General features: G+C 54.5%; 8 protein-coding genes across 20 annotated transcripts; 6 read left to right on the top strand and 2 right to left on the bottom strand.

Annotated features, from left to right (window-relative positions):
- The first annotated feature begins 4,223 nt into the window (after positions 1-4,223).
- LOC106846888 (olfactory receptor 1f45-like) lies at positions 4,224-5,165 on the top strand. Its single transcript, XM_014865941.3, has one exon. The coding sequence runs from the start codon at positions 4,224-4,226 to the stop codon at positions 5,163-5,165; it is 942 nt and encodes a 313-aa protein (XP_014721427.3).
- Positions 5,166-9,101: 3,936 nt separating this feature from the next.
- On the bottom strand, positions 9,102-12,588 carry LOC106846889 (small nuclear ribonucleoprotein E). The gene is given in 6 exon segments (XM_014865942.2): positions 9,102-9,166; positions 9,169-9,267; positions 9,270-9,308; positions 9,311-9,355; positions 9,358-9,434; positions 12,413-12,588. Coding segments are annotated over 6 exon segments (501 nt in total).
- A 3,915-nt stretch (positions 12,589-16,503) lies between these two features.
- On the top strand, positions 16,504-37,850 carry TPM4 (tropomyosin 4). Of its 4 annotated transcripts, none has more exons than XM_014865878.3 (9): positions 16,504-16,836; positions 21,882-22,007; positions 26,189-26,322; positions 28,704-28,821; positions 29,368-29,438; positions 30,347-30,422; positions 32,205-32,267; positions 32,353-32,422; positions 36,450-37,850. In XM_014865878.3, the coding sequence occupies exons 1-9, from the start codon at positions 16,723-16,725 to the stop codon at positions 36,530-36,532; spliced, it is 855 nt and encodes a 284-aa protein (XP_014721364.1). In that variant the 5' UTR covers positions 16,504-16,722; the 3' UTR covers positions 36,533-37,850. The 4 variants fall into 4 exon arrangements, with proteins under 4 accessions (XP_014721364.1, XP_070375418.1, XP_044630508.1 ...); XM_070519317.1 differs by lacking the exon at positions 36,450-37,850 and adding an exon at positions 33,441-33,740 and having other exon boundaries at positions 16,563-16,836; XM_044774573.2 differs by lacking the exons at positions 16,504-16,836; positions 21,882-22,007 and adding an exon at positions 22,221-22,496.
- Positions 37,851-39,338: 1,488 nt separating this feature from the next.
- Positions 39,339-56,561, top strand: RAB8A (RAB8A, member RAS oncogene family). Of its 4 annotated transcripts, none has more exons than XM_044774563.2 (9): positions 39,339-39,506; positions 43,914-43,974; positions 45,808-45,868; positions 47,993-48,070; positions 49,573-49,662; positions 50,199-50,264; positions 51,689-51,739; positions 52,658-52,679; positions 53,983-54,423. In XM_044774563.2, the coding sequence occupies exons 1-9, from the start codon at positions 39,383-39,385 to the stop codon at positions 54,300-54,302; spliced, it is 873 nt and encodes a 290-aa protein (XP_044630498.2). In that variant the 5' UTR covers positions 39,339-39,382; the 3' UTR covers positions 54,303-54,423. The 4 variants fall into 4 exon arrangements, with proteins under 4 accessions (XP_044630498.2, XP_070375421.1, XP_070375423.1 ...); XM_070519320.1 differs by having other exon boundaries at positions 53,998-54,423; XM_070519322.1 differs by lacking the exons at positions 52,658-52,679; positions 53,983-54,423 and adding an exon at positions 55,164-56,561 and having other exon boundaries at positions 39,348-39,506.
- A 3,436-nt stretch (positions 56,562-59,997) lies between these two features.
- Positions 59,998-72,124, top strand: HSH2D (hematopoietic SH2 domain containing). Of its 2 annotated transcripts, none has more exons than XM_070519319.1 (6): positions 59,998-60,860; positions 64,137-64,280; positions 65,718-65,807; positions 66,806-66,971; positions 67,513-67,647; positions 69,831-72,124. In XM_070519319.1, the coding sequence occupies exons 1-6, from the start codon at positions 60,808-60,810 to the stop codon at positions 70,374-70,376; spliced, it is 1,134 nt and encodes a 377-aa protein (XP_070375420.1). In that variant the 5' UTR covers positions 59,998-60,807; the 3' UTR covers positions 70,377-72,124. The 2 variants fall into 2 exon arrangements, with proteins under 2 accessions (XP_070375420.1, XP_014721367.1); XM_014865881.3 differs by lacking the exon at positions 59,998-60,860 and adding an exon at positions 61,456-61,930.
- Positions 72,125-78,397: 6,273 nt separating this feature from the next.
- On the bottom strand, positions 78,398-83,711 carry CIB3 (calcium and integrin binding family member 3). Its single transcript, XM_014865953.3, has 6 exons — positions 83,661-83,711; positions 83,431-83,465; positions 81,679-81,790; positions 80,729-80,876; positions 79,671-79,866; positions 78,398-78,722 (listed from the first exon to the last, which is right to left on the bottom strand). The coding sequence occupies exons 1-6, from the start codon at positions 83,709-83,711 to the stop codon at positions 78,701-78,703; spliced, it is 564 nt and encodes a 187-aa protein (XP_014721439.3). The 3' UTR covers positions 78,398-78,700.
- Positions 83,712-97,219: 13,508 nt separating this feature from the next.
- Positions 97,220-102,718, top strand: FAM32A (family with sequence similarity 32 member A). Its single transcript, XM_014865882.3, has 4 exons — positions 97,220-97,437; positions 97,544-97,685; positions 101,208-101,261; positions 101,561-102,718. Exons 1-4 carry the CDS (start codon positions 97,364-97,366, stop codon positions 101,627-101,629), a joined length of 339 nt encoding a protein of 112 aa, XP_014721368.1. The 5' UTR covers positions 97,220-97,363; the 3' UTR covers positions 101,630-102,718.
- Positions 102,719-104,972: 2,254 nt separating this feature from the next.
- On the top strand, positions 104,973-134,389 carry AP1M1 (adaptor related protein complex 1 subunit mu 1). 6 transcript variants are annotated; one of them, XM_014865884.2, is made up of 12 exons: positions 104,973-105,258; positions 112,671-112,827; positions 115,264-115,331; positions 116,868-116,998; positions 117,531-117,678; positions 125,270-125,396; positions 126,419-126,561; positions 127,060-127,131; positions 127,803-127,961; positions 132,574-132,699; positions 133,304-133,379; positions 133,488-134,389. In XM_014865884.2, the coding sequence occupies exons 1-12, from the start codon at positions 105,217-105,219 to the stop codon at positions 133,508-133,510; spliced, it is 1,272 nt and encodes a 423-aa protein (XP_014721370.1). In that variant the 5' UTR covers positions 104,973-105,216; the 3' UTR covers positions 133,511-134,389. The 6 variants fall into 6 exon arrangements, with proteins under 6 accessions (XP_014721370.1, XP_044630439.1, XP_044630431.1 ...); XM_044774504.2 differs by having other exon boundaries at positions 105,056-105,258; positions 112,622-112,827; XM_044774496.2 differs by having other exon boundaries at positions 105,064-105,258; positions 116,889-116,998.
- The last annotated feature ends 2,855 nt before the right edge of the window (positions 134,390-137,244 follow it).

Genomic DNA, 137,244 nt, shown 5'->3' on the forward strand with positions numbered 1-137,244 from the left:
TTTGTCTTTCTCTGTCTGGCTTATCTCGCTTAGCATAATGCCCTCAAGATCCATCCACATTGTTGCAAATAACAAGATTTCCTTCTTCCTCAGCGCTGAATAATATGCATTTATATATCTCGCATCTTCTTTATCCGTCCGTCTGTCGCTGGGCACTGAGGCTGTCTCCATATCTTGGCTATAGTGCTTAATGGACATAGCGATGCAGATATTTCTTTGATATCCTGTTTTCATTTCCTTTGGATATGTCCCCAGAAGTGGGATTGCTGGATCATGTGATAGCTCTATTTTTAATATTTTGAGGAAGCTTCATACTGTTTTCCATAGCAGCTGCACTGGGATTTGGAACTTCACTCTGAATGTTATGTGGAGGAAGCTGCTATGTGAAGGATAAAAATCCAATTTACTTCTGGAAAAGCTCCTCCTGCCTGCCTAATGGAGCCCTTAATATAGGGGCCAGAAGTGGCAAACAGAGCCATGTGGATGTCTGGGGAAGAGAGTGCTCTAAGCAGAGGGAACAGCTAGTGCAAAGGCCCTGAGGCAACAGAGTGCCTGGCTTGTTCAATGACCATCAGTGACACCAGAATGAGTGCAGGGGAGAGGAGAAGATGAGAACAGGAATGAGAGGGAAAGATGGAGAGAGAAACAATTCAAGGTGATCAACACAAGGTCTCTTGAAGCTTCAAAAAGTCAGTTATTTTCTTTTAACATCAGTAGCGTTATTCAAGGTGCTGAGTCCTCTCTCAGCTTCTACTGAACTAGCAGAATTAAAATCAAAAGCAAAGTCCTAGCCTTCATAATCCTGTCTGAGATTTTTATAGACGCATTAACACTCCTAGAGATTAAGTCTGAGCAATGGTGTAATTGTCCTATTTGTTTGATGAGCTTAATTTTATTAATATTTGTTCCACAGAGCTTCATGAATATACTTTGATCAACTTCTAGGATTCAATCAATTTATTTTTTAACTCTTGTCATCAAGCAAGAAATTTATTTTTATGACATTGAGTAGCAGACCTCCTTACTGTCCCCCCGCCCTGGGACCTCACGAATGACTTGTATTTTGTTGGTTTTCAAATGGCGCGTGACATTTCTTCACTTCTACAATACCTCACTCTTCTATTTCATCGTTTTCTTTGCTTTAAAGTGTTCGATACTTTTTATGTACCAAATTACTGTCAGCTTTAAAAACTGAAACATTGCTTTCTTGTAAAACCAAAGAAAGTATTGACAACCCTGTTAGAATTGCATTTATTAAAGCCAAATATAAATAGAAAAAAAAAACCCAAACACAACACTCTTATTTTCTAAATGCTTATCTACTTTCTCACCATTTCTACTGAGGAGAATTTACAGGAGGTGACGTGATTTCCTGGCACTCCTGCGGCTCCAGGCTGTCAGACCGTCCGTCTGGCCCCAAACACTCCACCGGGTTCCACTCTTCCCATCCCCAGCTCTCCCGACACGCTGGTTTATTCTCTCCGCGTTTGTCGGATGCATGGCGGCATACACAGAGTGCTGAGAAAAATGTTTAGTGTCTCATCCAGAGATGACTGAACAAAGAGACTGAATGACACAGAATCAAAACACCCAGAAAGTTTTGCCAATTTTGCCTGAAACTCCAGACTTACACTGGAGCTGAACAAAGTCCAAGAAAGTTTTCACGCATTTCGTATTTTTATTGAAATGACATCTTCTAAAATGCCACCAAAGCTTCACAAACATCATTTGACCACGTTTTAGATTCAACAAATTTAATTCCATTATTTGACTTTTTACAGATTTTATTGACCATGTTGTTCTGAAATAAATCACACATCCTTGTGCGGTCAAGAACAAACCTTAAACTATCTTCCAAGTCTTGAATTTCGCTTTTTAAATAAATTACGGAAACAATTTTAGTGACATCGTTGAACCCTCACTAATGATGGTTAACGGTTTACTGACTTGATGTGGTTTTCCACAAAGCTGTTTTCTCTTTTCAGTAGATGGGTGTTGCCACGAGCAGGTTCACGAGTCTAAATGGCAACGTCATGCCCATATCAATCTTACATTTTTTGAAGTTCTACTAATTATTTCTCATCTGAAGGGTGTCAATTACTTTTAACTGTATATTAGAGTGTTTAAAAATTCTTACACTGCTTTCTACATGGTTTCTGTCTGCTTTACCAACATACTTTGACAGAAAACAGTTTTTTCCTGGAAGTTTTTGCTATTCAAATGCTTTTTAGTGTGACACTGAATAATGATGTTCTTTTAATTTTCCCTCATCAACTATCACAAATTTTCTTGATGTGAGCCGAAAACTAACAAAACGTGATTGCCATTCAGATGAAGTATTTAAGTATCAGCATTTCCAACTTTAATGATAGTTAAATGGAGCTTTTGAGCAGCATTTGCATCCAATATTTAATCACCTGTTACCATAAACTACCATATTTTTATTTTTAAAAATGAATTTTTATTCCAAAAATGTAAATTAACTCTTACATTTAACAGTGAGTCGTACACAATAGCGGAACTCTTCCAGGATGCTCTGACCTCTGCAAGTGCCCGGCGTGCCGGCTGGAGTCCACCATGGACACCAGTTCTTCTCTGTTCTCCCTCACATCCAGCAGAGCATGGTTCGTGATATTTAATAGGAACGTTGAAAAGCTGTCCAAGCCTTGTTGCCTTTTCATTATGAATGCTTTCTTCTAATGTTTTATTATAAACTTTTGCTTTTATAATTATCAAAACATTGCACACTTACAACTTACACAAAAATTACAACCACAAACACCAAAGTAAATCTTAACTATTTAAAACCAGAACCAACCTCAAAATTTAAGGGTAATGATAAACTGTTACCTCTCCTATAGCACAGAGCACTTCATAAGCACACAACCACAAGCACACACTGCTCCCAGTGACCGTAGCCAAACTGGCAAAGAGTTACACGAATGTTTCTCAACTGTCACCCCTGTATCAAAGCTCATTGCAACATTCAACAACGATTAACTTGAAATTATGTTTAAATTATAATTTGTATTGTTACTACTCTTTTTTTTTAAAAAGATTTTATTTTTTTCCTTTTTCTCCCCAAAGCCCCCTGGTACATAGTTGTATATTCTTCGTGTGGGTCCTTCTAGTTGTGGCATGTGGGACGCTGCCTCAGCATGGTTTGATGAGCAGTGCGATGTCTGCGCCCAGGATTCGAACCAACGAAACACTGGGCTGCCTGCAGCGGAGCTCGCGAACTTAACCACTCGGCCACGGGGCCAGCCCCTATTGTTACTATTCTTTGGAACTACTATAAGGGTATTTTCCAGCGTGTGCCAAACACTTCCGGATTTCAGCAATGAGACAATCGTACTGGTGCGTACCGGTGGTACCCTAGCCTTGGATTAGCAGCAATAGGTCATGATTGCTCTTGACATGAAAGGACAGACAATGCTTTTGAGGAGTGTTGAGGTCCAATGGAGCCAGAGAAAGGACACAGGAGCTGGAGGGGTACTTGGGACAAAGAAGGGATTCCTTCAAAGACAGAAGGAATTTTGGAATCCTTGCATCTTAGTCTGGATTCTCCTCAAAGCAGGTTCTGTGTCAAGGACTTGAGTGCAAATAGTTCACTTGAGAGATAATCCCGGGAGACCCAATGGGCATTTGGGGAAGGGAGGTGTGGATAAGAAGCTCCCTGCTCCAGGCAACTGAGGGGTGATCCTTATAGGGACCCCTTGGAGCGCACACCCCAGAACTGCCCCACTCAGGAGTGCTAAGGTCAGGGGATTCACCCAACGAGCCCTGTTCCTCATTGGCCCAAGTTCACTCCCGGGGGTGTCAACTCCCAGCGCTTCCTCTTTACCCTGTGTGCAGGCTGAGCTTCCTCCTGTAGCCAGACAAAGCCTGGGGCATAGAGATGTGGGTGGTGGAGGTGAGAAATGGTCAGCGTACTTGGGAGCTGTGTACCAAGCTGCAGGTGACACCCTGCAGGGGGCCTGTGGGGAATGAATGGTGTGTCCACTGATGGCAATGATGCAGCAAATGAGTGGAGGGATCCTGTTGCAGGAGAGAGTGGGAAGAATTGATGAATGTCCGAACTAACCAGAGGAGCTGAGATCCAGGGCGCCATGGGGGCGGGGGAGGGGGGGAGCGGGGGAGGGGGGGAGCGGGGGAGGGGCGGGGTGCTTGGCCAGGACCATGGACAGCTCCTCTGTTTCCTTTCTGATTGACGCAGGATGGCCATGGAAGGGGCAAACCTCACCTGGGTCTCTGAGTTCCTGCTCCTGGGCCTCTCAGAGGACCCCAAACAACAGCAGCTTCTGTTTATACTCTTCCTGAGCGTGTACCTGGTCACAGGGCTGGGGAACCTGCTCATCGTCCTGGTCATCACCAGCGACATCCAACTCCACACTCCCATGTACTTCTTCCTGGCCAACCTGGCCTTCGTGGACATTTGCTTCACCTCCACCACCATCCCCAAGATGCTGGCCAACCACGTGTCAGGACACAAAGGGATCCCTTCTGCAGGCTGCCTGACCCAGATCTTCTTCTTCATCTGGTTTGCTGGCATCGACAGCTTCCTGCTGACTGCCATGGCCTACGATCGCTATGCAGCCATATGTCACCCTCTGCACTATGCCACATCTGTAACACCGCAGCTCTGTGGCCACCTGGTGGCGGCATCCTGGACTGCAGCCTTCGGGAATGCCTTGACTCACACAGTATTACTGACCCGCCTCTCATTCTGCTCCCACAACCGGGTCCCCCATTTCTTCTGTGACCTCAGCCCTCTGCTGAAGCTGGCCTGCTCCGACATCTTTCTCAACAATGCAATGGTGTACACTGTGGGTGCCCTTTCTGTCATCGCCCCCTTCGTGGGCATCTTGGTCTCCTACACACACATCTTTGCCGCTGTGCTGAGGATCCCATCCACGAGAGGCAAGCGGAAGGCTTTCTCCACCTGTGGCTCTCATCTCTGTGTGGTGTCTCTGTTCTACGGGACGCTCATTGGGGTTTATTTCAACCCCACGTCCTCCCACACGGCCCAGAAGGACACAGCTGCTGCGGTCATGTACAGTGTGGTCACTCCCATGCTGAACCCCTTCATCTACAGCCTACGCAACAACGACATGAAGAGCGCCTTGGGGGCCCTCATCAGCAAGAGGCCAGTTTTTATGCAGTGACCACAGCACTGGAACTTCTGAGCATCCAAATGCAGTGCCCATCTGTCCTGAATTTCCCTGCGTAGTCTCAATCTTAGATATCTCTTTCGCATCACTTTCGGCTCATTTGTTTATTACTCCACCCTTCCAACAGCTATTTGTTGAGTAGTATTCCATTCTAGGCATGCTTTTAAGGGCTGAGGTCCAGCAGGGAACAAACAAAATCCCTGACCTTGTGGTGCTTATGCTGCAGCCTGAAGAACAATCATGGTTAGAAGGAAGTGCTCCAGAAACCAGAGAGACCAGGATTCAAGTCCCACTGTGGGTTAAGGTTCAGATTAAGCAGTTATAACCAAGAGACACAAATGCAAATGCTCAAAAGTCATAAGATTTTCCAGACTGAATTCTTGGTTTCTTTAGCAGCATAGTACCTTCAAAGAACTTAGCTGGCATCTGGTCTAGTTGCTTCTAGTTAGTTCTGTTCATAGGAACCACATCCAATGTTCTTTCCAAGCCAGAGCTCTTGTGTCTATTTAATTTGCAGTATTCACTTCCTTGAAGCCTTCATCTTTGTCACTCTCAGTTAATGGTCATCTGAAACAATAGCCTTGGGCGGAGGCGAGGGCCCTGCCTATACTGTTTTGGGGGACAGGAAGCTCTTCCAATCTTGTGATGTTTCTGATTCTGAAAAGTGGCCAATTCCTGTCTAAGATCAGCTCTTCCTTGTAATTCCTTGCCACCTCATAGTGACGTTCTAGCTCTCCCATTCACTTCTAGAAACACAGGGTGAGTAGACACGATCTGTCTTCCAGGTTATCACAGTGACAGTATTACCAAATGTCCTTATTTGGCATAGTGAGAGTCACCAGCTTTCCCGCTTGCAATATTTGTGCCCTTACCACCAGGTCACTAAGCTAATGAAACTGATTTTCCATTTTTGTGTTGGCAGCACCCCACTTCTTGTATCAACTTCTGTATTACTCAGGATGAAGAGCTTACTTGCTGTAATAGGTTCCTAGGGCTCCTGTAACATACAACAAACCAGGTGGCTTGAATAATGGAAAAGTATTGTCTCAGTTCTGGAGACCAGAAGTATGAAATCAAGGTGTCAGTAGGTTGGTCCCCTCTGAGGCTGGGAGAGAATCTGTTCCATGCCTCTCCCTTAACTTGTGGTGGTTTGCTGGCCATCTCTGGTGTCCCTTGACTTGTAGATGTCTGCCTTCATCTTTCAAGGCATCCTCCCTGTGTGCATGTCTATCTCCAAATGTCCCCTTTCTATAAGGACACCAGCTATCTTGGATTAGGAGCCCACCCTACTCCAGTATGGCCTCGTCTTAACTATTATATCCAAAACAGTCCTATTTCCAAATAAGGTCACATTCTGAAATACTGGGGGGTAGGACTTCAACATATAAATTTGGGGAGAGGATATAATTCAACCTATAATATTTGCTTTAAAAAAAAACTAAAAGAGTTATGGCTCAAGAAAGATAGAAGTTCATTTCTCTCTCATATAACAGAGTCTAGGTCAGTGGGCGACTCTGCTCCTTTCTGTCGTTCAGAGACTCAGACCCCTTATGTCTTATTTCTTGCCCATTTCCCAGGACATTATTCTTGTCTACAAGATTGAAGCTGCGAACTCTAGATTACAAAAATAAATAGTAAGAGAGCACAGGGGAGGCAAGCCCACGATCTTGAAGCCCCACATACTTCTCACATTCCACACTGGGTTTTGCCCAGCGGCAAGAGAGGCTGGGAACTGTGGTGTAGGTGGTCAGCCATGTGGCCAGGCTGCGATTCTATCATTACAGAAGAAGGAAAGAGTAGATTTTTGTGGAAAGCCAGAAGTCCACCTTCCATCCCTCAAACCACCAAATACATGGAAGCATGCTTCTTCCCACCCATAGAATCCACTGACAGCCCGCCCTGAAGAAGGCAACCTGAAGTCCTGTCCAGCGGATGCATTTAGAGTCCAAAATCTCTGGGTGATGCAGTCTTCTTCATCAGGATGGAATGTTTCCCCCATGATCCAATAATTTGTGAACTAAAAGTCCATTTACCTGGCCCTCCCCTCACCCAATGTACAATATAAGACCAGCTGCTAGTCCATAATAAGGATCAAATCTCGTGGGGCAGGATTTCTTTAAAAGTTCCCTGCTATGAAGTGGAATAAATTCATTGGCTCTCTGGGCGAGACTCCATTGCCTGCTCCTCCCTCTGGAGCAGCTCTTCCTTGTCCATTTCCCCTCCGTGGCCACATTTGAACTGAACAGTGGGGGAGATGCCCTTCTTGGGACTTCTGCTGCGCAAATCGGGCCATCAGACACTGATTCCTCTGGTGCAAATTAGGAAGGTGGGTATGGCTTTGAGGCTCAAACAGGCAGGGGCTGGGGTCTTGGTTTCAGAATGATTCTCCAGAAAACTTAGTAGGCTATTTGCTTTGAGTCAGTAACCACACCCAAAGTTCCTTCGTGGACTGGCTTTACTTTTCTTGATTTACTCAGGTCTCCCTATCATGTTAATGGTGGCTACCTGAGGTCATTTGAAACAAAGGTCTTGGGTGGGAAGGTGTGTTGGTCCCAGCCTATTGATAGTGATATTTCTCCTGGGAACACCTGAGTCACTCACCTTGTGAGTAGTACGAACTCACAAATAGTTGGTACCACTTGTGGCAGCCCCCACAGACACTTCCCCCACCAGAGCCAATGTTGTGGGTGGTTGGCCCTCGTTCTTCTTCTTATTCTTATGATGATGGCAGGATGCATTTCAGCAGCACCATCAGGGAGCTTTGAGGAACAAGGTTTATTGCTCCAAGTCCTGGAGGGTCACGGCAAGCCTGAGGGCCACACAGCGATGCGGATGTCAAAGAGAGGGAAGGAGCGTGGACCTGGATCTCTGACTTTATTGAGGCCCAAGGGTGAGGTGCCTGGGTTTCAAGGGTTCTCTCTTCAGTGGCCAGTGTAAAGCCTAAGAGGGAGAATTAGGAAGCAGAGATCCCCAGGCGGTCAGTGACCCAGGTCACCCAGGGCTTCCTGACGGAGGGAACGTCTCGCGCGGGGGCAGCCAGGCTCCTTACCTGATTGTTTTGTCAGCAGCTGTGTTATACAGCTGGCAATATGTTTATTCAAGACGATATCTTTTGAAATGGATGCCTCGGCACCAAGAGCTTAGGATCAGCCTCTTACGCTATGGAGGGCAATGGCCCTACTAACCACTATCTGAGAGATGAGCATCGGCCGGCTTCTGCGACTCTGAGAACTCTCCTCTGTGGACTTCTCTCTCTAGGCCAACACTTGAAAGAACGCCTGCTCGCTCTCTTGTAACACTTTGCAAAAAGCAGCCAGGAGCAACAACTCGTGAAGATGTTCTTGCTCCTTCTGATTGCTTTGTCTAGAGATGCAGACTCGAAAGCTACTTGAACTGTCTCCCAGGTTCTCAAAGATTAAGCCAATTGTAAGGGAGACGGAGAAGCTGACAGGGCTGCCAGGTCCTAATTCTGTCTGCTACACAAGATGGGGGAGAAGAAACTGGTGCAGTGCTAGCATCCTCCAAAGCAGGCTTCGCTGTTTTCTTCCGTGTGGCCTTGTGCAAGTCATTTCCCCCCTCTCATATGTAAAACAAAGGCTAGAGGACCTGGAGCACAGGGCTGTTAGGAGGATTAAATGAGATAATGAGGTGCATGCTTGACTGGCAAGCAAGAGGATTTTAGTTATTAAATGGATACACGTATTTTTTTAAATGTGTATCAGGAGAAAACACAACTAGTACCTCAAGCACACTAGGATGAGGCCAAAGAAGTTATTTGAGATTTGTTTTTAATAAAAACAATCCCACAGCATTTATCATCATCTGGTAATAACATAAGGGTAATCAAAACAACAGGAACAAACATTTTAGAATTACATTCCCAACAGGACACCCAGAAAGAACCACCCATGTTGCTTTCTCAACAATGCCTCACTTCATCGAGCATTTCCCACTGGAGACGCTTTGGAGCAAAGTAAGAGCATCTCCTTTTAGCAGATTCGACCGAGTGGTTTTCCTGACTTGGTTTTAGAATGACTGTCTTCTGCATCATCTAACACAAGGTTCGTATACTCCTCAGAACCAACGTCCAGCGCCACATCTGCACATTCACTTGCTCATGAAGCCACACCTGAATCAAGATCTCTCCCGCAAGTGTCTGAAGACGAGGATGATGGGCTGTGCGTCACCTGCTGCGCGTCTTGGCCCTGACCACAGTGGGAGCTCACGAAGACCACCCTAACCTGCCTGAGATGTTTTTCAATGCTGGATTTAAAGAAAAAACATCAAGTAAATGACGGTACCTTTGGTACACAGACATGGCCTTGGCAGATGCTGCTGATAGCCCCTCCCCATGTTTCTTCAACCTGCCCACAGTCCACCCACAGACAGGTCACATTACACACCAACAACTTCCAACGCGGGGTGTTCTTGGCCCAGTGTGGAGCAGACCAGAAGTGCCCGGATGTTAATGCCCAGAAGATAACCATCAACCGATGAGGGTTAAGCATTGGTGGGCATCTGCCCCCAGCCTCCTGACCCTCAGCCGGATGACTCTAGGTGTCTTCAGAGCAGAAGTCAGAAGTCACTCAGAAGATCCCAAGGGGAACAGAGACTCGGGTGCCCATAGCTGTAGCCCACTCATGGATGTGCCTCCCTTCCCTGGCTCCTTTCCCCACTCTCTCTCCTGGATTCCTGGGACTGCCTCCCACAAATTCTTGTTTGGGGGTCTACTTTTGGGGAAACCCAAAGTAAGACATGGACAAAAGGTAGAGGTGATATGAGAATGACTGCATTTTGCAAACCCTGAGGTAGTGCGTGTAAAATAGTTACTCAGCGCTGGCGTACGCGAACTCATGAATGACTGTGCTGTCTAACGTCTGCATATGTTACTCTCCGTCCTAGGAACCATCCTCGAGTTTGTCTATGAGTCACACATGTCATTATGCTCTGCATTTAGCCATTCTCAATTGAATTCTAGAATATTTTACAGTAGACGTAAGAAAGTAATAGAACCAACTTACTTGAAGTATTTTGAACCAATGTTGTTATTCCATATATCAATCAATTTTTAGCATTTCTGCTACCTTTGGGATGATGATAGCTTAACTTTAAGAAAGTGACTATTTTCTCTGACGTCTGCCTTCATTATGATTGCACAATTTTTAACAAAACAAAAATGGTACACAACAAATGCCGTTAGTTATTGTTGCTGTTGTTACTTTTTTTTATTGTGGTAAAATACACAAAGCATGAAATTAACCATCCTACCCATTTGTAAGTGTGCAGTTCAATGGCCTTGAGTGCATTCACAGCGTTGTACAACCATCTCCATCGTCCGTCTCCAGATCTTTTTATCCTGCAAAACAGGAACTCTGTCCCCATTGAGCACAAACTCCCCATCCCCCTTCCCCAGCCCCTGGCACCCACCATTCTACTGTCTGTCTCTCTGAATGTAACTATTCTAGGGACCACAGATAAGCGGGATCAGGCAATAGTTGTCCTTTTGTGACACGTGTCAGAGTTTCATTCCTTTCTAAAGTTGAATGCTAGTCCTTTACGGATGGACCACATTGTGTTTATCCATCATCCATCGATAGGCTCTTGGGTTGTTCCACCTTTGGCCTCTTTTGAATAGTGCTACTATGAACACGCGCATGCAATGTTATTGTTACTTTGTATTATTATTATTATTATTATTCATTCAAAGTCACAGAAATTCCAATATGCCAATGTTCAAACTCAGGGTGTTTTAGGAACCATTTCCATATAATTTGGGAGTATAGAGGGATTGCTCATAAAAATCAACTCCCTAAGCCAAAGGCATCTTCTGCTCGATACCCAAGACGTTGGTCCTTCTCAAAAGGAGTAGTTCTCAACAAGAAGGTTGACTTAGCCCACTCCCCCAGGGGACATTTGACAATGTATGGAGACATTTTTGGTTGTCATGACTGGAGGTGGGGTGCCAATGGCATCTAGTGGGTAGAGGCCAGGGATGCTGCTAAGATCCTACAGTGAACGGGACAGCTTCATACTATAAAGAACGATCCGGCCCCTAAATGTCAACGGTGCCAAGATTGAGAAATCAGCCTCAAAGGATGGCATGCTTGAAGTCTTCACCACTTAACTCTGCACCAGGTCAGAAAGGCAGGAGCTGAGGTGGGACCTAAATAAGCTAAATCTAGGGTCCCAGGTAAGACACCTTGGTGACAGGCGGCTTCACAGAGAGAACAAAGAGGTATCAAGAACTGTGAAAGGTCTGGGATTTTAGCCTCCCTGCAAGCTTCCAATTTAAACCTGCCACAGTTTCACGGATGCTGGCAGAAGACACGAGACTCCAGGATCAGAGACAAAGGACTTTATCGCTCACAGTGCAGCAGGCAGCACGAACTTCGTGTTTTTGCTGGTTCCTCCCAAGTCCTATGGGGATGATGCAGGTGAACTCAGATGGGTGCTGGATGCACACTCGGTTTGCATCACAGCTGAGGAACTCCAAGCTTAGAAATCCTAGTTTTTTCCTATCTCAGAAGGAGGCGTTATCTTTACTATGTGGACAGCAAACAAACCTGCCCTCTGCTCCCCAAGAAGAAACTCTCTCTACCTTCCAAGCCTGTTTGCTGTACAAACATCCTTGAAAAGATATCCAGAACAAAAGTTGTGCATGTCCCTGCTTGTGAGCTGTACAAAAATGCCAGAGACTCAGGGAGGCTTGTCTCCCTACAGCGGTAGCACTGACGCCAGTGGGTGGTGGCTGTCATCTGTGAAGGTACTTCAGGCTGCAGGTCAAGCACAGAAAGCTGTTCAGGGTATAGTGTAGTGGTTCAGTGTGTAGACTCAGGCACCCTGGGTTCAAATCCTGCTTCTGTCTCTATTTAACTGTCCCCTTGACCTCTCTGTGCTCCAGTTTCTCCTGCTGTAAAATGAGCAAAATAACCCTATCTCATTATTATTGTAAAGTTTAATGTATGAGTTTCTATATGCAGGGGCAGCGCAGGAAGAATGAGGCCATGCCAGTGTTAACTGTCGTTATTGTTAATTATCATGATGCAGCGAAGCTTGGGGTCGTGCCTGCTTTTCTGCATTTGTGGGCAAGCCCTGTAACCCACACAGTTCTCTCAGAGTCTGTCTCAGACATTTCTGGCAGAACACGGGGCCTTTGCTCCCTCCTTCCCACACTGAGTTAAAAAACGGGTCAGCAAGGGCTGGAGTGCTGGTGGTTTCAGAATCCGGGGCGTCAGACAGACTCGGGTTTAGATCCTGGCTTTGCCACGTGCCGGCTGTAGGGCCGTGGCGAGCAGCCTCCCTGGCGGCCTCCGAGGCCGCGCTGCACAAGGCTCTGAGTGAAGGGCCAGTGGGCCTCCCCCACCGCCCCAAGGGACCCGCTCAGCACACGCTCTGCCTCATCCTCAGCCAGCGCCATTTTGATTGTCATCCTTGTCGTATTATTATTCAGCGAACACTTCTGCCTAAGGCGCCAGCCCAGAACATCTTTGCTCGTCTCCTCCAGCGCTCGGGAGCTCCCTCTGCCCCTCAGCCTCTGCACGCCTCACACTCGGGGGCCCTCTCCCCTGCTGTCTGATCCCGCGGCCTCATAGCCCGCCACACTCCCCCTGCCCCGTCTCTGCACTCAAGTCCCTCCCCGCCGTGGTCTTCACATACGCAGCACCCATCTCCACCAACCCCACCCCACTCTTCAGTCCTCCCTCAGACCTCGCCTCAATTGTCCCCTCCCCAGGGCAGCCTTCCCTGACTTCCACCCAAGACTAATCAAGTCCCTGTGTTACTATTCCATTGGTTTGGGGGTGGGCTTTTTTTTTTTTTTTTTTTGGTGAAGAAGATTGTCCCTGAGCTAACCTCTGTGCCCATCTTCCTCTATTTTGTATATGGGATGCCTGCCACAGCGTGGCTTGATGAGCCGTGTGTAGGTCCGCGCCCAGGATCGGAACTGCAACCCCAGGCCCCCAAAGCAGAGCATGTGAACTTAACCCCTGTGCCACCAGGCCGGCCCCCTTTAACATTTTCACTTGACACTCTGGGGGCCTGCCGGGTCCCCTCAGCTCCCACTGCTCCCCGCCCCCACCCAGGGCTTCCTTCTTCCAGCAACTGCATCTCTGGGGGGAAGGGGTCTCTCTCCACCGCTGAAGCTGCCGTCGCCCATGCAAAGGCTGACCAGGAATGCTGGGGATCAACACCCCCAGAGCAGCCTTCATCCAAGAGGACTGGAATTGGCGGATAAACACCCCAGCTCCCCCACCCCGCTCGGGAAACTCTGCCGAGAGCGCTCTCGACTGCCCCCAGAGGCTGCGGGCGGGACTGCGCCTAGTTGTCCGAGCGTAACTGCTTTATCACCGAGCCCCGCGTCGCGCCTCCGGCGCTTCTCCATCTCGCTCCCCAGCCCCTTCCCGCGTCTCCTTGGGTTACCTCCCAAATAAATTCCCTGCTCTCGAATTTCTGTCTCAGGGTCTGCTTCTGGGGGAGCCCAACCTAAGGCAGCAGTCTCGCTGTCGTGATGAGTTCCGTGAGTGTTTGCAGGCATCGGTCCCTCTCCGCCGGGCTGCGTCGTGTCCGCCACCGTGCCTCCAAAGCCCGCACAGAGTCTGGCACGTGGTGGATGCTCGATAGACGACCCTGAGTCTCATGGCTGAGGTGGCCAGGCTGGCAACGGGGAGCCCTGCCCCTACCCCCATCCTCAGAAGCCCCCGGCTGGAGAGCTGCAGGGCAGGGGCGAGCTCTCTTCTTCTGAGCTGTAAAGGCCAGCCTCCACCTGCCTCGTGCCCCAGGCCACACAGCCTGGACAGCTGGGTCAGAGCCCCCAGGAGCCAGGACCCCGCATGACCCTTCCAGCCTTGGGAGGACTCCTTGGGTGTCCCTGGGGCAGATACACAGAGAGGGCGTAACTCCAGTCCTAAGGCTGCAGGGCCGGGGGCACAGCTGGGATCGAATGCCATGCCCAGCCCCCTCCTGCCCTCCCTGGCATCAGATCTTCCGGGAGCTCCCTGAGCAAGAGGCTGTTCCAGGGACAAGGGTCTACCCTACAAGGCCGCAGAGCAAGCTGGTCTCCTGGGGGAGGATCTCTTCCCAGAGCCAGTGGTGACAGGAATTAGCCACAGCACCTGCGGTGAGGCTGACCCCAGGGTCTCCTGGGGGAAGAGTGTGGGACTGGAAGGAGCTGCCCTCCGATGACTCAGCCTGAGCCAGCCAGGGGACGGCAGTGCCAGGCAGGAGGACATGGCGGGGGTCCCAGGACGTCTCTCCAGCTCAGTCCTAGGGTCAGCTGGAGCAGGTTCCAGCTCTGCCGATCACAAGCTGGGTGGATCTGGGTGGGCCACTCTGGACCCCAGCCTCCTCCTCTATAAAATGAACGTAAACAGTCCCCTGCCTGTTAGGTGCAGGGGGGCTGAAGTGGGAGGTGGCAGGTCGAGCATGGCACGGTGCATGGCGCGTGGCGAGCGCTCCGAGAACACGGTTCCACTGTCTATCTTGTGTCCTTTCACTGCCGTCGACATTCCTAGAGATGCAAGCATGATGATCCTCTTTCCTCATAAGAGGAAACAGAGCCTGCACAGCCAGGACTCGAGGAAGGGATGGGGCAGGGGAGGGGGTAGAGAACCGAGTTGGGGAGGGATCTGGGTGAGGCTCCCTCGCCTACTGAACTTGGGGAGAAACCAACATACTTAGAGCATGAGAGAGGTTCCAGAATGTTCTGTTTGCTACTGTTTTGGCCCTCATGCCGATGAGAGGGGACTTCTCACCATGACAAAGACAAGGAAGCTAGCTTATGGGTGAGGGAAGGGCTCGGGACAGTGCAGACAGGAGCTGAGAACTCTATGTCTTGGCCCGACCCCCACACTCCCCAGCAGCACTGGCCACTGCCCAGTCTCTCTCTTTATATCACTCCCTCTACTGCCCAGGGCAGGAAAAAAGAAGCCTCACTACCTCTACTCCATCCCACATAGAAGTCTTGATGCTGGGCTGGGGGTCAGGGCTCTGTCTAGGAGTCCAGGAGGGCTTCCTGGAAGAGGAGCCATCTGATCTGGGCTTTGAAGGATGAAGAGAAACTTCCTAGTTAGAGAAATCGTGTGTGTGAGAGAGAGAGTATGAGTGTATAGGAGGAGGTGTTCATTTTAATTAACAAGGATTTTCTGATCTTCTGGGGACCAGGCAGTCAGGAGGCCACAGACAAGACTGAGGCACAGGCCTGCCCCAAAGCAGCCCACAGCCCAAAACGGACGATCAAATAATAGCAATAACAGTAGCAGCTCCCACATTCTGAGCACATGCTCCTGGGGTTCAGCACGTGAGAGGCACTCTGTGTTTGTCGACTGAATGAACGAGTAAATTAATCTTTCCGAAGGCAGCAAATCCTGCCCAGATTCCTGGAGATGAGAGGGAAGGCACACAGGCCGAGGGGGCTGCATGTGCAAAGGCCTGGAGGTGGGGAAGTGATGGCCCTGCCTGGCAAGCAGCAGGAGGAGCTCTGAGCTCCCATATAGGGAGAGTCGAGGAAGGGTGTGGGCAAGAGTCTTGAGTGAACGCTGAGGAGCCAAGGCTGTCTCTTGTTCCTGCAGGTGCTGGGGAGCCACAGCCAGATTCTGAGCGGAAGGGAGGGCAAGATCTGAGGAGAGCATCAGGGACTGGTCTGGGCCTGCCTTGGCCTCTGAGAGTTTCCAAGAGAAAGACAGCCCAGGTCAGTCCCACCCTGGAAAGCCAGATCCATGGGGGGCAAGGGAGACAATGGACAGAGACAGAGAGAGATAGGGCATAGAGGAGGAGAGAGAGAGAGAGAGAGAGGGAGAGGGGACCCTGAAGAGACAGAGAGAGAGAAAGACAGAGAAACAGAGAGAGTCCAAGACAAAAAGACCAAAAGAGACAGGGAGACAGAGACAGATGGAGAGAGACACAGAGACAAAGAGGGATGGAGAGACATGCAGAGACAAAGAGAGATGGAGAGAGATGCGGAGACAGTCACTGAAAGAGAGACAGAGGGAGAAGATGATGAGACAGAGACCCTCCAGAAAGAGGTGGGAGCAATCCAGGGAGGTCCCTGGGGGGCAGCAGGAGATGGGATGGGGTCCTGACCACAATATCTGGAGGCAGGACACAGAAGGGAGAGGGGAGAACAGGAGTGTCCCCACCCCTTGCACCCCTACTCTGCACCCACCCACAAGCCCTCTCCAGCCCTCCCAACCACAGATGGGGAAAGTGAGGCCAGCCGGCAGGCGGCTGGAGTCCTCCTGGGCCAATGCTCTGCCCGCACACCCACACGGGACCTGTGTCATCAGGTTAAAACGGAAACGGGTCGGGCCTTTTTTTTTTTTTCTTTGAGAAAATCCTAGGCCCAAATAAGGCCAGGGCTGCAGGAGCCGGTGAGCTGGCCTGGCTCTCCTGCCGAGCGAGTGGCGGCTGGCCCGGCCTGGGCTTGGGCCTCCTCCAAGACTCGCCTGGCAGCAGGGCGGTGCGCCCGCCTGCGAGGCTATAAGGGCCCTCCTCCGCCCTTGCTGCTCACTCGCCACCCACCGCAGGCCCTCCACGCCCGTGCCCCCACTGCCCAGCCATGGAGGCCATCAAGAAGAAGATGCAGATGCTGAAGCTGGACAAGGAGAATGCCATCGACCGGGCCGAGCAGGCTGAGTCAGACAGGAAAGCTGCCGAGGAGAAGTGCAAGCAGGTGAGGTGCCGTCTGCTGGGCCACGCCAGGCTGCCCAGCACCCTCTCTGAGTTGGTTTCCTGCCCCAGAAGGCGAGGCTCTGGGGCCAAGGGTAAGGGTCTGGGAACCCTTGGAACTTGGAGGTTGGGGCAGAGACAGGAGTGACACTCCGGCAAGAAAGAGTGAGGGGACCATTGCGTTCCCTGGAGGGCTCCCTGGGCTGGGAGAGGGGCAGCCGGACCCACCCCCGCAGGGCACAAGGGAGCAAAGTGGGAGAGAGAGCGAGAGAAAGGGAGGGGTGCCTGTGTGCCAGCTGTGCATGCAAACGTGAGTGAGTGGTGTGTTGGGGTGAGTATCGGTGGGGCAGCGTTAGACAGGGTGGCTGGGGGGACGCTGTGTGTGTGTGAAAGGTGTGTTTGTGCATGTCGGAGCATTTCTGTGTGTGCATGTGTTGTATGTCGTGTGTGTGTGTTTCGGTTGGAGAGAGTGTGGAGGGGTGAAGGTGACCATGAGAATGAGTGTGTGCAGAGAGAGGCATGCGTGTGTGGTTATCGGAAAGTGGGTGTGAAAGAGTATGGAAGTGTTTGTGAGCCTGTGTGTGTGTTGATGGTGGTGTCAGCCTGGGCTTGTGTGTAGGGGGGAGAGGCTGGCTGTGTGTGCTTGTGCAAAAGTTGGCATGACAGTAATGGAATATGCGTGTGTCAGGATGAGTGTGTGTGTGTCGAGGTGACTGTGTTGGCCTGCGTGTGCTTGTCAGGGTGACTGTTTCTGTTGGGGTGTGTGTGTGTACACATGTGTCGAGGCGAAGGTGGCAGTGCGGGGCTGGGGTGGGTGACCCTGTGCCCGTGTCACAGCACACCCAGGTGTGACTGTGAGCCTGTGGGTCCGCATGGGCGACTGTCCAGGGAGGGTGGCCGAGTGTGCATGCGTGGTGGGGCCCATGTGGCCACGGCAAGGGCAGCTGGGTGAGGGTCTGGGGACCTGGGTGGTTGGAGATTCAGGGGGGACCCTGGCAATCTCAGTGTGTTCCTGCATGTCTGGGGTGCCCCTGCCATGCCCACGAGGAGCCTGGGGGCAGGCAGAGGTGCCCGAAGCAAGCACAGGCCCTGGGCCCAGATCTTTGGGGATGAGATTCCCAGGAGACCCTGGTAACAGGGGGAGATCAGGAGCTAATGGGGGGACCGCGGGCAGAGGCCTGGGCTGGGCAGTCCCAAAGCCATGGCTGGGTCAGAGCGGAAGTCAGCTGTCCAGTCTGGGTGGCCAGGGCAGCGGGCAGGAGAAGAAGAGGGGGTCCGACCCATCCATAGCACCCTGCCCCCACGGGGCTCACTCATGCCCTCGGGGTCAACCGTCAAGCCCTCTAGAGCAACAGGGTCTCAGATAAGCCCCAGGAGCCGCCCAGGACAGTGATGCCAAGTGCCCAGCCCAGATGCCAGGCCGGCTTGGCAGGTAAAAGCACAGGCTATGAGCTCAGACTGGCCCTGCTCGGGGCTCAGGCGCTGGGTGCCCTGAAGCAAACGCATTCACCTCTCTGTACCTGGGCGGCCACCCGTGTGAGATGGGGAAGTAACAGTGGTGTCTCCCTCGCCATCATGGGAGGACAAGAGGTAGCTGGGCAGGCGGAGCCCTTGCCCTGGCGCCTGGCACAGAGTAAGCACTCAAGAAACATGGGATTATTTCCTGCCCCGCCCTATTTCCCCTTTGGGCCTGCCCATCCCCCAGTGTCCCAGAGCTGTCCTAAGCACCTGTGACACATCGCACAGGCCTGCCACACCCCAGGGCTTCCTGCCAGGAACTCTGCTCCTCCCTCCCCGGGTCCCTCCCTGGCAAACACAGACAGCCATCCTGAGCTGGCCCTGAGCTGCTGGCTGCCATCATTCAGCCCTCACCATGAGGGGTGTAGCCAGGGATTCTGAGAAAAGCAAGTCGATGGCTCTAATTCTCATTAAGGTGTGAGTGACTGATAGAGCATAACCTCCCAAGGCAGACACAAGGTCAAAAGGGAAGGCTCCTCAAAGTCCCCAGCCAGCTGTGTGGCCCAGGAGGCAGGGACAGATTCTCTGGCCTCCACTGGATTTTCATTGTGCTCTTTTTTTCTCCACAAAGGCACCCATTGGGGTGGACTTGGGCAGGAAGCCAGCTGGACTGTGTTCCAGCTTCGTAACTCAGGGCAAGTTGCTGCCCTTCTCTGAACCCTCAGTGCTCTGATCTGAGAAATGGAGGCAAACGATGCCTTCTGATGGCTGGGCCTGGAACCCAGGGCCCCAGAGGCCCAAAGCAGGAGCCAGATTCCCACGGGGCCGATGGCCTGCCCCGCCTGGGAGCAGAGGCAGGAGGGGGCGAGGGACTCAACTTACCCCGAGTGCCTTACACTCCCAGAGGCCAGGGAGAGGGGTCTCAGGGCCAGCCCAACCCTCGGGGACCCCCAGCAAAGTGCTGATCCCAGGCCCTGTCCGTCCAGCGTGGGAACGGGACCGGGAGCCGAGCCTGCCTGCTTCCCGCCCGCTCCCCTCCCAGGGCAGTGACATCCGCCACAGCTGGCCTTTGACCCCACATCCTGCCTCAGTCCTGCCCAAAGGCCCCATTTACAGGGACTAAGGTGTGCAGGCTTTGACCCACCCAGTCATTTTACAGGCAGGGAAACTGAGGCTCAGAGAAGAAAGTGATTTGTTGGAGACCTCCCAGAGCCAGGGCAAGCCTCCGTCCCCAGCAAGGTGCCACCAGCTGGCACACCCTGCGCTTGGAGCTCAGACAGAGTGAAAGGAACCCGATTTGTGTCAGTCTTAGTTATTTTTCATACCCAGTTCCAACTACTGAAGGGGTGGAGTGTGTCATTGATTCACTCTGCAAACTTGCCCTGAGATCCACGGCGAGTGTGGAGCCCAGCCCTGTGCTGGACAACGCTGGGGCTCAGAGTGACCTCAGCCCCCCGCCTGACCTGGGCAGCCCCAGGCTGGGGGATGGAGGCTAACATGGAGGGACACTCCCTCCCCCAGGGGTCAGGGCTAGGCCAGAGGAAGGGACAGAGCCTGGGAGGACCCAGGGGGGAGGCGAGGGCTCTGCCCAGGGCAGGAGGCCGCAGGGCGGGGGCACTGGCTGGGTGGAGGGTCAGCAGGAGGAGGGCATGCCAGGCATTGGGTACAGCACAGCCTCGAGGTCAAGAAACCAGCTCTGGAGTCAGTCAGACAAGGGTTCAAAGCCCCATCTGTATAGCCTCGGGCAAGCCCCTTCCTCATTCGGGGACTCAGTTTACCCTTCTATAACAGGGGGCTTCGTGGCATTTGTACTGCGCCTGGCACCTTCTAAATTCTTCATGGCCCCTGCCCACCTCATCCCAGGCCCCAAATGTTGTCATCCCAGCGTTGCTGTAAAAAAACATCAAAACCCCACCCAGCCTTTCCCCGTGCCTGCACACAGTTGGCACCCAGTGGACGCTGCCCCCACAAAGCAGGAAGGAGCTCAGATGGATGCTGGGTCAGGTTGACCCGTCTTTAAAGAAACCGGCTCACCGTCTCCGTCAAGGCAGAAGTTGGAAAGCAACTGCCGGGGTGCTCAGAGACCACCACGTCAGGGCTTCCATTTTGCAGACAAGGAAACTGAGGTCAGAAAAGGGGACGGGGTCATACAGCTGGGATTTGGAGACAGGCTTCCGGGCTCCTTGCCTGGAGGTCAAGGTCAGGCCCCACAGCCCCTGCCTTAGGCCTGAGCTGCTTCCACGCTCCCCGCCCTCAGCTCAGCAGCTGGAGACGAGAAGCCGTGTGGTGCCAGGAGAGGGGCTTTCTGGAACATTTGCACTTCAAGAATTTGTGCATGCACACACACACACTCACACAGCATCTGGCACATTTGCACATCATCTCAGGCATGTAACTCAGATCAGATTCGGAGCCCGATCTAGAAGCTGCAGGCACAGCAGCTTTTATAGCATATTTTCTTCAGGAAAGAAGAGAAGAGAAGGAAGTCGGGGATGCGGGAAACCAGGCCCGCAGGAGGGCCTGTTCAGAGAAGTGGATTCAAATGCTGTGCTGTGTGACCTGGGGAAAGTCACTCCACCTCTCTGGGCTTCCTGCTGTGAGAGGGAAGCAGGAAGATGAAACAGGGCCCAGTGAGGGCTACCTGTCCAGCCTACAAACATGGTCAGGACCAGGGGTCAAAGCATCCGAGACAGGAGTCAGATCAAGCCAGCACAAGCTGGACTGAGCACCCCAGCCCAGAGCTCGGAGTTGGGGAGAGCATGAAGCCTGGGGGTGACAGAGAAGTCTCCCTGGCCGACCCTTGACTGGGGGGTGGAGGGTGATGGAGAGGGAGAGGCGAAGGTGTCTGTGGCTTGTATCTCATAGATCTGAGCGTCTCAAACTGAGGGTGCCGGGAGCGGGGCAAGACTCGAGATGAGCCCGGCTGAAACCGCAGGGAACGCAGGGGACATTTTGATTAAAATGAACACGAGCCAGACCTGCAAGAATTTAAAAGATTTAACCCGAGCCTTCAAGGAAAGTGGTCTTTGAGGGGTAGCTCTCTTCTAGCCAAGCCCCCAAAGCCCAGGAGCAGGGGGAGTCTGAACCCTTCAGTCCTTCCAGGTATTTTGTGAGACAGTCTGCAAACCACTCTCTTGGGCAATGGGGAGCCATGGCAGATTCTAGGTAGGCGGAGGACAAACATATACTACAGGTTGGGAGTAGGGGATGGTCCAGGCCCAGAGAATGAGAGCCCCTTTCTGTTTAACCCCAGACCACGGGGAGGCTGCACCCCTGAAAGTGGGATGCAAAATTGAACGTGTGTTTCCAGGAAACGTGTGGGGACGTTTTCCCAAAAGCTATAATCGATTCCCCAAGAGTACTTGGGGGAGCTCCAAAAAGATAACAACGGTAGCGGGTCCCGGGAAAGGAAAGGATGTGGAAATCGTATTACCAGGGAGCGAACACTGAGCGGTGCACAGTAGTGTTCTCCCTGTTTTACGGCTGAGGAAACTGAGGCTGAGAAAGACAGAGGACTCTCGTGAGTGTGGGGCACGCCCCTGCGCCGCGCGGACGTGGCCCCCGGCTGACGCGCCCCTCATCTGTCCCCAGGTGGAGGAGGAGCTGTCGCACCTCCAGAAGAAGCTGAAGGGGACGGAGGACGAGCTGGAGCAGCGCTCCGAGGCCCTGCAGGACGCGCAGGAGAGGCTGGAGCAGACGGAGAGGAGAGCCGCCGACGTACGTGCGCAGAGCCGGGCGGGCGGGCGCGCGGGCGAGCGCCCGAGGAAGCGGAGCAGCAGGAAGAAGGGGAGGCGGCGCCTCCCGGAGCTTTCTCCAAATAAGTCTGGGACAGAGGCGCTTTCCCGCAGCTGCGGCCAGCGGTGCCGACGGCAGGCCCTCCCCCAGCGGTGCTGACGTCGGCGGCCGGGCGGGTGACCTCAGCGCCCCGCCGGCGGCCGGGCCGGGGGCGGGGAGAGGCGGGGCTGGCCGGGCGCAGGCAAAGGCTCGGGCCGGGCGCGGCCGCTGCAGCTCTCGCCGGAGCCGAGCCGAGCCGCGCGCCCGCCGCCGCCGCGTGCGCCCCCGCGCCTCCGCGCCATGGCCGGCCTCAACTCGCTGGAGGCGGTGAAACGCAAGATCCAGGCCCTGCAGCAGCAGGCGGACGAGGCGGAGGACCGCGCGCAGGGCCTGCAGCGGGAGCTGGATGGCGAGCGCGAGCGGCGCGAGAAAGTGAGCCCGCTCCCGGCCCCGCGCCCCCCGCCCGGCCCGGCCCGGCCCGGCCCGGTGCGCCCCTCCCTGCCCTCCTTCCCGCGCTCCCCGGCCGCCCGCCCGCCGCTGCCCGCGCCAGGAGCCCGCTTTCGCGCCTCGGGCCCCGCCGCTCCCCGATCGCGGCCCCGCACCCCGCGGGCCGGCCCCGGAGACCCCTTCCTCCGCTGCCATCCTCTCTCCTCGGCCGGGGACGGGGGAGGGGGCGCCGCGTCCGGGTCGGGCGGGGCTGGCCGAGCGGGAAGTGGGGGGATGGGGCCGAGGGGGATGCGCAATCCCGCAGCGGGGAGAGGGGTAGGGGCACGGCGCCGCCCTCCGACTCGGGCCTGGCGCCGGAGTCCGGGGCGGTGGGGATCCGCGACTGGACCCGGGAGCGGGAAGTGAGAGTGGAAACGTTGAGTTTCCATTGTCTGGGGCTGGAGTGACTGTCACGGACCGGGGGCGGGGGTGTCGCACTTTCTCGCCTCTTCTGCCGCTTCCCGGCTCCCGCTGAAACTTTCCCAGCTGTTCCCAGGGGCGCGGCGGCGACGTGTCTGCTCCCGGAGGGGGGCGGAAGTTCAGCCCGGAGCCGAGGCCTTTCCCTCCCCAGCTGCCGCCCGCGGGAACCAGGGCCACGGGACCCCGCCTTCCTCCAGAAGCCCCTTGGCGTGTTAGGGCCGGGCCCGCGACCCTGGGATCGTTTGGTGAGCCTCCGCTGCATGTCGCGGGGCCTGAGGCAGATAATGGGGCTGAATGAGGAGGGGCCCTCACCGCCCTCTCTCCATCCCCTGACTGTCCGTCCGGACGGGACAGATGGGGGCAACCCCTGGGGCTGGGGAGAGATCTGTGTTCTCTTCCCATCTCGTCCCACTTGGTCCTTAACCCCCAGGAGCGTATGTCCCCATTTGTACAGTAGCGCTGACAATAATGCCGACCTAGGATAGCAGGGAAGGGCCCAGGAGGAAACCTTCCCTGCATAGCATCAGGCACTTACTAGGCGCGCGATTGGTGTTTTTTCCCCTCCCCTCCCTCTGCCCCCAGAAGAGCTGACAGTCTAAAGGGGTGGGAGGCTGATTAGTGTTCCGCGGCTTTTCTGGGCTCTGTTAGGAGAACATGACGTTGAAGCAGCCAGCCAGTGGGGTTGGCTTCAAAATGGAGGTTGAGCAGGGTCTTATAGAATACGTTTTGAGTTTGCTGGGACAAGAGACCTGGGTGTACAGAGACTCAGACCAGAAAATTGGGGGGAGGGTGGAAGCCCAGGGTTCCTGGAGCAGTGGCACTCTGGTTGGGGACCCCGGAGTGGAAAAGATGTCTGGCCAAATGGAATTGCCATGTGTATTGACCGGTCTGGGGAAGCACCCAGACTGCTCATCGCTTCCCTGCGTCTGAGCTCTAATCCTGCAAGGGCTGCTCTGGCCTGAGGAGGCCTCAGAACCCCAGTGTACGCCTCCACAGTAGCTGGCTGGCCTCCTTCACACGGAACCGGCATATCCCGCACTCTGATCTCAGCCCAGGCCGTCTCATGGGAGGACAACTCCTTCTTAAAAAGGGCCCTCCGCCCGAGCCAAGACCTGGGAGTGGGACAGTCCAGTCGGGAGGAAAGATGTTTTTGGAAAGTGTCGGGCGTCCTTTTAAGAGTTCACTTTTCAAAGCATGCTTCTCTTGGTCAGGAAAGGGAGAAGCCTGAACAAGGGTCCTGGGCAAAGGAATTGAGCCAGAGGGAAAAAAAAACCTTCCTCAGCCTCTGGTAGAGAAAGCCAGGAGCCGGCGTGTGGCCGACTTCTGGGTCTGCCTCCGACAGCTGGTTTCATTTAGATTTTTGTGTGATTAACCGACATCTTCCTGTTCCTTTGCCACATGTATCTAGCAAGCCTCTTTTACCTTATAAGGGAAATCCTTTGTAGAGTGTAGAAGCTTTGATTGCAGGAATGGGTGGAGCCCAAAATGACTAGCAGTGACTAGCAGTTTTTCCTGAAACATACATGTGGATGTATGTGCATGGATGTGTGCCTCTCCGCATTCTTTTGCTTCCAGACAGTTGAAAATGTGCAAAGACTGTGGTTGTCAGGATTCAGAATTCCCCACATAAGCAGCGGCTCGCTTTTTTTAAAGACCACTCAGGAAGCAGGCACCTCTGTATGATCTTCAAAAGTAATTCCTTGACTGCTGATGCAAATGGGGTTTCTTTTGAGGGGCGACGAACATGTTCTGAAATTAGATACTGGCGTTGGTAGTACAATTTTGTTAATGTACTAAAAACCACCGGAGAAAAAAGTCAATTCCTGTCCCGGTGGCTGAAGAAGTTGAGACTCATGTCGTTGTGAAGAACAAAAGACACCCACTTGTTGGAAGCAGGCCGTGGTTTTGAGGGATCCTCCAAATTGGTGTTTCAAAGGAGCTGCCGTCAAAAACGCCTGTGGCAGTTTCCCCTCCACGTGCGGCCAGGCCTGGGCTGGGAAGGCTTCCCGAGCTCTGACCTCATGGTGCTTCTCCGTCTTAGCGGGTCAACTCGGGGACGGGGGAGAGCAGTTTCCCCTTCGTTTGTACGTCTTCCTCACTTCGGGGGGTCTTACCTGTCTTGACAGGAAGAAGCCAGAGTGGCCCCACCCATGCCTCCCCTTCTCCCCTCAGTTGGGCCCCTTTTTCACCAACTCTCGACATCCCTTCCTAAGCGTGCCGGCCTTGAAGCCTCCGTAGGACGGGGGGCGAGGGGCAGGGGGTGTTCAGAAAGGAAAGAACCCTGGGCTGGGGCTCAAGAGGCCGTTTCTCTGGGACACTGAACAAAATTTCCCCTAGCTGGGCCTGTTGGGCTCCCTACCTGTAGAATGGGCGAGACAGGCGAGGAGCAAGTGAGGGGACTGTGGCCGTGAGAGCTGCTCTTTTGTGGGGCTTCCCACGTGCCAGGTGCACGCCACGGCCTTCAGTCACAGTCCTCACAGCCGCGGGAAGAAACCAGGTGCGGGAGAGGCTCGGCGCTGAAGCCTCCTGCCCAAGGCCACGTGGCTACAGACTGGCCAAGTGGGGATTCTGACCCAGCCCTTTGACCTGAGATGCAGTTCTTGCTTTTATGCTCGCCACCACATGACCTTCGTAGGTGAAGGCACCTGGAAAAGCCATTCCTGCTGTTCACACCTCTTCTGTGCCTGTAACCAAGTTTTCTTTCCTTTCTTCTATCTTTTTGTCCCGTCGTGTCTCAGCCAGACCTAGTTAAGGATGGTGCTCCCACTGGGCTGCCCCTCCCTCCACCAGCTGCACGGCCAGCATTTGACTGAGGCTTCCATGTCCTTGCGTTTACCTTGCCATTCAGGCGACTGGGAGCAGAACCTAGTACATGACAGGGTGAGCCGGCTCGCTGGTGGCCTTGCTCTCCAGGAGCCCCACAGAGGCCAGCATTGTGCTCTCACAGCACGCGGTGTACTTGTCTCTTCCATGCTGACCCGAGCGCCCATCCTGTACGGGGACACACACCTTTGTCACTGAGCGGCATATGTTCCCTGATGTTTTTGGGGAAGATCATATGGAAAATTCACCTTCTCCAGACCAGAGGGTGAATCCCTTACCGCCTGGATTCCCGAGTGGGACGCGTGTTAGCTCAGGGAAGGGCGCCGTGTGACAGGGGCTCCCGCTGCTGGCTGGCGTGTTACTTCTTAACCTGGCTGCCCCTCTGACCTCCCCAGGCCGAAGGGGATGTGGCAGCTCTCAATCGACGCATCCAGCTCGTGGAGGAGGAGTTGGACAGGGCTCAAGAGCGACTGGCCACAGCCCTGCAGAAGCTGGAGGAGGCAGAAAAGGCTGCAGATGAGAGCGAGAGGTAAGGACACGTTGAACCTGGTAACGTTAGTGTTTGCTTCTGGAAAACAGGGATCATCCTGCCCAGAGCTGGGGTGAGTCGCTGGGATCACACGGACATGCACGTGTGCACATATGTACAGAGGCATGACAGCGCCTCGTAAAGCATCATGCTGTGTGTAGAGGTGTTCGTCATTGTGGTGGTTACAAAGAACTCCCGACAGGCAGACAAAGGCAAAATGGGCAGATGTAAGACGGCAAGTGTGACTGCCACTGGGGATCCGTTGCAGAGCACTGTTTCCCGTGTTCTCTCTGAAAGCCACTGCGCATGTCATCCATGTTCTCAAGACATCAGCTTCCAGGGTGATGTGAGAAGTGGGCAGATGAAAAGGTGGCATGGGCCCTCTGCACAGATCATTGTTAACAGTGCTGTCAGGCAGGCTTTGGGCTCCTGAATGGTGACAACTCCATGTCAGGAACACACGCAAACCAGCGCCGTTAACGTACTTGCACGCAACAGTGCCCCTGGCCTCTGTGGCGTGAGGTGCCGTGTCCTCCAGGGCGGGCTCGTCCTCTGGCACGCCTTGGCGCAGGCTCTGGAGGACTGAGGGCAGATTGTGCAATTCACAGAAGCAGCCGTCTCTGTGGTTGGTAAATGGGTTCCTTGTGTGGTGATGGTGTGGGCCAGGCCAGTGGCCACTGCGGATCTGCCACACGATACACCAGAATTCTCATTGGACCCATCCGCCAGGGTTTTCTGGTCTAAACTCCTCCAGAGGATTCATTCCTGATTGTACTGTTGTGACCATAAACTGGAGATTCAAAACCAACTGGGGGATCTTGGAGACTGACTTTTCTCATTGCCCATGTGGGAAATTTCTTCCTGGGCCGGGGAACGGCCTGCGCCAAGGGCACAGACCCTGGTGCAGGCTCTGCTTCAGCCACTTAATAGAGGAAGAGAGTGGCAGCTCAGGGCAGCCACTGGCAAGTGTGAAGGGTCTGGTCACAAGTTGCTCATGGCTGTGCCTGGGGCCTGGATTAGCTGCTGCCCATGTTCACTGTCAGACCAGCCTGGCCGGATGTCTCACTCCCAGGACCTCCCCAGGACAAAGCCAGAGAGCCTGGGAAAGCTTCTCACTTGTTTGTACCATGTCATCTGGGGCCTTTGCTGGCACCCTTGTTGGAGACTGCTGCATTTTGGTAGAAGGAATTCTATCCTTGGGAGCTGGAGGATCCAGATTCAAGTCCTTCCACTGTCACGTACTGTGTGGCCCTGGGCAAGTCACTTTGCTCTCTCCAGGCCTGCAGAGGGTTTTCTGGGCTTGCTCACATGCTGATCCTGAGGCCGTGTACAGGTGCGAAGGTCATTGTGGACAGTTAGCCGCACATGGTAGTGACAGGATGAATGGAAGGGTTTATTAGGCAGCAAGAAGTACGTGGTCCTCGGCTCGGGCAGGCACGACATGCCCGGATGCATTACCCTGGGTTGGCCTCTTCTGTGGAAGGGTCTGATCTTACCTAGTCCACTCCAAGCAGTGCAGCCAGAGTGAGCACATCTTGTGCCGGCTGAGTTGTGGGAGACTTCTAGCCGTCCCCAGATCACTGTCCTTTCTAAGCCAGACGTATCCACTTCAGTTCTGGCCCTCCTCACCCCTCGCCTTGTTGGTACCTGCCTCGCACCTGGTCTTCCACTGCAGTCCATCCATCATTCTGGTTTCCACTCCCTCCTGCTTTTGAAACCCTCCTGTGGTTCCCTCTTCCCTCGGCATAAACCCTTAGCACGCCCTTCAGGCACACAGCCTGTGGTCCAGCCACCCGGGCCTCCCTGCTGAGTTCTTTCATTCCCCCGGGCTTTCCTGTGCAGCTCTCCCTGAAGAGGAACTTCCCCTCTTCTTGCGGACTCTCTTCTGGACAGCCTTCCATGGCACATGCACACCCCTCCCCCTGCAGCAGAATTCATCCTTCCCACAGCCAGGCTGGCCCAGACCTCTCCTCACCTCGGGTTAACTGTTGGCATACGGGTACGCCTTATTACTAGCTAGTGAGGCGATAGAAAGGGGAGCACAGACTCTGGAGCCAGACCACCAGGGCCTGAGCCGCAGCTCTGCCACTTACTAGCTCCGTAACCTTGAGCAAGTTACTTAGCCTCTCTACGCCCCGCATCCTTCCTCTGTGAAATGGGGATACTGTCCTCACTACTTCATGAAGCAGCTGTAGGGTTGGATGCACTTAGACAGTGCCCGGTGCTCAGTGAAGATGGAGGGCATGTGAGCAGCCCACAGCTCCCCCTTTGGAGTCTGGCTCTCAGTAGCTACAGAGAAGCGTTTAGACAAGCAGGTGCTTGGAGGTATAAGACGAGGCGGGAATGTTATTTGGCAGTAACGATGAGGTTGCTCCTTGCAGAGGAATGAAGGTGATAGAAAACCGGGCCATGAAAGATGAGGAGAAGATGGAGATTCAGGAGATGCAGCTCAAAGAGGCCAAGCACATTGCTGAGGAGGCCGACCGCAAGTACGAGGAGGTGAGTGGGGCTGGCAGATGGCGGCAGCAGGAAGAGGGGAGGAAACGGATCTTGATAGGGAGACCCTGGGGCCGCCTAAAGGAAGCTCTTGGTTAGGGCAGCTGTCCTTCTGCGCCCACTTCTTCCTTTCCAGAGACAGCCACTTGCCTAGGAAACACTATCTTCCACAGTGTCACAAAGTCCTGGGGAATTCTGTGACAGTTGTCTAACTTGGGGGGAAACCAACTGATCAAATCACTTTTTGTCCAGCAGCGGGGGGTTTTGGCAAAGTTACGCTAAAACTGGGAACCGTGGTCCCCCGCGGTGGGCCTTCAGACCCTGAAAGCACTCCTGCCTGCCTTTGTGATCTCATCTCCTCCTTCCCTGCCTTCCTGCCTCACGCCTGGGGCCTGAGGCTTTTCTCCAGGACTGTCTGAGCTGAAGCAGCAGCAGAAAGCCCACCTTGCGGATGGTCTGGGTGTCGTCTTGCTATCTGCATGGGGGAGGGCATCCTGCGAGACGTGGCTGTTAGGGGTCAGTCTCAGTCAGTCCTCTCTCTCTCTGCAGGTAGCTCGTAAGCTGGTCATCCTGGAGGGAGAGCTGGAGAGGGCAGAGGAGCGTGCCGAGGTGTCTGAGCTGTGAGTGCAGAGCAGGGCCGAGCAGAGCCCCGCTCAGCTCCTGGGCTGCAGTGGGAGGGCCTGGCTGGGTTGGGGTTTGACTCTAGCTGGGGCCTCTGGGCAAGTGGATGGGCGTCTGGGACTCACTGTTCAGTCCTTCCCCTTTGCCTCGTGGCTGACAAAGAGGGTTGGCAACTGTTTTCCTTGCTGCCCACATGTTGACTCTTCCCACAAAGCTGTTGGGAAATAGGAGTGAGGCGGGCGGCAGTAGAGAAGCCTGAAGTCTCATTCTCCCAGAGAGGATGGCTCAGGAGGTGGTGCCTTCTTCACAGAGCACTGGCCTGTACCAGGCCGGCTGCCCCTGTGGTGTTTCATGCCTTGTTCCTGATGTCATTGCTTGTCATGATACATTCCTGGGGGAAAGGTGAGACACTTGCCCAGAATCCTGCAAGCTCCATAACCCCAGAAGCCTCTCCCCTCGGCCTGGGGGGAGGAATGCAGCTCCACGGAGCGCCCCGCCACGCTGAAGGAGGTCTGGTTTTGCAAATCCGTTCCGAGCGCACTTCCTGGAGTGTCCAGTGTAAACTCTGATGGCTGTCCCCCAGCCTCCTGCACTCCATCCCATTCTCACACCTTCCGGAGCCTGCCTCGTCAATCACGGGTTTGACAAGTCCCCGTGGCCTCAGCCTTGGCGGGAGTCCAGGAGTGCTTCACTGACCTTCCACATGCTTCTCCGCCTGCTGCGCCTCTGCCTGGCACGATCGGGTTTTGATAAGTACACAGCGCTAGTCTCAGAGAAAGCCATTAACGTTTTTCCCACATTCCTTCTGGGGGCCCCAGGCGGCGTGGATTCCTCCTCTTGAAAACTTCTTCTAGGAGGATTTGCCATGAGGGAGGATAAGACACAAAAATCCTTTGTCTTTGCACAGAAAATGTGGCGACCTGGAAGAAGAACTCAAGAACGTCACTAACAACCTGAAGTCACTCGAGGCTGCGTCTGAGAAGGTTGGTGGCTGGCCTCAGGCGCTGGGGGACTTGCCGGACTCTCTTCGCTGCTTCCCCCAGGGCCCATGGGAGCGTGCCAGGTGTCAGGGACCTGCCTGTGTTTGCTCACAGCAGCTGGTGCCCGGCAGTGAGGTTTGGTGCCCCCACGGAAAGAGGCGTCCCGTGGCTGGATTTCCCTCTTCCGTGGGATCTCAGCATCATCTCTCATCCCACCTCCAGTGAGGGTGGAGGTGGCCTATGAGATTGGTACCTGGTCAGGCTCCTCTTGGGGAGACCTGAGCATAATCGTATAAATACGGAGCCTCACTCTCAACTGAGTCCCCTGGTTCCTCCAGAAACATCTTCTCGAAGGTTGGGCGGCAGATATCAGGGGTGGAATTGGACTTTTTAGGTTGAAATAGTACTCAAGGCAGTCGCTCCAGGAGAGAACCGCAGGGGAGCAATGTACACACTTGTGCCTGGCCAGCCCCGCTGAATTCCCCGTCCTCATCTCTTCCTCACCCTCCCGCCTCCTGCTACTTTCCCGTGGCATTGAACTTCAGTTTCACAAACATTCCGTGTTCTCCCGTCACCTCTGGTTCTTTGAGCCTGCTGTCCACTCAAGCCGGGAGTGGCCTTCCCTTTTCTCTTTGAGAACCCCCAATTCATCCTTCAGGCCTCTGCTTAAACAGCACTTCTTCTGAGAGGTCTTACCTAGTTCCTCATCTGGGTTAGGTGTTTCTTGGCTTTGTAGCCCCACCTGCTTCTGTTCCTCTCGTGATGGTTGATCATACTTAGCTTAATTAATTAATTGCATGGCTTCCTTGCTAGACTGTAAACTTTAAGGCCAGGGACTGTCTCTGTCTTGGTTAGAGCTGTGTCACTGGTACTAGCGTTGTACGGGCACGTCTTTGACACTGGGGTACTTGATGAAGAAACGCAATCCGTGTGTGCAGGCCACCTGCCGCCCCGGGCCACAGGATAGTGTCAGCAGCGAAAGTACGGCTTCTGCGCTTGTGAGAGCTCCGAGTCTCGTTGAGGGGGAGAGACTGACAAAGTGACAAAGTGTTTTGGGACTTCAACAGAGGGCCTTTGGAAAGGTACAACGAAGGAGTGACGTCTACAAAGGCTGTAAAGCAGGATGATGACCAGGAGCTCAAATCCCAGAGCGCGGTTCCAGTCATGGCTTGGTCACTTCATAGCCCTGCAAGCCTAGACAAATGACTTAACTTCTCTGTGGCTCTTTACTCAACTATAAAATGAGATTAAGGACATCTGGTAACATGTGAGCAGTTAACTGAAGTTAGCTTATACGAATCTGAGTTAAGCCTTGCAGGACGCATAGAATTTCTAAGAGGTAGTAATGGGGAAAGGAACATTCCATGCTGCGGGACTCAGCCATAGTCAAGGGCTGGGGGACTGGAGAGTACACGGAATATGTTGAGGAGGCGGCCAGCACCTTGAGGAGCTGGTGGCAAGTGGGGTAGGAACAGATTAGGCCCAACTACTGTGAAGGGCCTTGAGCCAAGTGCCTTCCATTCACTCATCTGCCCCACGTTCATCATACTTTGACCTCAAGTTATCAGCTCAGGCCTTCAGAGCACCACCGTCCCAGAGGGATGGCCCGCAGACTCTGAGTCCCACACACATTTCTGCCTGCAAAGGTCCACGCCTCTCCTTTGGTTCTTAGGCTGGTTCGTAGCGCTTCAAGCACACGCTTTCCTCCAGGGAACACGGAGCCTGCATTCTCTTGTGCTCTTTTTTCCTCCTTTTTTTAAAGCAGTGTTTTGGTTTCTCCCATAGTATTCTGAAAAGGAGGATAAATACGAAGAAGAAATTAAACTTCTGTCTGACAAACTGAAAGAGGTGAGTGTGACCCGCCCAGCTAGTCCGGGTTTCTCCTGGGGCTGGTCTTGAAGTGATCACTCGTGATTCCTTTCTTCTTCTCCAGGCTGAGACCCGCGCCGAGTTTGCAGAGAGAACAGTGGCAAAACTGGAAAAGACAATCGATGACCTGGAAGGTACGACATGACCATCTAATTATGTTTGCTCTGCTCCCCCCCCAACCCCCACACACGCGACACATCCACAGGCGGTTGGGGGTCGTCTGTGGAGGGGCTGCGTTGGGCCTCATCCGCCTTAGGAGAGTGAAGTGTGGAGTGATGTCACATCTGCAGGTCTGGAGCACTGGAGCAGGACAGCACAAATCAAACTCAGACTCGGGTTGCCATTTTTCAATAAGTAAAATCTCTCTCCTTAATTAGGTCCACATGTAAGTACAGAGACCCAAATATGGCTGACTTAAAAAAAGTCTTTAGAATTTCCTTCAGTTTGCTCATTTCTGAGAGACGCCTTGCATTTTTTAAATGCCTTGCATTTTTACAGAAGCTTTCTCCCAGAGAGCTCCAAGCTTATCACAGTATGAGAAAACGGAAATACAGAGAGTGTAGAGACCCGAATAAAGACGCCAGTCTGCGAGTCTGGTGCCCACGTATCTCAGAATTTCTTGAAGAGTTCCAAGTTAAAAAAATTCTGTCCTGTGTTCATGAAATAACTTGGAAATTCCAGATCTTGGGGTTCAAACAAAATCTCCCAGGCTGCCTGTTCCACCCAGAAAGGGTGCAAAACTCCTTCCTCAGACCATGTGTCCCAGTGTTTGGTTTGCGAAGTGAGGTTTCCGTATAAGGGAAAATGCCCCGTTCCAAAGTATAACCTTTGGACTGAGTGACATCATCGAAAGTCAGAAATAACTTGGGCTGGGGGGATGGAGGAGCGCTCTGCCTTTCTCGTCACCACTCCTTGAAAGGTTCCTTATGACTAATCCTCTGCAGGGCCTCAGGCCCTGAGAAATCACTCCACAGACGCTTTGTTCTCTCATCTGTTTCCCACAGGACACAACTTGCTCCTAGTTCATGCTTTGTTTTCTCACTGTTTTTTCTTCCTCTCCTTGCTCATCTGTGGCACTCCATTCTGACCCTTGCGTTCTGTCCCCTGTGCCTCTTCTTCTGAACTCTCTCCCTGGGGACCTCCGCCCTCTAGACAAGCTGTACACTCAGGAGCTCAAGTACAAGACCACCAGCCAGGAGCTGGACCATGCTCTCAGTGACATGAGCTCTCTAAGAGGCTGCGGGGTGCTGCCCTCTATCCTAGCAGTCCTGAAGTCTGCTTTCTCGCTGTGGTGCCTCCACTCCCATGGGCAGTTGGCTGCCTCCTGGTTTGATCTTTGAAACCGTCTTCTGCTGTGTCTGTGACTGGCTGAAACAAAGACGGGCGGTCCTCATCTTCATGCCCTCTCATTTTCATTTTCTCCACGTGCCACTTTAGAGCCGTGGCTGTGATGCCCTTGACCGTGGCCGCAACAGAAAGTGGGTGGTTCAGATGAAGAGCTCATTTCAAAAGGAAAATTATGCCCACATGATTCTTTTCTGACGATGCGAAAACAGAAGCCAGTTTGGCATGAGCTCTTAAACTCGGTGTTAGCGAACTCTATCTGCATGCCAACAGCGGTTTTTCCTTCAATAGAAATTATTTTGAATGGAAGCTCATCCAACCTCTTAAGGAGCTTAATAGAGGCAGCAGAACTTGCAAAAACTGGTTTGTGTCTAAAAGAGGCTACCCTTGACTGGGCATGATCCACAGATTCAAACAGTGGCGGTGGATTTGGGTCTCCTTATTCCTCCTCTCTGCGCTTGTTTTCTCTGTGTTACTGTGCTCTGAGAATGGTGCCTAGGGCTCCCTCTGTCTTCACTGTTGGTGGCACATCTCTCCAGCTCCCAGTGCTGGGAGGAAGTTCACCCGTGAAGCTCACTTCTGTACCCTGCCATTAGAAAACGACCACACAAGGAATTAAAGGGCATCCCATTAACAGGAAAAGGGAGTGGAAATTGCTGGAATGCCAAAGAGAGGAAGTGAAGTGATTCTTTCCTCAGTTCCAAACGGAGTTGCCTGAGATGCTAACATCTGTCTCCCCTCATACCTGAGTTAACTGTAACCAGGAACCCTGCTTTGGCTTAAAAATGTTGGCCTCTGGGGGTTAAAAGGTCATGCTTACAGTAACTAAAAGCTCATGGATTTTTCCAAAAGAATCCAAATTTCAAACAGTCTATCCATTTCTCCCCTGCGCCCACCCCACCACCTCAAATTGTCCCAGAAACACTGACATTTTGATGTCCGAGCCACATTTTCCAGACTGCCCCCTGAGCCTGAAAAATGGCATGAAAATCTCCAATTAGCATCATCCATGTTTGGTCACTGTAGCTTGTTATTCCTCGTCCTGTTATTTTTTTATTCAGGTAAGAACCCAATTGTTTATATTCATTCCTCCAGAATACATCTCCCCTACTCCCCACACCCTTCCACCCACCACTTCTGTTGCTAACTGCCGTCCTCCCTGAACTTTTGCATAAACTACCCTCCTCACACACCGCCATCCGTATGCCCTTGGAAAGATTACAGACTGTAGGGGTGAGTGTTTTTGGTTTGCTCTCTCTGTATTTGTTCCTGGGAGTTTTCCAGACATCTGTAGCCTCCACCCTTTGAATAACTACAGCCCTGCCCATCCAGTCATTCACCTCACTAAGCACCAGGTGGAACTTCATTCAGAGATCGGGGCTTGGAGACCTGCTGCTTCCTGTTGACAGTCTGTGGGCCTGTCACAGTTCTCGAGGGCAATCATCACTTTAAGGGAAAGTTATCTCAGACCTAATAACAAAGTGGATGCCAGGGAATCTAAGTGAGGTGAGGTCAGGATTTGTAGCCGGGCCATCTGGCTTTGGATTCTAGCCCTACCACTTTAGCTGTGCGACCTTGAACAAGCTACTTAGGTTTTCTGCAAAATAAAGGTGATATGTCAGTCACTGCGAGGATTAAATGAGATAACGGAGAAACTGGCTCGTGTATAGTAGGCACACAGTCGCTGTGTGTGCATCCAGACTGGACAGGCCCAGGTCACTGTTCTCTGTCTGAAGGAACCCTCCCAGGTCATAGTCGCCTGAGTAGTAAGGGCCTCGTCAAATGAAAGGTTCAGTGGTTGGAGTTGAAAGGCTGCCATCCTGGCCGTCATTTTTCGTTCCTTTCTGAAAAGTTCCAAGCTGATCCTATCACATTTTATGAGGCGTTTTTGCTTTCCTCCAGTATTTTAATGAGTCTTGGCCTAGTCCCTTATCGGCCATCGCTCATTGCAAACTGGTTCTCTCTCGTGCTCTGTCATGCAGAGCTCTTAATGGCATCTTACTTTTTCTTTTTTTTAAATCTATCTCATCGGCTCAGTCACTTAATAACATACCCATAGTCGCTTAAATTTCAGCCATGTTGCATTTGCCTGAGTTTGATGACATTGCTACGGACACACAGACACAATACCACAATGACGCCTGGAATTTAAACAGCCATTCCCAGAAACTCCAAAGGAAAGATGAGTTACAGGACTTCGTTTTCCTCCCAAAGGCTCGAGGAAGGACTAATTAACTGGCACTAGGAGGAAAATGTATTAAGTAACCCATACCTAGGACTAATATCTTATGTTTGTAGCACTTCCTAAGTTCTAAAGCATTTCTCATTTGTTCCTTATAATAACTTCTATACCACATTGGTATTGTCATCCCCATTTGACAGATGGGGAAACAGACCTAGAAAAGTTAAATGCTTACTTTGGTGGCACACCTGGGGCTTCAATCCAGGTGTTCTGACTCTAGGACCACCAGATTTATTAGCAAATTAAAATACAGGACAACTAGTTAAATCTGATAGGCAATGAATAATTTTTTGATATATCATGTAATATTTGGAGTATATTTATGCTAAAAACTTCTCATTTATCTGAAATTAAAATTTAACTCAATACCCTGTACTTTATCTTGCGACCCTATCCAGCTCCCAAATTGGGTACTTGATCTCTATTCTGTGGTGTTCTGCTGCACTTAAAATGCAAAGTACCTTCTCTGCTATGACTCTCATTCTGACGGTTTGGAGTTTAGAACGCTTTTCTTTTTTTCCTTTAACAAAGATGCTTATTAATTTATTTTTTCCCCTACTCTTAATCCTCACCAGAAAAACTTGCTCAGGCCAAAGAAGAGAACGTGGGCTTACATCAGACACTGGATCAGACGCTAAACGAACTTAACTGTATATAACCAAAACAGAAGAGTCTTGTTCCAACAGAAACTCGAGAGCTCCGTGTCTCTCTCTTCTCTTGTAAGAAGTTTGTTACTGCATCTTCGCTTTGCTGGAAATGTCAAGCAAATTATGAATACATGACCAAATATTTTGTATCAGAGAAGCTTTGAGCACCAGTTAAATCTGATTCCTTCCTTTTTTTCAAATAGCACCAGCTTTTTCAGCTTTACTCCTATCCTTAAGTGGCATTTATTCCTAAGGTAGGCAGGGTATTTCGTATTGAGCATACTCTCTTAAGACTGAGGGCATTTGGTTCCTGGGAGAGCAGGCAAGCACAGTTTCAAAGTAGACCCCAATATCTAGTCATGGGTCAATTTAAAAGGCTGATGGATGTAACCTTCCCGGCCACCACAAGTCACACTACAGGAGGCCAAGGACCATCACATTAAAATGGGTGGGGATTTTCCATCCAGAGCAAAGAAAAAAAAAAAGGAACTATTGTGGGAAGTCATAAACCCAAGATAGATTAACCTAATCATGCTGGCTCTTTTCCACACTCCACCGTGCAGAACAAACATCCTCTGAGCAGTCAGCATGAGAATGCTCGGGAAAAAGTCATAATAATTACCCAAATATTTTCTGGACAGATCTTTGATGTTATGCTCTTCTACCTGTTTTACTCTAAAGTTGTTCTGAGGAGCAGATGTGTTACTCAAATTACGACCCACGCTTGTCTGCTCTGACATGAGGCCATCCACTCAGCAGGAAGGAATATGTTGGAATTCAGTCCTCTTCAGAGAAGCCCTATCAGAAAGAGTGGGAGCCATCAATAATTGAGCAAGAGTGTTTTTGTACTAACACATACTGGGCAGAAGTAGAGATAAAAAAGTAATTGGCTAACTTCATCTCCTCCGTACTTAAGGGAATGAAAAATTGAAGATTTTTCATCCTACTCTCTAGGACTTTAGTTCCTTCTTTAGGACCAAGTTAACAAAAGACCAAGACGCTCCTGATTAAACTGGACATGGAGGATTCTGTAGACAGGCTGCCCATTTTGGCGCTGTTACATTTCTGCTTCTCAGGGGCATCCCCGCTGCACCATCCCGCACTGCCCAGCGCGGGCGCTCAAGTTTACACCGCGCCGCTCACTCCCCGCTCCTGCTCCTGCGCCCTCTGCCCCTCGCTCCTATTTATTAAGCGTCACACTACCCAGGAGGTACACTAGCAAGTTGGGAGCTGAATAAAACCCACACTTCTCTAGATTCCTGCAGCTGTATCATATGTAACAGTATCACTTTTTCTACATTTTGGTCAAATAAATTTTTACATAAACTGGCCCGTGTGAGTTTTGGAATGTGGGGGTTCCGCCTCGGGAGAGCGCCTCCAGGAACCGAGCAGGTCCCCGCCCCGCTGTCCCCTCCGTGCCAGAGCCGGCCGCGGGCGGGGGCTGCCCGGGGTCCCCGCGTGTCGCCCGGACGAGGGCGGCCGGGTCAGCGAGAGCACCGCAGGCGCGGCGGCACAAGCGACAGCCCAGACGTCCCCAGCAGCGCGGGCTGGAGGGACGACGCTGCAGGCCGCGTGGAGGAAGGGAGGGAGAGAGGGCGGCCTGGAGGAAGAACTCTCGGGGTCCACGTCGGGCGGCGGGGGAGTCGACGAGGCGGGAGCCGTCAGAGCGTCACCCAGCCCGCGCACGCCCGTCGGCACCGCGGCAGCCGACGCCGCTTCCCCCCGACCCCCGGGGGGCGGGCGCCCTGAAACCCTGCCCGCGAGCGCGTTAAACGGGCACGCTGCGGGGCACCCGGCTGGAGCACGACCCGGACGACAGGACGGCACGGAGTGACCGGATGCGCAGTGGACACTGGAGACCGGACCAGGGGCGGCCAGGGCCTCCTCGGGCGGCGGCACGTGGGGCGCAGGGGCGTCGGGGACAGGCTGCGGGCGCGGCGACCGGCCGGGCCTCGCCAGGGGACCCGGCAGCCACAGAGCGATGGGGGCCCCACAGGGAGCGTAGGAGCGGCGGGACCCACGGGCCTCCCGCCCGGGGCCGGCGGAGACTACTCATTCCGGGCGCGGGGGGCAGCCGGCGGCCCGCCCTCCAACTCCGCCCGGCCCAGAGCCCACGCCGCCACGAGCCCGGACCCCCACCTCGGCGCGCGGGGCGCCGGCGAGGCCGCTCAGGCGGCGGGGGCCCGGGCGCCTCGGAGGGAACCTCGCGCCGACTCTGACGAGCGCCCGCACGCTCCCCTCCTTCGTTCCCCCCGGCCTGACGCGGCCACCTCCACGCCACGCGACACAGCCGCCGCAACTTCCCGCGCTCGGCCCGTCGAATGCTGAGGCTGCGCGGGCCGTACTGAGGCTGCGCGGGTCGTGAGGGCGGAAGCCAGAAACCGACGCGCGTGCGCCCTCTGCTGGCGCCCAACTGTCTCCTCGGTGCGCGTGCGCACGCGCCCCAGGCCCCGCCCACGGACTGCGAGCGCGCGGAGCCGTTGGCGACGCTCCCCGCCCTTCCCCACCCATCAGGGGACGGGGCGGGGCCGCCCCGGAGTCGGGAGAAGGCGGGGACACGAGATGCCACGCCCCCGCAGGTCCCTATTTGAAGCCCCTCGAGTCCTCACCGCTGGCCAATCGCAGCCCGCCCTGTCCCGAGCGCCGGCCAATGAGCGGCACGTTCGGTCGCTTCCGGCTCTGCGCCCCACTCGCCCCTTCCCCAGGTCTCCCCGCGACGGGCGGAGCACGGGGGCGGGCGTCGGCCGCAGTGACGCGCGACGGGCCGGGAGCCAATGGGGGGCGGGCGCGGTGCTGATGGACGGGGCCAGCGGCCAGTGGCGAGGCACGGGCCGCACTTCCCGTCGGGGAGAGAGTGTAATATGGCGAAGACCTACGATTACCTGTTCAAGCTGCTGCTGATCGGGGACTCGGGGGTGGGGAAGACCTGTGTCCTGTTCCGCTTCTCCGAGGACGCCTTCAACTCCACCTTCATCTCCACCATAGGTAGCAGGGTCGCGGAGCGGCCGGGCGCGCCCCTGAGGGGCTGGGGGCTGATGGAGCGGCCGGGCCGGACGGCCTGAGGGCTCTGAGAGGGTCACGGGGCCCAGGGGGAGAGGACCGGCTGCCCCGCCGCCGCGTGGGGCTTCCCGGGCCATGGGGAGGACCAGGTGTCCATTTACAGAGGGGAGGCTGAGGCCCGACCCCCAGCCCGCTCGTCGGGGAGCGTGTGTCCTGGGCTGGGGTCTCGGCGCCCGTCATCTCATTCTGTCCTCGGTTCTTTGGGGTCCCCGTCTTAACAGCAGTGGAAACTGAGGCACGGGGAGCTGGCTGTGGGAACAGGACCGTGACATCTGACCTTACTGAGCACCTGCTGTGTGCGTATCACACTCGCCAGTCCTGTACGTTAGATGCTGTTAGAGCCTATGGCACACAGGAGAGGTTAGGCTGGGGGAGGACACGGGACTCGCCCAAGGTCACACAGTCTGCAGGTGGCAAGGATGGGATTTGAACCCGGGTGTGTCAGACCCCAAAACTAAAGGCTCAGTCGTCCCAGACAGATGTGAGCGCTCGCCCCCAGGTCAAGCACAGCTGATCCTCATCGGAGCCAGGACTCCGACCCACACCTCTCCCGCTCTTTCCTCTGGAATATTCAGGGGTTAGTCTCTCCTCCTGACCCTGTTTCCCCCATGGCTGCGTTTCCTCTAGAAGGAATGCTGAGAGGGAGTCCCAAGCCTTTCCCTGCCCCGCCTTCTATCCCACTGAAGGGTGACAGCAACAGCTGCCTGCCTTGGGGCCTGTCATCCCCAAAGAGATTCCAGATAAAAGCTCCAGTAAGAAACTAAAATCAGCCAGTGCCACAGAGAGCCCTGACTTCCCTATCTTGAGGCCAGGACACCGGTTGTCACTTTGCAGAACAGCCTTTCCCGCAGGGCCAGCCCACATTGTGGTTAAGCAGAATGGCTTACTACTCCTCGCTTCCGACATCCAGAGCTGACTTTGCCCGACGCCACAAAAACAGCCACTGCCTTCATGAACGTTTGACCTGGGAGTCACATCAGCCAAACAGAGTGGCCTGTGAGCTAGGCAGCCGTGCTCCGCAGTGGGGAAGTGGGAGAATGGTCACCAAGCCCAGGAGTTGATCGCAAATGGAGAAAACCTAGGGAAGGGGCTTTGCTTTACCCTGCGTAAACCCAGTCAGCTTATCTGCTTGAACCCCACTATGAGCTGCTGATTCCATCCTTGCTGTCTTCCAAAAGCTGCACTTTGCAAAACACTTAGGTGCCAATGTAGAGAGAATTAGCCTGGAAATCATAATGCCTGATTTCCAGCTGCTGTTTGCCCTTCAGCAAGCACTTTACCTCTCTGAGCCCTGTTTCTGTAGTTGAGTGTGGTGCCCTCTGCCTTGACCAGGTGAGGTGGTTGAGGATCAGAACTGTGTGACGAATAGGGGCTCGTCCCTGCTGCCAGAGCCGTCTAGAGGAGGCAGGATGGCTCCTTCATGGCAGCAGCCCTCCCCTGGGCTCAGGTGTTTCAGCTCCCTCCCCTCCCCGACTCCAAGGTCAAACTTTGGGGTAACCCTTGCATCCCCCCTAGTCAAAAAGATCTTAACTCCTGGCAGCTTGTGGCTCGCTCTCAGCCCAGGCCTCAGTTTCCCAGCATCAGAAACTTCCTGTGCAGCACAAGCATTAGTAGGGTCAGTTTGGTTGGGTTTTTCATTTGGTTTCTAATTCTTGACCAGAAAGCTCAAGCTAGCGCTTTAGGGCTCCAAGGACGCTGGCTTCCACTTGCAGGCGAGGGTGTGACTTGGGCTAGGTCGCGTAGGGAGGTGGAGGTGACACCTAACCTGGGACTCTTCTCATTAGACATGGCCTTCCTTCAGGCCTCTGTCTTCTAGGAAGGTGTGTCACTCTGACCTTGCAGTCATGGCCTCCTCATTCTTAGGCCTCTTAAAGTTTACACTTCCTAATTAAATTTGTTGTTACTATAGCCCAGGAGGAGGATGGGAGAGAGCGATGCCGTAGGGCTCAGTGCTTCCTGGTTTCCTATGTCCCTGTGCATCTTGACAGGAGGTGGAGAAGCAACAACCCTGGGCCGCTTCGAGCTGAAATACAACTTAATGCATAAGGGCGACTCTGTTGGCACTGAGTGTACCTCTGGGTTTTCTTTATAGACTTGGGATTAAGTGGCTGTTCATCTTCTGCCCAGGTTTCGTTTTGCCAAAGCCTGTTCTCATAAGCTCTATCGATCATTTGTGGTGTGAATTTGGCCCTGTGGCTCCCTGGAATTGGTTCTTCCCAGCCTGGCTCTGCCCCCACCGCCTTCTCAGGGCCCCCTTCATTCCTTCCTTCAAGGAGGTGGATGACAGAAACTGTGCGGCACCACGCAGCCCCCGGTGCTCTGAGTTCTTTCATCCAGCCAGCTTGCCCCAATGCCGGCTGCAGACCAGGCATCTGCCTGGGTGTCGGAGCTGCAGAGATGGCTCAGATGGCTCAGAGGGAGGCAGAAATGCCATGAAGTCTGCAGTCAGGTGTGTGTGCAGGGCGACCGGCTTCTAGTAAATACGTGTTCAGCCCCGGCCATGCTTACTCACTGGAGGTGTAGCTGAGAGAAAGACGTGTGAGTCCCTGCCCTCAAGGGGCTGATTTCTAGTGGGCACAATTCAAGTGCAGGCTTAGCTTCCCTGTTGTCCCGAGGACAGCTCCTGAGGTGGGCAGGGCCGGAATTAGCATCCCCATGATGGGTTCTGAGAGGTCCGGCCAGGCCTGAGCCTCAGGTCTTCACAGGCGGAGACTGAGAACAAACACCTTGCGCCAAAGGCTGGGTTTGGCCATTTCCCCTCCACGCAGGCCATTCACATGAGCAAGTTTTACTCCTGGGTTCGTGGAGCAAAGAAACAAATATACAATGTCAGGGGTAAGTGCGTGAAGAAGAAAAAGCAGGTAAGGGGAGAGAAATGCGGATGGTTAGGAAGGCTTCCCTGAGGAGGTGGCTCGAACAGAGACCTGAGTGAAGGGAGGGGGAGCCAGGTGGCCATGGAAAGAAAGAACATTCCAAGACAGGAGAGAGCAAGCATAAAAGCCCTGAGGCCAGAGTGTGCCTGGGCTCTTTGGGAATCAGCTACGGAGACAGTGTGGGTGGAGGGGGGCATGACCATGGCTGCTGAGAGGTGAGCGGGTCAGGCAGGACCTCGGAGCACACTGGCAACTATTTGCTCTGTCTGCGGGGGCCAAGGAGGCAGTGGGAAGCCACTGGAAGGTGTTTTGGGGGTTTTTTAACAGTTTTATTGAGGTATAATTCACCTACCATACAACTCACCCACTTGAAGTGTACAATTTGGTATATTCACAGAGTACAATCATCACCACAGTCAATTCTAGAAAATTTTCATTATTCCAAAAACAAACCCCAAACCCCACCCATCTCCCCATTCCCTCTGCAGCCCCTGGCAACCACTAATCTGCTTCCTGTCTCTATGGATTTGCCTGTCCTGGACGTTTTCCTGTGAAAACGTGTGTGTGGCCCTCTGTGTCTAGCTTCTTTCGCTCAGCGTGGTGTGTTCAAGGTTCGTCCCTGTTGTAGCGTGTGTCAGGGCTTCGTTCCTGTTTACGGCTGAGTAATAGTCAGTTCGTTGTACAGACAGACCACATTTTGTTATCTGCTCATCTGTTGGCAGACACACTGGAAGGTTTGGAGGCAGGATTAGCTTTGTGATGTGGTTGAGTTTGTGCCTTTTAAAGCTGAGGAGGTGACCGAGGGGCAACAGTAGGAGCCAGGAGAGCGGCCCAGGAGGCTGAGAGGTCATCCATGGTCCTGGGGAAAGGGGCCTGCAGCCGGTGGCTGGGAGAGAAGGAGGGCAGGATCAGGAAGCCTTCTTGGGGGGTGTCCTAGCGGATCTCAAAGGAGAAGGAGAAGTTTGCCAGGCCGACGGGTGGGTGGGGCGGGGCTACCTGCAGAGAAGGAACAGCATGTGTGCAAGCTGGAGACCCATGTACATCGTGGTGCATCGCGGGCCCAGTGCCCTGGGGGTCGGGGTGGGGTGGCAGGAAGCATGGGTCTGAGGCCTGCCAAGGGCTCTGTTGCCCACTCAGCGAGGCCATCTCTGGGGGGAGGGAGCAAGTCTTTGGCACCTCAGCTTCTTGGGTTTGCCCGCCAGCTCTGCCAGCTGCCGGCTTCACTCAGGGTGGCTCCTGTCCCCCTTTGAGCCTCAGCTTCTGCTTTCGTGAGAGGAGCGAGTTCTCCAGGTGCCTCCAGCTGTGCTGTGGGGGATTCTGAGACCCCACGTGCCCAGCACCAGGCAGGTGCTCTATAAGCTGCAGCCACTGTTCCCTGCACGGGTTGGCAGTGCCCGCCTCAGATGCAGCTTGGGAAATGAGCTGACAGTAATGCACCTCTTTTTTTCTTTTCTTTCAGGAATTGACTTTAAAATTAGGACCATAGAGCTCGATGGCAAGAGAATTAAACTACAGATATGGTAAGAGTCAGTGTCTTCATCAGCCACTTCGCCTGGTGAGCGCTTCAAGCCAGGAGTTCCTAGGGCCCCTCTCCCTTCCCTCTGACTGTGGCCTCCATCTCTTTGTGCCCAGCTGGACACATCGGGCTTTGTTAGAAGCCCCAGGAGCTGTGGTCTGCTGGCTGCTGGGGCCCAGAGTCTGTGTCAGCACCTTCTGGGGCTCAGCGTTCCAGTGTGGGCCCTGCTTGGGCCTGGCCTTCAAAGCGGCCTGCTTCCACTGAGCTTGAGAGAGCCCTCTACGCCTGGTGGCGGTGAAGGTGCCGGGAGGGGGAGATGCCCCGGCCTGGCATTCTTCTGAGCCTGTCAGCTCGCTGAAGAAGGCCTGACATCGCTTCCTCTTTCTCTCCCGGGGAAGCCCAGGCCTCACTTCCTAGGACGCAGACCTGAAACCCCAGAACCGTAAATGAGCTGAGGCCAGGCCTAGTAACAAGGCCTGTTTCCATTCCGCTCACCTGGGGCCGGCTTCCCATGCCACATGAAATTAGAGAAGCTGTGAGTCCCCGTCAGTGGCGCTGACTCCAGTCTGCTGACCGCTGCACCAGGAAGGCTCAGCTCGGATGGTCAGGGGCAGGGGAGCCCACCCTGCAGCCACATCACTTGCAGGGAAGCAGGAGCCCTAAGCGGAATAAAGAGAAGTCACATTTGGCAGGGCGGCTCAGTCCCTCTGTTCAGGCAGGCGCCGGCGGGTGGGAGGGAGCCTGTGAGAGGGGCTGCAGGGCCGCCCTACCCACAGCCCATCTGCCCTCTGCAGTCTCAGTGCAGCATCGCCCCGCTTGTCGGGCGGTCCCCTCGACTTCAGTGGTGTCCACCTCTGAATCTGACTTCAGAATCGAGATCTGAATGAGGCCTCACGCCGGTCAGTCCTGCAGAGCTCAGTGTCCGTCTGTCCACCTCGTCAGTTATGAGCCATGGAAGTTCCTCGCCTCCCAGTGCGTTGGAGCCTCAGTGCCCAAGTCCAAAGTGACACTGTGTTAGCAAGCAGAAGTTTCGCTTTCCTTTCTTCCTCCTTCTGCTCCTAGTGATCTCAATGGGGTTAGTGACTTTCTTAAAACTCTTCTGGACCAGGACCATGGTTGAGAATAAAATACTATAACCACTAAAGTCGCCTGCTGTTGGCGACAGAAGGCGAGCTTAGCCCCAGATGAGGTGCTTCTGTACAGTGCAGATGGGCGGAGCCCGCAGGGGCGTGCAGGGGTGTGGGAGGAGCCCTGGGCCCCGAGACAAAAGACATGGCTCTGGCCGATCGGTGAGGTCACCTTTAAACCCCATGCTGAGTACCTTCTGCCGGGAGCTGGACTGGGCATGGGCATGTCTCTCCCACCTGTTGCCTCGGTACTGATGAGGAAGGGCTTTCCCCCTGGCCTCCACCAAGGTCATGAGTGTGGAAGTGCTTCCTGAGCCCCACCGAGTTGGCCTGGCTCAGCCCACCAGCAAGGGCTGTGTTTTTGTGCCACGTGACCAGCACTTTCACATGCAAGGTCCATGCCTGACCTTGGTTCTTCTGTGATGCGGAAACCATGGGGAGAATCTCCAGAAAGCCCAGATGCAGAAGAGAGTGAGCACGCAGGCCAGTGACTCTGGTGGCTCTGCCGCATCCCCAACTGGGAGACCTTAACCCGTCCGAGCCACAGTTTCCTTCTCTGTAAGGAGGGAGAATGGGGGTGCTGCCCCACAACAGGGTGATCAGTGAGGAGACGGCCGTGGGAAAGCCCGTATCCCTCCCAGGCACTGCCCTCACTGCCGCCGTGATGATGGTTCGTGTTCAGCATCACTAACATGCCATCTTGTCTTTAGGGACACAGCTGGTCAGGAACGGTTTCGGACCATCACAACAGCCTACTACAGAGGCGCAATGGTATGGACGGGGTGTTTTTGTTTTGGCTTTTCTTAAGTCAAAATGAACATCATTGCCTTGGATACCAAAACCTGGATGTCTCTGGGCAGCCCGTGCTCTGGCTCCCCGGAAGGCCTTGGGCCTGGGTCCATTTTCAGAACAGGCTGCGTGCCCCACCCTCACTCCCACGCACATGCATCCCCTCTGGCTTCAGAGACAATGCAGGGTTTAGGGAAGCCTGATTCTTCGGGAGTGAAGGGAGACACGGGCAGCCGGTTCTTCAGGTGAGGCCAGTGAGATGGGGGACGGCATGCCCCGACACCTAGGCCCGCCTCACCCTCTGTGGAATTTGCTACCGAGAACTTGAAGCTCGTCCAGGAGCTGAGTCGCCCTGGGCTGTTGGCCATTATATTTGTTGCCCGGGCCTGAGGCAAGATGACATGACAGGAAGACTCATTTGTCATCCCTTAAGTATTTTTACCAAGCTCCTTCTCCGGGCCAGGCCTGAGCCAGTTGTGGAGGGAGACCTGGGATGGGCCGGGGTCCTGCCGGAGGGTCTGGCGGGAGGCAGAGCCCCTGGACCTGGCTTGGCACGCAGGGTTGTCCTGGGTGCCCCTCTGAGCTCTGTCTCCTGACTCAGGAAGTGGGGTGGAGGACAGGCCTGTGACCCAGCAGTGGTGAGGGTGGATGCCATCTCCCCATTCCCAGCTCCCACAGTACCTCGCCTTTCCGTGGTGCACCCCGTCTTAACTAAGGAGACACCTGTGTCCTCCACTGGGCTGCGAGGTCTGTGAGGGGTGGGCCACGTTGGGGTCTCTGCCACGTGCTCTGTGCCTGGGCTGGCGCTGGGTTTGCAGTGGGGGCTCAGGAGCTATCAGCAGATGATGGAGATGAGTGGCAGCATGAAGTCTTTAGACCCTTCCATGCAGCGTCTGGACCACCATAGACACTCGGTCACGTGGGTTGCAACCTTAGCACACATGTCTCATTAAAATTAATTTATTAATTCCCCTTACTTGGCTGTGCTCAGGGGGCAGGGGCCACGGGGCACTGGGATCCTGGGGGGCTTCTCTGTGGCCTCATGTGGGCCCTGGCCCTGTCTAGGCTGAAATAGCCCCCACTGTCCCATTCACTGAGCCCTTCCCTGTCCCAAACACCAGGCCCCGGTCTTGGCCATACACCCCCGAGTGGGGGCACCAGGGTCATCCCCATTTTACAGAGGAGGAACCCAAGGCTCACTGGAGTTCCATGCTTTGCTTAAGTCCATGCAGAGGGCAGAGGGATGGGCCAGTGCAGCTGGCCATCCCCAGTGCCTCGTCCTCAGCCAGCCCTTGATGAGGCTGCACTGAGCCATCTGTGAGACCCTGTCCAGCCCCCAGATGATTGTGGCTGGCAGTCCTCCTAGACCTGGGCTAACCCATAAGGAAGCCACGAGCCAGGTGTGGCAATTTGAAATTTAACTCAGTTAAAGTAGGAAATCCTGCCCCTGGGTCGCACCAGCTGCATTTCTGGTGTCCCAGAGCCACATGTGGCCAGCAGCGACCGTGTGAGACAGTGCAGAGAATGTTGCCAGCACTGCAGCCCGTCATCCTCTCTGTCCTCACCATAGCAGCCCCTGGGGTCCCAAAGTAAGGGAGCATTAGTTGTCTCCTGTCACATTGTGAACTTATAGACATCCCGCTGTGGTGCCTGGTACAGAGTAGGCACCAGGTGAGGGCTGATGCTGGGGCACCCAGAGGAGGTGGCGCTGGCCGAACCCAGGACTCGGGCAGGGCGAGGGGCGAGTAAAGGCCTGCAGGAGCTGAGCACGGCAGAGGGTTGGCGTGAAGGGGAGCTCGGTGGGCACCAGGGTCGTGGAACACATGCAGGACAGGGAGCTGCGGAAAGGAGGTGGGCCGTGATCATCCTGCCGGGGCGAGGAGCCAGCAGCGCTCGTCTGTAAACACAAGCGTGGTGGGGTCTGCTCTGGAGGCAGAAGGGTCACCTCGGTGGCTAAGGGGGCAGAACGAGTCTGGGAGACCAGCGAGGGAGGGTAGGGATCTGGCAGGAAGGGTGCCTGGAGGGGTCCCTGCTGCCCCACCTTGCTGGGCCTCCCCCACTCAGCTTGCAGCTTGTCTGGAGCAGGTGTCTGTCTCCCCCATTCAGGGCATCATGCTGGTCTATGACATCACCAACGAGAAGTCCTTTGACAACATCCGGAACTGGATTCGGAATATTGAGGAGGTAAGGCTCGCAGCTCTTGCCATGTGTGCGAACTTCCAGGGGTTCTCTCCTCTCTCCTCACCCCGGAGTGCCCTGGCTTACAGATGAGGTCATGGAGGCACAGAGACACCTAGAAGTGACTCACCATGAGCCCCATAGCTGGGGGGTTTAGTCATGGCAGAACTGGAACCCAGGTGGTCAGCCCTGGAAACTGCATGCTGGCCTGGCCTCCTCAGTAGACCAGACCTGAGAGCCCATTTGCCCAGCTAGGCAATGTCACCACCAGGAGAGAATAGACATCCGAGCTCTGGGTTACTCTGAGCATTTAGTGCTTTCTAGAGAAGGGAGGTTCCAGAACCGATGTGACCCTTGTATTTGGTGACGTGGTGAGATGATGTTTCGGGTCATACTTTGAGCTACAGCGGAGCAGGGTGTGAGCCAGCTGATTGATGTGAGCCCCCGTGTGCAGGCCAGCACGCTCAGATAGCTGCTGCCTATGACAGGAGACCCTGAACCACGGAGGGAAAGGGAGGGGCCAGCCCACCTCCCCTAGCCAAAGCCAGTGCCGTCCCCTGCCCACTCCTTGAAGAGCTCACCTGCACCCCAGAGCCTCCCTGAACGGTGGCACTGGCAGCTTTCGATGACTCATCAGGCAGGGCGTCAGGTCTGAGGTGCGGCCAGAGAACTTCACCCGTCTGTAAAGCCCGGTGAAAGGTCACGTCACTCCCTGCCCCGGCACTGATAGGTGGCAGCACCAGGCTGCCGCCCCCCCCCACCCCCGACAACCCCACATTTGCTGGCAGGAGGCTGTGCCCTGGCTGAGGAAGAGGGCCTCCTGCTGGTCTCTGAGGAAGCTCTCTGCTTCTGGCCGGTAGGCGAGAGGGCCATTGGTTAGCAGGAGGTTAGTCAGCCAGCAGTGCCCTGTGCTCACTGAGACCAGAAGGCAGGAGGTCCCCTCCCATGCCCTGGTCTTCAGAAGTGACACCCCTCCCCTGGGGTATGGGGGCGACTGGAGGAGGAGCCCTTTTCAGGCCTGAGGGCAGAGTTAAGAGGACACCAGGGTTGCCAGTCTTTGGGGCCTGTGACCACCACAGGCACAGCCCATTTCGGATTCCAAAGAGCGAGCTGGAGCTGGGCAGAAGGTCCCAGGACAGCAGCTAGGGCCTCCAGCAGAGCACCTGGGGAGCAAGGGAGGTACAGAGGGTACCCTTCATAGAGCCCACCAGGAGCCCAAGGATGGGCACAGGAGTCTGGTTGACGCGGCCCAAAGGGCAGCTGTCCTCAGCAGCCGGAAAGCATGCACTTGGTCAGAGTAGCATCCCGAACCCTGGACTCGGTCTTGGCGTTAGCTCTGTGACATGGGCCGGGGCACTCAGCCTCTCTCAGCTTCAGCTTGTCCTCTGCACAGGGATGTGCCCAGCAGTCCCGGCCCGCACTCTCATTTTGGAAGACAGGCTGTGAGTTGGCCTGTGGTCCAGTCTGTCCGCACCCCTCACCTCCCCATCTGCCCCTCTCTCTGTCAGCACGCCTCTGCAGATGTCGAAAAGATGATACTTGGCAACAAGTGCGACGTAAATGACAAGAGACAAGTTTCCAAGGAACGGGGAGAAAAGGTGGGCATGGTGGCGGGCTTGGACCTGGCACCACCTGGAGCCTTGGGGCAGAGGGACCTCGGGGTTTTAGGATTTCCCACATGGAGGCCAGCCCTGCCCTGCCCCACCCCAGAGCACCCCTGATTGCTTCCTGGCTTGTCCAAGACTGAGGGGGTCCTAGGACGCAGGACTTGGCTGCACAGCCGGCCGCCCCAGGGGGGCACGTGCTGTGGGGAGGAGGGTGGAGAGCACACTCCCGGCTGAAGATGCAGGCAGCCAGGGCTTCCAGGGGTGCTCTGCATGCTCCGTACGGTGCCGCGCCTTGGGACCTGTTCAGGCACAGGGAGCAGAGGATGAGCCGTGTTTTGATCCAGGCCCTCTCCACCCTCCTGCCAGGAACATTCCCCACCTGCTCTCCACTGGTAACTCAAGGGAGCGACCCAGGAGGTCACATCCATGGCCCCAGCCCACCCTGGCCCCCCCCAGCTCCCCGCCAGGGTGCTGCGTGGGGGTTGGGGGCCCCTGGTGACTGATGTGTGTGTGTCCCTCCCTCACAGCTGGCCCTGGACTATGGCATCAAGTTCATGGAGACCAGCGCGAAGGCCAACATCAACGTGGAGAACGTGAGCACTGGGCCCTGTGGGGAGACACAAGCCTGCAGCGCTGGCCCTTTCGGGCTGAGAACAGGCTGCACCCTCTGGGGAGGCTCTCCCAGAGGGACTGGCCACAGGCTCCGACCTGCCACTTCCTGGGCAGCACCATGTGTCAGGCCCCTGAGAGGCCCAGGTGGCCCTGGGGGCATTGCCCTGCTGACAGCAGCAGCTGCAGGCCCCAGCTCGGCAACTACAGCATCATCTCACCGACTTTTGGGTTGCCTGGGGAACAGGCACAGTTTCACACATAGGGAAACTGAGGCTCAGAGAGTCCCAGCTGCCTGGCACCCAGGCCCAGCTCCTACACAGGCCCCGTTTCAAGCCCAGAAAGAGTAGGAGACTGTCACCGGGCCTTGGCCCAGGCCACCCTCTCCTCTCCACAGACAATGGCAGCCTCGCAGCTGAACTGCCTTCCCTCCATCCCACTGTGCCAGTGATCCTTCCAGAGAGGCTCTTCCACATCATTCCCAAGCCCAGGCCCCATGCCTGGCACAGAAGGCTCTCCCAGCCAACCCCAGCCACCTGTGCCACACCCTCCCCCAAGCCTGTGCTGCGGTCCCTTCCCTCACACCCACCCTTCCCATCAGGGCCAGTCCAAGTGGCCCCTCCCCAGGGAAGACTCTGCTGTCCCCCAGGCCCTTGGACCCACCCCTCCAGGTGTCCCCATACCCTGAGCCACCCTCCATGACAGAGCTTTCGATGTCACAGGGCTGTTTGCTGAGACTCTGCCTCTCCCACCAAACCGGGAGCCCCTCAGGTGCAAGTGCTGAGGCTGAGTCATCTCTGTGTGAGGCCCAGGGGCAGGGCTGGTGCCAGAGTGGGGCTTAGTATTATCAGGAGAGTGGATGAGGGAAGGGAGGAAGTGGTCAGGAGGCTGTGACGGCAGCGGCAGCCTGGGGTCCAGCCAGCTTGAGCCATCGCCGTCCCTGGAAAGATGAGCCTTTCACCCATCCAGCCCTTCCAGGCCTCCCTGCCGGGCCAGGACCCAAAAGGAAGCATATTTGGCCAAAGAGCCCCCTGTCTTTCTCTCTGCCCTGCCCTGCCCGTCAGAAGGGGGACAAAGGAGTCAGGGATGGAGAGCTGGGTCCTCTGCCTGGATCCTTCCGGACTGGTCAGTTAGCCCTGGGTGCCTTCGGACAAGTCACTTGGCCCTTCCGAGCCTCCGCTTCGTCTCTGACCAGTCGAGGGTGATCCCATCTCCCAGGGTCATTGTCTCAGGGTGGGTGGTGGCCTGGGTGGGCCTAGTTAGCCTGCTAGGGACAGGAGATGGGTCTGGACAGCAGAGGCCCATGCCCAGGAAGCCGCCCTAACACTGGTCCCGCAGCGGCGGCCAGGAACCAGACAGCCTGTTGGCTTCTTGCTCCGGGCATACTGACGGTGTGCTTTTCCCACAGGCATTTTTCACTCTCGCCAGAGACATCAAAGCAAAAATGGACAAAAAATTGGTGAGTGTGTGTCCTTCCCAGATCCCCACAGATGTCCCAGTTGGTGCTGGCTGGCCTTGGCCTCAGTGGCGTGTTGCATCCCCAGGCAGATTCCGTGTTTTTGGACCCGCTGGACCTGGGAGGACGTGGCTGGGAAAGGGGGGGGAGTTAGCAGGTGTGGTTGGGGCGTTGGCCCCAGACACGCTCATGGGTTCCCTCCTTCCTCCGAGGCCTGGAGCTGCTGGGCGCCAGGCACTGCCGTCTGAGCACACGGACTAGCAGAGGCTACGTGGCCCTTGCCGTCCTGCTCAGGAGATGATGGCCCCGCAGCACCGTGTCTGATAACTGCTGGCTTTCCGTCCTGACGAGTCTGGCAGGTCCTAGCCTGTTTTTGCCCTCCAGCCCTCAGTTCTCCAAGTTGTGCCTGCTCTATGACCTTCAGTGGGTCCCAGGGCCCTGAGGTGTCCAGGAGGTCCTGCCTCAATCCCGCCCAATCCACCCTTTCATTCTTCCAGCTTTTTCTTTACCACACAAACAGTCGCGTAGTCCCCAGCACCCACGTAACTAGTGTGTTCTTGGTGGAGTCGGAACTCTCCACCGTGTTTGGGCATGTTCAGCACCTAAGTGCTGTCGTGAGTGTTCCAGTGGCAGCTCTTTCCCGGGCAGGTGACTCTCCCCGTTGTCTGAGACAAGAGCATAAGCTCTGTTTGTGGCTTGTCTTACGTCTGGTCATATAAGATTGCACGTATGATACAAAACACCATTCAAGTAGGTCATATCTGATTTAAATCTGTTTTCATAATTCTGAGATGCTGTGAATTGAATCGTAAGGCACACAATCAATGTAATAGCAGCTCTTTGGCCAAAATGGGAAACAGCCCGTGGAAACCAATGTACTTGTCTTACGAAAACTTTCTTACAATTGTAATTTTTTTACAGTTCTTTTCTCTTCAGTATGACGGTAAAATTTTGATTCTTCATGATCCTTCTGACTCACTTTTGCCCACTGGCAGTTATGCTGAGCATCACGGTGACACTCTGCCTGGCTTTTGAAACTGGCCTGCTGATTGCCTCCAGAACGTGCCATGTCCTTCCTAGGCCTGGGTTAGGAAGCACAGACGCACAGCCGTGGCCCCTGCACTTTTTCTTTCGTAACTGAATTACAATTCACTGGCCATTAAATTCTACCTGTTTCCTACCACTGTGTTTATATCCAGGGTTGCAGCTCCTCTCCCACTTCATACCTATTTTTTTATTGAAATATAATTTGTGTACAACATTGTGTAAGTTTGGGGTATACAGTGTGTCGAGTTGATACATTTACACATTACAACGCGATCAATACGTCAGTGTCAGTGTTAGCTGACACCTTATCACGCCACATAATGATCATTTCTTCTTTGCGTTGAGAACAATTAAGTGCTAGTCTTCTAGTAACTGTGAACTTTGTCATATGGTGTTGTTGACTGTCATCACCATGCTGTGCATTCGATCTCCAGAACTCGTTCATCTGCTCGTTGCAAGTTCATATCTGTCTTTTACGTCACTGATCCGGCCAGCTCTGTGCACGCCCCCATCTCTCTTGAGAGCATCACAGAAAGCTGGGCTTTGCCAACACCCACCCCACTCCCAGACCTCTGGCGCTCCCCGTCAGCACACTCGGTGCTCCCCACTGCACTGAGCACCAGCTCCACCCCCACGCCAGGCCGCCTGGGCCTCATGCTCTGCTCCTGCCACCCACTCCCCCCTGTCACCATGTCGTTCCCTCTACTCCAGCCACACTGGCGTTTTCTTGTTCTTGGAGCACCTCATGTTCATTTGAACTTTCTCTGCTACATGTCCTAGAGCTGCTGTACCAAATTCTTGTACCGAAGTTAACAGTTTAAACAACGTGCATGTAGTATCTTAACGTTCTGGAGGTCAGGAGTCTGAAACAGGTCTCCCCAGGCTGAGATCAAGGCGTCAGCGGGGCTGCATCCATTTCTGGAGGATTCAGGGAAGAATCCATTTCCTGGCCTCGTGCAGCTTTTAGAAGCCACTGCATTCCATGCCTTGTGACTCTCTTCCTCCGTCTTCCAAGCCATCTGCTTAGCATCTCTCTGCCCCTGCTTCCATCCTCACCTCACTTTCTTGGACCACAGCTGGGAAACTTTCTCTGCTTTTAAGGATTCTCGAGATTGGTTAGATTGGGCCACCTGGATCATCCAGGATGCTCTCCCCATCTCACCTCAGTCACATCTGCAAAATCCTCCCCGCCATGTCAGGTATCACACTCACAGGTTCCAGAGATGAGAGCGTGGACATCACTGGGGACAGCTGCTCTGATGACCACACCACTGGACCATCCCTGGCCTCACTCCTTCAGTCCATGAGGTCTCTGTTCAGATGTGGCCATCAAACGCACCTTCCCCCTGCCCTGCCTTCCTCTTCATTACTCCCCACTGTGGGGAGTCCTTGTTTCCCCACGAGGCCTGCATCCCCCAGTACCGTACCAGCTCCCCAGGGCAGGGGCCTTGTTCACCACTGCATGCCTGTGCCCACAAAAGCGCCTGGCACAGCACAGGCACGCGATAGGTACTGTTGAGTAAATTCAGGTTTCACCTCACAGCTGAAAGATGAGAAGGAATGAGTCAAAGAAAAGGGGGCGAACCTTCCAAACAAGGTGTTAAGTTCCCGGGGTCAGCGGGGACCAGGTCACAGAGGCTCTCAGTGCCAAGCGACACAGCTAATGGGTTTCAGTAAGGCCTGAGCAGACAAGATTAGAGCTTAGAGCTTCCAGTACCTGCGGAGGACTGTGGGGAGGTGGTGCGCCAGAGCCTTGGCACAGGGACACAGACCCACTGAGTGTGAGTGTCACTGCCCCTTGGCTGCCTCACTGTTCGGTGCTCAGCACAGAAGGGGAGCTAGATGGAAAGAAGGAGGGCTGAATGGTGGGAAGGAAGGAGGGAAAGAAGACAGTGAGGTGGCCAACAGATGGTTGGGAAGCTGTCGAGAGGATGAGTGGGAAGGGGTGGGTGGGCGGGTGAGTACGTGATTAGAAGAATGAGTGGCTGGGAAGGGTGGTGGCTGGGTCGTAGGTGCAGAGCAGGTCTTTGGGTTGTGAAAGATGAATTTTTGGCTGGAAGGGACAGTGGGATGGATGGATGATAGAAGGGTTGGATGGAAGGGTAGAAAATAGACAAGTGGACGTTTGGTTGGAAGGTAACAGACGGATGGGAGTAGGGGAATGGAGAGGTGGGTGGTTAGTTGGAGGGGGATGGGTGGATCATGGTTACCTGGACGGGAGCGGACAGGCCGATGGTTGGTTGGAGAGGGATGGGTGGATGGTGGATGGAAGGTGACAAGTGGATGGGTGGTGATGGGGTGGTTATAGGTAGATGGGTAGGTTGAGAGACGTAACGCTGATGGTGCTCAGCCGTAACCTCAGAAAACCTTGTGATTTCAGGAGGGCAACAGCCCCCAGGGGAGCAACCAGGGAGTCAAAATCACACCAGACCAGCAGAAGAGGAGCAGCTTTTTCCGATGTGTTCTTCTGTGAGGAACGCCGCCTTACTCTGAGCCCCGCTCAGCCGAGCTGACTGTGCCTGTCCTGAGTGAACCCCTCACTCAGCCGGGGCCCTCCCCCTGCACCGCCCCCGCCGCGGCCACCGGGCCCGCGGCCACCAGAACACAATTGAGAAATCGTTTATTTTAGTAACAGTCTGATCTTTTCAACCTTGGAGATGGAATAAGTTAAGAATTTGCTATTTTTCCTGCCACATCCGCTGAACGGCCCAGCATCGTGTAACTAGAGAGAAAGATGGAGTCGAGGTGTGACCGTGCACAGCAGCCAGCAGGGCAGGCCTCCATCTCTGGGCCTTGACACAGCTAAGCCCCACTGGAAAGCACGTCCATGTTCTCGGCCACAGAAGCGAGGCCCCCTCAGGCCTGCGAAGGTTCCAGGAGTGCCGGCTGTGTACCCTGAGCAAAGCGACCCACATCGGGACCAGGAAGTATCTGCCTGACAGGCCAGACACCCGCTTCACCTCTTCTCTCAGTTTTGGACAAGTGACAAAAATGTTATTTTTTTTCCCCTCTCTCTTCTTTTTAACTGTCAAACCAAAGGGAAGCACAAATTAAGGAAATTCTGAGGAAAGAAGCATGGGGTGGCCCCACCTGTTCACCGCCAGGTTCGTGTGGTCCAGCCAGGCCTCGAGGACGCTCAGCGGGCCTCTCGGCAGTCCCCACCTGAGCACCGAGGGGACTCCGGACACGCCACAGGTGACCCCGAACATGCAACCACATACAGTCCAGCTGCGATTGGGGCGCCCGCCTCGGCCCCAGCACCCCCGCCCTTCATCCTCCCAGCGTCTCTAAATCGGACGTTCTTTCTAGCTGAGATTTTTATTTTTCCAGATCTGTGGTGCCATGAAGTGATTCCGTCTCTGATCTCTAATGGCAGACCCAGGTGATCGGGGACATGCGCACACGCCCGGCTGGACGTGGCCAAGAGCGCAAGGCAGCGCCTGGCGTGGCCAAGGCCCCAGGTGGCCCGCGTGACAGACTGACCGCAGAACTTCTGGGGTGGTTCTTGACTGCAGTCGCCTGGTTCTGCTTTGACAGCTCTGCCTTCCCACAGAGACTGCACAGCTGGGACCAGGGAACCAGGCCAGAGGGGCGTCATCAGGGAGCCTGTGTTTTTCTTTCTCCCCGCCTACCCCCAAGCTGCTGTCAGTCCAAGACATTGGGATCATAGTTTGCTCTTTTTTTGAATTAAAACCAACATACCAGCCATAGTCTGCTCTTCCCTGGGGTCTCTTAACATGCTCTGTTTACATCAATAAATGCACTTAAGGAAAACAAATTAAAGCTCATGTTAAAGTTCGCGGAGTTTTCCGTCCACATTTTCCCAGTGGGCGCACGGATGTGGCCAGGTGGTAGATGGGGGTTCGCAGGAACCCGAGGCGGGCGGGGCCTCAGGTCTGGACAAGCTCAGAGCAGAGGCAGTGGCTTAGCCCAAGCTGGAGGAAACGGTCACCCCACGCTCTGAGGAGATGACACTGTTATCAAAGGGTTGACTTGGAGAAACAAGCTTCCCACCCCGCCCCCACAGCACTGCACCCGCTTCACAGGAAACAAGGGGTGTCGCCCCTCACGGCTCCGCCTCGGCATACCGCATCCCCAGCTGGCAGCATCTGTCTCCAGCATGCCACTGGATTCTCTTGTCTTGGTCCCCACTGGCCCCCTTTCACCCTGTTGAGTGCTTGGTCTGAGCTCCTCTCCTCCCCTCTGCGCACCTTCCTCCCTTGGCTGCTGGCACCCGGCTCGGCCACCGTTAGCCTCCCACCTCCCTGGTGGCTCCTCCAGGGCCCACTCCTCCAGACTGGCTCCCCAGGGAGTTCCTTCCACTCTGCTGGGGGTCCCCAAGACCACGCCCAGGTTCATGATCCACTGGAACTCGGCACATAGCGGATAGGTTACAGCAGAAGGCTGCAAAGGAAGATTGGCACAGGGAAAAGGCACGTGGGGCCACGTCCCGAGGAAACCAGGCGCAAGCTGCCAGGAGCCTTCTCCCTGTGGGGTCCTGCCCAATGTACTTAGTTCCTCTGTCGCCAAGCTGTGACCACACGTGTGAAGTGTGGTCCCCTGGGCACGCTCCTGAGAGACTCAGCGCCCAGGGTTTCTATTGGGGCTGGTCATGCTGGCCCCCTCTGCCCAGATGTACCGGAATCCCAGCTTCCCAGGAAGAAAGCAGGGCTTTAGCATAAAGCACATAGTTTGTACAGACCGTTCAGGCACAGTAGTGAGCCACCCATCCTGGGGGGAAAGTTGTGTCTCAGCAGAGGGAGCTGTTTCCCAGCCTCGTTCCCAGATGCCAGCCGAGAGCCAGCCCCACCCATAGGCCTTAGACATGCCAGGGACTCCGGACTGCGGGTCCAGCCCAGCCCCGACTCGGAGCTCTAGAGGCCCCTGGCCACCTGCCCACTGTCTGTCCCAATTCAGATGTCCAATCGGCGCCCTAAACAGAACACAGCCGAGAGAGCTCTTACCTTGGGCTCCGTCCTCCTCCCCCTCCCACACTGGAGCCACCACCCCCTGGACCTCTGTCCCAGCCTCTGCTTTGTCCTTCAGGGTGTTTTCAGGGTATCCATAGGAAATCGGAATCAGATGGTGTCACCCCCAGCTCCCTCTTGTACTTAAATACAACTCAAGCCCTCACCGTGCATGCCCGTGTGCTGGGCCCCTGCCCGCCTCCTCCCTTCTCTCTGGGCATCCTCCCATGGACCACCCCACTCCAGCCCCACTCCTGCCTTACTACTTTCCCCCATACTCATCCCTGTCCCAGGGCCTTTGCACTGGCTGCACCCTCTGTCTGGCAGTCCTCTGAATTTACACACCCCACTGGTCCATCAGGTCGTGACATCCAGGGCCGCCTATGCAGAGACCTCCCTCCTCCCACCTCAACTTCTTGGTGGTGTTTATCAGAAGTCACTTGTTCTCATGGCCAACTCTGGGTGCCCCCTCAGCACATAAGCTCCATGAGGACAGGGGCTTTGCTGTGTGTTCCTGCGTGGCCTGCACCTGTAAATGAATGGAGACACACATGGCTTCCAGGGGTGGGCAGGGAGGGGCTCACCTCCTCCCTCCTCCACATCCCAGAGGGCAGCTCTCATCCCAGGCTTCTGCCTCTGGGCCCCAAACCTCAGCAAGGAGAGGGCAATGCAACTCGGAGGGGCTTGGGAGCCCTGCCATACACTCCTTTCCCCTGCTGGGCTTAGGGGCCTGCCCTGGGCGTCCCCGGCCTAGCTGCCATCAGCGTCTCTGGGGAGCTTTGTCACGGTCCCGTCCCCAGGACCTCCGGCCCCTGCTCCAGGAGGACCCTGAATCTTGCTCTAAAACTCAGAGTGCCCAGTGATGCCTGGAAAATGGCCGCTTTAGAAGACCTCCGCTTTCTTTCCACTCCTCCCTGGAACCGCAGAATTCAGAGAAAGTGATGGCTAATGGCCATAAATAGCAAACGCTGGTTGGGCAGCCCCCTACATTCCCCCCCACCCCCCCCTTCCCAGCCCCATGCCTGGCTTGCTGCTGGGCCCTTCACAGGTCCTGGGTCAGAGGGAGCTGCCTGGGCTCCAGTCCCAGCCTGGCCTCAGACCCAGGGCTCAGCACAGCTGAGGGCTGAGCCTCAGTTCCCTCCTGTGTCAAATGGGCGTGGTCATAGTTCCCACCTCACAGGATGGCTGTGAAGAGCCGAAGGCTGAGCCGAGAGAGATTAGCAGCTGTCAACATCCTCCTCCTCAATAACGTTGTCACCATCATTATCAGCATTAGCGTTAGCCTCCTTGTTCGTGTTGTGCCCCTAAAGAAGACTTCACTTCCCTTTTCTCATCTTGTCTCTAAGGGGGAACAAGTCATCCAAAAAGCTGACAGCTTCGAGCGGTGAGCGTTCCGTGCCGCAGCCGGGCAGGCGGAGCCCTCCAGGTCCTCAGTCCCACCTTGATTACACCCAGCCTCTCGCTCAGTCACCAGGTTTCCTTGTTCTAAGGACTCTGATGAGGTGGAGGGCAGGGAAGGGGCTGCTCAGCCATTGGCCCCTTGTGCTGAGAGAGATGACACTGTGGCTTTTTTTTATATAATAGCTTTATTGAAATATAATTGACACACCATACAATTCACCCACAAAAGTGTGCAATTCAGTGGATTTTAGTATATTTGCAGTGTTGTGCAACCATTGCCACAGTCAATTTAGAACATTCTCATCACCCCGTCCCCATGAGCAGTGCCCCTCCCCTCCCCAGCCCATGGCCACCACCCGTCTGCTTTCTGTCTGTGGATCTGTCTGTTCTGGACGTTTCCTACACATGGAATCACGCACTGTGTGGCCCTCTGTGTCTGGCTTCTCTCACTCAGCATCACGTCTTGGAGATCCATCATATTGTACTATGTCAGTGCTTCATCCTTTTTATGGCTGGGTGCACGTTTTTTATCTCTCCATTCGTTGACCGACGTCTGGGCTGTCTCCACCTTTTGGACGCCTTGGCTGTGGTCTGCTCCTCAAGGTGCCGAGTTCATCCCCAACCCAGGACCTTTGGCTTGCTGTCTCCTCTTCCACTAGCCTTTCCTGCATGTGGCCCTGTGTGTCATCTGTCTCCCCAGGGACTGCAGGCCCCAGCAGGGCAGGGACAGCGCCCCTCTTGTCTTCTGCTTCATCTCCAGCATCTGGCGTGGTGCCCACAGCTGGAGCTCAACCAATGTTTGTGGCGTGAATAAATGAGTGCGTGAACCAATAGAATGGAGGCACTGTAGGACTATAGAACCGAAAAGTTGCATGAAGCCCGGCGTTGGCAGAGCCTGACGCCCCACCCTGACAGCTATGGCCCCAGCATATCCCCAGGGCTGAGACAGCACTGTGGTCACCCACCTGGAGAGCCACACCCCACGGGGCCGTGAAAGTCCTGCTAACTAGCTGAGCCTCAGGTTGAAGCCCAGCCCTGATCTAGAGGGGCCGGGGCTGACTCGGGGGGTCGGCCTTGGAGTCCCAGCCCCCATCTCCCTGCTGGTCCCCTCCCGGAAGTTCCAGGGGGGCTGTCGGTTGGAGGGCTGTGGTCACCACAGGATGGGGGCGAGTCTGTGGTGACCTTCTCAGGGGAGGACGTTCGTCTGTGGGAGGCCACATCCGCCAAGCAGGTCAGGGCAGTCGGGGCAGCGCTCTGCGGTGGAGCCTCAGGGGGCCGGCCCGGGTGGGCGGAGAGGCCCCATGTGTCTGGAGCCTGAGCGCCACACACAGGTGGCCCTCGCTGGCCAGGCTTTCTAAGTGACAAGGGTCTCGGGTACTCTGGTCCCCTCCCCAGCAGCATTGCTCCTCGTCATCGAGGCTGGGAGGCGGCCCACGGCACAGTGGAAGGCCTGGAGGATCAGAGAGGCTCAGCGAGCGCCGCGGGCAGCCCAGCCCGTGAGGCCTGGAGCCCGAGCCAGGTACATGGGCCTCAGATGAGTCACAGTGCCGAGTCCTGGTGTTGCTACTCCTGACGGCCCGTGCTGAGTGCAAGACGGTTGCCTCTCCCGTCACCCTCCCGTGACTGGGGAGTGCTACTAGTCTGCCCACTTCACAGATGAGGAAACTGAGGCCCAGAGAGGCAAAGCAACTCACCCAAGGCCACACGGGGTGAGTGACAAGACGAGTTCCCTGTGTCTTCTGCTTGGGCCTCGTTGACCTGCAGACTCCAGATAAGGCCGCCCCCCCCGCTCCCGGGAGCAGGGGGCCGTGGGGGTGCCCAGCTGGAGCCTGCAGTGGGGGCTCTCAGGATGGGCTGGGCCGGGGAGATAGGCCCGCAGGGAGCCCCGGCTCAGCCGTGAGGGTCCAGACCACTTCTGCCCGGGCGGAGGAGGAAGTGGTTTTGTCCGAGCGCTGGGGCGGGGGGAGGGGAGTCAGCCAGTGCACATCTGGGGCCCACAGGTCCCCATGCTCAGGGCCAGCACTGTGGAGGGGCCACCAAAACGTTTGAGTTTTTTAAAATCAGAAGAAAAAAATGAATCCAATAATAATGAATATACAATAATGAATCTAGCCTGGACTACCCTCGTCCTGATGCTTATACAGTTATAAACCACAATTTAAATGTGATGTTTTTTTCTACAGAGGAAGTCATGACGTGGCCCTGTGCACACAGTGAGGCCCCAGCCTGTCCAGGCTCCATCCTGCCTCAGGGCCCTTGCGCATGCTCTTCCCTCCACCTAGAGCACACTTCCTGCACCCCATCAATCAAGTTGACTCCTACCTGCCCAGCTGCCCCTCCTCCAGATCATCTAGCCCCTCTGGGGGTTTTTGAACTCCAGTCCCCCCTTCCTGACAGGCTGTCATCTGAAACAGCACCCTTAGTTTCTCACTCCTCTTCATTGCTCGCTAGACTGGACAGGGCCTGCGTCTGTCTTGGGGTCACCTCTCTGTCTTCTGAGGATCTGGCATACAACAGGCACTCCATAAAGGCTTGTTGATGTCTAGGTGCAGCCAGGGTGCTCCTCCACCTGCAGCCCAACCGCTTTATTGGACTGCAGACAGAGGGCGACTGGGGCTGTCCCGGTCCCACCCCCGGGGCTCACCTGCTTAAGAAAACAGGAACCTCCCAGGGGCAGCGCCCCGCCCTGCTGACGTGCAGACCCTGAACCGAAACCCAGGCTCCTGCAGGCACCGAGCACAGCCAGGGCCAGGGCCTCGGCCGCCCAGGGGTCTGCCAGGTACGTGCCCCGGGGGGACCCTCCATCAGCTGCGGCCCACCTCCGGGCCGCCCTGCTTGGCCTCCAAGAGCCTCAGCCCCATCCTAGCGCTCGAGAAGACGGAGCATGGGCCCCTGGCCCGGGAGGGATGGGCTGGCGGGGACCAGAGGAGCTTGAGGCGTTTTCCGGGGGCACTGGGAGGTGACCACTGGAAGGGGAGCTGGGCTGGGGAAAGGACGTGCCAGGCAGGGGAACAGCATGTGCAGAGGCGGGGAGGGGAGAGAGCTGGGTCAGTTTTGGGTAGAGAGCGAGGATGTCCTTAGGCTGGAATGTGGCAGCCAAGGAGGCCAGGGAGGCCCCGGGCCGGGGTCGGGAGTCTGAAACGTGGTGAGGTTCGTGCCTCAGCAGTTAGGACAGTTATTCATGTCTATTCAAGAAGAGGTGTTATTTATCAGCAAACTCCCTGCACCCTCCTCTGTGCCCTCCCCATGCCAGGTGATGCTGGGGACTCAGAAAGGTCCAAAAGAACCTAGCCCTGGGCCCGGGCCCCAGGGCCCCAAATATGGAGCAGACAGAGCCAGACACAGGCGTTCCAGCTCCGTGAGATAAGGCTAGGCCAGAGGCAGGAACGGTGGGGAAGGTGGGGGACAGAGAAGGGTGCCAGGGCTTTGTCTAGGGGAAGAGGCAGGAAAGCTGCGTGGAGGGGAAGGTATTTTTGTTGAGTCTTGAAGGATATGTAGGCGTTCTCCCAGGTAGAAAAAAGAAGTCTGTCAACATTACCCCATGCTTGGTCACAACTGGATTCATGAATATTTATCATATACTTATACAGTGCCTAGCTCTGTAGGAGCTATACTTTCCTAGGTTAAATATCATCATTATCCCCAAATTGCAGATGAAAATACAGGCACAGAGAGGTTAAGTGACTTGCCCAAGGTCACACAGTGGCTAAGTGGGGGAGCTAGGGCTTGAGCCCAGGCTGTCTGGCTCCAATTCCAGACTCTTGATTGCTGTGTCACCCTCCTTTATTAGACATTTCTTAGTGGATCTATTTAAGTTTCCTTGCCACAGAATCCCCTGGGGCCACTCCCCAGGGCGTGCTTGCGTCTGTCTTCCGGCAGGAGAAAGTCAGTGTTGACTGGGTTTGTCCACACGCCCCCTCCCTGTGGAAACAGCCTGGGAACAGCGACTTTCTGCGATATTGAAATATTAGCCGGGCCAGCGGGGGGACCCAGCTTCGATTCAGAGAGCATCAAGGGTGAGAGTGGGGGGTTGTGAGCAGACGGTCGAGTCGGGCACGAGCCCTGTGCTGGTGAAACCCCGGCCTGATACTGTTCTGCCGTTCCGTGCTGTTTTCTCTCTCTCTGTCCGCCTCCCTGCCATTGGCTCACAAAGTCCAGTGGCACCTTGAGCTTAAAACTGTTGAGGACACATGTGAATTAGCGTCGAACCTGACACGTTACAGGTGTGCCCTCAGTGGCCACCAGGCCAGCCCGGTGGCCAGTTAAGTTCACATGCTCCGCTTTGGTGGCCCGGGGTTCCCTGGCCCGAATCCCGGGTACAGACATGGCTCCACTTGGCACGCCATGCTGTGGCAGGCGTCCCACATATAAAGTAGAGGAAGATGGGCACAGATGTTAGCTCAGGGCCAGTCTTCCTCAGCAAAAAGAGGAGGATCGGCAGCAGTTAGCTCAGGACTAATCTTCCTCAAAAAAAAAAAAAAGAGTGAAAATCGGAGTAAGTGGCCACCACGTGTGGTGACATTGGTGGCAGAAGCAACCATTTGGGGCCACCTCTCTCTAGTGTGTGATGAACCCATGGCAACCCTCTGTGGCGCCTGCTGTGTGTCAGCCGTCTCTCTCACTCACGGACCATTTTGCCATCTCCACAACCCTCCAGGGACCTTGATGGTTACTTAATATTTAGATAAACTCAGTTCTTAAACTTCAAAGCATGCATCTACACAGGGGGCTTCTTGCCACTTGCAGAATGGCCTAAGGATAAAGGGAAAGGGAGCAGCCTTGGAGGATGTTTGGGAGGAGTCCACGAATGAAGGTGTGTCAAGTGCCAGCGGATAGTAGCTGCTCACAAAACACAAGCCAGTTTCAAGCCCGTTGCTCTGAGCAGCCTGGAGGGCTTCTCAAAGGAGGAGGCACAGGGAGCCGCAAAAGTAGAGCAAAGCTGCGGGTAGACCAGCCTTGACTGTCTCTCCTCCCTCCCGCCCCAGGTCTGCCCCACAGGAAGCCATGACCGAGGCCAGCAAGCTGCCCCCGCCGCTGCCCCCACGACTCGACTGGTTCGTGCAGACGCAGGTGGACCAGCTGGCCCAAGGAGGAGTCCCCACGTGGTTCCACGGTGCCATCTCGAGAGAGTGAGGACACACCCACGCCTTCTGCCCTGCCCTTCACCCTCTTTCCTTGTCTACCTCACCCACCCCAGGCAGGTTTTCACTGCAGAATCTGAGCTCAGCTCAGCTCAGTGTGTGAAGAGCATGAAAAGGGCCGTGGAATCCTGGGCTTGAATCCTGCCTCCTTGCTGCGTGACCTCGGGCAAGTTACTTCCCCTGTCTGGACCTCAGCTTTCTCTATACAAGTGATCTGGCAGGCCCTCGCCCGCGTTCAGCGACGCCAGGCATCACCAGTCAGTGATGGCAGGATGCAGCCTCAGAATCCTTCTTAACACAGTGCCCCAAACAGCTGCCCTCTATCCATCAGGAGTAGAACCAGCATCACTTTCTGCATCAGACTGGGCTCTGAGGACATGAACAAACTCACCTAGTTAGTCACCACAAGGGCCTGGCTCTAAACAACTGGAGAAAAGAACATTCACTGCCCCTTTCTGCATGGGGGAAATAGAGAAAACATCGTGAAAGCCACGGAGAGGAGGAGCGGGCGTGTCTCTGAGTTCTGGGGCACACCGACAGAAACAGAACGTGAGCCGCACGTTGCGGTCTTAATTTTTCAGTAGCTGTGGTCAAAGAAGTGCAAACAGGTGGAATTCCTTTGAATCCCATCTTTTATTTACCCCGGTGCATCATAGCCAAGACATCATCGTTTCTACACGGGATCCGTGCCACAGAGTCATTCGTGAGACGCTGCACGTGCCTTTATTTGTCTGCAGTCTTCAAAACCTGGTGTTTTGTCCCCCAAAGCCTGTCTTGATTCGGACCAGCCACGTCCCAAGCGCTCAGTAGCCACACGTGGTCAGTGGCCTCTGTGTTGGACGACGTGGCCCACAGGCCCCCATCTTATCCCACAGAAGGCCACCCTCCTCTCTGCAGCCCCCGAAGGGGTGGGAGCCGTCCCAGGGAGGAGCGGGCGAGAGAGCACCCGCCGGGCACCGCCCCCACTCAGGGCCACGCAGGTCTCCTGCTCTCGCCGCTGCAGCGCTGGGCGCAGCGTTCGCTCTGCCGTGAGGAAGGCCAGCCAGGGAGCGACCCTCACCGGACACCACACAGCTGAGAAGAGCAGAGCTGGGTTTGAGCTCAAGTGCGTCTGAGACCAGCTCCTGCTCGTGGCCTCTGATGCCCTGAGCCACCCAGACGCGCCTCACTGGGGGTCCCAGGCACTGGGAAGGCGGGCAGGGGCTGTGGGAGACGGGAGGAGGTCGGGCCTGGGGTCAAGGTTGTCAGAGGCCTTCCGCCCCCTCTGGGGCGCCTCCCTGTCCCCAAAGACCACGAGGTCTGAGCCAGCCAGGAAACAACGTGGCTCCAGCAGAGTGTGCAGTGCTGGGGCGCCTGGGGACCAGGCGTCTGGCCGGACACCGGGCAGCTGGACCTCAGCCGTCTCCCTCCTGTTGTGCCTTCCAGGAACGCCGAGACCTTGCTGGAGTCACAGCCACTGGGGTGCTTTCTCATCAGAGTCAGTCACAGCCACGTGGGCTACACGCTGTCCTACAGGTAAGGCCGGGTGAGGGGCCAGGACAGGGCCCGCAGGGCTCTGGGACTTCCCAGGAGGGGCAGGCTGTGCTTCATACCTCAGCTTCTCCAAGAGCAACTAGTGTGAGGGTCTGGGCAGGTCTGGCTGAAGAGTGACCAGCAGACATGAGCCTGGGGATAAGTGAGTGAGATGGTTTGTCTGAGAACAGGGGCTGCTGGGGGCCCAAGAGTGGCTACTGCCCTTCCCCTAATCCCCTCCCCCTCCACCGTCCACTTGGCAACTCTCTGACTCCACCCCGGGGCGGGGGATGTGTTAGGAAAGCTCACGACAGTCTGGCTCCTTGAGGCCTCAAAGCTGATCTGGCATCTCAGAAGATTCAGTAGCACAAACTGCTTTTTGAAAGGACTGGAGGCCAAAGGAATGAAAAATCCAATGGCTCCCTTACAAAGTTACCTACAGTGGGAAAAACTTAGGCCTTGAGTCACACAGTCCAAGGCTTGGCTCAGCCACTTACATGCTGTGTGACCTTGGACAAGTTACTCAACCTCCCTTAAAGTCCTCATCGCTAACATGGAATACTAAAATTAATTCAGTGTTGATGTGAGGATTAAATAAGATACAGTAAGCACATAATGAGCCATTAATAAATGTATCCATTCATTAAGAGAGCGTTTATTGAGCACCTGCTGTGTGCCAGGTATACAGCCTTAGGCTGGGGCCTGACTCAAATTTTCATTGCTATCACTGCTATTGATCATTGACTCCTGGCAGGCGCTGAGCTAAGCTTTTTCATGCAATAGCTTGTTTTGTCTTCACAAGGACCCCTGAGGTCAGCCTTAGTGCTCCATGTTACAGATGGGGAAACTGAGGCACGGGGCTCACCTGCCCAGTGTCACATGGCTAATGAGTGGGAACCTGGGCTGTCAGGCTGCAGCCTCGGTGCTGCCAGCTTAAGGCTGGGCGGACACAGACAGAAGGAGGGAAGTGGTCTGTCCCAGCCGCGGTGCTGTCTTCACAGGGCCCAGAGCGGCTGCCGCCACTTCATGGTGAAGCTGCTGGATGATGGGAGCTGCACGATCCCCGGACAGGAGCGGGCCCACACCTCGCTGGACGCCCTGGTCGCCTTCCACCAGCAGCAGCCCTTGCGGCCCCACGGGGAGCTGCTGACACAGCCCTGCGGGCAGGTGAGGGCACACCTGGGACTGCAGCCACCTCGAGGGGCCGAGCCCTCCCCCCCCACCGCCCCCCCTCCCGCCCCCCCCCCCCCCCCCCCCCCCGGGCTCAACTTGCTCCCAATCGCCCCCTAAGGCTCCCGTGAGTCTCTCACTGCCATGGTCCCTGTCCCCGACGGCCCGACCTTCTGGTCCCTGTGCCTCTGCAGCTGACGTTTATTACAACAGCCCACGTGCCAGGATAACCTTGGTGGAGCCGCCAACGCAATTCCCTTAAAGGCGCGGTGGGCGTGGTCCGGGCCCTCCCGCCAAGGGAGGACTGTTCCTTCTAGGGTGGGAGGACGCGGTCCGGGCCCTCAGCCGCCGAGGGAGGACTGTTCCTTCTAGGGTGGGAGGACGCAGTCCAGGCCCTCAGACCTGCTGTCCTGGCCCCTGCTTCCTCATCAGCGCTGTGTTTGGTGCAGCTCATGAGCCCCCACTCCCAGGTTCAGCGTCCCCAGCCCCATCCTGTCCCCCCTCCTGGGGCTGAGCTGCCTGTCCTTCTCCTCCACAGAAGGATCCGGCCTGCGTGGATTATGAGGATCTCTTCCTTTACTCCATGGCCTTGGGGGAAGAACCTGCCAGCCCCGCCCATGGCCCCAGGGAATGTCAGAATCCCCGCTCCTGTCCTGTGGCCTCACTTGAGGAGGTATGTGACTGAAAGCTGGCACTTCCCACCTAGGGTCCAGGGAGGAGCAGAGCTGGCCCCAGCTGCCACAGGAGACTTTCTAGAATGAAGGTTGGAATCTGTAGCTCTGAGCTTAAAGCCTTTCAGTGACTTTCCAAGGCCCTGAGATTAAAACCCCAAGTATCACCTCAGCTCCTCCTTCTGCCCGTCACCAGCCCCACTCCAGCCCCTCTGCTGCCCTTTTTGTTGTTCAGATACATCAAGCTAACCACAGGAACTTTGCCCGCGCTGGTGCCACCCCAAGGCCTTTGTACGTGCTGTGTGCCCTACCCCCACAGTTCTCATGCTTGGCTGCTTCTTTCAGTTCTTCAAGTGTCTCCCTCTCCAGTCTCCAGGCCTGAAGTTGGCCCTGCATTCTCCATCGCATTCCCCTGTTTATTCACCGCAGAGCACTTTGCACAGTTTGAAGTCTTGTTTATTTATGGGTTTCATGTTTCCTGTCTGCCTCTCCCGTCAGACTGTGGGCTCTGGGAGGCCTCGCAATGTGTCGGCTGCTTCGCCTCTGCTTCTCCTGCCCTCGGAGAGGACCTGGCACATTGAAGGTGCTCAGCCAATGAATCCGGGGAGGAGAGGAATGAGTCAGTGAGTGACCCCAGCTCCTCAGGGCTGATCGGGCCCCTGGGTCAAGGCCTAAGTGCCCTCCAGGCCCTCTGCACAGCACGGAAGTTCGGACAGTAATGGAAATGAAACAGACTCATGTGACAGGCATTGGCAGGTGCCCAGTTTGGGGGCGAACAGTCAGGGCAGATCTCCTGGAGGAGGTGGCATAGCTCTGGGACATGCAGGGTGAGGAGGAGCCAAAGACACTCACAGATTTAGGCAGAGCATTCCAGGCAGAGGGAAGGGCATGTGCAAAGGTCCTGAGGCTTAGTGTGCTTGAAAAACAGAAGAACAACAAAAGCCAGTGTGTGGACGGAATGGAGTGAGTGAAAAGGAGATTGTTGGGAGGTGAGGGGCCAGGGTCTGCAGGGGCCAATCGAGCAGGGCCTCAGGGCCAGAGTGAGGAGCTGGGGCTCTGTTCCAGGTGTGCCAGGAGCCACGGGAGTGTGAGAGCGTGGTCAGATTGAGGGGCTTAAATGCTCCCTGTGGCTGCTGGCTGCAGAAGAGGGTGTCTGGGGGCAGTGGTGAAGGTGGCAGGAAGGAGGCAGGGACAGCATCCAGGTGGGAGGGACCAGAAAGGGTGCCCTGAGGGTGCAGAAGGAAATGGATATTTGGGAGCTTGCTGGTGGCTTGGAGGCGGAGGATGAGAGGGAGAGGGACGCTGTCATGGCCTGAGCCCTCGGTCCTCCATTATTTGGGAGATGACCACTACGGGAGCAGGGAAGCGGGGCAGGAAGAGAGGGCCGCCTGTGGAGGGCGTGCTAATGAGCTGGCTGCCGGGCCTCAGGCTCCCGGGGAAGGCTGGGACTCCGCGGGGCTGCTCTCCAGTCGTCCCGCCTCAGGGCGAGGGGGCTCGGGGACTTATCCTCCAGCTGCCACGGTCACTGGGCAGCTGCTGTTCCTGGGAGATTTTAATTCTCTGGCACTGCTGGGCTGCAATGTGCGGACACAGTGGGCTCTGGTGGCCAGAGAAGGCCCCAGGTCAGAGTCCAGGTGCTGGCACTCGGGAGTGGAGCTGCAGGCACTGAAGTGCTCAGGGCACAGAGGACGCGGGCAGGGCAGGGACAGGACCTGCCACAAATGACACCCAAGGTTTTGGCCTGAACAACCAGGTAGATCAGGGGTCAGCACACTGTGGCCCAAGGGCCACGTCCAGCTGCCGCCTGTTCCTGTATGGCCCGCGGGCTCAGCATGCGCTAATGTTTTTGAATAGTTAAAAAAAGCCCAGGAAAAATCTATTCCATGACCCATGAAAATTGGAGGAAACTCAGGCTTCTGTGTCCATAGCTTTACCGACCGCACTCGCTTGTGCGCAGCGGCTGTCTGGCCCCCACGCAGAAAGCCCTGCGCTCTAGCCCTTACAGACACCGTTCCCTGGCCTGGGGGACAGGCAGCCGCTTCCCAAGAGAAGGACGGGCCAGAGGCTCCCTCGGGGACGTTTCTCAGCCACAGGGCATCTGGGGGGAACCAGGTCCCCATTCCTGGGGCAGCGTCCAAGCTTTGCTGGGCAGGCTGGCCCGGGTCTCACCCCATCTCCGTTTCAGGCCTCCGCAAAGCCGGTCCTGCTCCGTGGGGCCCAGCAAAGGCAGCCAGAGGCAGAGCCGACCCGCGCGCCCCCCAAGGCGGCCGCTTCCTCCCACCCCCAGAGGACCCCTCTGGAGAAGGCCTGCCGGAAGCTCTGGAGGAACCTCAAGACAGTCCCCGAGACGGGCAGGAAGGTCCAGCAGCAGCTGAAAGCCCAGCTGGCGGCCGCAAGCCTGTCGTCGGTCTGGGACACCGGGCGACCCGCAGGGACCCGCAGCTCAGGGGCCCTGTCGGGCGGCGCGGCTGGGGAGGAGGACGGCGGCCCGGACCCATCTTTGTCCACGTGGCTCACAAGCCCCGCACAACCCCAGGCTCCCAGAGACAGAGACGGCTCGTCCGGGAGGTCGGCCAGCTGGAGCAAAGCGACCTCGGGGGCCAGGGGGTGGCACCAAGTGGTCATGAGGGCCCTGTCCCAACCAGAGCCCAGGGGCTTGGCAGAACCCCAGAAGGACTGGCTCCCAGAGGAGTACCGCCCCCCACCGCCCTTCGCCCCTGGGTACTGCTAGAGAACAGCTTGCCTGGCTCTGGGGCCCGGGCCCCCGGGGCTGCTCGCACCCGGACCCCTCGCTCTCTGCCACTGCCCCCGGCCCTGAGGAACCCCAGAAATGCAATAAAGACACTGCCTGGTCTGGGCCTGCAGTGGTCAGCGGGCGCCTGGTTATTTGAAGAAGAAGGAGACTACCAGCCGGCTGCAGCACTGGTCTGGGGCGCCAGGCCTGCCACATTTGTGAGTTCCTTCAGGCCTCTGAGCCGGCCCGTTAGGTAGGCTCATCCTGCACATTTTAAAGAAAAGACCGGGGTTCAGAGAGGAGGAGTGGCGTGGCCAAGGTCACATGGCTATGTGGTGTCAGCACCAGGATTTGAAGCTGGGTCCCTTCCAGCCCTTTCCCTGCATGCCCTGTGCCCAGGCTCAACCCCAAGTGCCCCCCTACAGGCAGGGCTGTGCACGCCTCCCTGGGGTCTCACGCAGATGACGGCCATGAGACTCTGGGAGGGGGCCGGCATGCAGGAAGCACCCTGACCCCTGTCAGCTTGAGGAGCAGCATGTGAGTCCCTTTCTCTCATAAAGGGAGAGGTGGCCCAGGACCATGATTGGGGTGTGCTCTCGAGGGAGTCCTGGGTCACAGGGCTGTGTGACCTTTGGCAAGTCACTAGACATCTCTGGGCCTGTTTCCTCATCTTGAAAGTGGGGAGAAGAGCAGTCCCTCTTTCTCTGGACGAACCTGCAGGTTGCATGTAAGACCAGGGCTTTGGCACACAGTAGGTGCTTAATAAATGGTGGTTAGGGTGGGAGTGGTGCTCTAGAACCATGCACAGTGGAGGTGTGTGTCAAGGTCCCTGAGGGCTGGCTCAGCTGCAGGGATGACCTTGGATTGACTGGGGCCACAGACAGGGTGCCCAGGATGACCGCGTGTGGACTGGGCCTGGGGCCTCTTGGGTGAGGTGGGCCTGGGCTCAGGTCGGCCTCTGCAGCCGACTTAAGGTGCAGCCTTGGGCCAGTCACTCTGTTCCCTCTGAATGAAGCCTGACGGCTCCTCGGCCAACGCTGCTGGGACGCCATCGGCAGCCAATGCGATGGCAGAGAGACAGGCGCTTCATAAACTGTAAGGCACTGCGCCAGCCTCAGTGAATGTCACTCCCACCCCCCACCCCCCAGCGGTTGTAGTAAATAAGCAGGGAGTTAAAGCTTCAGTCCCCTTGAGGAGTTCAGGGACCGAGGCAAAGAGGGGCCTCGCGCAGTGGTGGCAGGGCTTGGCCTTGGGGGTCCTGGGGTGGGGCAGCATGGGCCTGGTCTCTGCCCCGCAGTGGAGAGAAATCTGGAAGTCAGCCCCTTCCCTGTCTAAATGGGGCCCAGAGCGGGTGCAGTCACCCCCAGGGTCCCAGGGCGAGGACGGGGGTGGGAGCTCAGGCCGCCTTGGCCCAGCCCCAGCTTTAAGATGGAAAACACAGGAGGCGGGACGAAGATGGCAGAGTGAGTAGTCTTCTTTGTCTCTCCCCCTTCAAATCTACAACTATTTGGACATTCACCGGTTAACAAAGGATATTCATATAGCATCTCAAGACGCCTGAGAGGGGCTGGCCCTGTGGCCGAGTGGTTAAGTTCGCGCACTCCGCTGCAGGCGGCCCAGTGTTTGGTTCGAATCCTGGGCGCGGACAAGGCACTGCTCATCAAACCACGCTGAGGCAGCGTCCCACATGCCACAACTAGAAGGACCCACAACTAAGAATATACAACTATGTACCAGGGGGCTTTGGGGAGAAAAAGGAAAAAAATTTAAAAAAAAAAGATGCCTGAGAGACTCGTGCTGCTATACATCGGAAGGTGGATGGACTTCCCCCTGGGAGGAGGTGGAGATAGGTGAAAACTCTCTGACCCCCGACCCCCAGACAGCCTAGCACCTGCAAGCGACTTTCCTCCAGCGGACTCCCCCATAACATCGTCACGCACCAAGGGTGGGAGTGTGCGCGCACCAGCAGAGTGATGGTAGAAACAGGTAATTACAGCCCTAGCTAAGCCCCCCGCGATTACACCTAAGCCCAGGGGGAAACTCCAGGGTCCCGCAGCTGCCGGCAGGGAAAGCCTCTGCTCGCCATTAGCAGGGAGGCCCCGCCCAGCATTCAGAACGCCGGGAAGCTCCCAAAGACCGGAATCCACGGCAGCGCACCAGCCCGCCAGCTGCTACCGGGCCCACAGACTCTGGCCATGTCCCAGACAGGGCAAGGGGCTCCCAGAGATTCTGTGGGAGTGGTCTGGGGCTGGGTGGAGCTCCAGCGGAACGGCTACGTGGCCCAGGGGGAACTCCAGGTTCCCACAGCAGCCTCAGCAAAAGCCTCTACATAGCACTAGTGGAGAGGCCCCGACCGGCAACCACAAGGCTGGAAGGCCCTGGGGCAAAAGTAGCACAGCGAGGTGAGCTAACCACAGAATGCAGGAGATGCCCATAGCTCTGCTGGGACCTATAGTGGACAAGTGAGATCTTGTAGGCTCTGACAGTGACAGAGCTGCGAATATAGGTGATCCTGCTCCCACTGCTGGGAAAGCCCACAACACCACTGCAGACCCTAAGGAGGGAGCACATCTAGGTGGTCTGCAACAGTAGGCACCAGCAGCCCGAAGCCCCCTTGTAACTTCCGCAACAGCTGAAGAGGGACCCCACAGGGCCACTGTGACTACGAGGAGGGGCCCAGGCCCAGTTAGCAATAGCTGACAGTGTTCCTGGTCGGTGCAGTGTAAACAGCTGCTCCCCACCCCCCACAGCAGTAGAAACAAGTGGAAGCAGTAACTAAACTCTATGTCTATGTGGTGGCACAAATCCATGCTATCAAGCAGTATGAAAAAATATATTAAATCTCCAGAACAGAAGGAAGATGACAAATACCCAGAAAACAATCCCAAAGACAATGAAATCTATAACCTAAATGACAATGATTTCAAAACAGCCATTATTTAAAAACTCAAGGAGTTAAAAGAGAATTCAGATAGACAACTCAATGAGTTCAGGAGCTATGTCACAAAAGAGCTTGACATTATAAAGAAGAACCAATTAGAAATACTGGAGATGAAGAACACAATGGAGGAGATCAAGAAAAATCTGGACTCTCTGAACAGTAGGGTTGATAATATGGAGGACAGAATTATCAATTTGGAGGATAGGAATATAGAAATGCTGCAGACAGAGGAGGAGAGAGAACTAAGACTAAAAAGAAATGAAGAAACTCTCCAAGAAATATCTGACTCAATTAGGAAATGCTACATAAGAATTATAGGTATCCCAGAGGGAGAAGGTATCCCAGAAGGAGAAGGGGGCAGAAAGCCTGTTCAAAGAAATAATGGCTGAGAACTTTCCAAACTTGGGGAGAGAGATGGAACTTCATGCAACAGAAGCCAATAGATCTCCAAACTTTATCAATGTAAGAAGACCAACCCCAAGGCATATAGTAGTGAAGCTTGCAAAAGTCAATGACAAAGAGAAAATACTAAGGGCAGCCAGGCAGAAGAAAATAACTTACAAAGGAACCCCAATAAGGCTATCAGCAGATTTCTCAGGAGATACCTTACAGGATAGAAGAGATTGGAATGAAATATTCAAAACTCTGAAGGACAAAAACATACAGCCAAGAATACTCTACCCAGCGAAAATATCCTTCAAAGTGATGGAGAAATAAAAACTTTCCCAGATAAACAAAAGTTAAGGGAGTTCATTGCCACAAGACCTCCTCTTCAAGAAATGCTCAGGAAGAACCTTATACCTGAAAAATCAAAAAAAGGAAAGGGGTTACAAAATCCAGAACAAAGGAGATAAGCAGAAGGACAATAACAGAAAGTAGCAGCTCTCCATCAGAACAGGTTAGCAAAAGTTAAATAAAACATTAAAGATAAATGGAATGGAAACACCAAGAATAAATATAACCTAGTCATTTTAACCACAAACTCACAACACTAAAATGAAGAGGAAAAAAAATCTGACAATAACAACCTAGAAGGGGAAGAGAAAAGGGACGGAACGTTTTAATTTAAGGAAATAAGAGGCTATCAGAAAAAGAACTACCTCATCTACAAGATGTGTTATACAAACCACCTGGTAACCACTAAACAAATAACAAGAATAAAGACAGAAATTACAAATAAGAAGAAAGCCAATACAGAAATTTACCTACCTGAATTAGGAATCCAAAAATCATGGGACGAGAAACAAAGGAAATGCAAAATAACCAAAAAAAAAGTGATAAAATGGCAGCAGTAAGCCCCCACATTTCAATAATCACTGTAAATGTAAATGGATTGAACTTTCCAATCAAAAGACACAGAGTGGCAGGATAGATCAAAGAACAAGACCCAACAATATGCTGCCTCCAGAAAACACATCTCAGCCCCAAAGACAAACACAGACTCAGAGTGAGGGGATGGAAGACAATACTCCAAGCTAATAATGAACAAAAGAAAGCAGGTGTCGCCATACTTATATCAGACAAAGTAGACTTCAAAGCAAAACAGATAAAGAAAGACAAAGAGGGGCAGTATATAATGATAAAAGGGACGCTCCACCAAGATGACTTAACACTTATAAATATATACGCACCCAACACAGGAGCGCCAAAATTTGTAAAGCAACTCTTAACAGAAGTAAAAGGAGACATCAACAACAATACAATAATACTAGGGGACCTCAACCCCCCATTAACACCAATGGATAGATCATCCAGACAGAAAATCAACAAGGAAATTATAAAATTAAATGAGAAATTAGACTAGATGGACTTAATAGAAATATATAGAACACTTCATCCAAAAACAGCAGGTTACACATTCTTCTCAAGTGCGCATGGAACATTCTCAAGGATAGACCATATCTTGGGAAACAAAGCAAGCATCAATAAATTCAAGAGGATTGAAATAATATCGAGCATCTTTTCTGATCATAATGCTATGAAACTAGAAATCAACTACAAGAATAAAGCTAGGAAAGGGGCAAAAATGTGGAGGCTAAACAACACGCTACTGAACAAACAATGGATTATTGAAGAAATTAAAGAAGAAATCAAATATTATCTGGAGACAAATGAAAATGAAAACACACCGTACCAAATTATTTGGGACACAGCAAAGGCAGTCCTAAGAGGGAAATTCATTGCAATACAGGCTCACCTCACTAAACAAGCAAAATCTCACATAAACAACCTCAAACGACACCTAACAGAATTAGAAAAAGAAGAAAAAACAAAGCCCAAAGTCAGTAGAAGGAGGGAAATAATAAAAATTAGAGCAGAAATAAACAATATTGAAACAAAAAAGACCGTAGAAAGGATTAATGAAACAAAGAGTTGGTTCTTCGAAAAAATTAACAAAATCGATAAACCCTTAGCCAGACTCACTAAGAAAAAAAGAGAGAAGACTCAAAGAAATAAAATTAGAAATGAGAGAGGCGAAATCACAACAGATACCGAAGAAATACAAAGGATCATAAGAGAATACTATGAAAAACTATATGCCAACAAATTGAACAACCTAGAAGAAATGGATAAATTCTTAGACTCATACAACCTCCCCAAACTGAATCAGGAAGAAATGGAGAATCTGAATAGACCAATCACAAGTAAAGAAATAGAAACAGTAATCAAAAACCTCCTCAAAAATAAGAGTCCAGGACCAGACGGCTTCTCTGGAGAATTCTACCAAACATTCAAAGAAGATTTAATACCTATCCTTCTCAAACTATTCTAGAACATAGAGGAAGATGGAGAACTCCCTAATACAATCTACGAAGCCAACATCACCCTGATCCCCAAACCCGACAAGGACAACACAAAGAAGGAAAACTACAGGCCAATATCACTGATGAACATAGATGCAAAAATCCTCAACAAAATTCTGGCAAACCGAATACAGCAATACATGAAAAAGATTATACACCATGATCAAGTGGGATTTATACCAGGGACACAGGGATGGTTCAACATCCACAAGTCAATCAACGTGATTCACTACATCAACAAAATGAAAAACAAAAACCACATGATCATCTCAATAGATGCAGAGAAAGCATTCGACAAGATCCAACACCGATTTATGATAAAAACCCTCAAGAAAATGGGTATAGAAGGAAAGTACCTCAACATAATAAAGGCCATATATGACAGACCCACAGCCAACATCATACTCAATGGACAAAAACTGAAAGCTATCCCTCTGAGGACAGGAACAAGACAAGGGTGCCCACTTTCACCACTCCTATTCAACATAGTACTGGAGGTTTTGGCCAGAGCAATTCGGCAGGAAAAAGAAATAAAAGGAATCCAAACAGGCAATGAAGAAGTAAAACTCTCGCTGTTTGCAGACGACATGATCTTATATATAGAAAACCCCAAAGAATCCATTGGAAAACTATTAGAAATAATCAACAGCTACAGCAAAGTTGCAGGGTATAAAATCAACTTACATAAATCAGTGGCATTTCTATACGCTAACAATGAGCCAACAGAAAAAGAACTCAAGAACTCAATCCCATTCACAATCACAACGAAAAGAATAAAATACCTTGGGATAAATTTAACCAAGGAAGTGAAAGATCTAGGCAATGAAAACTACAAGACTTTCTTGAAGGAAATTGATGAAGACATAAAGAGATGGAAAGACATCCCATGCACATGGACTGGAAGAATAAACATAGTTAAAATGTCCATGCTACCTAAAGCAATCTACAGATGCAATGCTATCCCAATCAGAATCCCAATCATACTCTTTACAGAAACTGAACAAAGAATCCTAAAATTCATATGGGGCAAGAAAAGACCCCAAATTGCCTTAGCATCCTGAGAAAGAAGAACAAAGCTGGAGGCATCACAATCCCTGACTTCAAAACATACTACAAAGCTACAGTAATCAAAACAGCATGGTACTGGTACAAAAACAGGTGCACAGATCAATGGAACAGAACTGAAAGCCCAGAAATAAAACCACACATCTATGGACAGCTAATCTTCGACAAAGGAGCTGAGGGCATACAATGGAGAAAAGAAAGTCTCTTCAACAAATGGTGCTGGGAAAACTGGGAAGCCACATGTAAAAGAATGAAAATTGACCATTCTTTTTCACCATTCACCAAAATAAACTCAAAATGGATCAAAGACCTAAAGATTAGGCCTGAAACAATGTCTTCTAGAAGAGAATATAGGCAGTACACTCTTTGACATCAGCTTCAAAAGAATCTTTTCGGACACCATAACTCCTCAGACGAGGGAAACAATAGAAAGAATAAACAAATGGGACTTCATCAGACTAAAGAGCTTCTTCAAGGCAAGGGAAAACAGGATTGAAACAAAAAAACAGCCCACTACTTGGGAAAAAATATTTACAAGTTATTTATCCAACAAAGGGTTAATCTCCATAATATATAAAGAACTCACACAGCTCAACAACAAAAAATCAAACAACCCAATCAAAAAATGGGCAGAGGACATGAACAGAAATTTCTCCAAAGAAGATATAAGGATGGCCAATAGACACATGAAAAGATGCTCATCATCACTAATCATCAGGGAAATGCAAATCAAAACTACACTAAGATATCACCTTACACCTGTCAGAATGGCAAAAATATCCAAAACCAAGAGTGACAAATGTTGGAGAGGCGGTGGAGAAAAAGGAACCCTCATACACTGTTGGTGGGAATGCAAACTGGTGCAGCCACTATGGAAAACAGTATGGAGATTTCTCAAAAAGTTAAGAATAGAAATACCTTATGACCCAGCCATCCCACTACTGGGTATCTATCCTAAGAACCTGAAATCAGCAATTCCAAAAGTCCCATGCACCCCTATGTTCATCACAGCATTATTCACAATAGCCAAGATGTGGAACCAACCTAAGTGCCCAGCAACTGACGATTGGATAAAGAAGATATGGTATAGATATACAATGGAATACTACTCAGCCATAAAAAAGGACAAAGTCGTCCCATTCACAACAACATGGATAGACCTTGAGGGTATTATGTTGAGTGAAATAAGCTAGACAGAGAAAGCCGAATTCTGTATGACTCCACTCATAGGTGGAAGTTAATATATAAACAAAGACAACTGATTGGTGGTTACCAGGGGAAGGGGGGGTGGCGGAGGGCACTAAGGGTGAAGTGGTGTACCCACAACATGACTAACAATAATGTACAACTGTAATTTCACAAGGTTGTTAACTATCATAATCTTAATAATAATTTTTTTTAAATATGGAATACACGTCCTCCTGGCAGGCGTGCGAGCGCCGCGTTTATTCCCAGAGCGAGAGGGACCTCCCGCGGGCGAGGGCCTCCGCCACTCCTCCTCCTCAGCGCGCTCAGATGCGGATGTGGAAGGTGCTGTGCGAAGGAAGAGGGGTTCCGTGTCAGCGGACGCCCGGCGCCCCACCCCGCGCGCTCCTCTCCCCGCCCCTCAGCCGACGGCCGCGGGGCCAGAGCACAGCTCTGTGGGTGCGAGTGTGCGTCCAGGCTGCACCCCAGACTTGCTGTGGCACTCTGAGTGGGCGGCTGCCCCCCTCTGAGCCTCAGCGTCCTCCCCGTAAGGCGGGGGCCACAGCTGTCTGTCCTTCAAGGTCTGCGTTGAGGGCCGTGGGGCGGCCGTGCGGCCGGGGCGCAGGAGGGCGCCAGGCTGCTGTCAGCACGCACGTCTCCACCCGCCAGGGGACAGCGCGCCTCCCGGGGCGGAGCCAGGAGGCCCTTTGCGCGCCGCGCGGGCTGCCTCGGTGGGCCGCTGTGCTCCGAAAGGGCCGGGCCGCGGACCCTGCCGCCTGCGCCCTGCGGCCCACGGCAGCCCCGACGACACGCGCACGCGGGCGAGGCTGTGCGCCAAGAGCACCACTGACGGGCGCGGAAACGTGCGCCTCACGTCACTGTCGTCCGTCTCGAGTGCTATTATTGATTTTTCCCCACCACTTAAAAATGTAAAATCCAGCTCACGGGACGTACAAACACAGGCGGCAGGCCACTTGCTATGTTAACTCACTTAACGCCCACCGTCGGCCGCACGGTAGGGCTCTGGTTCTCCCCGGGACTGCCAAGTACAGCTGTGCAGTCTGTTCACTGCAGTGTTCACGCAAGTGAGGGCTGAAGTCCAGCCGTGTTCCACCCCCAAAGAGCCGTGTCCACTCACAGGAGGTGCCCACGGGGCCCCTCATTATCCCCATTTTAAAGATGCAAGGACCGAGGCCAGAGAGGTTGGGAAAGTTCCCCAAGGTCACACATGGGGTCTGCACTGCCTGGTGAGGCCCTCCGGGCGGGCGGCTGGGGCGCGGCGGCGAGGAGCCTCACCTGAGGAAGTCGGGCGCCCGCAGGATCACGTGCTGGAAGTCGTCCAGGGACAGCCGCCCGTCGTGGTCCGCGTCGGCCTCGTCCAGCACCTTCTCACACACCAGGCTCACCTCCTCGGCGCTCAGCTCGCCCCGCGTCAGCTTGGTCACCGTCTGCTCCAGGTCCCACGCGCAGATGTAGTCGTCGTCGTTAAAGTCTGCAGGACTGAGGGGGTCATGGGGTGGGGGCACAGCGGGTGGCAGGCAGGCTGGGCCAGCCGTGGGCACACTCGTTCCCATGTTAGGAGGAAACTGAGGCACTGGAGGGACCCCAAGACCCTGTGGGGAAAGCTGGGTCTTGCTTTGGAATCAGGCAGGGACCTCCTGGGAGGTCATTCATTCACACAACAAGCATTAATGGAGCACCTACTATCTGCCAGGCATGTGTACCTGTGTTTCATTCATTCACTCAACAAGTATTTATGGCGTGCCTACTGTGTGCCACGCACTGGGATACATTTTTATTCACTCAACAAGTATTTAGTGAGCGCCTACTATGTGCCTAGCACTGGGATAGATTTTCATTCAACAGGTATTTATTGAGCACCTACTACGTGCCAGGCACACTAACTGTTTTTCATTCATTCATTCACTCAACAAGTGTTCGCTGAGCACCGACTGTGTGCCAGGCGCGGGAGACAGATGATGGACAAGCCAGACACCGAGGCTGCCCTCGGGCCTCCTCAGCGAGAAGGGCGGCGAGAAGGGAACAGGTGACAGGAGGAAATTCAGCAGCCCAGCTCCCGCCGGGGGGCGACAGGACGCGGGCTGGAGAGTGGCCGGCGGGGCCGCTGTCGGCGGCGACACGAGGGCGGGGAGGCGGGGACACGGGGGCGGTCGCGGCCCGCAGGCAGGTGGAGGGGCGGGGGTGCGGGGGGCGCGGGGGGCTCGGGCAGAGGGGCGGGGCCCGCGGGCGGAGGGGCGGGGTCCGCGGGCGGAGGGGGGCGGCCGCCGGCTGGGCATCTGAGACTCGGGGCGACCCCCCGCCCCGCTTCCTCCCGCCCCCGCTGCCCCGCGCACCGTAGATCTTAAAAGCGTAGTAGGCTTTGAGGTCGCGGGGGGCCATTTCGCTCATCACGGAGAACATGTCCAGGAAGTTGTTTAAGGTCATGTGGCCGTCCCCGTCCTCGGAGAAGACCTGCGCGATGCGCTGGCGGAAGGGGTTGTCCTGGGGGCGGGAGGCCAGGGGCGCCTGAGCGGGCCGGGCTCACGCGGTCCCCCTCGCGGCTCCCTCGGCCCTGGGACCCCCGCCCGCGCGCTCGAGTCCGCTCGCCTGGCCGCCGCCGGCTCCGGTGCGCGCGGGGCTCAGCGGGCCCATCGAGGCTGCCCTAGGAGTCCCCTGAAAAGTCGGGGTGCTTCCTCTGGGGCAGCGCTCCCCGGGGAAAGCGGGGGCAGCGGGGGCTTCCTTCACTCCCTCGGGAAGGCAGGCCGCCTCCTCCCGGCAGGAGCCGGGCCGGGACCCCAACGCACATCCTCGCTCCGGGCCCCTGCGTCCGGTCGTGCCCGAAGTGGGCCGGAACTGCCCCTGGGTCTCCTGCTCTGTGATCCAAGCCGTTCAGTCCCTCCTGAGTGAGGTTTCTGTCCCTCGAGATAAAATAGTCTCTGCTCACAGTCACTCGTCCCACAAGTGCCCCTCGGAGGCACGAAGCACGCGTCAAACCCCCGGCTGAGAAGAAGGCGGACTCGTAGCTCCTACTGTGAAAATAACTAACGTCCCTGGGGCTTGCCACGCAGCCGGCCCTGCGCTGAGCCCTCCACCTGCGTTATCTCACCTCATCTTTCCAACAACCCAGGGTTTGAATCCTGTCTCTCTCACGTCCTGGCTGTGTGGCCCTGAACAAGTGTGTTAACCTCTCTGAACTTGGGTTTCTTCATCTGTAAAATGGGAATAATTGCAGCACCCATCTTACAGGAATGTGGCAAGGGCCATCCATCCTGTGTGTCCCTGCCTGTCACACGGCCAGGCATACCTTCAGCTCAGGCATGCCGCTGATGAGCTCGTACGGCACCTTCACGTCGGGGCTGCTGGTGTAGTCCAGAGGGACGAGCTGGGGGGCCAGGTCCTGGTAGCGATAGAAGAGCCTGGTGTGGGAGGGAGATGCCGGGAAGAGCTGGGCGGTGGGAGCGGGGATGCCTCTGCTCTCTCGCCCTCGCAGCGGCTCCGTCTCTGCTGAAGGATGCTGGGTCCTCAAGAGCCATCGACCCTGGGCCCAGCCTTGCAGTAGACAGAGCCGGACACAGGCACTTCCATCCCCCGGGACAGGGCCAAGGTGGAGAGAGGGCCCCAGAGCTAGGGGCAACTCCGGTGGGAAAACAAGCCAGGGAGGAGGAGGGACTCCTGACAGCGGGTCACAGATGCTGGGCTTCCAGGCTAAGCGGGAGCTCACTGGGCAGAGGGGATGACAGAGGGGGTGCGCCTCGGCCAGGTGTCTCACCGAGCGTCCAGAGACTCTGAGCTAGTGGATGCCTCTCTGGGCATCATCGTGTTGTCAGCAAGAGCCCGTCCTAAAGACCCCTGTCCTCACACTCTCCTTCTCTCCCTTGTGGGAGACAGGGCGCCCTCCACAGGGCGGAGCGGAAACAAAGGCTCTTCTCAGAGTGAATGAAAGGCACTTTGCAAAACACCAAATACCACCTCCATCCCTGGGTGGTGAGGCCAGCTCTCCTCTGCAAGGCCCGCACCTGGTGACCCCTGGCTCCCTGGGGGTGTGCTGAGCGCAGGCTTCAGAGACCCCAGGTCAGAATCCCCGAGCTGCTGGGGACTGTCTCTGAGGGGCCAGGAGCTGCTGGCTCGTTGATGGCTGGGGACTCGAGGAGGGGGCACCTGGAATTGCGGCCCTGACCACACGGCCCCGTCTGTGTCTCCTCAGGGAACGGCCTGGCTTTAGGTTTCTGTGTGGCCTTGAGCAGTCCCTCTCCCCCTCTGAGCCTCCGTGAGTCTATCTGACCAGAAAGAAGCTTGGGACAGACGGAATGTCGGCCCTGAAACTTCTTGGGGCCCTGTCCATCTGCAGAGCAGAGTCAGCCTCCCAGCCTGAGCCTCAGTTTCCCCATCAGTAATCCGATCGCAATGGCCAGTGTGACCCTGCGAGCTGTCCTCACTCAGACAATGGGGCTCGCTGGCAAAAGGTGTGCCCATCAATAATGGATGCCCCGTGCCCACACGACTGGGGCCTTGGCCCCGATCACGCTGCGGCTGAACCCCGGCCAGCTTGGGTTTCACAGCTCCGAGTTCATGGGTCGGGGCCTCTGGACAATGGCTCCGTGGGCTGAGCGATGACGTGGGATACCCATCTATACCTGTCTCGCTCGTGCCAGGGGCCTGCAGCAGCTTCAGGCCACCTCCCCACCCCCTGGCCTTGATGCCAACCCCACAGCCAGAGCTGGCTCTGGCCTCTGCCCCTGGCGTCCCAGTCTCCCGTCCCGGCCTCTCCACGCCAGCCTGGGGGACCTGTCTGACACACTGACCCGTCTCTTCCCAGCTCGCACTCTCTGAGGCTCCCACCACCCTCGAGAGAAAGCCCAAGCTCATCAACCTAGAGGTGTGACGGGATGACAAGATGGGACTGCCCGCCCTCCCCAGCTCCGCCCACGTCCCCTGACCAGCCTGCCATCCCCCATTGGCAGTTTAACCGCCACGAAGCCCTGAGCCCTGTCACTCAGCAGAGCCTCCGGTGAGGAGCAGAGTTGCTCAGACCTTCCTCCCCGCTCCACAGACTGACCTCATGATCTCCTTCCTCGTGAAGAAGGTGCAGTCCTGCGGACAGAGAAGCTGGCTGCCCGGGCCGCCGTGGCCACCTGCCCTCCCTCAGTGGGCCGCCTCCGCCCAGGGCTGCGCCCAGAGCTGCCCCAGGACCCCTGCCGCCCGCCGCCCGGGAGGAAGGGTGCTGTCCCCGGCGCTCAGGCCAGGCCAAGGCTGCCAGACCCACCAGGGCCCGGCTGCTGTCCCTACCTGATACGCTTCCAGCTGCTCGTGAGTGAAAACAGCCGGCTTGTTGCCCATGGTGAGCCCGCTGCCAGGACCCGGGGACAGGCTCTGGAGGCCCCGCTCTCCTCAGGGCCACACCAGCTGCCAGGCTGCTGCGCATCAGCGTGTGGGCAAATCTCCCTGCCCTGGCTGTCACCTGCCCACCCGCCTGTCACCCCCAGCCTAGGGAGACTCAAGTTACAGCTGGGCTCTCTGGGCAACAGCCCGAGGATGTCCACGGCCACCGGGGCAAGAAGAAGGGCTGTGAAAGGTCACAGGGCAGCCCTCGGTGGGGAGACCACACCTGCCACTAAGATAGGTGTGCGGGGGTCTGGGGCACCTCCCAGAGATGGGCAGGGTGGCGGAGAGGCTGCGAGCACACCCCAGCTCAAATTCCAGCTCTCCCCCAACCCCACTGGCTGTGTGGCCTTCGCTGTGTGGCCGAGTCAGCTGACATCTCTGAGTCTCATTTGTAAGATGGAAATCACATTAGTACCTACCTCACGGAGTCGCTCTGAAGATCTAACAAGATCGTTAAGACAATCAAAAAAAAAAAAAAAAAACAGTGGCTATAAGCCTGTTCTAGGCTCTGGGAGCACAATAGTGAACATGCTAGATAAGCTGTGCACTGGACACGATGATGATGATGATGTTATGGCTTGAGATAAGCAATCCACAGGCTTAGTTTGAGAAACAGTGGGTTAAATAACACCAGAGTTCTTTACTACATGACTTCTCAGAGCCTTTATTATGCAATGTGCACCAAGCATCCTCCAGGGGTAGATACAACGTAGCAGCTGCCAACCTCATTGAGACCCAGAATCCTCTGTGCAGAACACGTTGGATTCCAAAGTCCTGAGCCTAGTGCTCAGTGCCCTTGTTCTGAGTCTTGCCTCTTTCCACTTTCCCCTCTGCTCAGATTTTTCCAGCCCTGCACCCCAAGTTCCTTGAGCCACTCTTTGCCCTCGGCCTCTGCCCAGCGTGTGAAGCCTATTGTCAGGTGTGACTGTGGTCAGGCTTCAAAGACCCCCGAGGATGATTTGGTAAAAAACTGATGAGACAAAGTGTTGGCGACTATGTGGAGCGACTGGAAGTCTTATCTTGCCGGTGGCGCTGCAGAACGGTGTGGCCTCTCCGGAGGCCGGGTTGGCGGTTTCTTGTAAAGTTAGACGCACTCGTGACTCAGCCGGCCCGCCCCCGGGTACCTACCCGAGAAACGAGAACCGGGTCGCACGGGACCCTGCACTTGCCCACCGGATGGACAGAATACTTGCAAATCATATTGCTGACAAGAGACTGGTCTCCAGAATCTATAAAAAACTCCTACAAGTCTACAGTAAAAAGACAAATAATGCAAGAAAAAATGGGCAAAGCCTGGGGGCAGAGCGGGAGGCCTAGTTGGAGCAAAGAGGATGTTGAGGGAGTGAAGTCACCCTGCGTGAGGCCGTACCGATGGGTATACGCCAGTTCACATCTGTTGAAACCGACCCGGAGAACGCGGACTGCGCGCTGTGCATGCTGGGCGCCGCCGCGGCGGTGAGCGTTCATCGGCTGCAACAAGTGCCCCGCGTGGCGGGATGTGGAGAGGGCGAGAGGCTGCGCGGGGGCGGGCGGGGGCAGGGACGCTATGGGAAAGCTCTGTGCCTTCCTCAAATTTGCTGTGAACCTAAAACTGCTCTGAAAATAAAGTCTATTAAAACAAAACAAAACAGGTAACGGATTCGAATAGACAAGTCTCCGAAGAAGACCCACGAATGGCCAAGAAGCCCCTGGGGAGATGCTCCCCGTCATTCGTCATCGGGAAATGCGAGTCAGAACCACAGCGAGATGCCTCCTCACATGCACAGGGTTGGCCGTGATAGAAAGATGGACAAGAACAAGCGCTGGAGAGGATGTGGGGAAGCTGGGGCCTCGTCCGCGCAGTGGCAGTGCACACTGGGACAACTCTTTGGAAAACAATTCAGCAGTTCTTTAAAGAGTTCAGCGTGGAGGGGCCGGCTCCATGGCCGGGTGGTTAAGTTCTTGTGCTCCGCTGCAGCGGCCCAGGGTTCGGATCCTGGGCGCCGAAATGGCACCACTCGTCAGGCCGCGTTGAGGCGGCTCCCACATCCCACAACTAGAAGGACGTGCAACTAAAATATACAACTGTGTACGGGGTGGGGGGGGGGGGGGGGGGTTGGGGAGATAAAAAAAAAAAAGATTGGCAACAGTTGTTAGCCCAGGTGCCAATCTTTAAAAAAATAAAAAAATAAAAAATAAGAAATAAATTTTTAAAAAAAGAGTTCAACGTGGAGTTACCACATGACTCAGTAATTTCCACTCCTATGCATATGCCCGAGGGAACTCAAAGTATGTGTCCACATGAAAAGTTATCCATGGGGGCCAGCCTGGTGGTGCAGCCGTTAAGTTCACATGTTCCACTTCGGCGGCCCAGGGTTTGCCAGTTCGGATCCCGGGTGGCGGCCCAGGGTTTGCCAGTTCGGATCCCGGGTGCAGACATGGCACTGCTCGGCAAGCCATGCTGAGGCAGGTGTCCCACATATAAAGTAGAGGAAAATGGGCACAGATGTTAGCTCAGGGCCAGTCTTCCTCAGCAAAAAAGGGAAGAGCATTGGCAGTGGATGTCAGGATTAATCTTCCTCAAAAAAAAGAAAGTTATACATGAATGTTCATAGTAGCATTATCCATAATAGCCAAAAAGTAGAAATAACCCAAATATCCATCAGTGAATGAATGGATAACGAAACTTTGGCATATTCACACAATGGAACATTACTCAACCCTGAAAAGGAACAAAGCTCTGACATGCACTACACCATGGATGAACCTCAAAAACCTCATGCTGAGTGAGAGAAACCAGACACAGAAGGAAACAGTGTGTGAGATTCCAAATATGCATGAATGTCCAGAACAGGCAAATCCATGGGACAGACAGCACACTGGTGGGTGCCATGGGCTGGGGGAATGACACAGGGACGGGGTCTCCTTTTGTGGTGATGGAATGTTCTGGAACTAGATAGAGGTGATGGTTGCATAATTCTGTGAATGTGCTAAGTGTCACTGAATTATGCACTTGAAAGGGTGACTTTTATAGTACGAGAATTATATCTCAAGTTTTTAAACAAAAATTGTATGTGAATGTTTCTGGCAGACTTATTCATAATCGCCAAAAACTGGAAACAACCCCAATGTCCCTCACCTGGGGAATGGACAAACATACTGTGACCCATCCGTACAATAGAAAACTATGTAGCCATGAAAAGGAATGAAGTGTTGATCTCCCAACGTGAGTCTCAAATGCGTTATGCTGAGTGAAGGGCGCCAGACCCGAGAGGCTGCCTGCTGGATGCCTGCGTTCATACGCCATCCTCAGAAAGACAGAACCAGGAGGACAGAAGACAGATCAGCTGTTGCCAGGGGCCGGGGGTGGGTGACGAGAGAATTTTGCCGTGATGATGGAACTGTTCTGTCTTGATTGTTGTGTGGGTTACACGGCTGTATTCATTTGTCAAAAGTCATAATACTGTGCACCAAAAAGGATGAATTTTCTTGCATGTAAACACATTTTCCGAAATGAAGGCAATAACGAAAGGACTTAAGATACCTCCGTGCCCTCCGCTGCCTCATGGTTGAAGTCCAGATTCCTCTGCTTGACCCCATCAGACGCTTTGTGATTTTGTTGTATACCCTCCATCAACAATGAATTATGCAGCCCTACTGTGTGCCAGGCACTGGCCCAGGGCCTGGTAATACATTGGTGAACAAAACCAAGTTCCTGCTCTCGTGGAGCGCACATTCCAGCACACGAACAACCGTATAAATACATAATTAGTCAGGAGCGCTAAGTTCTAGGAAGAAAACTAAAACAGGGAAGGATGGACAGAGATGAGGGTGGGCTATATAGATTGGGAAAGGAAGGCACCTCTGATGGGGTGACATTTGAGTAGTGACTGGAAGGAAATGAGAGAATAAGCTGATAGGATGAGAGTCATGGGCACTGGGAACAGCAAGGGCAAAGGCCCTGAGGCTGGAGTAAGCTTGACATGTTTGAGGGAAGGCAAGGTGGCCTGGTGCTGTGCCAGGGCTCAACAAGCCCTAATTACAATGATTAAGTTGCCACTAGGGGCTGCTTCTTTGACACCCCAGCTCCAACGATGGGTTGTTTTGTTTTGTTTTGCTTTTGCATTTCCAAGAAATTGTTTTTATCTTTGTATGGATCAATTCCAGCTTATTTTGATGAACAATAGGCAGCAATGCTTCTTATAACATCTAGAACTTAGAATCATAATAATAACAATACTGCACGTCGCTAATCATCAGGGAAATGCAAATCAAAACCACAGTGAGTTACCACCTCCCCCCGTCAGGTTGGCTCTTGTTAAAAAACAAAAGATGACAAGTGTTGGTGAAGATGGGGAGAAGTTTGAACGCTTGCTCGCTGTTAGTGGAAATGTGAAATGATGCTCCACTGTAGAAAACAGAATGGAGGTTCCTCAAAACAGTAAAAGAAGAACCACGGTGCAACCCAGCAATTCCACCTCTGGCTATTCGCCCAAAAGAACTGACAGCAGGATCTTGAAGAGATGTTAGCGTTCCTATGTCCCTTGCAGCATTTTTCACAATACCCAAGATACGGAAACAGCCTGAATGTCTGTATCCATGGGAGAGTGGATAAAGGAAATGTGGTATCTTCCTTGGAATGTTATTCAGCCTTTCAAAAGAAGGAAATTCTGTAACATCCAACAGCATGGGTAGCCGTTGACGACATGTGCTAAGCGAGACGAGCCCATCACAGAAACACAAAGACTGCATGATTGCATTTATGTGAGATAGCGGAAACAGTCCTGTCCCCAGAAGCAGAGGGTAGGATGGTGGCTGGCAGGGGCTTCGGGGAGGAGGGCATGGGGGTCTGCTCGTCGAGGGGTGCAAGGCTCCAGGCAGGCAAGACAAACAAGCTCTTGAGATCTGCTGGACAACGTTGTATGCATAGCCAACAGTAATGTACTGTTCACTTAAACATTGGTGAAGTGAGTAGATCTCACATTAAATGTTCTTACCACAATAAAATAAAATTTAAAAATGAAACATGAAACTACCATATGACCCAGTACTTGCATTTTTGGGCAATCCCAGAGAAATGAAAATTTATGTTCACACAAAATCTTGTAATGGATGTTTTATTCATAATAGCCCCAAACAGGAAACAACCCATGTGTCCTTCAACAGGTGATTGGTTAAACAAATTGGTACATCCATAGCAGGGAATGCCAACTTGGGTGAATCTCCAAGGAATCGTGCCAAGTGAAAAAAAGCCAGCACTAAGAGGTTATATACTGTATGATTCCATTTGTACAACATTCTTTTTTTTTTCTTAAAGATTGGCACCTGAGCTAACAACTGTTGCCAATCTTCTTTTTTTTTTCTTTCTGCTTTTTCTCCCCAAATCCCCCGAGTGCATAGTTGTATATTTTAGTTGTGGGTCCTTCTAGTTGTGGCATGTGGGACGCCGCCTCAGCGTGGCCTGATGAGCGGTGCCATGTCCACGCCCAGGATCCGAACCCGTGAAACCCTGGGCCGCTGAAGCGGAGCACAAGCACTTAACCACTTGGCTACAGGCTGGCCCCTGCAACATTCTTAAATAATAAAATTACGGAAATAGAGAACACGTTGCTGCCAGTGTGCAGGGACCAGCTGGGGTCTGGTGAGTGTGGGTGTAAAAGTGCAACAAGAGGGATCTTTGTGAGGATGCACTGTTCTGTATCTTTCGTGTAGCAATGTCAGTATCCTGATTGTGATTCTGTACTAGAGTTTTGCAAGATATTATCATTGAGGGAAACCAGGTAAGGACATGGGTATATGGACTCTTTCCATATTAGTTCTTAAAACTACATGTGAACCTCCAATTATCTCAAATTTAAAGTTTAATGTATGCTTCTCATCCATTCAAAGTGTCAACTTAAAAAGCAAATTTGCCTGTTATTCTATCTCAAAATGAGTTTATTTGAGAATAACCAAAAGAATTGCAATTCTGGCTGTGCACAGTGTGGCAGACCACAGGCAAATCCAGAAAGAAATGAGGGGAGCTGCTTTTATAGAGAAAAAGGGGGAGCAGAGAGGGGCTGTTTAAAGGAAAATCCACTGGAGGAAAGTGACCGTTCAGGGGACAATGGCTTCTCATTGGCTGGGCTGTGGCATTTCTCATTGGCTGGGCTGTGGCGTTTCTCATTGGCTGGGCTGTGGCGTTTCTCATTGGCTGGGCTGTGGAGTTTCTCATTGGCTGGGTTGTTGCAGCCAGGAGAAGAATCTTCCTTCAGTAGTAAAGCAGTTGTACTTCCAGTCCAAGATGCAAATATGCTTCTCTTCCTGTTTGCTGTAACTGACGATGTGTGATGGGGGTGAGAGCGCCCCCTACAGGCCTTCCCGGTTCCAATTTAGTTAGGGTTTCTTTTTTAATTTCCACAAAAGACACTTTCTGTTCCACATTTTAATATCTCTAAAATCAAGATGCCTCTCACAAGTGTTCTTGGCATGTTCTCATTGCCTCTGCGTGCGCACACACATTAAAAGCATCAGCTTCAAAACTCACAGAACAGGGGCCAGTGGCGGGAAGAAAATCTTCCAGGATGTGGGGAGTGGGGTGTGGAATTCCACCTGCTTAGCCACATTCCTAAAGTAGGAGTCCACAGTCAGCCAGCTTGATCTCATTGCAAGGCTGGCTGAAAAGCCCAGCTCTAGCCCTACTTCATTCTTTTACAGATTCTTTTTTTCCTAATAAACTTCTAATTTTGGAATAATTTGTTGAATTTACAGAAAAGTTGCAAAGATGACGTGGAGAGTTTCCATGGACTCTCCGCCCAGCTTCCCCTAACATCAACATCTCACTAAGAAGTTGACATTGTACATTAATAGTAACTAAACTCCAGCTTTTATTCAGGAGTATTCTGGAATGTTTCATCACTTTTCTCAGTAACGTCTTCCCTCTTTTTAAATTCCTTTATTTTCATAAGTACAAGCAAATTTTAACTTCTATCCAAAGCATTGGTTTCACCAACCAAATTTATCCCAGTAATCTTTTTTTATTATTGTGGTAAAATATACACAACATAAAATTTACCACTTTAACCATTTTTCAGTGCACAGTTTAGTGGCATTAAGTGCATTCACATTATTGCACAACCATCACCTCCAGAAATTTTTCATTTCGAAAAACTGAAACTCTATACCCATCAAACAACTCCCCACCGCCCCTGCCCCAGCCCGTCAACCACCCTTCTACTTTCCGCCTCAAGAATTTGCCTATTCTAGGTACCTCATATGGGTGGAATCATGCGATGTTTGTCCTTTTGTGTCTGGCTTATTTTGCTGAGCACAGTGTCCTCACGGTTCATCCACACTGTGGTGTGCGTCAGTGTGTGGAGAGTGACTCTTTAAGGCCAAGTACTATTTCGTCGTGTGGACGGACCGCATTGTGTTCATCCGTTCACCCCGGTGGACACTCGGGCTCCCCCATTCGGTGGTTGTGAACACGCGTGGGCACTGCAGTAAGGGTCTTCCTTCCGTGCCGGGATCCCACAGTGCATTTGGTGGTTGTGTCTCCCTTGGCTCCTAATCGTCAGTCTTTTTGTTTGTTTGTTTCTTTTTTTTCATGACCTTAATAGTCTTAAGGAGTGCCAGCCAGGAACTTTGTACAATGTCCCTCCTTTTGATTTGTCTGACATTTTCTCATGGTTGGACTGGACTTATTTTTGGGGGGGGAGGGTAAAGACCTCAGAGGTGAGGTGCCCTCCTCGTGGCATCATACCAAGGGCTGCTTAATAGCTACATGATGTCGCTTGACCTTGATCGCCGGGGAAAGACAGTGCTTGGCACGGTTAGGAGTATCTAATAAAAATCTCAGTGCATCTAAATCTCAAGACTCTTTAAATGGATATAAAATAAAAATTTTAAGCGAGGAAAAGCATTGTGTCTTAGTTTATTTAGTCCCTTCCTCCCTTAGAACAAATTATCAGTGGGGACAATATTATCCTCAAGGGGGCAAAAGCTGGTTCGAGGGGGAAGAGGATGAAAAACTTCTTAGATATTTCAATAGTTTGCTGCTCCCGAAAGCTCAACTCTCCCTGACAAAATCTTATTCATCAGGGTTTAACGTCTCTCATTAAATTAAGTTAAATTAAAACTTTCTCTTTAGGGGGTGATAACGAAAAAAAATGGTTGCGAAACACTTTCTTAGAGGTTTATAAAATAGCGACACATCGTTGTAAGATGGCTTTATAGCGTGGTGATCACAGCGAGGATGGAACGCGCAGCGCGGTTTGCATTACAGGTTATGCCTCAGTTCCCTGCCTATAAGATCAGGATGGTTTACGTAACAGGGTAGCTTGAGAGTAAATGAGCCGATCCGTATAAATCCATTTCAAGTATCAGCCGTTGTTGTTGTTGTTATCATCACCATCCCCATTTTATAAAAGAGGAAAGGGAAGCTCAGAGCAGTCAAGCCACTTGCTCCGGGTCACACAGCCTTGGAAGTGCCAGAGAGGAGCTCCAAAGCTGCTGAGTTGGCTGGGCGAGAACAGACGTCCCGGCTGAGTCCGCCCTGTCCCCCCGGGGGAGTTGATTCCGCCGTGGACGGCCCCACGAGCAAACGGCCCGGGCCGGCAGCCCCCTCCGCGGGCGCCAGGAAGCCGCTTCTCTCCGGCGCTCCCGGTGGGTCCCGAGCGCCCCGGCGGCCTGAGGCTGGAGAATCGGGCGGTCGCTGGCTGCCCCCTGCAGGTAGCGCTGGAAAAGGCGGGCACTGCGCCCTCCTGGGTCCAGCCTCCTCTTGATCTGGGGACGCTCGCGGCTTCTCCCTCCTCAAACCCCAACCCCCTCTCCCCGCAGCAGAGTCTGGAAAACTGCGGTTCGCATTAAAATGCACAAACGTACAGAAGTGTGGACCCAGCGTTTCCACGGCTACCGGCTCAGGCCGCCTGAGAAAGCTGGCCAAGGCTCGTGGGCGGGTCATGGTCGTGGCTCGAGAGCTTCCCTCGGCCCCGGACATGCAGTCCCCGAGGGGGCCGGGGGTGGGGTCCCTTCTCCCTGTGAAGAGCGGCGTGACATTTCGCCAAGTGAAAGCTAAGGGAGGAAGCACAGGATCGTGGCACAGATGGAGAGGGCGGCAGGTACACACTTTGGTGCAGAAAAGAACCAACGCGAGATTGCTCGCCTTTTTGGAAGGAGGTGGGGAGTTTCCAATTGTTTTTGTTGTTTTCTTTTTTCTTTCTTTTAACCGTTTCTGTACCATGTGGCTCTCTGACGTGGGGCACGTGCAGGTACACATTTTTTTTAATGTTGGCAGACGATCATGGGAGATTTTAGGTTCCTTCTCTGTTTCCCTAAGTATCGAAAACCCAGTGACATATTTTTTTACTCAACACAAAAAGCAGACAGAACAGGGGCCGGCAGGGTGGCACAGCGGTTACGTGCACACGTTCCGCTTCGGTTGGCCCAGGGTTCGCCAGTTTAGATCCCAGGTGTGGACCTACACTGCTCATCAAGCCACACTGTGGCAGGCTGCCTCATATAAAGTAGAGGGGGGTGGGCACGGATGTTAGCTCAGGGCCAGTCCCCCTCAACAAAAAGCAGAGGATTGGCGGCAGATGTTAGCTCGGGGCTAATATTCCTCAAAAAAAAAAAGATCAGTCACAACATTCTGATAGGAAAAACGGTCAGTGACAAAGCAAGTCTAGAGTAAGATCCCATTTTTATTTTTAAAATTATAGATAATGAAAGACAAATCAAAATACTAATAGATATTTTTTTTTCTGAGTGGAAGTGATTTCTACTGTCTTCTCTGGGTTTCTCTGTATTTTTCCGATTACATATTCCACAGTTGATGTTTGTATATCTTTTGTAATCAGGTAAAAATAAATAGATGCACAAGATTGTGAACATGTTTAACGCCAATGAATTGTACCGTTTAAAATGGTTACCACGGTAAATTTTATGTTATGTGTGTTTTACAATAAGAATAATGCGAGGGAAAAAAAAAAAAGGAAAAGAGAGTGTAAGAGTATGAAGGAGATGGGATTCCCCCCAACGCAGATGTATTAACAACATGGGCCGTACAACCTGCCTCCAATTCTCGGTCCCTCAACGACCTAAGTGGAAGTCAGCGAGGGGAAGAGGAGCCCGGATGAGGGGAGTGGTGGGAATTCAAGAGGCAAGGTGGCCGTGCTGTAAGTGCCTCCCTCTTTTAAGGGAGCTGGTGATAGTGACTCGGAGCAAGGCTGCCCCAGGGGAGAAGGCTGAGGCGTCCTGGCCTGCCAATCGACACCACCCTCCGGGAGGCCTAGGGTGTCCTCACCTGACCCGACCTGACTCGTATCCAAAGTTACAGGACCACCCCATAGCCAGACCCCACGTGCACTGACACCTTAAAAACATTTTTTACATGATCTTTCCTCTGTCTTGTAGAGGAATAACTCACATGCCTGTGCCTTATAAATTTAGCCCCACCCTCAACCCATTGCAGCCCTTACTGCCCACGGGCCCCGTCCCCGTGCTGCAGCCCTTACTGCTCACGGGTCCCGTCCCCGTGCTGCAGCCCTTCCCTGCCCATGGGCCCCGTCCCCGTGCTGCAGCCCTTCCCTGCCCACGGGTCCTGTCCCCGTGCTGCAGCCCTTCCCTGCCCACGGGCCCTGTCCCCGTGCTGCAGCCCTTACTGCTCACGGGTCCCATCCCCGTGCTGCAGCCCTTCCCTGCCCATGGGCCCTGTCCCCGTGCTGCAGCCCTTACTGCTCATGGGTCCTGTCCCCGTGCTGCAACCCTTCCCTGCCCATGGGTCTCGTCCCCATGCTTCAGCTCTTACTACCCACGGGCCCTATCTCCATGCTGCAGCCCTTCCCTGCCACCGGGCCCCGTCCCCATGCTGCAGCCCTTCCCTGCACATGGGTCCTGTCCCCATGCTATTCTCTGAATAAAAGAGCACTGTTACCAGACCTTGAGAGTCCAAGAAATCTTTCTTTTGACTCCTTGGCTCGCTGAGCCCCCATCAATAGAATGTTACATGCCACCACCAAGTCTAGAAAGGTGGACTTCAACGGAATGGGAGGGAGAGCTTTGAGATGAGTTCCCTGCTCTTGGAAGGGAATTGACCCAGGCTCACAGGGGACACCTAGAGGACAAGATGTGGGCTGACTAGCTGCGTAAATGCAGAGCCAGGTGCCTGTGCAGGTGTGTTGGGATGGCCTGTGTGAGACTTTCCTGAGCACCAGGAGGTGATCACAGGAGAGTGGGCGTGGGGCCGTGCTGGGTATAACCCAATATGGCTGCCTTGCAGGGAGTGGAGACCTCAGGGGAACGAAGCCATGCTGTCTGCCCAGGGGTTGAAGAAGGTGTTGTGAGCTATCACCAGAAATAGAGATGTGCATTCCAGGGTTAAGGAACTGCAGGGGAGAGGGAGCCTGCCGGGAACTGCTGAAGCACACGTGGAAAGTTAAGGAGTCAGTGAAGATTGTTGGCCTGAAAAGCCTCACAAGTTTATTCAGCAGTAGCCAAAAGAATTGCAACTCAGGATGTGCATGCTGCAGCAGACCAGAGGCAAACCCAACAAACAAGAAAACGGGGTGATGGGTCAGATCGGCGGTGTAGTGTTAAGTTCATGGGCTCCATTTCAGCGGCCGGGGTTTGTGGGTTCTGATCCTGGGCAGGGACCTACACACTGCCCATCAAGCCATGTTGTGGTGGCATCCCACATACGAAATAGAGGCAGACTGGCACAGATGTTAGCTCAGCAACAATCTTCCTCATCAATCAAAAAAAAAAAAAGGAAGGGGGAGCTGCCTTTATAGAGAAAAAGGGGGAGCAGAGAGGGGCTGTTTAGAGGAAAATCCACTGGGGGAAAGTAGCACTTCAGGGAGCAACAGCTTCTCATTGGCTGAGTTGTGGTGTTTCTCATTGGCTGGGCTGCAGCATTTCTCACTGGCTGAGCTGTAGCGTTTCTCATTGGCTGAGCTGCAGCATGTCTCATTGGCAGGGCTGCGGCGTTTCTCATTGGCTGGGCTGCAGTATGTCTCATTGGCAGGGCTGCGGCATTTCTCATTGGCTGAGCTGTAGCATTTCTCATTGGCTGGGCTGCAGCGTTTCTCATTGGCTGGCCTGCAGTGTGTCTTGTTGGCTGGCCTGCAGTGTGTCTTGTTGGCTGGCCTGCAGTGTGTCTCGTTGGCTGGGCTGTTGCTGGGCTGGGAGAGAAACCTTCCTTCAGTAGTTTAGTAGTTGTACTTCCCATCTGAGATGCAAATGTCTCTCTTCCTGTTTGGCATAATTGACGGTGTGTGATAGGGATGAGAGCGCCCCCTGCAGGCCTTCCCGGCTCCAGTTTAGCCACAGTTCTTTTATTATTTCCACAAGACCAAGAACTATTCTACTCCCTTACCTCACCGCCCTCCCCAAGCCCCCTGGTGGGGGCACCAGCAACAGCTGCTAATGGACAAGAGGGGACAGCAGAAGGCCCCTGCCGCCCCCTGCCCTACTGTATCGTAGGCCCCAGATGAGGCAGAGGGGTACTGTTCTCTCCAAATCAAGTTCTGGACATTCCACCTATTGAACTGAGATGTATTTACTACTTAAAGTGATGACAGTACTGTATATCACACGAAAAAATGAGATAAGAGCCACGAGCCCTGACAGTGTGTTCATCCAGGGCCAGAGGAAGATGATCTACTTGAAAAATATAACTTTTAAAAAGATGGAAGGAAATGAAAACAGAACGGCGTTTTGGTTAAGACAATATTTCTTCTTGTTCAGCAAATTACTCATGATATTGGGAAATAAGTAAAACAACTCTTTGGAGCCCCAAGTGTTAGGGCACCAGTCCATCAGGTTTTTGGGTACTGGTACACCCGACAACAGGAAGACCCTCAAACACATCATGATCAGTGAAAGAATTCCAGCTCAAAAGAGCACGTATGATGATTCCATGTATGAGAAACTTTAAAAAGACAAATCGAATCTACAGTGAGAGAAATCAGATTTGGAGCTGCCTGGGGAGAGGGATGCGGGATCTACTGGGGAAGTGAACAAGGGAACTGCGGGGTGACGGAAGGTTCTAGATCTTATCTTCATCGTGGAGGTGATTACATAGTTGTGTAAATGTGACAATACTCATCGAAGAGTATAATTAAAATAAGTACATTTTACTGTTCATAAAGTATACCTTGATAAGATCGATTTAAAAAAATTTTCTTAAATACCACTGACATATTTCACATAATATTGTCATTTACCAAAAGCTTAAAAACTAACGAGTACTGATTAGGCTTACAGAATTAGGGCGAGTTATCCACTGAACCTTCAAAATATGGCAATAAATGAAAACATCCGAACGCACCCGAAACACTCAAACAGACGTCGGGCTTGGGAAACAGTTTCATCAAGTCGGCTTCACAGCTCTAGCGGGCCCCAAGGTGGGGGAACCGGAAGTCGGCGCCAAAGCCGGAAGTGTGGCAGGGCGGAGGCCGCCAAGGCGCGGGCATGCCTGACTCTCCAGGCCCAGCCCTCAACCCGGAAGTGTGGCCTGGCTCCAACTGCCAAGGGCGCACGCGCACCGCCTAGCTAGGCCAATCAAAACGAAGTGAGGCGGGCGTTCGGGCGGAAGTCGTGGCCCCAAACAGGAAGTGTGGCGGCTTCCCTACGAACTGCGGGCGGGCGCCATGGCGGCCTACGAGCAGGTCCAAAAGGGGCCGCTGAAGCTGAAAGGCGTCGCAGAGCTCGGCGTGACCAAGCGGTGAGTTCCGGGGGTCCGCAGGACCCCGTCTTGTGTCCCCGTAAGCCTCTTCCCGGTATCCCGGGCTCTCGCCCTCTGGCCCGCCTTCACCCCTTCTCCCTCCCAGGAAGAAGAAAAAGAAGGACAAGGACAAGGCGAAGCTCCTAGAAGCGATGGGAACGAGCAAAAAGAACGAGGAGGAGAAGCGGCGCGGCCTGGACAAGCGGACCCCGGCCCAGGCGGCCTTTGAGAAGATGCAGGAGAAACGGGTGAGGCCGGGCTTGGGTCTCCCGGGGTGGATGCCGAGGCGGGGCCCGAGACCCGAAACGGGTTCAGCCCGGACGCTCGAGGAGGGCGGGCGGTCCGAGAGGACCTTAATTCCGGGGATGCTGCGGGAGCGGGCGCAGGAGAGCCCACGGCTGGGGCTGCGAGGACGTCGAAAAGAGGCCGGAGCGGGAGCCCCGGATTTGGATGCCAGCGCTGTCTCTCGTTTGCCCAGTGACACTGGCTGGTGATTCATCTTCTCTCTGTGCTTCAGTTTACTCATCTGTAGGGATCAGGGTAGTGCTCCTCCTAACTGGGATGGGAACTTTGGATGAAGTAATGCAGATAAAGCATTTGGGATTCGGTGTGACATAAAGTCAGTGTGCAGTTGACTTTAGCCGTTGGTGTTAAACGGCCATGTTTCCTGCTGTAAGTCACCACAAAGTCTGTTTCCGTGATGACTTTGTTTGGCAGATTCAAGTAGGTTGTGTTTTAAGGCTCTGATAAGTTATTTCTGTTAATATTAAGTACTTCATAAGTTTGGGCGGTAGGGGATAGGAGAGGTCAGCAAGCAGAGGATGGAGAAGCTCAGCCCGCGGTGCTGGGGAGAGGGAACAGTCAGTCTTGGTCACTGGTTCTCAACTAGGGCCGTTTGTCCCCTACCTCCACCCCCAAGAAGACGTTGGGCAACGTTTGGAGACATTTTTGTCACAACTTGGGGGGCGGGGGGGGGGGCTGCTACTGGCATTAGTGGGTCAAAGCCAGGGATTCTGCTCAACATCCTAGAATGCTGGACACGGCACCCCCCCACAGCAAGGAATGATCTGGTCCACAATGTCAATAGTACCCAGGCTGAGAACTCCTAACCCTGGTCTGAATGGTCTGGTCCAGGAACGTCAGGAAAAGTTAACTTATTGAGTCATACAAAAAAAAGTAAGACTCACCAGGTTTGGCAAAACAGACCTGTTTCCGTTCTGTCTCTATCTCTTGGTGGTGGTGTAACTCTGGGCAGGTTGGCTAACCGCCCACACCTCAGTTTCTCCATCTGTAAAGTGGGGTGAAAGTCCCTACCTCACAGGTTTGTGGTGAGGATTTAACAAGTGAGTGCACTTAAGTCCCTTCCCTGAGGTTATGGTCGGAGGCAGGGCTGGGATGTTACTCCTGGAGCAGTGCAGGGGAAAAGCTAATGCAACGATAAGGTGACTAATAATGGTGGTTCGGAGTAGGGTAGTAGTAGTGGGAACAGTGGAAGGTGCCAGGTTTGGGATAGATTTTGAAGGAACAACAGCAGGATTAGCTGATGGGTTGGGTGTGAGCTGGGAAAGAAGAATCAGGGATGAGCAAGACTTTTGGCGGGAGAAGCTGGGTGAATGAAGGTGCCGTGTACTGAGATGGGAAGAGCGGCAGGTAAAGCAGGTTCTGAAGGGAGGAAGCAAGGCCTTGGTTTTCGAGAAGTTGAGTTGGAGGCGCCTGTTAGAAACCCCAGTAGAGAATCCTTAGGGACAAGGGTGAGATCTGAGTCTGCAGGCTGGAGGAGAGGCCTGGGCCCCAAGTGAACGTTTGGGAATTGCTGTGGGACTGGATGAGATCCTCTGAGGAGGGGCAGAGACAGAGGAGAGGTCTAGGATGAGACCTCCGGTGATTAGTGGGTAGCAGAGAAGAATTTGCAAAGGAGCACAGGAAGGAAGACCACCAGGAGAGTGGGTGTCCTTAGGAGCCAATGGGAGAGAGTGTTTTAAGGAGGAGGGGGTGATCAGCCATGTCATATGCTGCCAAGAGGCCTCATGGGTTGAGCACTGAGAACCCTGCGTTGGCCTCTGGAATGAGGAGGAGAGAGGCTGATTAGAATGGATCCAAGAAAGGGTGGGGAAAGGCAGAGGTGAAGATGAGGAGTGGGAGAAACCGGCCTGTAGCTGAACGGTGGTGGAAGGTCAAAGGGAAATTTTTGTTGTTGGCATTGAAAACTGGAAGTACTAGTAGGTTTTGTTTGACCCAGGAGAGAGAGAGGGGAGGTGGATGAGAGGAATGGGGTGTAGGCAAAGCTAGGTACAATGGGAAAGGCAGATTCCCTCGTGGGCGGGTGCTGGATCTAGTGCAGTGAGCACAAAGGCTGGACAGCTCCTGGCTCCTGGAAACAGGACCCGGCAGTGGGGCCGTGGCCTGGAGGAAGGGGTCTGGGCTTGGCATCTCGAGCTGCATCACCCACCATGCACTCTGGTCCTCATTTTCTCTGTGAAGTGGAGATGGTGCCAGCACCCAAGGCACCCTGTGAACTTGGGGCATGGAGTGGAGAGAGGGAGGGGAGAGCCCAGGTAAGTCCTTGGCATTGGTGGCTCAAGTCAGTGTGGCCTCATGGGGGCTCATGGCAGCAGGAAGAGAGGTGGGTGTGGACAAGGCAGACACTTCAGAGGGAGGTTCAGCCAGGTGTGAGCCAACTGGATGCAGAGGGAGATGAGGCAGCAAAGGAGGAGAGGAGGGCCAGAGAGGAGCGGCCAGGTGGCAGCTGGCGGTACTCATGCTTCTGTGGGTTGACCGGGCTCAGCTGGGTGCTGCTTCTGCTGGCCTTGCTTAGGATCTGCTGCCGTCCGAGGGCAGCTGGGGTGGGGTTGCTCTGGAGTCCATCTGGGCTGCAACGTCCAAGGTGGCTTTGTCATCACATGTCCGGTGCCTTGGTGCTGCTCCAGTGGCCTCTCTCCTCACGAGGCATCTCCTCCTCCAAGTCCTTTTCAGCAAGGTCATCAGGCTTCCTGCGTGGCGGCGAGCTCTAAAAGCACAGAGCAAAAGCTGCCAGGTCTCCTCACTGCTTCACCCCAGCACTGGCACTACATTCTGTTAAGTAAACTGAGTCACGGGGCCAGCCCGGAGTCAGTGTGGCAGAGGACTGCACAAGAGGGTAAACACCAGGCAGTGCGGGGCTGGGGGCACCAGGGTGGGTTGGTCACAGTCACCCAGCTAGTAAGTTTCGAGCCAGGTGTGGCTCTGGGTCTGTCTGGCTCTGCATCCCATGCTCTGAAGTCTTAGCAGGTCCCTTCGGCTGTTGAGAATGCAGGGTGGAGCAGGTCATGGTGGCACAAGATGCATATTCCAGAATCACACTCGTCGAGGACCTTTAGCCCTCCTGGCACTGTGTATGGTCACTTGAACAGCTACTGTGCATCGGGCCCTTTCCCTTCCTCGTCCTTTCTCGAACGCCATCTGGGCCTTTCTTTTTCTGCAAACTGGGAATGCGCACACTTGCCCGGGGAAGCAGGAAGCACACGCACGGCTCCCATCAGTCTGCTCGTGGGTACATGCTCAGTCGGTGCTGGCTCATTTCCTGCCGCTCAGACCGAAGGGCAGCTGACCCAGGTTCCGGGGGCGAAATGTTGTGGCCAGGCCTCCCTGTGCCACCAGCCTGAGTGGAGCTGAGGGAGGGGCGAGGTGCACACCCTGAGACCCCAGCAGGCTGGCTGGGGCTCCCATCTTCCACCCCATGCTGGCCTGGGCTGCACCAGCATGTGACCTCACCTATCTTTCTCTTTCTTTAGCAAATGGAAAGGATCCTGAAGAAAGCGTCCAAAACCCACAAGCAGAGAGTGGAGGTAAGTCCTGTGCCCAGTGGGGAAACTGAGTCATATAGGGGCTCAGAGGCCAGCAGCCTGGCAGAAGGGCCACTGGAGTGTTGGTGGGGAGGAGAGTGTACCCAACCGGAGTGACAGCTCCCCAGGGCTCATTGAAGGGAGAGCCCAGGGTTCAGGAGTCTCTGAGGCCTGGCAGAGTGGCCTTGAGAGGAGGGGGCGCCCTGAGGAGAGAGAGGACGTGGGGAAGTGGGGTGGCAGTGCCACACATCCCTGTGCCCTGCTTGGGGCTGTGCTGACGTGAGCTTTCTCTGCTTTCCCAGGACTTCAACAGACACCTGGATACACTCACGGAGCACTACGACATTCCCAAAGTCAGCTGGACAAAGTAGCTCCCAGCCTGGGGCGTGGAGTGGCATGGGGGGCAGCAGGGCGCCAAGTCGGGGTTATGTTTGGGGCCTTTGGTATTTTTTAGAAACATTCGTTTACACACACCCTTGTGTCCTCTGCTGAGACAGTGCTTTTCCAAGCAGTGTGCCCTAAATCTGGACCTCAATTAAAGTAAGACTGTCCTTTTACTCTGTTTTGGTTTCTCGGTAGGAGATGGATCTTTTTAGTTTGGACTGGAAATTTTTGAGTTTATCCAGAGATAAGGGTGATTTCTGTGTAAGTGCCGTGGAAAAGTGTCTTTGCCCCCGAGTTGCATGTGACTCTCTTTGGCAGCTAGCCAGCTCTCTTTGCCTGGATGAGACCGACTCCAGAGGATGAGGAGTTAATGCCAGCGCGGCCTGCAATGTGCAGCCCCTCGGGGACCCCTGCGTGGGCTGCCCCTACAGGCTCCCTCTAGCTTGGGGCTTATGCTGTTCCATCCAGGGCTGGGGAGGCCACGTGCAGCTTCGTGGCCTTCAGACTGCCTCTTCAGCCACCTGGTGGGGAGACCTCGCAGCCAAGGAAGCAGAACAACTGCCTAAGGATGGAACACGCACCTCGTCCCTTTCTGAGCTGAGCTGGTGGCCAGCATGCAGCCTCTTCCCCACTGTCCCCATTTCAAACATACCTGGTGGGTGTTGCCATGGCAGACGTTACTCACCCAGCATTCTTTGTAATGGAACCCGGACACAGCCTGCCTTGCTGCCCTCAACCGTGGCCTCTAAGCAGCCCCCCGTGTTTATTCGTAACATGGAGCCTATTGGGCATTCCTGGCCTAAGGACACCTCAGGGGTGACAGGATCAGGGCAGAGCCCTGCAAGGACAGGGGTGCAGTCACAGGGGAGGACCCAAGTTCTGTGCTGGAGAGCCAGGAGCTTTGAGGGCCTATGTGTACCTACCAGATGAGGATCAAGCTGCTTATGCAACTGGGAGAACCGTCTGTGCCGACATAGATAGTGAAAGAATAACGGAGTCAGAGGACAGCCAGCTGTTGGGTTTGGGACTGTCATATGTGAACTGCAGAATAAAGCAAAACCAGTTATGAAATAGAAGCCTGAGTGTCTTACTTATAGGCTGTTAGATTCTCACTAGACACGCTGTCTTTTGGATTTATCCCACATGAAGAATATGCGTACTGCAAAACGACTGTTTGCCCTTAGTCTGGAAAAGATTGGATGACGCATTTCCACCTGTGGTTCACAACCCACCTGAGAGAGGTGACATACCCTCTCATTAGCAGTGGCTCCTTAGGGCAGATTCCCCCACTGTCAGGCCTTTGCCATCCCTGAGCAGTGGCCGGGTCCTGCGAGCGTGCTCTGGTGCTGGGAGAGCCTCTGTCAGTACGGTGAAAGATGGACCCTAATTCTCCTTGCCTAACCAACCACTCCAGACCCGAGGGGCTCACAACAGCAGGAGTTCTCTCCCAATTCTGTGGGGTGACACTGCTCAGCTGGATGGGTCTTCTCCATGAGGCATAGTTTAGTTCACTCATATAGCTGCATGGGCTTCCCTGGGGCCAGAAAGTCTGAATGGCATCTCATCCTCCAGAGTCGCTCTCCACATAGCCTGTTTCATTGGCCAACACAAGTCATGTTACCAAACCTAGAGTGTCAGGGAGCTGCACGAGGGCGTGAACACCAGGAGGTGGGGTTTCCTGGGGGCATCACTATTAGAATCTGCCACCGTGGTTTTCAATTTCTGCTGTATGTTGGACTCTCCTGGGAGCATTAGGAACCACTGATGCCACCTGCGGTGGGGTTTAGTCGTTGAGAGTCTTCAGAGCTTCCCAGGTGACCCTAATATGTAGCAAAATTTGAGAAACCCTGGTCTGCCACAATAGGTATGGTCTCCGAGATGATGCGGAGGACAAATCTGGCTTACACCTTAAACATAAATGCCAAGGATGAAATTCAGATGGGACTCGAATTCTCCCACATGCTGAGAAAAGGAAGTTACAAGTAATTTCTGCATAAAGAGTGTTTACTGTGATGGTACTCTTGGCACTTGGGAATCTTTGTTTCCGCGAAAGACTTCTGCAATCTCTTCCTCCCAGCCTCCTTGATACTGTATTAAACATCTAAACAAAATGCCCAGAGCAAGCCCAAAAGGAGATGTTCTGTAATGAGAGAAGTCACCTTTCCTGGGCCGCTCTTCTTTTTGCCTTATAATCTTTGGCATTTACTCAATTTTTCTTCAGTGAGATGTATAGTTTTGTAATTAAAAAAAAATTGTTTTCAGGCTGGCCCCGTGGCCTAGTAGTTAAGTTCAGTGTGCTCCACTTCAGTGGCCTGGGTTCGGTTCCCAGGCACGGACCTACACCACTCGGCAGCAGCCATGCTGTGGTGGCCCACACACAAAATAGACGAGGATTGGCAACAGATGTTAGCTCAGGGTGAATTTTCCTCAGCAAAAAAAAAAGACATGTTTTTCTAAAACGTTGCAATAAATTGTGCAAAGTATGAGGCTGAGTACAATAGGGTTTCTTACCCAACAAATGTCCAAAAGCCTCCCTTGGTTGCTTTGTGCAAGAATGCTTCCAGCCCAGGATGTACTTAGTAGTCTTCAAATATTACAGTTTTCTTCTCGGGATCTTCCTGCACCTACGTCTGTCCTAAGCAGAGGATCTATTGCCATCTTTCAAAACCCCAATGGGAGATGAGAGGGAAAATCAACAGTGAAAGCCAGGCAGCCTGAGTAAATGGTTCTGACACTGCAGGGTTGGGATCCCCACGGCGCTGTAAAGGTTCATTGGGACAGAACGCAGGCATTTCTCCACAGCCCGAGTGTTCATAAAAGGAAATGAGATATTCAATTAATTAATCAGAGGTCACAATGTGCGTTAGCCCCAGTGGCCACTAACTACAGAAATGAAACACGTGCTTTTCGCCTAAGTTCAGTGGAGCGTGGTTTTCAGATCACTCCAGGCAATAAACAGCCACGCTTGTTCACTGACAAAGGGTGACACTGACAGGTGACAGGTAGTGACTGTTGATAAGGCTTGATTACCATTCAGAGTTTGACCTCTTTCCGAGTAACTACCACCTTACCCCCCCCCATTGAGCATTTCACAATGGTGGCTGTATTTGTTTGTTTCCCAGCCTCCCCCACCAACTATGAGTTCCATTGGGCTGAGCCCTAGATGGGTTCCACCACCGGGATCTCCCACCTAACTTGGCCCACAGTGGGGTTTCCAGCTGCCACGGCTTCGTCGCGCAGCGGGGCAACTAGGGGATGCCCGGCTTCAGTCGGCCCGGCCCCGCCCCGCCCCGCCCCGCCCCGCCCCGCCCCTGTGGATCTTACTTCCGTGATGCTTGAGGCGGAAGCGGGAAATTAGAGCACATTGGGAGTACTGCGCCTGCGCTTACTCCGCCCTGCGCCTGCGCACTCCTGACAGCCCCTCCCCGACCGGACCTAACGGTCCGCGCGCGGCTCCTCGGACCGGAAGTGGAGGCGAACTGTCGCGGGGCGCGCGCGGCCTTGCTCAACGCCTGGCGGTTGCCGCCGCCGTCGCCGCCGCCCTCGGCCGCTGCCGAGGTTTCCCGCAGCCGCCATGTCTGCCAGCGCCGTCTACGTGTTGGACCTGAAGGGCAAGGTACGGAGGGCTCCCCACCCTCCCGGTTGCCAGGCACCCGCGGTGGCCGCGCCCCGTGGGGACCCACCCTGTTGCTAGGTAACCGGCCAACGGGACCCACCCTGGCCTTAGGTGAGCAAGCGATCAGCCTCGCCTGAGGGCCCCACCCTGTTGCTAGGTAACTAGGCAGGGTCTTCTGTCCGCTAGCCTGCCGGGTTGCTAGGAAACGCGGTGGGCTGCCGCCGTTGCCAGGTAACCGGCTGCACGACCCCCGCCCCCCGCGCCGTGGGCCGTGGGCTCGGCCCTGGGGGCCCCGGAAGCCCGAGGCGGCGGGGAGGGCGGGCCGCGGCCGGCGTCGGAGCCGTACTCCTCTGGCCCGAGGTGGCGAGGCGTGACGAGGGCAGGGTGCCCTCGGGCCAGTCCCGCCCTCTCCGGGCACCTAGCCTCTGCTCCTCTGGCGATTTCTCTGTGCTGGTCCTTGCAGGGATTTCTTAACTTTCATTGTGACAGTGAGTGACAAGGGTTAGGTGAGGTGGGTGCTGGGAGTGACACTTTACAGAGGGAGCAGGTGAGGCACAGAGAGGCGAGGCAGCCTGCCCAAGGTCACACCCGTCACAGAGAAGTGACAGGTCTAGGAGTGAACCCAGAATCATTTGTTCAGTCAACTGATGTCTGAGGAGCACCTGCTGAACGCCAGGCGGGTTGCTGAGCCTTGGGCCCCTGGGGTGAGCAAATCTGTCAGTCCCTGCCCTTCTGGAGCTCACAGTCTGCGGGGCGATGGCCGCTGATCTCAGAAAGCACAAATAAATGTGACTGGCGGTGGTGGAACAGTGAGGATGTAATAGCGAGAGTCTGCCTCGGCGGGGCGTCAGGGAGGCCTGCCTGGAGGAGTGACACTGATATCAGGGTGAGGGGTGAAGGAGGAGTTGGACATGTCGATGGAAATAATCCTTAACCAACCTGTAAATCAACATTGGGGTGAGTTTATCACAAGCCAGAGAGAGGATTGTAACCTGGGAAGGCCTTAGGAGGCGTTCCATTCTGGAGAAGCTTGGTTCGCAGTGCAGTCTTACATGTTTTTAAACACACCCGGGATCCATTTTCATCAGTTTCAGAGAGGTCTTCAGTCGAAAATAGCAGGTCGGTCGACATGACTGCGTGTCAGGACAGGGACTGTCCGGGCGTACCTGTGGGGCGTTACCGGCGGGGCTAGGAGGGCAAGTGTGCATTCTTATCTTAAGAGAGCACAGTCCTTCCTTTGATGGATAAGCAGATGTATGGTGTATGTTTGATAGGCCATAAGCCAGGCTTGTTAGTTCAAGCCAAATCAGTTCTGAGCTCCAGTAGTTACCCGGTATACGTCAGTATGTGAAAATCTCCTGTCAGACGTGACGAGGACCCAGGTGCCTTTCTCAGGCGGATCTGAGGAAGCTTCTGAGAGGAGCAATCTTGACGCCTTTCGTAAGCGGGCTGTCGCCTTCCCCCAAGTCCGTCGCGGCTGGAAGGCAAGGGAGCGTCTGGCCTCATGCATCTGGAGCAATGAGTACAGGTCCAGCAGTGCGCAACACGCCCAACATGGAGCAGGGAGAGAAATGGGAGTCAGGCCTGGTGGGGCGGGCAGGAGTTAGCTCAGAAGCAGTGGGCAGTGAGGAGGTGAAGTGGCTGCCCCTTCCTGCCCCAGCCCCAGCCCTTTCCCGCAGTCCCCTGAGTGGGTCACCTGCCTTGGATGGCACCCAAAGTCAACATCCAGTGAGGCCCAGTGCAGGCTTCCGTCCCCTGACTTCTTCGAGGCAGGGAAAGACACAGATCAGGTGGGGGGCTTCATGGGCGCAGTGTTCCCTGAGTCCTTGTAGCACCCGCCACCATGTCCCCAGAGGTCCCCAAGGCTGCCTGTCTCTGATCACTTGTTCCTCCTGGGTTCCCAGCACATGCTGAACCCCATGCTGACTTTTCCCACAGTGACTGTGGAGTTAGGGCTGAACTCAAAAACTGGCTCTGCTGCTCAGCTGTGTGACCTCAGGCAAGTGCCTTCTTTCTGAGCCTCACTTTCCTCATTAGTCAGGAGGCTTTTATGGCATTGTTGTGTGAACCCCCTGAGCAGGTACGTGAGAGAGACTCAGCACCACCTATGGCCCACAGTCCACATTAGCCCCCACGGGCCTCAAGGTCTGGCAGGGGAGACGCATAGAAGCAGACGCATGGATCCAAACGGTCGATCTAGTTAGCCACAGGGCCTGGACAATGCCCCAGGTGGTGCAGTTGCCTAAGCTCACTTTCGGCTGGCAGCGGGAGAAGTGTTACGAAAGGCTTACTGGAGGAGGGAGGAGCGGGACCTGGGAACGTGACCAGGTGGCAGTCAGTGGACAAGGAGGCATCGCTGTGGGAATGAGGGGTGCGGGGCAGGGCGCTGGAGCTGGCAAGCTGGGAGTCCTGGTGATGCTGGAGCCTGGAGGACAGCGCCAGGAAGGCCCTGGGTGTTGAGGGTGTCCAGACAGCAGAGAGGGCCAGAGAGGACCACTGTGAGCCCAGGAGGGAGGAGCTGCCCCAAGGGGATGGTGGCCTGGGAGAAGCACCATCAGACCTGCCTTCCGGAAGCTCCCGAGGCAGCCGTGGGCGTCCCTCCTGTCCACAGCGGCTGTCACGCTGTTTATTATTCCTCTCCCCACGGCTCGCCTGTTTTCAAAGTTTCCCTCCTGCACAGAGCACATTTAATCAAAAACAAGGTAATGGGGGCTGGCCCGGTGGCACAGTGGTTACGTTTGGCGCTCTCCATTTCAGTGGCCCAGGTTTGCGGGTTCCAGTCCCAGGCATGGACCTACACAACTTGTCAGCCATGCTGTGTCAGTGACCCACATACAAAATAGAGGAAGAGTGGCATGGATGTTAGCTCAGGGCCAGTCTTCCTCAGCAAAATAAAATAAAAAATAAGGTAATGGCACATCAAGAAATTCACAACTACATGTCTCTGCCAGCTGAGCCCCTGATTACTGAGCAAGCCAGCATGGCTGCATTCCGCTGACAGAAAGCCCTCTGGACACTTGCCCGCCCTCTCTTTCTTGCTTCTCAGCAGCTCCTGCGGCCTCCTGCTCCTTTCTCTGTCTGCTGGCCCCTCCTCCTCCTCGTTCCCCTTGGATGTTGACCCCTCAGGCGCGGTGGAGGTGTGCCTCCCGTGCCATCCGTCTCCCAGGGCAGGCTTTGACCCACGTCAGTGTGCCAGTGGCTTTCAAATTTGAACTGCAGTCCAGAGTATGTATCTGGAGACCCATTGGCCTCCAGGACACCCTGGAGGTCCCGCAGCCACCACAAACTCTCTCCATCTCAGCGGGTGACACCGCCATCCATTCGGCCGCCCACGTTGGAGACCTGGGCACTATTCCTGCCTCCTTTCCCTCCTCCCCCGCACATTCACTCCCAGACATTGACCGAGCACCAGCTGCGGGCCAGGCTCTGTTGTGGGTGCTGGGACCCAACCGTGAACGAGACGCAAGCAGTCACTGTTCTCTGGGAGTGGTAGACTCTGGTAGAAGTGACACAGTAAGTGAGGTTACAGATAAATGTACGATGCAGCGGTGATGTGGGCACTGAAGGTAAAGTGGAGTTAGCGGTAGAGAGGGACGGGATATGATCTCTCAGCCATGGCAAGCAGGAAAGACTTCTTGGAGGAGGTGTTGTCTGAGCTGAGGCTTGAGAACTGAGACGAGCTAGGCCAGGGCATTGTGGGCAGAGGGAACTGCGAGTGCAAAGGCCCTGAGGCAGGAACATGTGTGGACTGCTCAGAGGCCAGCTAGGAGGCCAGGCTGGCTGGAGTGGAGTGAGCCGAGGGAGCAGGGACGTTGGAGGCTTGGAGGGGCTGTGAAGAGCCAGACGGCCGTGGGAACGGACTTGCGGCTTGCTCTCAGCAGCAGGCTTGACAGACAGCAGTTTCAGCAGGGCAGAGACCTGACCTGCCTTCTGTTGAAGAAGATCCTCCCGCTCTTTGTGGAGAGGGAACTGTGGGGTCAAGAGGAACAGCGGGGGTGGGGGAGGTCACTGCAGCGTTGCCTGCCTCCCTCCAGTCTGCCCTAGGTCCTGCCTTAGTCCTCGCATCCGGGCCCTGCAGCCCCAGCTCCAAGGCTGTCCTCACTCCCCTACCCAGCATTCCCACCCCTGGCTCCCGCCACCCTGGTCCCCCGACCCTTCAGGCCTCAGTTTGAAGGTCTCGCCCTGGGGGAGACTCTCAGTTCCCCCCAAGCAAGTGCCCCAGCCTGGGGACCCTGTTTGTCTTGGTCATCTCTGTGTCCCCAGGCCTTGCACAGTGCATGGCACAGGGGCACGCAGTGCATCCTGGGTAAATGAGCGGACTTCTCTGCAGCCCTGGTGAGGGCAAGCAAATGAATTTCTCCTTACCCTTTCCTTTGAGCACTCTAGGGTCCCAGGGGCCCCGTGCCAGCGGCAGCCCCCAGAGTTGTTTGCCTGGGGAAGAAGCTGGGCCTTAGGAAGCCAGGAAGGCAATGTTTATGGAGAAGTGGCCCTGCAGGGAGTGAGAAGTGGGGTGATGAGCCTGGCTCACCTTTGCTCACCATGTGCCCCAGGTGGTGGTACCACTCCTCTGGACGTCATGTCCCCTCAGGGGCCAGTATGGGAGGCAGGATATGCTCCTGACAAGGAGTGTGTGGAGGGCACGTGGGAGTCCTTTGGCCAGGGCCTGGTCCAGGTGCCCACGAGATCACCCCCCGGGTGCTGGGTCCCTGACAGGCCTTCTCAACCTCAGCAGGAAGAGGGCACAGGGACCCTTGCCCACGGGCCATCAAAGCAAAACCAGGAAAGGAAGGTTTTCTGTCTGTCTATTTCTGTCACTGTCTTGTTCTCTTTCTCTCTCTGGCATGAAAAAGCAAAGACACTGTATTTCACGAACCTGCAGCTTCTGAGGCAGGTGCTCTGGGCTCAGTCAGCTCAGCGATGGTGCTCTCAGCGCGTGCTGGGTCCTGCAGCTGGCTGTCCTTACGGCCCGCAGGAGCAGCAGCAGCTCTGGGCAGTGTCTCGACACACAGCCTCGCTGGGCTGCAGAGCCTCTGCCCCCTTTGCTTCCATCAGGGAGCTGTACTGTGCGCGGAACAAACCAGGCTTCCTGAGAGTTCACCCTTACAGCTACCCAGAAAGCCGCGAGCACGCTGTCCATCACCCCTGAGGCGTCCTCACACCCCTTTGTGTCCAGCCTGTCCCCAGGCAGCTGCTGCTGTGTTTTCTGTCACCATTTCCCGAGATTCTACATAAATGGAATTGTGTGGGATGTGCTGGCCGTTGTCTGGTTTCTTCCACTCGGCCAGTGGTCCCAAGATTCCTTCATGTCAGCATGAGCGTCAGGACTCGTTCCTTTCACGGCTGAGGAGTGCTCCATCTGTGGGCGGACACCGTCTGTGTCTCTGCTCACCTGTTGGAGGACATCGGCATTCTCTCCAGCCTGAATCCATTTAAAATAAAGCTGCTGTGGAATCGAAAGCCCAGAAGTAAACATCTGTGGACAGCTAATCTTCGATAAGGGAGCCAAGAACTTACAATGGAGAAAGGAATCTCTTCAATAAATGGTGTTGGGAAAACTGGACAGGCTTAGGCAAAAGAATGAAAGTAGACCACTATCTTACACCAAACATAAAAATTAACTCAAAATGGATTAAAGACTTGAATGTAAGACCTGAAATCATAAAACTCCTGGAAGAAATTATAGGCAGGACACTCTTTGACATCAGTCTTAGCAGCATCTTTTTGAATACCATGTCTACTTGGATAAGGGACAAAGGAAAAAATGAACAAATGGGGCTACATCAGACTAAAAAGCTTCTGCAAGACAAAGGAAACCATCAACAAGGTGAAAAGACAGCCCACCAACTGGGAGAAAATATTTTCAAATCATATAACCAACAAGGGGTTAATTTCCGAAATATATAAAGAACTCACAGAAGTCAACAACAAAAAACAAACAACCCCATCAAAAAATGGGCAGAGGATCTGGACATTTTTCTCAAGAGGATATACAGATGGCCAACAGGCATGTGAAAAGATGTCCAACAACAGTAATCATCGGGGAAATGCAAATCCAAACGACAATGAGAGAGCACCCTACGCCACTCAGAATGCATGTAATTAACAAGACAGAAAACAACAGATGTTGGAGAGGGTGTGGAGAGAACGGAACCTTCATACACCGCTGGTGGGAATGCAAACGCATGCAGCCACTGTGGAAAACAGAATGGAGATTCCTCAAAACATTAAAAATAGAAATACCATGCAACTATCCCAAAGAACATGCAAACAATAATGCATAAAGATCTCCGCCACCCCGTGTTCACGGCAGCACTGTTTACAATAGCCGAGACTTGGAAGCAAAACACAAGCCCATCAACAGATGAATGGATAAAGATGCGGGATATTTATACAATGAAATACTACTCAGCAAGAAAAAAGGACAAAATCATCCCATTCACAACAACGTGGACAGACCTTGAGGGTATTGTGTTAAGCAAAATAAGCCAGACAGAGAAAGACAAACGCCATATGATTTCACTCATGTGGAAGATAGACAAACACGAGGATAAGGAGAACAGAGTAGTGGTTACCAGACAGAAAAGGGGAGGGCAAAAGGGGTAAAGGGGCACATATGTCTGGTGACAGATAAAAACTAGACTATTAGTGGTGAGTACGATGCACTTTACACAGAAACTGATATATAATAACATACACTTGAGATTTACACAATGTGAGAAACTAGTATGACCTCAATAAAATAATTAAAAAATAAATAAGTAAAATAAAATAAAGCTGCTGTGGACATATGTTTCCGTTTCTCTTGGGTAGATACCTAAGAGAGGAATGGCTGAATCATAACCTCAATGGATCTTTCTGGGCACCTGCCACACTTTACCCAGGTGGCTGTTCCATTTTGCGTTCCCACCGGCAGTCAGCGGGGGTCCCGGATGCTGCGCATCCTAACCCACAGGCTGTGAGAGAGAGGAGGAGAAGGGCTCCTCCCCTGTGGGCCACAGGCGGGTTACAGCAGATGTAAACACTCAGCAGCGTCTGCTGAACAGGCGCCCTGACACAGGCAGACGAGCAGGGGGAGTTAGCACAGGAAAGGCTCTGAGAAGGTCTGCAGTGAGAGCCTGTGCGACATTGCTTAACCTGGTGTCCCCCAGGCGATTCAGTGCTGGACTCTTGCCCGTGGCTCCCTCCCACCTTCCCCCTGCAAAGAGCCCCGCTGGCCCCTGTGGAAGTTCACTTTGGGAAATGCTCTCCTTGGGGAATTCCCTGGGAGATGGAGATCAGACGGCCTCGAGTCTACAACCTCTGATGGCCTACTGTGATCAGGGTCCCAGGAGGGAGGGAACTGATAAGTCTGCCCCCGCCCCAGGCTCCCGGCCGTGGGACTCAGTGAAAGCCTCTGCCCTCCACCGGCCCAGGTGCTCATCTGCCGGAACTACCGCGGCGACGTGGACATGTCGGAGGTGGAGCACTTCATGCCCATCCTGATGGAGAAGGAGGAGGAAGGCATGCTGTCGCCCATCCTGGCCCATGGGGGCGTCCGCTTCATGTGGATCAAACACAACAACCTGTACCGTATCCTTTTGCGGGGGAGCTCCCAGGTGGACTCCTGTGTGGGTATGCACGTGTGCACGTGTGTGTGCCCACATGTACACACACGTGCAACGAGAGCTGCCGGCACTGGCCCTGGCCCAGCCCAGTGGGGCCAGCTGACCCGGCCCGGCCCTGCCAGAGCTCTCTGCTGCCGATGAGATGCATGCAGGACACGCAATGACAGGCGGACCTCTTCTGTTCCAGGGATTTAGGAAGGCTTCCCTGGAGAGGCCTGCAGGAAGGCCAGCTGTCCATCTTGCCAGAGGAGTGGGCAGGCAGGATGAGTGCCAGGCCCGGGCCAAGGGTCTGCAAGGGGAAGGCGTGGCCCATTCCAGAGGACGCAGTAGGACACTAGAGAGGGGTGCGCGGTGGGAGCGAGGCCCACGTGGTCAGTGGGCACAGGCCATGGGGGCTCGTAGGACATCACCTTACGTGTGATGGGGAGTCTTTGGGACGTTTTAGGCAGAGGGGAGGTACAGTCAGATTTGCGTTTTCTGAAGGTCTCTCACTCCTGAGGGGACCACACTGCAGGGAACAGAAGTGGGCATGGGGAGGTGGCGAGGACGTTGGGATTGGTGTCCAGGTGGGAGGGGTAGTGGCCTGGACCACGAGGGGGCTGGAATACAGCGAAGGGGAGAGATTCCTCACAACCCCGCCCACATCCCGGGCCCCCTGCCCTCAGGCCCATGTTTCTGTCCACAACGTCTGACTGGCCCCCATGGCTGTGGTCAGCCCTCCAGGCTCCAGGAGGGGCCTGGCTTTTCAAACTCAGCTCCAGCAGCTGTGTGCCTAGAGGCAAGTCCCTCCCCTTCCCACTGTGCAGGGGGAGCAGTTACTCCTCCCTGCAGGGCCATTGGGGTCTGCTGAGCGGATGTGTGCGATGCACCCAGCAGATGTGGGTTCTCTCCCCTTTCCCGTGTTCGCAGAGACACGTGGGACCTTGCTAGTGCAGGTGTGGTTCACAGGCCACAGCATCCTCGGGAGCCTTCTGGGAATACAGGATCCCAGCCCCCACACAGCCCGCAGGTCAGAGTCCGCGATTCAGCGAACCCATCTCTTGTGACTTGTGCACATTGCAGCATGGGAGGTGCTGCCCTGGGCCTGTCCCGGCCGGCCCTGCGGCACGCTTCTGCTTATCCTTCGCCGCCCTCTGGAAGGCCTCGGGGGGGCTCTGCAGAGACCGCCGTGGCCTGTAACCCAGCCAGGGGACTGTCTCGGAAGCTGCCCTGGGTCTGGGCAGGGGTTGCCCAGGTGTGGGAGGAGGGCTCGTGTGAGCTTCCAGGGCCGTCAGACCAGTCTCCAGTGGGGCCCGACAGTTCACGCGTGGGCCTCCAGGGAGGAGACAAGGAGGGCTCACCCCTCTGGGTGCCGCACCCTGCCTGAGGGGAGGTCCTATCTCCCCAGCCTCGTCCCTGGTTCCCCTGTCAAGTGACAGTTTCCAGCAAGGCCTGGCCATGAGGGTTGTAGGTGCCCCTGGCCCCCCTTAGAAAGCGCTTGGAGGGTGTGGCCAGGCTGTAGGAGGGAGGCCAGCACTCCTCTGACCAGTCCAGCGTCCATTTCTTGGGCCCCTGCACTGGGCCAGGATGAGGCAGGAAGTGAGGTGAAGGTGGCCCCTGCCCTCCCAGCCCCCCTCCTGGAACTCACAGCTCGGCGCTGGAGCCAGGTGGCCTGGCCTGTCGTGAACGGGAAGTCCAGGGCACAGCCCAGGGGCCTGCAGCAGAGGAGCCGGCTTCCGGGGGGGTTCAAGGCCCCTTAGGGAAAGAAGGACAGGAAGTACCCAGCACACACTGGCTGTGAGGCGAGGCTCCCGCATTGGATGGAGTCTGTGCCGGGCACACCCCACACATCCCCTCCGTGGATCCGCTCGCAGGCCCCAGTAAATGGGTGAGAAGAGGGGCTTGGTGACAACTCTGCTCCAGGGCTGAGGCTGGCAGGAGGGCTGCTTCCCACAGAGCCTGGCGGGAGCCCTGGACCGCGGGAGGCTCCCGTGCGGTCGGCTTTGGAGAAGGGCCAACTGTGGTCCGGCTTTTCTCTCTCGGAACCAGCCGCACTGCCTCCCCGTGGGCTGTTCACCCCCTGAAGGGCCCCAGCCGGGCTTCAGCTCTCAGGCCAGGTCTCCCCTCCTCAGGCGGCCCCCGCCCAGCAGCAGTGGCTTCTCTGTGCCCCTGCTGCCCCTCTGTCGGCTGAGTGCTCCCTGGGGCTGGGACTGCAGCCAGCTGGTAACTGCGGTGTCCCAGGCCCGGCTCAGACCCGGAGCTCAGTAATCCACTGGGGCCAAGGGCACGGCTCAGGGTTGGGCTGGTGGAGGCTCCGAGCCCGGCATGTGGGTGGGGGTCTCTCTAAGACATTCGGCGAGCCGGGGTCTGCAAGGCGGCTGCCCAGGCCTCAGAACGCTCCTTAACTGTGGCTGCCATGCAGTGGTCGCCACCTCCAAGAAGAACGCGTGCGTGTCGCTGGTGTTCTCCTTCCTCTACAAGGTGGTGCAGGTGAGTCAAGCCACAGGGGCCCTGGAGGGGTGTCGGTCGTCCTGATTCTGCTGTGTGTCACCCCAGACTGGCCACCCGAGGGCTGCAGTGTCCCCGGGAGTTCTGGGGCTCGAACCCCAGGAGAAGGGATGGGGAGCTCCAGCTGCCGCATGTGTGGGATTCGACAGCCTGGTGAGGAGAGGAAAGTGAACAGGAGGTGGGGCTCAGGGCAGGAGTGTGCCCTGACCACAGGAGGGACCCCCGCTGGCTGTGAAAGGGTGGAGGGTGGCCAGCTGAGAGTCTGGGGTTAGGGAGGTGGGATAACCAGGAGGAGGGCAGAGGCGAGCTCTGCTCAGAATCTCCAAGGGCCCCGGCTGGGAAGAGCTGACAAGCTAGGCCCAGGCCTACAGCGAGGTGGGAGGCAGAGAGAGCAGTACATGCAGCGGCGCTGGGGCAGGAGCACACCTGGTTGGGTCAGGGAACATCAGGCAGGCCGGTGTGTGAGGGACAGAGTGTGGGGCTGAGGTAGCAAGGTGGGTGGGGCTGGACCCTGGGGTCGAGGCTGGGCAGCACCTGGTGAGGAGTTTAGGTTTCGTTCCAAGTCTGATGAGAGGCGGTGCAGGGCTGTGAGTCGGAGCCTGACAAGACCTGAGTTAAGATCATCTCTCTGTCTGCTGAGTAGAGAAGGAGCTTGAAGGCAGGAGGGAGGCCAGTGAGGGGGTTGCTGCGGCCTTCTACAAGAGGAACTGGGGGGCCTGGCTGAGGCGGGCGCCGCCGGGTTGAACAAAGTGGAGAGTCAGACCCAGGAGGCCCCAGTGGGCCCAGGAGAGCTTTCGTCCCTCCGGTGGTGCAGCATGCAGCTAGCTCACAAGCCTCCTGTGCCACCCAGGCGCAGGCTGGTCTCAGTGGCGAGGGTGTCGGGAGCAGAGCACATGCCCCCTGGGGAGGGCCTTCCCTCCGGAGCAATGGTGCCGTCGCAGGCGGGCAGGCCCGGCAGTGCTGCGTGAGGTCCGAGTGGAGGCCAGGCGGTCTGGGTCCTGAGCACAAGAGGCGTCAGCAGGCCAGGAGCCAGGAGGGCCCTCCTCCCTCGAGGGATGGCACTTCCTTTCTCCCCGTGACCTTCCTTCCATGTTAGTGCTGAAGAAACGCCCCGCCTCAGTCCTTCTTTGGCCCTCTTAATTTTCTGCTGAAATGAGGAGGGTATGTCTGCATGCAGAGCTGCACAGGCTGGCGGCTCAGGGAGGCCGGGAGGACCACCTGTCCTGTCCCCAGTGGCTCCTGCCCCTCACCTGAACCCCTCCTGACTCAGTGGCAAAGGGTGACAGTTACAGTGGGGATTAAAGAGAGGCTCAGAAGGGGCCCGGGCCTGGGGCGTCTGTCAGGGAAGAGAGGAGCGCGGCCCCGCGGGGCGGGATTCAGGGCTTCTGAGCAGGCCTCGAGGCCGCCTGTGCCCCCCGCCTCCTGGGTTCCGGCCGGAAGGGCAGACGGGTGTGTGCGAGCGCTCCTCTCCTCCTCCTCCCTGTCCACCGGCTGCCTGTGCCACCGCCGGTGACGCAGGTCTTCTCCGAGTACTTCAAGGAGCTGGAGGAGGAGAGCATCCGTGACAACTTTGTCATCATCTACGAGCTGCTGGACGAACTCATGGACTTCGGCTACCCGCAGACCACGGACAGCAAGATCCTGCAGGAGTGAGTGGACGGCGCGGCCCCGGCAGTCCGGGCGGTGGCGGGCGGTTGCGAGTTCTTGGGCAGTTTTAGATGCCCTTCCCGCTCAGCATCCCTTTAGGACCGGGGCCTGGGTCCCCCTGTTGGGCAGTGCCTGGAACGCCTGGTGGGTGGGCGTTGCCTGCCTTTGTTTCCACCTCATAACAGACTGTGAGGGGAGCCCTCCTGGAAGCTGCCCTCTGCCCCTGGGGCCCAGGCCCGCTCCACGCAGCCTGAGCCATGTGCCCGTCTCACGAGGAGTGAAGGGCCGCCGAGAGCAGCGTGTAACGGCCCGCACCTTGCGCCTCTTGTTCCCCAAGTGGGACTGGGGCCTCCCGCTTCCTCTCCCCGGGGTCGTCCCCTCCGCACACCCAGCCAGAGGGGAGTTCCTGCCCACGTGTTGGCCTCGGCTGCTCGGCGCTCCCTGGGCCTTGGATTTGTTGGGATCTGGGGACGTCCTAAGCTAGTCTTGGATTCGCCTGACCCGGGCACCTTGACCCTGAGCCCGGCCCCGCAGGTACATCACTCAGGAAGGCCACAAGCTGGAAACCGGGGCTCCTCGGCCCCCAGCCACCGTCACCAACGCGGTGTCCTGGCGCTCCGAGGGCATCAAGTACCGGAAGAACGAGGTCTTCCTGGATGTCATTGAGTCTGTCAACCTGCTGGTAGGCCGCCTGTCTTTTCTGTTCTTTTTTGTTCTTTCTACTTCTGTCTTCTCCGTGATGGAAATCAAAGCAAGAGGCCTGTGAAAGCCAGCAAACCGCAGGGAAATGCTTAGGCTCCCGGGACAGCAGATGAGGGGTGCGGCTTGGGCCGCTCACTGCGACGCAAGCTGCTTTCATCTTCATTAGCCTTTGTTCTTATTTCCAGTCAGTACGCGTGCGGTGTTGTTTAAAAAAAGAAAGAAAAAGCAGTGTGTAAAGTTAGAGGTGAAGGGCTCTGTAACTGGAAAGACCGCCTCGCGGAAGGACTCGTCGTCATCCGTGGGGACCTTATTCTGTAGATTCACAAATGTACGTTGTTCTTCTGTAAAACTGAGCGTACAAGATGCGGTGCTCCTGCAACTTGTTTTTCTGTTTTTTGAGTTTGTTTGTTTGTTTGTTTTTACTGTTTTCTGTATGTTTGATTTTGTCTTAATTGTATCTTTTAAATTATCATTAAGTAAAACTGACCTTTTTTCTAGGAATTTTAGTGCACTTCCAGATTTTTGTACCGCGTGATCCTAATCAGGATCCAGACTAGCCGCATCGCCTCAGAAACCTCCCCGGGCTGCGCCTCTGTGATGGTGCCCACACCCGCCCCGGCGGCCGTGCTGGGGCCCCTGTCCCTGTAGCTCTGTTTCTGTGAGGTCATCTTCTGAAGGGATCAGACAGTGAGTGACCTTTTGGGTCTGGCTTCTTTCACTCCGCATGATGTCTTTGAGATTCCTGCAGGTTGCCGTGTTTCTCAGGTTTGGTTCTTATATTTGTGTATGTCCGTTTTACGTTCTGCACCGCAGTTTGGTTATCCATTCACCCCCTCGAGGACCTTTGGGTCATTCTCAGCGTTTGGCAGTTGGGAGGAGGGTTGCTGTGGTCGTTGCGTGCACAGGTTTATGTGTGGACAGGAGTGTCCATTTCTCTGGGGCAGATACCCGGGCCTGGGATTGCTGGCTCAGGCGGGAAGTAGATGTTTAACTTGATGAGAAACTGCCAGCCCGTTTGCCAGAGGGGCTGTCGCATGTCTGCGTTTTCCCCAGCGGCAGATGAGAGTTTGGTGTGCTCCACGGCCTGGGTCCTTATTTTCACGTGGCCATCCTGTTAGGTATGGGTGGCATCTCACCTGGCTTGGGTTTGCATGTCCCTGATGGCCAGTAATGTTGAACACCTTTCTGTGTGCTGCTTGTCATCCACATATCCTCTTTGGCGAAGTGTCTCTTCACGTCTTTTGAGCATTTTTAAATTGGGTTGTTTGTTTTCTAATTGTTGAGATGTCTTTTGTCAGCTCTGTGATTTGCAAATATTTTCTTGTCTCCATTCTCTTGGCAGTATCTTTCACAGAGCAAAAGTTTTTAATTTTGAGAAAAATTATTAAATTCTTTTTATTGATTATGCTTTTGGTGCCATGTCTGGGAACTCATTGTCAAATACAAGGTCATAGAGATTTTCTCCTAAATTTTTTTCTACAAGTTTTATAGTTTTACGTTTAGACCTGTGATCAATTTGGAGTTGTTTTATATAAGTTATGAAGTTTATGGCCATTTTTTTGTATATAGAACAATTTTTTGCAGTTCTAAGTCATTTTTTGAAAAGACTACACTTTCTCCCTTGGATTGCTTTTGCATTCTTGTCAAAAAGCAATTGGCCATGTTTTTGCGAGTCTGTCTCTGGACTCTCTGTTCTGTTCCGTGGTTCTCTATGTCTGTTCCTTCGCCAGTACCGCACTGTGACAGCTGGAACTTTACACTGTCTGAAAATCAGAGAATGCATTCCCCCAACGTTCTTTTTCAAAATTGTTATAGCTGTTTAGTTCCTTTGTACCAAATTTTAAAATCGGCTTGTCTATATCTACAAGAAATCCTGCTGGGATTCTGATTGCTGTTGTGTTAAATAACTCAATTCACCGATTTGAGGGAGAATTGGTACCTTTAGTATATTCAGTCTCACAATCCATGAGTGCAGTATTTCTGTATATGTTTAGGTCACCTTTGATTTCTTTCTTCTGTCTTTTGTAGTTTTTACCTTGTACATGTTTTAGCAGATTTATACTTAAGCATTTCTTTTTTTTGATGCTATTGTAAATTGTATATTTTCAATTTTATTTGGTAGAATTCACCAGTGAAACTGTCTGAGCCTGGAGATTTCTTTTTCACTATATTGTGAAGTACAAATTTCAGTTCTTTAATGGTTACAGGATTATTCAGGTTTCCTATGTCATCCTGAGTGGGTTTTGGTAGTTCGCTGTTTTGCAGATCAGGTTTCCTCTGTCATCCTGAGTGGGTTTTGGTAGTTCGCTGTTTTGCAGACGCTGATCCTTTTCCTGTAAGCCGTTGAGTTTCCTGCAGAGTGCCGTCTGTAGCGTGCCCTCACATCTTTCAGTGTCTGCAGCGTCTGCACTGACGCCACGCTCTCACTCCTCATACTGGTCATTTATGTCGTCTTTCTTTTTTCTTCGTCAGTCTTGTGAGAAGTTTATCTATTTTATTGATCTTTACAGAGAATCAGCTTTTGATTTCATTGATTTTTCTCTATTGTTTTTCTCTTTGTAATTTCATTGATTTCTGCTCTTGACTCTAATATTTCCTTCTCTATGATTTGGGTTTATTTTTCTCTTTTCCTAGTTTCTTAAGGTAGAAACTGAAGATACTGATTTGAAACCATTCTTCTTTTCTGATATAAACACGCTATAAATTTCTCTCTAGACACTGGTTTAGCTATGTCCCACAATTGGTACGTTGGATTGCTGTTTTTGTTCAAAGTATTTTCAAATTTCCCTCGAGATTTCCTTTTGGCCCGTGGATTATTTAATAAAAGTGTGTTGATTAATTTCTAAATGTTTGCAGATTTTTCTGTTGTCTTGTGGCCATTGATTTTTAATTTCATTCCGTTAATGTCTGAGAATATGAGAATATATTGCGTATAATGTCAGTTCTTTAAAATTTGTTGAAGTTTTTTTTTTTTAAAGATTTTATTTTTTTTCCTTTTACTCCCCAAAGCCCCCCGGTACATAGTTGTATATTCTTCGTTGTGGGTCCTTCTAGTTGTGGCATGTGGGACACTGCCTCAATGTGGTTTGATGAGCAGTGCCATGTCATTTGCATTGCACTCTCTTCATTCCCAATTTTCCAGGTTTCCTTCTGGAATCATTTCCCTTCCACCTAAAAAACTTTTTTTTAGCAATTCTTTCAGAACAGGTGTACTGGCTACAAATTCCCTTGTTTTTCCGTCATCTGAGAATGTCTTTATTTTACCTTCATTCCTGACTGATATCTACACTGGATATCCAATTCTGGGTTGACAGTTCTCTTTAACCTTAAAAATGTTGTGCCACTTCCTTCTAGGCTCACAGTTTCTGGTGAGAAGTCCAGTCGCTCAAATCCATGCCCCCCTGTAGGCAGCACATTGTTCTCTCTGGCTGCTTCCCAGGTTTCCCTTTGTCTTTAGTTTTAAGCAGATAGATTATAATGTGTCCAGGTTTGGGTATCTTTGGGTTTCTACTGTTTGGGTTTTCTTGAATCTGCAGGTTTATGTCTTTCACCAAACTTGCAGTGTTCCCAGCCATTATTTCCTCAAATATAGTTGATCATTTCAGTCTTTCTGTTTTCCTTCTGTGCTCCAGTGACACAAACGCCAGCCTTTTCTTATCGCCCCAGAGTCCCTGAAGCTGTTTATTTTATTCCACTGTTTTGCTCTCTGTTGTTTAGATTGGATAATTTCCATTGCTCTTTCTTCAAGTTCACTGGCTTCTCCCTGTGTTGTCTCCATTCTGCTCTTGAGCCCATCCAGCAAGTTTTTAATTTCAGTTATGGTATTCCTCAGTTCTGAAATTTCCATTTGATTTTCTTCCTATCATCTGTTTCTTTGCTGAGACTTTCTATTTTAACATGTGTTGCAAGAGTGTTTGCCATTTTTATCATAGCTGATTAAAGTCTTTGTCATATAATCCAAATACTGTGTCAGTGTTGTGTCTGTTGCTTGTATTTTCCACGTGAGCTGAAATTTTCATGGTTCTCTGTATGCTGTATAATTTTAGATTACATCCTGGACTTTTTGAACACTAAGGTATAAGGTTCTAGGTCTTATTTAAATTATATGGTAAATGTTGTTTTTTTTTAGCTAACAGGTGACCTGGTTAGGCTCCAGCCACAGTTCCAGCCTCCAGTCTGTGGGCCATGAGTATCAATTTTTTTGGGTTTTTTTAAAAGATTTTATTTTTTTCCCTAAAGCCCCCCGGTACATAGTTGTATATTCTTCGTTGTGGGTCCTTCTAGTTGTGGCATGTGGGACACTGCCTCAGTGTGATTTGATGAGCAGTGCCATGTCCGTGCCCAGGATTCGAACCAACGAAACACTGGGCCTCCTGCAGCAGAGCGTGTGAACTTAACCACTTGGCCATTGGGCCAGCCCCCGTTTTTTTTTTTTTTTGCTTTTTCTTCCCAAATCCCCCCAGTAGATAGTTGTATATTTTGAGTTGTGCGTCCTTCTAGTTGTGGCATGTGGGATGCCGCCTCAACGTGGCCTGTTGAGTGGTGCCATGTCCGCACCCAGGATCCGAACTGGTAAAACTCTGGGCTGCTGAAGCAGAGCACGCGAACTTAACCACTTAGCCACGGGGCTGGCCCCTGAGTATCAGTTTTTAAAGGCTTCCTGTCATTTGCTATTTGAGTCTATCGCACGTGTGCACTGTCCAGTGGTCAGGCTGGGACTAGGCAGTTTGGTTGTCCAGGTCTTTGGCATGCTAATTAGGACCATGCCTTGCACGCCCCATTCTAGAGAGCTCTGGAGACGTGAACAGCGTCATGGGGTTGCTTTCCTGAGCTCCTCACTCTCTGCTCTCTTCCTAGTGCTTTCTGGCTGCCTGGGGCTTCCCTTTTTGGTTCTGCAGACAAAAACTTGTGGCTCTAGAGCCCCAGTTTGTTGTGCATGTCTGCAGTTGGCCCCGAATCCTGGGTTTGCCCCACCCTCTCTAAACAGCAGCTAAATGGCTTGGGGCCTGGGATTTGAGAGAACAGAAAAGGGGGGAAACGGGGGGTTTCCGTACTCCCTCTGAGCCACAGGAGTTCCCCTTCTGGCCCCGGAGCCAGAGCTAGAGGCTTCCATGAGCTCTGTCTGCACCCAGGTGTCACTTCCACTTCCAGGTTTCCTCTGCTCTTCCACGGAGTGGGGGAGGGGAGGGGCGCTGCTCGTTTCGCAGGCTCTGCCCGGACCCACCTGCTGCACTTTCCAGAGTCTCCCCACAGTTGCCCGTGTGTCCTTCCCAGGTTTTGTGGCTGTAGTCAGTGGCAGAGAAAGGGTGACGCAAGCCAGCTGCATCTCACCTGCAGGCTGCCTGTCTCCACGTGGGACAGTACCTCCTCCCACTGTTTGGGCTGAGCCGATCCCATCATGTGGGTCACTTATGTGGGCCTGTTTCTGACCGTTAGAGACGGGACAGAAATGCGTGTGCCTCCTCCTCAGGTGCACACTTTGGGCTTCCCGCTTCCCTGGGCAAGGCTTCTGGAGGGCTGAGTCTGCAGACGTGGAGCTGCTGAGCAGCCGTGCTTTCCACCAAGACTCCCAGTGGACTTCATGGAAACGCGTCAGCCTTCTTACTCTTGGGGCTGTGGGACAAGGCAGTGGCCTCACTGGCTCCCTCCTGCCTGAGGACCTCTGCCCGGACTGTTTGCTGAGCCAGCACACAGCTCAGGTGCCCTGGGGTGGGAGAGCAAATCCAAGGGAGCCACTTAGAACAGCTGTGTGGGAAAGCGCTGGGCCTGCAGGGCTGTCCCAGCCACAGTGCGTCCCTGCGCCTGGCTCTGCCCAGGGACCCGCGTTCCTCTGTACACGGGGCAGCGCGCAGTGGGTGTAGACACCCCAGGCATGTTAGAACCTTCCCAAGTCAGATTGCAGAGCTGGCAGCTGCTAGAGTCCACATCGGGCTCCAAATTCTGGAAATCCAGCTGTAGAGGTGTACCCAAGCAGCCGGTCCCTCCCTCCCTCAGCCAGTATCTCTGCCGACCCCACCCTGGGGAACCCCCTGGCTCTGGGCCGCCGTTCACACCGCAGCTGGGGAGGCCAGCCCCGTCCTGGTGGCTGCCCGTGGGGCCGAGATTAGCCTTGTGGGCTGCATGGCTTTTCTGCTCCACTTCCTGGGCCTTCCTTCCCAGCGTTCTTGACCTCATGTGTTTAGTGACAGAGGTCTGTGCCATCCCAACTCCCCAACGGTGAGACAGCCCCAGAGAATGGGATCTGGAGGTGGTCACGGTTCAGGAGTGCAGAGGACCAGCAGGGTAGGGCTGGCGGGGGTGGCAGCCAGAACCGGGCCAGGGCCCACGGCTGCACCGGCTCACTGAGTGCTGCCGCCCCTGGGCTGGACCCAACAGCAAGCAGCCTGGCACAGCCCCTCCCCAGAGGGGCCTGGAGGCGGAGGGACACGCAGACAGTGCTGGCGAGAGGCAGAAGAGGAGGCAGCAGCTGTGTACCGTGGGGGCAGGGAGCTGCCTGCTGGGGTGAGGACAGCGAGGACCAGTGTGGCCAGAGCACATATAGCGACCCTGGGAGGTGATGAGCCAGACCCTGCAGGCCCTTCCGTCCTGTTTCCTGCCTTTCTGGGGCCGCCATTGGGTTCTCCACTGCCCCCAAGGCAAAGGGCTTTTCATGCACATGGGGCTTTCTAGACACCCAGGTTAGACCCTGCAGAAGTCAGAGGCTCAGCCTCCATCGTGTGAGCATGGCTGGCGCCTGTGAGGAGTGACCTGTGTGGTCCCAGGGCCTCTGGGTTTGCAGCTCTTGGTCTCGCTTGCTGGCATGGCTGTGGCCTTGTGCAGAGTGGCGCTGTAGAGTAGTGGTCAGGGCTGCGACCCAGCACCTCTGCCCACTGCTCTGTGCCTCATCTCAGAAGTGGGCCCGAGGAGAGGCACTCCAGCAGCCTGGCTCCCTCAGGACAGGCTCAGGCGGCCCAGAGGTCTGCCGTGATTTTCATCGCATTCTCAGATGCCTCTGGCTTGCAGGGAGTCACAGGGTCTCCCAGTCACAGCCCCCGCGGGCTGGCACGGAGCCACCTGGGCAGTGCTGGCTGCTGGGCTGCGTCTGCTAAAGTGCCTTGTTGCTTTGGGTCTGTGCTTATCAGATGTCAGGGCAGCCCTGGGGAGCAGGGACAGCTCTGGGCACAGGAGGCTCCGTCTGTGACAAGCCTGAGGGTTTGGACAGACAGAGATCTTGAGAAAAGTGAGTCTGGCCTGCTCCAGAGAGCCCCGGGGCGGTGGGTGAGCATGCAGATGAGCTGCAGGGTCTGCCCCCTCATCGTAGGGGCTCCTCAGAGGGAGCGGAGCCTGCGAGAGAGCCCTGAAGTGGACGGCCAGGCCTAGGTCACCAGGCCCAGACATGACGGAGGGGCCCATGCGGCCTGAGGCCTAGAGGGGCCCACAAGTGTCTGCCCCGCTGGCTTGCCCCTCCCTCTCCAGCCAGGGGCTGGTGAGCAGGGCGTCCAGGATGGAGGTGGCTGGGAGGTCTTACAGCGTGCTGGGGGACAGTAGCTGGGAGGCAGGGCCGCCTCTCACGCCCACCCTGCCACCCCCAGGTCAGTGCCAACGGCAATGTCCTGCGCAGCGAGATCGTGGGCTCCATCAAGATGCGGGTGTTCCTCTCGGGCATGCCCGAGCTGCGCCTGGGTCTCAACGACAAGGTCCTCTTTGACAACACAGGCCGTGAGTACCCCCACCCACCTTGTCCCAGGCCCAGTCAGAGCTGGGGGAGTGTTCACCTGCATGGGGCGCAGGCCGAGCTGTGGCACTTGGGTGAGAAACATTGTCATGTGGTTCACGAGACGCCGTGAAAAGGAATAAATGAACACCTGGATGGGGAGCGCCTGGGATGGTGAACACCCTAAGGTCAAGTCCCCTCGACGGCCTGGCTGAGCGCGTGGAGGGTTACAACTGGTCCTCCACCCACTACCCCCTGCACGTGGGACGGCTCAGGGTCAGCCTCGCTCCCTCCCCGCGGGCCGCTGCTGCCCTCGCCTCGGGCCCTGGGTCTGGCCTATCTGAAGGCCACACGCAGTGCTGCAGCTCCAGTCCCCCGGCCTGGAGTGGCACTTCCTGTAGTGGGACAGGGTCAGGGCGGCCTCGGGGGCTCAGAGTTACTGGGGCTGCACGTTTGCAACCTGGACCACCTGGCCCCTGGCCCACCACAGGCCCTGCAGTGGGGAGCAGTGGCCTCAACTGTCATAGTTATGTCCACAAGGGCCGTAGTGAGGGCTTTTCAGGCAGTAGCCATCAGGGTGGCTCCCCTCCCAGGGCTAGGCCTGGCCTGTGTGGCCCTCTGTGGGGTGGGAAACAAGACAGGACCCCAGGACCCTCAGAGAGCTCTAAGCCATCGTTACGCATCCCCAGCCGGGTCTCTTAGTCATTCAGCAAACATGTCCCAAACCGCAGCCCTGGCTGGGCCCTGGGCTGGCTGCTGGGGATTCAGAGTGCACCAGCCTGACCAGCCCTGCCCTCAGCACATGCCCAGTGTCAGGACGTAACAGGGCCTCCAGAGGAGAGGAGGGCCAGGGCAGGTTGTCCTGTGACCTGGCCCCCTTAGTGTCCCTGGTCCAAGATGCTGTCACAGATTTGGGGGGCAGGACAGCTCTGCTCTGGCAGAGGTGGGCCCACGGCAGTGGGAGTGTGGCTGAGAGAGTGACCCTAGGGCCTAAGGTCCATCCCACCCTCAACCCGCCTCCCCTCAGGTGGCAAAAGCAAGTCAGTGGAGCTGGAGGATGTGAAGTTCCACCAGTGCGTGCGGCTCTCACGCTTTGAGAATGACCGGACCATCTCCTTCATCCCACCCGATGGCGAGTTCGAGCTCATGTCCTACCGCCTCAACACCCACGTGAGTGCGCCAGCCGCCGGCTGCCAGGGCCCTGGCCCCGCCCCTCCCTGGCCGGGTCTCCCCCAGCAGGCGCCTGGGAGGCTCCCAGCCACTGCCCGTTCCTCCCTGGTGGCACAGCCCCTGCCCAGGGGCGTCAGTCCACGCGGAGACGCCAGGGCGGGCACAGCTCCCATGGCTGCCCGGGCTCCAAGGAGCCTGTGTCTCACAGGCTGGGGCTCCCGACCCGCTGAGGGGCCAGACCCCCATGGCACCCCTGCGCCTCTCCCGGGCAGCCGCAGCAGAGCAGCCTGGCACAGGTTTCTGCATTTTCACAGAGGCCCTCGGGCTCTGTGCTCTCACCTGTGCCAGCGTTGCTGTGGACTCCTCCAACAGCCCCTGCAGCAGTGGGCTGGGCCGACAGCCAGGCAAATGGTCTTGTGCCCGAGGCCTCAGCTTACCCTCTGTGAATCAGGGCTTTGTAAGATGAGCAGGTCTGAGCCACCCGCACTGCCCTGACAGGTCAAGCCCTTGATATGGATCGAGTCCGTGATTGAGAAGCATTCCCACAGCCGCATCGAGTACATGATCAAGGTGCGCATGTCCTGCACAGCATCAGCCTGGAGGCAGGGGGGCGGGCACAGGGTGACATGGGTGGCCCCGTGGGCAAGGGCATTCCTTTGTCTCTGGCCTGTCCAGGGCCTTTGGTGCAGGCTCCTAACCCAGGTCTGGGGCCGGGGGGCTCTGAGACCCCTGTCCTAAGGGATGAGGGCCATGGCTCTCATCCGTTCCGCCTCTCTGTGAGCTCGGACGCAAGAGTAGGCCCAGGGCACAGAGAGGAGACACACTGCTCAGGTCCTGGCTGCGGCCATGTGACAGCAGCCTGTGGCCAGATGTCCAGGAAGGCTGCTGCCTGCAGGGGTAGCACTCCTGCCACTCCGTGACCCCATCTAGCCCAGGCCAGCCCTGGTGACACAGACATTGTCCCAGGAGGCCAGGGCTTGGCCGGAGGGAGGGGTGGGAGCTCCGAAGGCTGAGGAGACAGGAGGACAGAGACTGAGCTTCCAGAGTCGGGCATTGGGAGAATCTCAGAGAGCAGAGAGGGTGTGGGCAGTGCCTGGAGAACTGAGGGCCAGCTGGGCGGCGGAGGGGGTCCCACAGGCCAGGCCGAGGATGCCTGTGGCCCTGTGGGGGCCGGCTAGCTGAGGGCTGGGCTGTTTCACCCTCGCCCTGCACAATCTTGGCTGCATTGGCCTCGTCTCCAGGCCAAGAGCCAGTTCAAGAGGCGATCGACGGCCAACAACGTGGAGATCCACATCCCTGTGCCCAATGATGCCGACTCGCCCAAGTTCAAGACCACGGTGGGGAGCGTCAAGTGGGTCCCTGAGAACAGTGAGATCGTGTGGTCCATCAAGTCCTTCCCGGTGAGCACCCTTCTCGGTGGGGAGCCCCCTCCACACTCCCATCCACACCCACCTGCTCCCTGTGCCCGTCACAGCACAGCACCCTGGCTACTGTGGGTCCCCCCAAGCCTCGAGATGGGGCATAGGGCCAGGATCCCTGCCTGGGGCTCCCAGGAGGGTGGACGGAGAGCTGAGGAGCTCGCCAGGCACAGAGGGGAAGCCCGAGCCCCCTGGGAGAGTGGAGGCTGGCTCTGGCCTCGAGGCCCCCCTCTGCCTTCCTCTTGTTTGTGACCCCGCCCGTCCTCAGCGTCAGGGCAGCGCCCCTTCCTCCCTCCCCTCTCTCACACTCTGGTTCAGAACTCAGCTTCCCTCAGGGGAACAGGCTGCCTTGAGTTCAGAGCACCCCGGGTTCCAGATCCAGCGCCAGCGCCAGCGCCAGGGACATGGAGCGCCGCACCCTGTGCCTGCTCTGCCCCAGCCGCCTGGCTTGCATTGTGGGTTTTGAGTGCTTGAGTCTGCATTTGCTGGAGCAGTGCCCGGTGAGACGAGAAGGCAGTGTGAGCCCCCGTTGCCACTTTCTCATTATACACGAGATGGGACCCCTGTGCTGATGTCTGAGGGCCGTTTGCATTTCTTTCTCTAGAGACATTAGTTGCTGTCCCTTGCTCATTTTTCTGTCAGGTTTGGTCATTTTCTTCTTTGTTTCCCAGAGCTTTTTATATATGGGCAGGATTAGTACTTTGCCTTTGATGTAAGTTGCAAATGGTTTTCTTCAGTTTGATGTTTGTCTTTTGACCTTGCTTATGGTGTTTTTTGCTGTGTAACTTTTTTTGAGTGCTTCTTTGTTTTATCATTGTTGTTTAACATAGTCAAATTTCTCATCTTTTCCTTTTAGTGTGTCTGGATTTTAAGTCATACTTTGAAAGGCTTCCGTGTTCCCCGTCATAAAGCAATTCACCCAGGTTTGCTTCCAGAGCCTGTACAATGGCGATTTCACCTTAGGTTTCAGGTCCTTTCGGAGCACAGTCTGGTAAACAGGGTCGAATTTTGTCTTTTTCCAAGTGACCATCCAATTTCCTAACATTTACGAAAGAGTCCCTCTCTCCCCCAGTGGTTTGAAATGCACGTTGAGCAGTTGTCAGACTTTCCTGTGGCATCAGGTCTGTTCCTAAATGTCCTCCCGTCTGTCTGCCCTTGCAGCAAAGCCGCGTTGTAACTCGGGGCTTCATTCTCTGTTTCAGTGTCTGTAGGGCCAGCCCTGCCCCACTGCTTGTCTGTTTTCTGGCGATTCTTCTTGTTTCGTTTTCATCGTGAAGTTAGAGTCAGTCTGTCTGCACTAAATGACGCGTAGTTGGGGAGAGTTTACAAAGGTCGGGAGGCTGTTACCCTGTCCAGTCGCTTTGCCCTGGCTCGCCTTTGTGCCTCTGGGGAATGTCTTAACGTTAACCTCGTCTATCTCATATCAGCTTTGTCCTGGTTTAAAAAAGTACTTTTATTGAAGGATAACATGCAGAAAAGTGCAGAAATGAAATGTGAACAACTCGGTGAGTTCCTGTGAGTGCTCACCCCCGTGTGTCTGCAGTCGGCGAGGACCGCGGGGGCCCTCCCCCAGCCCCCAGGGCTCGTCCCCAGTTTGGCACATGTCTCATTAGATTTTCGGTGAATGTTTGGGTAAATGGGGTCTTCTCTTCCACTGTATCTTCTACCAGGTCACTACTGTTTCTATGGTAATCTTATGTCCTAGTACCTTACTGAATTTTTTGTTTGTGGTAGTTTTTCTTTCGATTCTCATGGATTTTTAGATATTCTTTCACATCCTTCACAGCCAAATGCAGTTTTCCCTTTTCCACTCTTGTTCCTGGGCGTCTCATGGCTTCTGGAGTCTCATTACTTCTCACTGCTCCAGCTGCTGTCTCGGGGCCTGTACGGGGTGGTGGGGAGCATGGCCTCCTGGCCTGGCCCTGCCGGGGTTCCTCCCAGTGCAGGGCTGCTGGGCCGTGGGCTCCCTCCAGTCCCACTGGGTAACAGATTGAGCCAGGCGCCTCTTCAGTGTCTCTCTGAGTTCAGACGTATTAACGGTGGGTCTCGGACCATCCGTGCCTTCTGGTCAGTTCCCCCTGATGGTGGTCTATTCTCTTTGTAATGGGCCACCAAGTTCTGTTGGTTAACATTATATGTAGGATTTTTACATTGGTATTCATAACTGAGATGAGTTTTTTTGGTATAGTCTCTATCAAGTAACAGTGTTATACCTGTTGCGTGATTTTTTCGTCTCCTGACGAGAGCAGTTTAAGTAGGCTTGATGTCATCTGGTCTTGAGAGGGTTGGTGGAATTTGGCTGTTTGACCTCCTGCGTCTCTGCTGCTTTCTGTCTCTTCTGGAAATTAGGCCGTTTAGATTTCCATTTCTGTTGGAGTCAGTTTGGATAAATTATATTTCCTACAGAGTTATCCATCCTAACCAGGTTTTCAAATTTGTCTACACAGAGTTGTAAAAACTGGTCTTTTTTTCCTTCTCTTATGACAATTACTTCTCCCTCATTATTTATTTGGCTTATTTGTGCCTTCTTTTTTTCTTGATAAGGTTACCTAGTGGTTTGTCTATTTTTTTTTCCAGATTTGCTTTTTAATTGATTGGTTGTATTATTTTCCCATTTTCTAAATCTTTAATTTTAATTTCTTAGTCTTTTGTTTGTTCTAATTCTAATTTTTCAGGTTAGATTTTTTAAATCGATTATTTTGTTTTTAAATTTATGTTGATATAAATATTTAAGCCACAAATGTCCTCTGAGCCCTACCTTAGCTGTATAACCTGTGGATTCTGACATATATTTGATATCCTTATTATCTAAAAATTCTGTGATCAAATACAGCGTTGGTTAGATTTTTTTAATTTCCTGATGGAAAGACCTCTGTTTTCCATCTTTTCCTCACTACGGATTCAGAGCACTCTGGCCAGAGAATGTTACTCGTGCTGTTTCTGCTTTTAGGATTTATTGAAGTGTTTGTTGTGTGCTCACATGAGGTCAGAGTTTGTGGATATCCCATTTGCACTTGCAAAGAAGATAAGGCCTCTGTCCTTGGGCAGAGAATGTGACATGTGCGCCCACGAGGTCCCCCACGATGCTGTGACCACGTCCCTGGCAGGGGCTGGGTCAGCTCTGCCTTCCTCCAGCTCCCTTCACCTGGCCAGGAGCATCTGCCTGGCGGGCGTTGCTGCCCGTCGTCTGCTGCAGACTCGTACTGCAGCGGCGTGGCTGTGGCCTGTGCCCTTTGCGCCCGTCCTTCTTGCCCTGCCTTCTCCCGGTGACAGCAGCCCCGGCTGTTTGTTTGCCCTTGGCGGACACGCCTTCTCCTGTGCCTCCTGCTGGTTTGGCCTTTCTCACTCTCCTCCCGTGGCGTAGCGTGGGGTTTGGTCTTTGAGCCATCCTCTAAGTCTCTCTCTACCATTTACAGCAGAATTAAACCCATTTCCATTGAGCTGACCCACGCAAGGTAGGTGTCCCGACCCCTGCACCCCGGGAGGGCCTCCCTGCTTGCTCTTCGGCTTTCATTTTCCCCTCCATCTTCACAAGGCTCAGGTGTCCGGTCTGGTTATTGTTTCATACACAGGCTGGTGGAGCTGATCTGATTCCTTTGCCACCTGCTCTGTCTGCTGCTGAGACCACGTTATTCCCCCTCGTTGTCCCAGAGTCTTTGCTCAGCACCTGTCACTTGCTCAGCACCTGTCACTCGCTCAGGCAGAGTCCCGCTCGCGCTGGCCTTGGCAGCGACAAGCAGAGACTGACGGCTCGCTCCGTCCCCGGGAGGGGAGCTCGAGGCTGCGCTGGCCTGCGAGGACAGCCCCTGCTCTGGGCAGAAGCAGCCCCAGTCGGTGGGCCGCCACTCCTGCTGCCAGAGCCCTTCAGGTCAAAGACCGCGACACCCCAGGGCTGACCAGGCCTGTGCTCCCCTCTGCTCCAGGCAGCATGTGCTGGGCACTGAGACGCCCTCCCACTCCTGGCCCAGTCTCGGGTTCCTTCATTCCTAGCCCTGCTCTGAACCTGTCTCTAGAGTCATTGCTCAGCTTCCGGGGCCAGAGCCACCCCCTCACCTACCCTTTGGAGCAGACTTGTCAGTCAGCTGCCAGCATGGCCTCTTGCTTGAGCTGCCTCTCTCTGGTCACTGTTCTGCATTGTGACATTCCCCTCTTTCACATACCGCCCTGACGCTGGGCATGTGGGGATGTCCACCTGGACTCAGGCCTGGCGGGCGGGGGACCCTTGTCCTGCGCAGCCTGCACCTGTCGGTACGCGCTCTCCCTCTCTCTTCCTCCTTATCCAGGCCCATAGCCTCTTTTCCCTGAAGCAAGTAGTCTTGTCTGTCTGGGAGCTTGTGAAACTTTCTCTTGATCCTTAGAATTCGCCGATTTTCCCCGGCAGGGCCTGGGATCTGATCTGCCCGGCAGGGCTGCTGGGGAGTCTGTGAGGCCTGGAGGATAAGTGTGTTAGGGGAGCCGAGTGCCGGGTGACCACCGGCCACTCAGGCAGGGGCTCGGTGGCCAGGCTAGCAGCCCAGCATTCTCCAGGGGCAGCTCTTGGCCAAGCTGGGCTGGGCCTTCGCCTGACGGTCTCCCCCCTCGTCTGCAATCCCAGGGCGGCAAGGAGTACCTGATGCGGGCCCACTTCGGCCTGCCCAGCGTGGAGGCAGAGGACAAGGAAGGCAAGCCCCCAATCAGTGTCAAGTTTGAGATCCCCTACTTCACTACCTCTGGCATCCAGGTAGGTGCAGCCAGGGCAGCCGGGCCCACCACAGACGTGGACAGGCCCCCTGGGCCCCACAGGGACCCGGGTGGGGTCCAGGCTCAGGGTTGCAGGTGACAGACGTCAGTGCAGCCAGCTTAGACAGGGGTGCTAGCTGGCTTGTGGCAAGGCCCCCAGTGCTGCCCTGACTCTGTCCGTCTCCACACGTGGCCCAGCCCTGGCAGAAAGAGGCCCGCGTCGTCTGCTGAGAGCTGACCCTGTGCTTCTGCTCTCAGCTCAGGGACACACTCGGCCCCGAAGCTGGAGTCTGAGCCTCTAATGGCCACAGACTTGCCAGGATGGGGCGCATCCTCCTGGCACCTGCGTGTGAGGAAAGCCTGCAAAGGGAGCCCTGGGCCTCACCCGGGGACCTGCTCGGGGCGTGCCTGCGCACATCCTGGCTCTGCGCCACTTCTCGCAGAAGTGCTCCACCTCCCCCAGCCTCAGATGAGGCCCGTCGCCTCTCCTTCACCCCCTGCGGCCTGTGCTCGCTCACTGCTCGTCACAGCCCTGGGGGAAGGATGGGGGTGGGGGCGGGGAGGGGAGCAGGTGCGTGCTCAGGGCCATGGTCCCTGTGTCCCAGGTGCGCTACCTGAAGATCATCGAGAAGAGTGGCTACCAGGCCCTGCCGTGGGTCCGTTACATCACTCAGAACGGAGGTGCGTGTGGCCCTCCCTGGGGCGGGGGGCTCTGAGAGGGTCAGGGTGGTGCTCAGAGAGTGGCCCCAAGGGCAGGGCAGACACGGAAGCGTCCCTCCCTCATCCTAGATTACCAGCTCCGGACCCAGTGAGCGGCCGCGGCAGCCACGCCCTCGCTGGCGCTGGGCTCCTGGCGGCAGCACCAGGAGGAAGCACCTGCCAAGCCCGCCACAAGGAGGGGGCGCCCTGGACACCAGCCACCCTCCCAGCCACGCCTGGGACCCTTCCTTCTCCAGGCACACCTGCTCTACTGTCGCCACTCGTCTCTGATGTCCTTTCTCCCACAAGAGGCTTGTCTGTGAGAAGTCTTGTCTCTTTGTCCCCTGAGTCAGTTTGGGGGAAAGGAAGTGAAATCTTTCCCTCCAGAGATCAAACACAGCCTTCTGTGCTGTCTAGCTCCCAGACACCAAAAAGATCAGAAACGCTCGCCAGACCGCTGGCTGCACGTGGCTCCTGCCCGGCTCGCAGGGCCACCGTTTTTTTCCTGTCCTGTTGGACGTTGTAGGTTTCTGGCTGTTCCTAGATGTCTTGTTCATTTGTTGATGTTTACGTGTACCTCTCTGTCTGTGCCCCTCGGCCCCTCGCCTGAAGTCCTCGGGCAGCACTTAGCGATGACAGGGCCTCCCACCTCCTCGCTGGCCTCCCAGCGAGAACCAACACTGAGTCGCCCTCCCACCTCGGGCCGGAACCTGGCACTTTCGTCGGCAGCTGCAGCTTCTGGCTGCTTTTTTGGAGGTTCTTGGCCTGGACCCATGGGCTTCGAGGGAGATGCCTTCCCAGGGGCCAGCCCGTGCCATGCCATACTGTCACTCAGCCACATCAGTGTTTGTCCCACCAAGGGAGGTGGGGTCCAGCGAGGGCCGCTGGCCTTGGAGGGTGGGGGCATGGGTCACCCACATCTGTGCTTGGTCACCCCCTTCCTTGTCTGTGTTCGTGTCATGGTCACATTAAATTCCATCAGTTAAACATGAGGCCTGCCTTGCCTCTGATGCGCCGTGGTACTGGCTCTTCCTGAGTGACCAGGGACAGGCGTAGACCTCCCCTGGGTTCGTCACCAACCTGCCATGTGGCCCACATGCTGTCACCAGCTTCTGGTACCTCTGCCTCCCCAGGTGAAGACGGGAACAAGCCATTAGTGGGAGGAGGGAGCCAGTGCACTGGGTCACAGGACTGCCCCTCCTGAGGGGCCACACAGAGGAGAGCACCCAGCAGATTCTTCCCCTCTCACCCTAGGTGACTGTCGCCACCCCATCCCTCAAGTCACCAACAGCCTAGCCCTGGCCCTTCCTGACCCAGTGGCCTTCCTCAAAGTCTGGTCCTCATACTGGCAGCCTCAGCATCCCCTTTGAGCTCACTAGAAATGCAGGTTCACAGGCCCACCTGCCGAGGCAGAATCTCTGGGGATGGGGCCCGGAAGACTGGTTGGGGCTCTGCTGGTAATGTGTACGTGCCCTGGAGTTTGAGAACCACTGCCTGGGCCACAGAGGTCAGGTGGGCACCTGACCATGGTGAGCGCATGGGCAGGCGGGCCTCATCTTCCCACTGCAGGCAGCTGTACTCCCACCCCTGCCCCTCCAATGCTGAGGCCCTGCCTGCATCCCCCCCCCACCTCTCAGGGCTCCCTCTTCCCTCTCCTGTATCACCAAGCTCCCCCCATAGGTCCAGTGGGCATCGGCCAAGTGGAATCTTGACCTTCCACCTGCGTGAAGTAAGGGATGCTGCCCCGGCCCAGGGCTCATGCCAAAGCCCTTGGTGGGCCCCCTTGATGCCCCACCCTTCACAGCCACACCCACATCCACAGCAAGCCCTGAGGCCTCCCTCCAGAAGACCCTGGGTCCAGCCCCATTCTCCATCCTTACTGCCACCCCTGGAGGCCAAGCTTCAGCCTCCAGAGCCCGTGGGATGGAGACTGGTCACCCACAATGCAGAGCACAGCCTCTTCCCAGCAATTTTTAGGACAGTGTTATCTGCAGGCCCCGCCATAAGCACACAGAAACACGTAGAAGGAAGCCAAAATGCCCAGCTGAGCCCATCAGAAAGCTAGGGAGACCTGCACAAGCCTGAAACAGAGGAAGCAGGTGCCAAAGAATAGCAGGAGCCAGTGCCCGGCTCGCTCTGGGAGCAGGAGGTGTGGATTGGAGGGCCAGGTGGCAGAGGGGACTTTGGTCCTGTGGTGAGATGCCATGGGACCCTGCAGGAAGCTGCGATCCATGGAGGGTCACATATAGTCACAGAAGAGAGGTGGGCTGGAAAAGCTGTCTGCCCTCTGGCCCTGGGAGACAGCCCTGCTGACTCTTGGCTGAAGATCTGGTGGAGAGAAAGTCTCCCCTGAAGTCTTGCAACCACTAGTTTAGACTGAGACGTACACTGCCTCCATGGCCTGGAGACAGCCAAGCCAGGACTCACGAAACAGCACCTCTCTCCAAGGTCGTCGCACACAGAGCCCCCCTAAACACGAGTGCACATCCAGAAAATCACAAAACACATGGGCGAGAGTCAGCAGGGTCAGAGCCTCGAGACTTCCATGTGAGAGGATTGTCAGAGGCACAGGGGCTGGACCCAGGGTCTTCTGGAGGGAGGCCATCAGGGCTTGCTGTGGATGTGGGTGTGGTATGCAGTAAATACGCTCTCTGATTAAGGACAAAAGAAGGATTCCAGGTTAGAAAAGAGCAAAATGTTGTTAAGTTAGGACTCTTGCAACATCTAACAAATAATCTGTGTACAAATCATATAGATAACTCTATAAATCAGTTAGAAAAAGAAAGAGCCTGACAGAAAAATACGTGAACAAATGATCCTGAGAAGAAGCTCTACAAACAGCAAGTAAATATAATGTCCAACCTCGTAATAATTAAGGAAATAAGGGAAGACCACAATTAGATGCTATTCCACACTCGTCAGATTGGCGGGGAAGAAACTAAAATGTCTGACAAAACCATTCACAAGCACACCTTGGAGATATTGTGGGTTGGGTTCCCACCACCGCAATAAGGCAAATGTCAAAATAAAGCGAGTCACGTGAATCTTTCAGTTTCCCAGTGCATGTAAAATTATTTTGACACTATACTGTAGTCTATTAAGCATGCAATAGCATTATGTCTAAAAAGCAAGGTACACACCTTACTTTAAAAACACTTTATTGCTGGAAGTCAGCATCACAGCGGAGTGAGGTCTTGCAGAAATTTCCCCACTCCAACATACAATGAAAAGAACATCCAGACTCCAACAGAGGGCATCCAAACTCAACACAAAAAACATTGAAGAGATCCATGTGGCCATATGACAGAGGATGGAGAGGCTGGAGCTCCCCCTCAGAGCTGGAACAGAGTAAGAGAAATCTTTGCTTCCCCCGCTAAAGACTGCGATTGGGACCATGGGAGGACCTGTGAGGGAAGGAGTGAGGGAGGGGACGTTCATTCACAGGAACATCAAGGACTCCCGAGGGCCCCTGCAGCCTAGAGGGAAGGCCTCTAACAGGGCAAAAGCTTTTGTGGGGAGTCACCTCATCAAACCAACACCCCAGAGAGCAGAGAGAGAAAACCCCAAGAGCATGCAGGAGAAAGCGCCCCTCCCCACCACCCGCCCACCACAGCTCCAGCCCCTGGGGGTCTCGGCTCAAGGCAGAGGGCTCAGAACACGCAGCTCTTGCCCGCCCCCACTCAGTGGCGATAGGTGGTAACTGCAACCTAATAATGCCAGGATGCAAAAGAACAGAACTCCCTCTAGCAATATCAAACACTATATTAGATCTCCAAACCAGAGAGAAAATGACAAGTACCCAGAAATCAGTCCTGAGGATGCAGAAATATGTAATCTAAGTGACAAA

This window comes from Equus asinus, chromosome 10 (genome assembly GCF_041296235.1).
Source record: "Equus asinus isolate D_3611 breed Donkey chromosome 10, EquAss-T2T_v2, whole genome shotgun sequence".
In the NCBI taxonomy this organism is placed as follows: Eukaryota; Metazoa; Chordata; class Mammalia; order Perissodactyla; family Equidae; genus Equus; species Equus asinus.

Bases quoted from the DNA above. Each gene is read 5' to 3' on its own strand.
- LOC106846888 (XM_014865941.3), top strand. From the start codon at position 4,224: ATGGAAGGGGCAAACCTCACCTGGGTCTCTGAGTTCCTGCTCCTGGGC.
- TPM4 (XM_070519317.1), top strand. From the start codon at position 16,723: ATGGAGGCCATCAAGAAGAAGATGCAGATGCTGAAGCTGGACAAGGAG. The intron at 16,837-21,881 runs GTGAGGTGCCGT...ATCTGTCCCCAG, and splicing joins CCGAGGAGAAGTGCAAGCAG to GTGGAGGAGGAGCTGTCGCA. The intron at 32,423-33,440 runs GTACGACATGAC...TCCGCCCTCTAG, and splicing joins GACAATCGATGACCTGGAAG to ACAAGCTGTACACTCAGGAG.
- RAB8A (XM_044774563.2), top strand. From the start codon at position 39,383: ATGGCGAAGACCTACGATTACCTGTTCAAGCTGCTGCTGATCGGGGAC. The intron at 39,507-43,913 runs GTAGCAGGGTCG...CTTTTCTTTCAG, and splicing joins CACCTTCATCTCCACCATAG to GAATTGACTTTAAAATTAGG. The intron at 50,265-51,688 runs GTGAGCACTGGG...CTTTTCCCACAG, and splicing joins CCAACATCAACGTGGAGAAC to GCATTTTTCACTCTCGCCAG.
- HSH2D (XM_070519319.1), top strand. From the start codon at position 60,808: ATGAGGAAACTGAGGCCCAGAGAGGCAAAGCAACTCACCCAAGGCCAC. The intron at 66,972-67,512 runs GTGAGGGCACAC...TCTCCTCCACAG, and splicing joins TGACACAGCCCTGCGGGCAG to AAGGATCCGGCCTGCGTGGA. The intron at 67,648-69,830 runs GTATGTGACTGA...TCTCCGTTTCAG, and splicing joins CTGTGGCCTCACTTGAGGAG to GCCTCCGCAAAGCCGGTCCT.
- CIB3 (XM_014865953.3), bottom strand. From the start codon at position 83,711: ATGGGCAACAAGCCGGCTGTTTTCACTCACGAGCAGCTGGAAGCGTAT. The intron at 81,791-83,430 runs GTCAGTCTGTGG...CTCCCACACCAG, and splicing joins ACGAGGAAGGAGATCATGAG to GCTCTTCTATCGCTACCAGG. The intron at 78,723-79,670 runs GTGAGGCTCCTC...TCCTTCGCACAG, and splicing joins CGGGCGCCCGACTTCCTCAG to CACCTTCCACATCCGCATCT.
- FAM32A (XM_014865882.3), top strand. From the start codon at position 97,364: ATGGCGGCCTACGAGCAGGTCCAAAAGGGGCCGCTGAAGCTGAAAGGC. The intron at 97,438-97,543 runs GTGAGTTCCGGG...TCTCCCTCCCAG, and splicing joins GAGCTCGGCGTGACCAAGCG to GAAGAAGAAAAAGAAGGACA. The intron at 97,686-101,207 runs GTGAGGCCGGGC...CTCTTTCTTTAG, and splicing joins AGAAGATGCAGGAGAAACGG to CAAATGGAAAGGATCCTGAA.
- AP1M1 (XM_014865884.2), top strand. From the start codon at position 105,217: ATGTCTGCCAGCGCCGTCTACGTGTTGGACCTGAAGGGCAAG. The intron at 126,562-127,059 runs GTGAGTGCGCCA...CTGCCCTGACAG, and splicing joins CCTACCGCCTCAACACCCAC to GTCAAGCCCTTGATATGGAT. The intron at 133,380-133,487 runs GTGCGTGTGGCC...CCCTCATCCTAG, and splicing joins TTACATCACTCAGAACGGAG to ATTACCAGCTCCGGACCCAG.